Here is a 139339-nt window from a genome sequence, read left to right as displayed (position 1 = left end):
GGGGGCATGCACGTGCGCTTTCCTCCCGAGCTGCAGCTGTAGTGTCACGCTTCCTGTCACTTGGATCAAGGGATCTGTGGCTTTCCCTCGAGGCTGTCCCTCGAGGCTTTCACAAGAGGCTTTCCCAGAGGGCTGTGCCAAGTGCCAGCTTGGTGTGAGTCGATCCTCGGCGTGAGAGATGAGCCGCTGAAGGGAAAAGAGTTTCCTCTGGAATGGACTGAGACATCTGGGGGACTCTTGGAATGGTGGCCCGACCCTGGAGTTCCTCTCGCCGATCCTGTTGAGAGGGCCTCCTCTTGAGATGCGACGGGAAGGCCGGGAACTCTTTGCCGACGAAGCAGGGAAAGGGTCCTCATCTCGAGCTACGAGGCGGAAATGGGGCTCCTCTGGATGAGGGCGGGACCCTCGTGTATCCTCTCGAGTGGAGACAGGTTTGTCGGGGAACTTCTTTATTTGCACCACGGGTGTGAAGGACCCTTTCGAAGTTCCAGAGGTGAGGTGTGATCAGGCTCGAGACGCCTCAGCGGAAATGGGCCTCATCTCGTCTGGAGGGGAGAACCTCCTGGATTTTCTCGAGTTGCGGCAGGTCTTCTCGAGTTATGACGGGGACCTCAGGGACCCGCTCTGGTGGCCTCAGGAGAGGCCAGTCCCCATGCGAGTTGCTAGGGGCCATCTTTGGATTCCTCTCCAGTCCATACCGGGGACTAAGACCTTGTGTGGAGTCGGGGCCGGAACGTGAGGATTCCTCTCCAGTGTTGCCATGGATCTTAGGGTGCTTCTGAGTCTCCCCAGTGAAGTCAGGCCTCATCTCGAGTGGGGGCATGCATGTGCGCTTTCCTCTCGAGCTGTGGCAGTAGTGTCACGATTCTTGTCACGTGAATCAAGGGATCTGTGGCTTTCCCTCGAAGCTTTCCCACGAGGCTTTACTCAGGGCTGTGCCACGTGCCACATTGGTGTGAGTCGATTCTCGGCGTGAAAGACGAGCCTGTGAAGGGAAAACAAGTTCCTCTGGAATCGACTGAGACATCTGGGGAACTCTTGGAATGGTGGCACGACCCTGGAGTTCCTCTCGCCGTTCGTGTTGAGAGGGCCTCCTCTTGAGATCGGACGGGAACGCCGGGAACTCTTTCCCGACGAAGCAGGGAAAGGATCCCTCATCTAGAGCTACGACGCGGAAACGGGGCTCCCCTGGATGTGGGCGGCACCCTCGTGTTTCCTCTCGAGTGGAGACGGGTATGTCGGGGAACTTCTTGATTTGCACCAAGGGTGTGAACGACCCTTTCGAAGTTCCAGAGGTGAGGTGTGATCAGCCACGAGACGCCTCAGAGTAAATGGGCCTCATCTCGCCTGGAGGGGAGAACCTCCTGGATTTTCTCGAGTTGCGGCAGGTCCTCTCGAGTTACGACGGGGACCTCAGGGACCCGCTCTGGTGGCCTCAGGAAAGGCCAGGCCCCATGCGAGTTGCTAGGGGCCATCTTTGGATTCCTCTCCAGTCCATACCGGGGACTAAGACCTTGTGTGGAGTCGGGGCCGGAACGTGAGGATTCCTCTCCAGTGTTGCCATGGATCTTGGGGTGCTTCTGAGTCTCCCCAGGGGATTCAGGCCTCGTCTCGAGTGGGGGCATGCACGTGCGCTTTCCTCCCGAGCTGCAGCTGTAGTGTCACGCTTCCTGTCACTTGGATCAAGGGATCTGTGGCTTTCCCTCGAGGCTGTCCCTCGAGGCTTTCACAAGAGGCTTTCCCACAGGGCTGTGCCAAGTGCCACCTTGGTGTGAGTCGATCCTCGGCGTGAGAGATGAGCCGCTGAAGGGAAAAGAGTTTCCTCTGGAATGGACTGAGACATCTGGGGGACTCTTGGAATGGTGGCCCGACCCTGGAGTTCCTCTCGCCGATCCTGTTGAGAGGGCCTCCTCTTGAGATGCGACGGGAAGGCCGGGAACTCTTTGCCGACGAAGCAGGGAAAGGGTCCTCATCTCGAGCTACGAGGCGGAAATGGGGCTCCTCTGGATGAGGGCGGGACCCTCGTGTATCCTCTCGAGTGGAGACGGGTTTGTCGGGGAACTTCTTTATTTGCACCACGGGTGTGAAGGACCCTTTCGAAGTTCCAGAGGTGAGGTGTGATCAGGCTCGAGATGCCTCAGTGGAAATGGGCCTCATCTCGCCTGGAGGGGAGAACCTCCTGGATTTTCTCGAGTTGCGGCAGGTCTTCTCGAGTTATGACGGGGACCTCAGGGACCCGCTCTGGTGGCCTCAGGAGAGGCCAGTCCCCATGCGAGTTGCTAGGGGCCATCTTTGGATTCCTCTCCAGTCCATACCGGGGACTAAGACCTTGTGTGGAGTCGGGGCCGGAACGTGAGGATTCCTCTCCAGTGTTGCCATGGATCTTAGGGTGCTTCTGAGTCTCCCCAGTGAAGTCCGGCCTCATCTCGAGTGGGGGCATGCATGTGCGCTTTCCTCTCGAGCTGTGGCAGTAGTGTCACGATTCTTGTCACGTGAATCAAGGGATCTGTGGCTTTCCCTCGAAGCTTTCCCACGAGGCTTTACTCAGGGCTGTGCCACGTGCCACATTGGTGTGAGTCGATTCTCGGCGTGAAAGACGAGCCTGTGAAGGGAAAACAAGTTCCTCTGGAATCGACTGAGACATCTGGGGAACTCTTGGAATGGTGGCACGACCCTGGAGTTCCTCTCGCCGTTCGTGTTGAGAGGGCTTCCTCTTGAGATCGGACGGGAACGTCGGGAACTCTTTCCCGACGAAGCAGGGAAAGGATCCCTCATCTCGAGCTACGAGGCGGAAACGGGGCTCCCCTGGATGTGGGCGGCACCCTCGTGTTTCCTCTCGAGTGGAGACGGGTATGTCGGGGAACTTCTTGATTTGCACCAAGGGTGTGAACGACCCTTTCGAAGTTCCAGAGGTGAGGTGTGATCAGCCACGAGACGCCTCAGAGTAAATGGGCCTCATCTCGCCTGGAGGGGAGAACCTCCTGGATTTTCTTGAGTTGCGGCAGGTCCTCTCGAGTTACGACGGGGACCTCAGGGACCCGCTCTGGTGGCCTCAGGAAAGGCCAGGCCCCATGCGAGTTGCTAGTGGCCCTCTAGGGATTCCTCTCCCGTCCATGCCGGGGCCTAAGACCTTGTGTGGAGTCGGGGCCGAAACCTGAGGATTCCTCTCTAGTGTTGCCATGGATCTTGGGGTGCTTCTGAGTCTCCCGAGGGGAGTCAGGCCTCGTCTCGAATGGGGGCATGCACGTGCGCTTTCCTCCCGAGCTGCAGCTGTAGTGTCACGCTTCCTGTCACTTGGATCAAGGGATCTGTGGCTTTCCCTCGAGGCTGTCCCTCGAGGCTTTCACAAGAGGCTTTCCCACAGGGCTGTGCCAAGTGCCACCTTGGTGTGAGTCGATCCTCGGCGTGAGAGATGAGCCGCTGAAGGGAAAAGAGTTTCCTCTGGAATGGACTGAGACATCTGGGGGACTCTTGGAATGGTGGCCCGACCCTGGAGTTCCTCTCGCCGATCCTGTTGAGAGGGCCTCCTCTTGAGATGCGACGGGAAGGCCGGGAACTCTTTGCCGACGAAGCAGGGAAAGGGTCCTCATCTCGAGCTACGAGGCGGAAATGGGGCTCCTCTGGATGAGGGCGGGACCCTCGTGTATCCTCTCGAGTGGAGACGGGTTTGTCGGGGAACTTCTTTATTTGCACCACGGGTGTGAAGGACCCTTTCGAAGTTCCAGAGGTGAGGTGTGATCAGGCTCGAGATGCCTCAGCGGAAATGGGCCTCATCTCGCCTGGAGGGGAGAACCTCCTGGATTTTCTCGAGTTGCGGCAGGTCTTCTCGAGTTATGACGGGGACCTCAGGGACCCGCTCTGGTGGCCTCAGGAGAGGCCAGTCCCCATGTGAGTTGCTAGGGGCCATCTTTGGATTCCTCTCCAGTCCATACCGGGGACTAAGACCTTGTGTGGAGTCGGGGCCGGAACGTGAGGATTCCTCTCCAGTGTTGCCATGGATCTTAGGGTGCTTCTGAGTCTCCCCAGTGAAGTCAGGCCTCATCTCGAGTGGGGGCATGCATGTGCGCTTTCCTCTCGAGCTGTGGCAGTAGTGTCACGATTCTTGTCACGTGAATCAAGGGATCTGTGGCTTTCCCTCGAAGCTTTCCCACGAGGCTTTACTCAGGGCTGTGCCACGTGCCACATTGGTGTGAGTCGATTCTCGGCGTGAAAGACGAGCCTGTGAAGGGAAAACAAGTTCCTCTGGAATCGACTGAGACATCTGGGGAACTCTTGGAATGGTGGCACGACCCTGGAGTTCCTCTCGCCGTTCGTGTTGAGAGGGCCTCCTCTTGAGATCGGACGGGAACGCCGGGAACTCTTTCCCGACGAAGCAGGGAAAGGATCCCTCATCTCGAGCTACGAGGCGGAAACGGGGCTCCCCTGGATGTGGGCGGCACCCTCGTGTTTCCTCTCGAGTGGAGACGGGTATGTCGGGGAACTTCTTGATTTGCACCAAGGGTGTGAAGGACCCTTTCGAAGTTCCAGAGTTGAGGTGTGATCAGCCTCGAGACGCCTCAGCGGAAATGGGCCTCATCTCGCCTGGAGGGGAGAACCTCCTGGATTTTCTCGAGTTGCGGCAGGTCCTCTTGAGTTACGACGGGGACCTCAGGGACCCGCTCTGGTGGCCTCAGGATAGGCCAGGCCCCATGCGAGTTGCTAGTGGCCCTCTCGGGATTCCTCTCCCGTCCATGCCGGGGCCTAAGACCTTGTGTGGAGTCGGGGCCGGAACCTGAGGATTCCTCTCCAGTGTTGCCATGGATCTTGGGGTGCTTCTGAGTCTCCCCAGGGGAGTCAGGCCTCGTCTCGAGTGGGGGCATGCACGTGCGCTTTCCTCCCGAGCTGCAGCTGTAGTGTCACGCTTCCTGTCACTTGGATCAAGGGATCTGTGGCTTTCCCTCGAGGCTGTCCCTCGAGGCTTTCACAAGAGGCTTTCCCACAGGGCTGTGCCAAGTGCCACCTTGGTGTGAGTCGATCCTCGGCGTGAGAGATGAGCCGCTGAAGGGAAAAGAGTTTCCTCTGGAATGGACTGAGACATCTGGGGGACTCTTGGAATGGTGGCCCGACCCTGGAGTTCCTCTCGCCGATCCTGTTGAGAGGGCCTCCTCTTGAGATGCGACGGGAAGGCCGGGAACTCTTTGCCGACGAAGCAGGGAAAGGGTCCTCATCTCGAGCTACGAGGCGGAAATGGGGCTCCTCTGGATGAGGGCGGGACCCTCGTGTATCCTCTCGAGTGGAGACGGGTTTGTCGGGGAACTTCTTTATTTGCACCACGGGTGTGAAGGACCCTTTCGAAGTTCCAGAGGTGAGGTGTGATCAGGCTCGAGACGCCTCAGCGGAAATGGGCCTCATCTCGCCTGGAGGGGAGAACCTCCTGGATTTTCTCGAGTTGCGGCAGGTCTTCTCGAGTTATGACGGGGACCTCAGGGACCCGCTCTGGTGGCCTCAGGAGAGGCCAGTCCCCATGCGAGTTGCTAGGGGCCATCTTTGGATTCCTCTCCAGTCCATACCGGGGACTAAGACCTTGTGTGGAGTCGGGGCCGGAACGTGAGGATTCCTCTCCAGTGTTGCCATGGATCTTAGGGTGCTTCTGAGTCTCCCCAGTGAAGTCAGGCCTCATCTCGAGTGGGGGCATGCATGTGCGCTTTCCTCTCGAGCTGTGGCAGTAGTGTCACGATTCTTGTCACGTGAATCAAGGGATCTGTGGCTTTCCCTCGAAGCTTTCCCACGAGGCTTTACTCAGGGCTGTGCCACGTGCCACATTGGTGTGAGTCGATTCTCGGCGTGAAAGACGAGCCTGTGAAGGGAAAACAAGTTCCTCTGGAATCGACTGAGACATCTGGGGAACTCTTGGAATGGTGGCACGACCCTGGAGTTCCTCTCGCCGTTCGTGTTGAGAGGGCCTCCTCTTGAGATCCGACGGGAACGCCGGGAACTCTTTCCCGACGAAGCAGGGAAAGGATCCCTCATCTCGAGCTACGAGGCGGAAACGGGGCTCCCCTGGATGTGGGCGGCACCCTCGTGTTTCCTCTCGAGTGGAGACGGGTATGTCGGGGAACTTCTTGATTTGCACCAAGGGTGTGAACGACCCTTTCGAAGTTCCAGAGGTGAGGTGTGATCAGCCACGAGACGCCTCAGAGTAAATGGGCCTCATCTCGCCTGGAGGGGAGAACCTCCTGGATTTTCTTGAGTTGCGGCAGGTCCTCTCGAGTTACGACGGGGACCTCAGGGACACGCTCTGGTGGCCTCAGGAAAGGCCAGGCCCCATGCGAGTTGCTAGTGGCCCTCTAGGGATTCCTCTCTCGTCCATGCCGGGGCCTAAGACCTTGTGTGGAGTCGGGGCCGAAACCTGAGGATTCCTCTCTAGTGTTGCCATGGATCTTGGGGTGCTTCTGAGTCTCCCGAGGGGAGTCAGGCCTCGTCTCGAATGGGGGCATGCACGTGCGCTTTCCTCCCGAGCTGCAGCTGTAGTGTCACGCTTCCTGTCACTTGGATCAAGGGATCTGTGGCTTTCCCTCGAGGCTGTCCCTCGAGGCTTTCACAAGAGGCTTTCCCACAGGGCTGTGCCAAGTGCCACCTTGGTGTGAGTCGATCCTCGGCGTGAGAGATGAGCCGCTGAAGGGAAAAGAGTTTCCTCTGGAATGGACTGAGACATCTGGGGGACTCTTGGAATGGTGGCCCGACCCTGGAGTTCCTCTCGCCGATCCTGTTGAGAGGGCCTCCTCTTGAGATGCGACGGGAAGGCCGGGAACTCTTTGCCGACGAAGCAGGGAAAGGGTCCTCATCTCGAGCTACGAGGCGGAAATGGGGCTCCTCTGGATGAGGGCGGGACCCTCGTGTATCCTCTCGAGTGGAGACGGGTTTGTCGGGGAACTTCTTTATTTGCACCACGGGTGTGAAGGACCCTTTCGAAGTTCCAGAGGTGAGGTGTGATCAGGCTCGAGATGCCTCAGCGGAAATGGGCCTCATCTCGCCTGGAGGGGAGAACCTCCTGGATTTTCTCGAGTTGCGGCAGGTCTTCTCGAGTTATGACGGGGACCTCAGGGACCCGCTCTGGTGGCCTCAGGAGAGGCCAGTCCCCATGCGAGTTGCTAGGGGCCATCTTTGGATTCCTCTCCAGTCCATACCGGGGACTAAGACCTTGTGTGGAGTCGGGGCCAGAACGTGAGGATTCCTCTCCAGTGTTGCCATGGATCTTAGGGTGCTTCTGAGTCTCCCCAGTGAAGTCAGGCCTCATCTCGAGTGGGGGCATGCATGTGCGCTTTCCTCTCGAGCTGTGGCAGTAGTGTCACGATTCTTGTCACGTGAATCAAGGGATCTGTGGCTTTCCCTCGAAGCTTTCCCACGAGGCTTTACTCAGGGCTGTGCCACGTGCCACATTGGTGTGAGTCGATTCTCGGCGTGAAAGACGAGCCTGTGAAGGGAAAACAAGTTCCTCTGGAATCGACTGAGACATCTGGGGAACTCTTGGAATGGTGGCACGACCCTGGAGTTCCTCTCGCCGTTCGTGTTGAGAGGGCCTCCTCTTGAGATCGGACGGGAACGCCGGGAACTCTTTCCCGACGAAGCAGGGAAAGGATCCCTCATCTCGAGCTACGAGGCGGAAACGGGGCTCCCCTGGATGTGGGCGGCACCCTCGTGTTTCCTCTCGAGTGGAGACGGGTATGTCGGGGAACTTCTTGATTTGCACCAAGGGTGTGAAGGACCCTTTCGAAGTTCCAGAGTTGAGGTGTGATCAGCCTCGAGACGCCTCAGCGGAAATGGGCCTCATCTCGCCTGGAGGGGAGAACCTCCTGGATTTTCTCGAGTTGCGGCAGGTCCTCTCGAGTTACGACGGGGACCTCAGGGACCCGCTCTGGTGGCCTCAGGATAGGCCAGGCCCCATGCGAGTTGCTAGTGGCCCTCTCGGGATTCCTCTCCCGTCCATGCCGGGGCCTAAGACCTTGTGTGGAGTCGGGGCCGGAACCTGAGGATTCCTCTCCAGTGTTGCCATGGATCTTGGGGTGCTTCTGAGTCTCCCCAGGGGAGTCAGGCCTCGTCTCGAGTGGGGGCATGCACGTGCGCTTTCCTCCCGAGCTGCAGCTGTAGTGTCACGCTTCCTGTCACTTGGATCAAGGGATCTGTGGCTTTCCCTCGAGGCTGTCCCTCGAGGCTTTCACAAGAGGCTTTCCCACAGGGCTGTGCGAAGTGCCAGCTTGGTGTGAGTCGATCCTCGGCGTGAGAGATGAGCCGCTGAAGGGAAAAGAGTTTCCTCTGGAATGGACTGAGACATCTGGGGGACTCTTGGAATGGTGGCCCGACCCTGGAGTTCCTCTCGCCGATCCTGTTGAGAGGGCCTCCTCTTGAGATGCGACGGGAAGGCCGGGAACTCTTTGCCGACGAAGCAGGGAAAGGGTCCTCATCTCGAGCTACGAGGCGGAAATGGGGCTCCTCTGGATGAGGGCGGCACCCTCGTGTTTCCTCTCGAGTGGAGACGGGTATGTCGGGGAACTTCTTGATTTGCACCAAGGGTGTGAAGGACCCTTTCGAAGTTCCAGAGGTGAGGTGTGATCAGCCTCGAGACGCCTCAGCGGAAATGGGCCTCATCTCGCCTGGAGGGGAGAACCTCCTGGATTTTCTCGAGTTGCGGCAGGTCCTCTCGAGTTACGACGGGGACCTCAGGGACCCGCTCTGGTGGCCTCAGGATAGGCCAGGCCCCATGCGAGTTGCTAGTGGCCCTCTCGTGATTCCTCTCCCGTCCATGCCGGGGCCTAAGACCTTGTGTGGAGTCGGGGCCGGAACCTGAGGATTCCTCTCCAATGTTGCCATGGATCTTGGGGTGCTTCTGAGTCTCCCCAGGGGAGTCAGGCCTCGTCTCGAGTGGGGGCATGCACGTGCGCTTTCCTCCCGAGCTGCAGCTGTAGTGTCACGCTTCCTGTCACTTGGATCAAGGGATCTGTGGCTTTCCCTCGAGGCTGTCCCTCGAGGCTTTCACAAGAGGCTTTCCCAGAGGGCTGTGCCAAGTGCCAGCTTGGTGTGAGTCGATCCTCGGCGTGAGAGATGAGCCGCTGAAGGGAAAAGAGTTTCCTCTGGAATGGACTGAGACATCTGGGGGACTCTTGGAATGGTGGCCCGACCCTGGAGTTCCTCTCGCCGATCCTGTTGAGAGGGCCTCCTCTTGAGATGCGACGGGAAGGCCGGGAACTCTTTGCCGACGAAGCAGGGAAAGGGTCCTCATCTCGAGCTACGAGGCGGAAATGGGGCTCCTCTGGATGAGGGCGGGACCCTCGTGTATCCTCTCGAGTGGAGACAGGTTTGTCGGGGAACTTCTTTATTTGCACCACGGGTGTGAAGGACCCTTTCGAAGTTCCAGAGGTGAGGTGTGATCAGGCTCGAGACGCCTCAGCGGAAATGGGCCTCATCTCGTCTGGAGGGGAGAACCTCCTGGATTTTCTCGAGTTGCGGCAGGTCTTCTCGAGTTATGACGGGGACCTCAGGGACCCGCTCTGGTGGCCTCAGGAGAGGTCAGTCCCCATGCGAGTTGCTAGGGGCCATCTTTGGATTCCTCTCCAGTCCATACCGGGGACTAAGACCTTGTGTGGAGTCGGGGCCGGAACGTGAGGATTCCTCTCCAGTGTTGCCATGGATCTTAGGGTGCTTCTGAGTCTCCCCAGTGAAGTCAGGCCTCATCTCGAGTGGGGGCATGCATGTGCGCTTTCCTCTCGAGCTGTGGCAGTAGTGTCACGATTCTTGTCACGTGAATCAAGGGATCTGTGGCTTTCCCTCGAAGCTTTCCCACGAGGCTTTACTCAGGGCTGTGCCACGTGCCACATTGGTGTGAGTCGATTCTCGGCGTGAAAGACGAGCCTGTGAAGGGAAAACAAGTTCCTCTGGAATCGACTGAGACATCTGGGGAACTCTTGGAATGGTGGCACGACCCTGGAGTTCCTCTCGCCGTTCGTGTTGAGAGGGCCTCCTCTTGAGATCGGACGGGAACGCCGGGAACTCTTTCCCGACGAAGCAGGGAAAGGATCCCTCATCTAGAGCTACGACGCGGAAACGGGGCTCCCCTGGATGTGGGCGGCACCCTCGTGTTTCCTCTCGAGTGGAGACGGGTATGTCGGGGAACTTCTTGATTTGCACCAAGGGTGTGAACGACCCTTTCGAAGTTCCAGAGGTGAGGTGTGATCAGCCACGAGACGCCTCAGAGTAAATGGGCCTCATCTCGCCTGGAGGGGAGAACCTCCTGGATTTTCTCGAGTTGCGGCAGGTCCTCTCGAGTTACGACGGGGACCTCAGGGACCCGCTCTGGTGGCCTCAGGAAAGGCCAGGCCCCATGCGAGTTGCTAGTGGCCCTCTAGGGATTCCTCTCCCGTCCATGCCTGGGCCTAAGACCTTGTGTGGAGTCGGGGTCGAAACCTGAGGATTCCTCTCCAGTGTTGCCATGGATCTTGGGGTGCTTCTGAGTCTCCCCAGGGGAGTCAGGCCTCGTCTCCAGTGGGGGCATGCACGTGCGCTTTCCTCCCGAGCTGCAGCTGTAGTGTCACGCTTCCTGTCACTTGGATCAAGGGATCTGTGGCTTTCCCTCGAGGCTGTCCCTCGAGGCTTTCACAAGAGGCTTTCCCACAGGGCTGTGCCAAGTGCCACCTTGGTGTGAGTCGATCCTCGGCGTGAGAGATGAGCCGCTGAAGGGAAAAGAGTTTCCTCTGGAATGGACTGAGACATCTGGGGGACTCTTGGAATGGTGGCCCGACCCTGGAGTTCCTCTCGCCGATCCTGTTGAGAGGGCCTCCTCTTGAGATGCGACGGGAAGGCCGGGAACTCTTTGCCGACGAAGCAGGGAAAGGGTCCTCATCTCGAGCTACGAGGCGGAAATGGGGCTCCTCTGGATGAGGGCGGGACCCTCGTGTATCCTCTCGAGTGGAGACGGGTTTGTCGGGGAACTTCTTTATTTGCACCACGGGTGTGAAGGACCCTTTCGAAGTTCCAGAGGTGAGGTGTGATCAGCCTCGAGACGCCTCAGCGGAAATGGGACTCATCTCGCCTGGAGGGGAGAACCTCCTGGATTTTCTCGAGTTGCGGCAGGTCTTCTCGAGTTATGACGGGGACCTCAGGGACCCGCTCTGGTGGCCTCAGGAGAGGCCAGTCCCCATGCGAGTTGCTAGGGGCCATCTTTGGATTCCTCTCCAGTCCATACCGGGGACTAAGACCTTGTGTGGAGTCGGGGCCGGAACGTGAGGATTCCTCTCCAGTGTTGCCATGGATCTTGGGGTGCTTCTGAGTCTCCCCAGGGGATTCAGGCCTCGTCTCGAGTGGGGGCATGCACGTGCGCTTTCCTCCCGAGCTGCAGCTGTAGTGTCACGCTTCCTGTCACTTGGATCAAGGGATCTGTGGCTTTCCCTCGAGGCTGTCCCTCGAGGCTTTCACAAGAGGCTTTCCCACAGGGCTGTGCCAAGTGCCACCTTGGTGTGAGTCGATCCTCGGCGTGAGAGATGAGCCGCTGAAGGGAAAAGAGTTTCCTCTGGAATGGACTGAGACATCTGGGGGACTCTTGGAATGGTGGCCCGACCCTGGAGTTCCTCTCGCCGATCCTGTTGAGAGGGCCTCCTCTTGAGATGCGACGGGAAGGCCGGGAACTCTTTGCCGACGAAGCAGGGAAAGGGTCCTCATCTCGAGCTACGAGGCGGAAATGGGGCTCCTCTGGATGAGGGCGGGACCCTCGTGTATCCTCTCGAGTGGAGACGGGTTTGTCGGGGAACTTCTTTATTTGCACCACGGGTGTGAAGGACCCTTTCGAAGTTCCAGAGGTGAGGTGTGATCAGGCTCGAGATGCCTCAGTGGAAATGTGCCTCATCTCGCCTGGAGGGGAGAACCTCCTGGATTTTCTCGAGTTGCGGCAGGTCTTCTCGAGTTATGACGGGGACCTCAGGGACCCGCTCTGGTGGCCTCAGGAGAGGCCAGTCCCCATGCGAGTTGCTAGGGGCCATCTTTGGATTCCTCTCCAGTCCATACCGGGGACTAAGACCTTGTGTGGAGTCGGGGCCGGAACGTGAGGATTCCTCTCCAGTGTTGCCATGGATCTTAGGGTGCTTCTGAGTCTCCCCAGTGAAGTCCGGCCTCATCTCGAGTGGGGGCATGCATGTGCGCTTTCCTCTCGAGCTGTGGCAGTAGTGTCACGATTCTTGTCACGTGAATCAAGGGATCTGTGGCTTTCCCTCGAAGCTTTCCCACGAGGCTTTACTCAGGGCTGTGCCACGTGCCACATTGGTGTGAGTCGATTCTCGGCGTGAAAGACGAGCCTGTGAAGGGAAAACAAGTTCCTCTGGAATCGACTGAGACATCTGGGGAACTCTTGGAATGGTGGCACGACCCTGGAGTTCCTCTCGCCGTTCGTGTTGAGAGGGCCTCCTCTTGAGATCGGACGGGAACGTCGGGAACTCTTTCCCGACGAAGCAGGGAAAGGATCCCTCATCTCGAGCTACGAGGCGGAAACGGGGCTCCCCTGGATGTGGGCGGCACCCTCGTGTTTCCTCTCGAGTGGAGACGGGTATGTCGGGGAACTTCTTGATTTGCACCAAGGGTGTGAACGACCCTTTCGAAGTTCCAGAGGTGAGGTGTGATCAGCCACGAGACGCCTCAGAGTAAATGGGCCTCATCTCGCCTGGAGGGGAGAACCTCCTGGATTTTCTTGAGTTGCGGCAGGTCCTCTCGAGTTACGACGGGGACCTCAGGGACCCGCTCTGGTGGCCTCAGGAAAGGCCAGGCCCCATGCGAGTTGCTAGTGGCCCTCTAGGGATTCCTCTCCCGTCCATGCCGGGGCCTAAGACCTTGTGTGGAGTCGGGGCCGAAACCTGAGGATTCCTCTCTAGTGTTGCCATGGATCTTGGGGTGCTTCTGAGTCTCCCGAGGGGAGTCAGGCCTCGTCTCGAATGGGGGCATGCACGTGCGCTTTCCTCCCGAGCTGCAGCTGTAGTGTCACGCTTCCTGTCACTTGGATCAAGGGATCTGTGGCTTTCCCTCGAGGCTGTCCCTCGAGGCTTTCACAAGAGGCTTTCCCACAGGGCTGTGCCAAGTGCCACCTTGGTGTGAGTCGATCCTCGGCGTGAGAGATGAGCCGCTGAAGGGAAAAGAGTTTCCTCTGGAATGGACTGAGACATCTGGGGGACTCTTGGAATGGTGGCCCGACCCTGGAGTTCCTCTCGCCGATCCTGTTGAGAGGGCCTCCTCTTGAGATGCGACGGGAAGGCCGGGAACTCTTTGCCGACGAAGCAGGGAAAGGGTCCTCATCTCGAGCTACGAGGCGGAAATGGGGCTCCTCTGGATGAGGGCGGGACCCTCGTGTATCCTCTCGAGTGGAGACGGGTTTGTCGGGGAACTTCTTTATTTGCACCACGGGTGTGAAGGACCCTTTCGAAGTTCCAGAGGTGAGGTGTGATCAGGCTCGAGATGCCTCAGCGGAAATGGGCCTCATCTCGCCTGGAGGGGAGAACCTCCTGGATTTTCTCGAGTTGCGGCAGGTCTTCTCGAGTTATGACGGGGACCTCAGGGACCCGCTCTGGTGGCCTCAGGAGAGGCCAGTCCCCATGTGAGTTGCTAGGGGCCATCTTTGGATTCCTCTCCAGTCCATACCGGGGACTAAGACCTTGTGTGGAGTCGGGGCCGGAACGTGAGGATTCCTCTCCAGTGTTGCCATGGATCTTAGGGTGCTTCTGAGTCTCCCCAGTGAAGTCAGGCCTCATCTCGAGTGGGGGCATGCATGTGCGCTTTCCTCTCGAGCTGTGGCAGTAGTGTCACGATTCTTGTCACGTGAATCAAGGGATCTGTGGCTTTCCCTCGAAGCTTTCCCACGAGGCTTTACTCAGGGCTGTGCCACGTGCCACATTGGTGTGAGTCGATTCTCGGCGTGAAAGACGAGCCTGTGAAGGGAAAACAAGTTCCTCTGGAATCGACTGAGACATCTGGGGAACTCTTGGAATGGTGGCACGACCCTGGAGTTCCTCTCGCCGTTCGTGTTGAGAGGGCCTCCTCTTGAGATCGGACGGGAACGCCGGGAACTCTTTCCCGACGAAGCAGGGAAAGGATCCCTCATCTCGAGCTACGAGGCGGAAACGGGGCTCCCCTGGATGTGGGCGGCACCCTCGTGTTTCCTCTCGAGTGGAGACGGGTATGTCGGGGAACTTCTTGATTTGCACCAAGGGTGTGAAGGACCCTTTCGAAGTTCCAGAGTTGAGGTGTGATCAGCCTCGAGACGCCTCAGCGGAAATGGGCCTCATCTCGCCTGGAGGGGAGAACCTCCTGGATTTTCTCGAGTTGCGGCAGGTCCTCTTGAGTTACGACGGGGACCTCAGGGACCCGCTCTGGTGGCCTCAGGATAGGCCAGGCCCCATGCGAGTTGCTAGTGGCCCTCTCGGGATTCCTCTCCCGTCCATGCCGGGGCCTAAGACCTTGTGTGGAGTCGGGGCCGGAACCTGAGGATTCCTCTCCAGTGTTGCCATGGATCTTGGGGTGCTTCTGAGTCTCCCCAGGGGAGTCAGGCCTCGTCTCGAGTGGGGGCATGCACGTGCGCTTTCCTCCCGAGCTGCAGCTGTAGTGTCACGCTTCCTGTCACTTGGATCAAGGGATCTGTGGCTTTCCCTCGAGGCTGTCCCTCGAGGCTTTCACAAGAGGCTTTCCCACAGGGCTGTGCGAAGTGCCAGCTTGGTGTGAGTCGATCCTCGGCGTGAGAGATGAGCCGCTGAAGGGAAAAGAGTTTCCTCTGGAATGGACTGAGACATCTGGGGGACTCTTGGAATGGTGGCCCGACCCTGGAGTTCCTCTCGCCGATCCTGTTGAGAGGGCCTCCTCTTGAGATGCGACGGGAAGGCCGGGAACTCTTTGCCGACGAAGCAGGGAAAGGGTCCTCATCTCGAGCTACGAGGCGGAAATGGGGCTCCTCTGGATGAGGGCGGCACCCTCGTGTTTCCTCTCGAGTGGAGACGGGTATGTCGGGGAACTTCTTGATTTGCACCAAGGGTGTGAAGGACCCTTTCGAAGTTCCAGAGGTGAGGTGTGATCAGCCTCGAGACGCCTCAGCGGAAATGGGCCTCATCTCGCCTGGAGGGGAGAACCTCCTGGATTTTCTCGAGTTGCGGCAGGTCCTCTCGAGTTACGACGGGGACCTCAGGGACCCGCTCTGGTGGCCTCAGGATAGGCCAGGCCCCATGCGAGTTGCTAGTGGCCCTCTCGTGATTCCTCTCCCGTCCATGCCGGGGCCTAAGACCTTGTGTGGAGTCGGGGCCGGAACCTGAGGATTCCTCTCCAGTGTTGCCATGGATCTTGGGGTGCTTCTGAGTCTCCCCAGGGGAGTCAGGCCTCGTCTCGAGTGGGGGCATGCACGTGCGCTTTCCTCCCGAGCTGCAGCTGTAGTGTCACGCTTCCTGTCACTTGGATCAAGGGATCTGTGGCTTTCCCTCGAGGCTGTCCCTCGAGGCTTTCACAAGAGGCTTTCCCAGAGGGCTGTGCCAAGTGCCAGCTTGGTGTGAGTCGATCCTCGGCGTGAGAGATGAGCCGCTGAAGGGAAAAGAGTTTCCTCTGGAATGGACTGAGACATCTGGGGGACTCTTGGAATGGTGGCCCGACCCTGGAGTTCCTCTCGCCGATCCTGTTGAGAGGGCCTCCTCTTGAGATGCGACGGGAAGGCCGGGAACTCTTTGCCGACGAAGCAGGGAAAGGGTCCTCATCTCGAGCTACGAGGCGGAAATGGGGCTCCTCTGGATGAGGGCGGGACCCTCGTGTATCCTCTCGAGTGGAGACAGGTTTGTCGGGGAACTTCTTTATTTGCACCACGGGTGTGAAGGACCCTTTCGAAGTTCCAGAGGTGAGGTGTGATCAGGCTCGAGACGCCTCAGCGGAAATGGGCCTCATCTCGTCTGGAGGGGAGAACCTCCTGGATTTTCTCGAGTTGCGGCAGGTCTTCTCGAGTTATGACGGGGACCTCAGGGACCCGCTCTGGTGGCCTCAGGAGAGGCCAGTCCCCATGCGAGTTGCTAGGGGCCATCTTTGGATTCCTCTCCAGTCCATACCGGGGACTAAGACCTTGTGTGGAGTCGGGGCCGGAACGTGAGGATTCCTCTCCAGTGTTGCCATGGATCTTAGGGTGCTTCTGAGTCTCCCCAGTGAAGTCAGGCCTCATCTCGAGTGGGGGCATGCATGTGCGCTTTCCTCTCGAGCTGTGGCAGTAGTGTCACGATTCTTGTCACGTGAATCAAGGGATCTGTGGCTTTCCCTCGAAGCTTTCCCACGAGGCTTTACTCAGGGCTGTGCCACGTGCCACATTGGTGTGAGTCGATTCTCGGCGTGAAAGACGAGCCTGTGAAGGGAAAACAAGTTCCTCTGGAATCGACTGAGACATCTGGGGAACTCTTGGAATGGTGGCACGACCCTGGAGTTCCTCTCGCCGTTCGTGTTGAGAGGGCCTCCTCTTGAGATCGGACGGGAACGCCGGGAACTCTTTCCCGACGAAGCAGGGAAAGGATCCCTCATCTAGAGCTACGACGCGGAAACGGGGCTCCCCTGGATGTGGGCGGCACCCTCGTGTTTCCTCTCGAGTGGAGACGGGTATGTCGGGGAACTTCTTGATTTGCACCAAGGGTGTGAACGACCCTTTCGAAGTTCCAGAGGTGAGGTGTGATCAGCCACGAGACGCCTCAGAGTAAATGGGCCTCATCTCGCCTGGAGGGGAGAACCTCCTGGATTTTCTCGAGTTGCGGCAGGTCCTCTCGAGTTACGACGGGGACCTCAGGGACCCGCTCTGGTGGCCTCAGGAAAGGCCAGGCCCCATGCGAGTTGCTAGTGGCCCTCTAGGGATTCCTCTCCCGTCCATGCCGGGGCCTAAGACCTTGTGTGGAGTTGGGGTCGAAACCTGAGGATTCCTCTCCAGTGTTGCCATGGATCTTGGGGTGCTTCTGAGTCTCCCCAGGGGAGTCAGGCCTCGTCTCGAGTGGGGGCATGCACGTGCGCTTTCCTCCCGAGCTGCAGCTGTAGTGTCACGTTTCCTGTCACTTGGATCAAGGGATCTGTGGCTTTCCCTCGAGGCTGTCCCTCGAGGCTTTCACAAGAGGCTTTCCCACAGGGCTGTGCCAAGTGCCACCTTGGTGTGAGTCGATCCTCGGCGTGAGAGATGAGCCGCTGAAGGGAAAAGAGTTTCCTCTGGAATGGACTGAGACATCTGGGGGACTCTTGGAATGGTGGCCCGACCCTGGAGTTCCTCTCGCCGATCCTGTTGAGAGGGCCTCCTCTTGAGATGCGACGGGAAGGCCGGGAACTCTTTGCCGACGAAGCAGGGAAAGGGTCCTCATCTCGAGCTACGAGGCGGAAATGGGGCTCCTCTGGATGAGGGCGGGACCCTCGTGTATCCTCTCGAGTGGAGACGGGTTTGTCGGGGAACTTCTTTATTTGCACCACGGGTGTGAAGGACCCTTTCGAAGTTCCAGAGGTGAGGTGTGATAAGCCTCGAGACGCCTCAGCGGAAATGGGACTCATCTCGCCTGGAGGGGAGAACCTCCTGGATTTTCTCGAGTTGCGGCAGGTCTTCTCGAGTTATGACGGGGACCTCAGGGACCCGCTCTGGTGGCCTCAGGAGAGGCCAGTCCCCATGCGAGTTGCTAGGGGCCATCTTTGGATTCCTCTCCAGTCCATACCGGGGACTAAGACCTTGTGTGGAGTCGGGGCCGGAACGTGAGGATTCCTCTCCAGTGTTGCCATGGATCTTGGGGTGCTTCTGAGTCTCCCCAGGGGATTCAGGCCTCGTCTCGAGTGGGGGCATGCACGTGCGCTTTCCTCCCGAGCTGCAGCTGTAGTGTCACGCTTCCTGTCACTTGGATCAAGGGATCTGTGGCTTTCCCTCGAGGCTGTCCCTCGAGGCTTTCACAAGAGGCTTTCCCACAGGGCTGTGCCAAGTGCCACCTTGGTGTGAGTCGATCCTCGGCGTGAGAGATGAGCCGCTGAAGGGAAAAGAGTTTCCTCTGGAATGGACTGAGACATCTGGGGGACTCTTGGAATGGTGGCCCGACCCTGGAGTTCCTCTCGCCGATCCTGTTGAGAGGGCCTCCTCTTGAGATGCGACGGGAAGGCCGGGAACTCTTTGCCGACGAAGCAGGGAAAGGGTCCTCATCTCGAGCTACGAGGCGGAAATGGGGCTTCTCTGGATGAGGGCGGGACCCTCGTGTACCCTCTCGAGTGGAGACGGGTTTGTCGGGGAACTTCTTTATTTGCACCACGGGTGTGAAGGACCCTTTCGAAGTTCCAGAGGTGAGGTGTGATCAGGCTCGAGATGCCTCAGTGGAAATGGGCCTCATCTCGCCTGGAGGGGAGAACCTCCTGGATTTTCTCGAGTTGCGGCAGGTCTTCTCGAGTTATGACGGGGACCTCAGGGACCCGCTCTGGTGGCCTCAGGAGAGGCCAGTCCCCATGCGAGTTGCTAGGGGCCATCTTTGGATTCCTCTCCATTCCATACCGGGGACTAAGACCTTGTGTGGAGTCGGGGCCGGAACGTGAGGATTCCTCTCCAGTGTTGCCATGGATCTTAGGGTGCTTCTGAGTCTCCCCAGTGAAGTCAGGCCTCATCTCGAGTGGGGGCATGCATGTGCGCTTTCCTCTCGAGCTGTGGCAGTAGTGTCACGATTCTTGTCACGTGAATCAAGGGATCTGTGGCTTTCCCTCGAAGCTTTCCCACGAGGCTTTACTCAGGGCTGTGCCACGTGCCACATTGGTGTGAGTCGATTCTCGGCGTGAAAGACGAGCCTGTGAAGGGAAAACAAGTTCCTCTGGAATCGACTGAGACATCTGGGGAACTCTTGGAATGGTGGCACGACCCTGGAGTTCCTCTCGCCGTTCGTGTTGAGAGGGCCTCCTCTTGAGATCGGACGGGAACGCCGGGAACTCTTTCCCGACGAAGCAGGGAAAGGATCCCTCATCTCGAGCTACGAGGCGGAAACGGGGCTCCCCTGGATGTGGGCGGCACCCTCGTGTTTCCTCTCGAGTGGAGACGGGTATGTCGGGGAACTTCTTGATTTGCACCAAGGGTGTGAAGGACCCTTTCGAAGTTCCAGAGTTGAGGTGTGATCAGCCTCGAGACGCCTCAGCGGAAATGGGCCTCATCTCGCCTGGAGGGGAGAACCTCCTGGATTTTCTCGAGTTGCGGCAGGTCCTCTCGAGTTACGACGGGGACCTCACGGACCCGCTCTGGTGGCCTCAGGATAGGCCAGGCCCCATGCGAGTTGCTAGTGGCCCTCTCGGGATTCCTCTCCCGTCCATGCCGGGGCCTAAGACCTTGTGTGGAGTCGGGGCCGGAACCTGAGGATTCCTCTCCAGTGTTGCCATGGATCTTGGGGTGCTTCTGAGTCTCCCCAGGGGATTCAGGCCTCGTCTCGAGTGGGGGCATGCACGTGCGCTTTCCTCCCGAGCTGCAGCTGTAGTGTCACGCTTCCTGTCACTTGGATCAAGGGATCTGTGGCTTTCCCTCGAGGCTGTCCCTCGAGGCTTTCACAAGAGGCTTTCCCACAGGGCTGTGCCAAGTGCCACCTTGGTGTGAGTCGATCCTCGGAGTGAGAGATGAGCCGCTGAAGGGAAAAGAGTTTCCTCTGGAATGGACTGAGACATCTGGGGGACTCTTGGAATGGTGGCCCGACCCTGGAGTTCCTCTCGCCGATCCTGTTGAGAGGGCCTCCTCTTGAGATGCGACGGGAAGGCCGGGAACTCTTTGCCGACGAAGCAGGGAAAGGGTCCTCATCTCGAGCTACGAGGCGGAAATGGGGCTCCTCTGGATGAGGGCGGGACCCTCGTGTATCCTCTCGAGTGGAGACGGGTTTGTCGGGGAACTTCTTTATTTGCACCACGGGTGTGAAGGACCCTTTCGAAGTTCCAGAGGTGAGGTGTGATCAGGCTCGAGACGCCTCAGCGGAAATGGGCCTCATCTCGCCTGGAGGGGAGAACCTCCTGGATTTTCTCGAGTTGCGGCAGGTCTTCTCGAGTTATGACGGGGACCTCAGGGACCCGCTCTGGTGGCCTCAGGAGAGGCCAGTCCCCATGCGAGTTGCTAGGGGCCATCTTTGGATTCCTCTCCAGTCCATACCGGGGACTAAGACCTTGTGTGGAGTCGGGGCCGGAACGTGAGGATTCCTCTCCAGTGTTGCCATGGATCTTAGGGTGCTTCTGAGTCTCCCCAGTGAAGTCAGGCCTCATCTCGAGTGGGGGCATGCATGTGCGCTTTCCTCTCGAGCTGTGGCAGTAGTGTCACGATTCTTGTCACGTGAATCAAGGGATCTGTGGCTTTCCCTCGAAGCTTTCCCACGAGGCTTTACTCAGGGCTGTGCCACGTGCCACATTGGTGTGAGTCGATTCTCGGCGTGAAAGACGAGCCTGTGAAGGGAAAACAAGTTCCTCTGGAATCGACTGAGACATCTGGGGAACTCCTGGAATGGTGGCACGACCCTGGAGTTCCTCTCGCCGTTCGTGTTGAGAGGGCCTCCTCTTGAGATCGGACGGGAACGCCGGGAACTCTTTCCCGACGAAGCAGGGAAAGAATCCCTCATCTAGAGCTACGAGGCGGAAACGGGGCTCCCCTGGATGTGGGCGGCACCCTCGTGTTTCCTCTCGAGTGGAGACGGGTATGTCGGGGAACTTCTTGATTTGCACCAAGGGTGTGAAGGACCCTTTCGAAGTTCCAGAGGTGAGGTGTGATCAGCCACGAGACGCCTCAGAGTAAATGGGCCTCATCTCGCCTGGAGGGGAGAACCTCCTGGATTTTCTCGAGTTGCGGCAGGTCCTCTCGAGTTACGACGGGGACCTCAGGGACCCGCTCTGGTGGCCTCAGGATAGGCCAGGCCCCATGCGAGTTGCTAGTGGCCCTCTCGTGATTCCTCTCCCGTCCATGCCGGGCCTAAGACCTTGTGTGGAGTCGGGGCCGGAACCTGAGGATTCCTCTCCAGTGTTGCCATGGATCTTGGGGTGCTTCTGAGTCTCCCCAGGGGAGTCAGGCCTCGTCTCGAGTGGGGGCATGCACGTGCGCTTTCCTCCCGAGCTGCAGCTGTAGTGTCACGCTTCCTGTCACTTGGATCAAGGGATCTGTGGCTTTCCCTCGAGGCTGTCCCTCGAGGCTTTCACAAGAGGCTTTCCCAGAGGGCTGTGCCAAGTGCCAGCTTGGTGTGAGTCGATCCTCGGCGTGAGAGATGAGCCGCTGAAGGGAAAAGAGTTTCCTCTGGAATGGACTGAGACATCTGGGGGACTCTTGGAATGGTGGCCCGACCCTGGAGTTCCTCTCGCCGATCCTGTTGAGAGGGCCTCCTCTTGAGATGCGACGGGAAGGCCGGGAACTCTTTGCCGACGAAGCAGGGAAAGGGTCCTCATCTCGAGCTACGAGGCGGAAATGGGGCTCCTCTGGATGAGGGCGGGACCCTCGTGTATCCTCTCGAGTGGAGACAGGTTTGTCGGGGAACTTCTTTATTTGCACCACGGGTGTGAAGGACCCTTTCGAAGTTCCAGAGGTGAGGTGTGATCAGGCTCGAGACGCCTCAGCGGAAATGGGCCTCATCTCGTCTGGAGGGGAGAACCTCCTGGATTTTCTCGAGTTGCGGCAGGTCTTCTCGAGTTATGACGGGGACCTCAGGGACCCGCTCTGGTGGCCTCAGGAGAGGCCAGTCCCCATGCGAGTTGCTAGGGGCCATCTTTGGATTCCTCTCCAGTCCATACCGGGGACTAAGACCTTGTGTGGAGTCGGGGCCGGAACGTGAGGATTCCTCTCCAGTGTTGCCATGGATCTTAGGGTGCTTCTGAGTCTCCCCAGTGAAGTCAGGCCTCATCTCGAGTGGGGGCATGCATGTGCGCTTTCCTCTCGAGCTGTGGCAGTAGTGTCACGATTCTTGTCACGTGAATCAAGGGATCTGTGGCTTTCCCTCGAAGCTTTCCCACGAGGCTTTACTCAGGGCTGTGCCACGTGCCACATTGGTGTGAGTCGATTCTCGGCGTGAAAGACGAGCCTGTGAAGGGAAAACAAGTTCCTCTGGAATCGACTGAGACATCTGGGGAACTCTTGGAATGGTGGCACGACCCTGGAGTTCCTCTCGCCGTTCGTGTTGAGAGGGCCTCCTCTTGAGATCGGACGGGAACGCCGGGAACTCTTTCCCGACGAAGCAGGGAAAGGATCCCTCATCTAGAGCTACGACGCGGAAACGGGGCTCCCCTGGATGTGGGCGGCACCCTCGTGTTTCCTCTCGAGTGGAGACGGGTATGTCGGGGAACTTCTTGATTTGCACCAAGGGTGTGAACGACCCTTTCGAAGTTCCAGAGGTGAGGTGTGATCAGCCACGAGACGCCTCAGAGTAAATGGGCCTCATCTCGCCTGGAGGGGAGAACCTCCTGGATTTTCTGGAGTTGCGGCAGGTCCTCTCGAGTTACGACGGGGACCTCAGGGACCCGCTCTGGTGGCCTCAGGAAAGGCCAGGCCCCATGCGAGTTGCTAGTGGCCCTCTAGGGATTCCTCTCCCGTCCATGCCGGGGCCTAAGACCTTGTGTGGAGTTGGGGTCGAAACCTGAGGATTCCTCTCCAGTGTTGCCATGGATCTTGGGGTGCTTCTGAGTCTCCCCAGGGGAGTCAGGCCTCGTCTCGAGTGGGGGCATGCACGTGCGCTTTCCTCCCGAGCTGCAGCTGTAGTGTCACGTTTCCTGTCACTTGGATCAAGGGATCTGTGGCTTTCCCTCGAGGCTGTCCCTCGAGGCTTTCACAAGAGGCTTTCCCACAGGGCTGTGCCAAGTGCCACCTTGGTGTGAGTCGATCCTCGGCGTGAGAGATGAGCCGCTGAAGGGAAAAGAGTTTCCTCTGGAATGGACTGAGACATCTGGGGGACTCTTGGAATGGTGGCCCGACCCTGGAGTTCCTCTCGCCGATCCTGTTGAGAGGGCCTCCTCTTGAGATGCGACGGGAAGGCCGGGAACTCTTTGCCGACGAAGCAGGGAAAGGGTCCTCATCTCGAGCTACGAGGCGGAAATGGGGCTCCTCTGGATGAGGGCGGGACCCTCGTGTATCCTCTCGAGTGGAGACGGGTTTGTCGGGGAACTTCTTTATTTGCACCACGGGTGTGAAGGACCCTTTCGAAGTTCCAGAGGTGAGGTGTGATCAGCCTCGAGACGCCTCAGCGGAAATGGGACTCATCTCGCCTGGAGGGGAGAACCTCCTGGATTTTCTCGAGTTGCGGCAGGTCTTCTCGAGTTATGACGGGGACCTCAGGGACCCGCTCTGGTGGCCTCAGGAGAGGCCAGTCCCCATGCGAGTTGCTAGGGGCCATCTTTGGATTCCTCTCCAGTCCATACCGGGGACTAAGACCTTGTGTGGAGTCGGGGCCGGAACGTGAGGATTCCTCTCCAGTGTTGCCATGGATCTTGGGGTGCTTCTGAGTCTCCCCAGGGGATTCAGGCCTCGTCTCGAGTGGGGGCATGCACGTGCGCTTTCCTCCCGAGCTGCAGCTGTAGTGTCACGCTTCCTGTCACTTGGATCAAGGGATCTGTGGCTTTCCCTCGAGGCTGTCCCTCGAGGCTTTCACAAGAGGCTTTCCCACAGGGCTGTGCCAAGTGCCACCTTGGTGTGAGTCGATCCTCGGCGTGAGAGATGAGCCGCTGAAGGGAAAAGAGTTTCCTCTGGAATGGACTGAGACATCTGGGGGACTCTTGGAATGGTGGCCCGACCCTGGAGTTCCTCTCGCCGATCCTGTTGAGAGGGCCTCCTCTTGAGATGCGACGGGAAGGCCGGGAACTCTTTGCCGACGAAGCAGGGAAAGGGTCCTCATCTCGAGCTACGAGGCGGAAATGGGGCTTCTCTGGATGAGGGCGGGACCCTCGTGTACCCTCTCGAGTGGAGACGGGTTTGTCGGGGAACTTCTTTATTTGCACCACGGGTGTGAAGGACCCTTTCGAAGTTCCAGAGGTGAGGTGTGATCAGGCTCGAGATGCCTCAGTGGAAATGGGCCTCATCTCGCCTGGAGGGGAGAACCTCCTGGATTTTCTCGAGTTGCGGCAGGTCTTCTCGAGTTATGACGGGGACCTCAGGGACCCGCTCTGGTGGCCTCAGGAGAGGCCAGTCCCCATGCGAGTTGCTAGGGGCCATCTTTGGATTCCTCTCCAGTCCATACCGGGGACTAAGACCTTGTGTGGAGTCGGGGCCGGAACGTGAGGATTCCTCTCCAGTGTTGCCATGGATCTTAGGGTGCTTCTGAGTCTCCCCAGTGAAGTCAGGCCTCATCTCGAGTGGGGGCATGCATGTGCGCTTTCCTCTCGAGCTGTGGCAGTAGTGTCACGATTCTTGTCACGTGAATCAAGGGATCTGTGGCTTTCCCTCGAAGCTTTCCCACGAGGCTTTACTCAGGGCTGTGCCACGTGCCACATTGGTGTGAGTCGATTCTCGGCGTGAAAGACGAGCCTGTGAAGGGAAAACAAGTTCCTCTGGAATCGACTGAGACATCTGGGGAACTCTTGGAATGGTGGCACGACCCTGGAGTTCCTCTCGCCGTTCGTGTTGAGAGGGCCTCCTCTTGAGATCGGACGGGAACGCCGGGAACTCTTTCCCGACGAAGCAGGGAAAGGATCCCTCATCTCGAGCTACGAGGCGGAAACGGGGCTCCCCTGGATGTGGGCGGCACCCTCGTGTTTCCTCTCGAGTGGAGACGGGTATGTCGGGGAACTTCTTGATTTGCACCAAGGGTGTGAAGGACCCTTTCGAAGTTCCAGAGTTGAGGTGTGATCAGCCTCGAGACGCCTCAGCGGAAATGGGCCTCATCTCGCCTGGAGGGGAGAACCTCCTGGATTTTCTCGAGTTGCGGCAGGTCCTCTCGAGTTACGACGGGGACCTCACGGACCCGCTCTGGTGGCCTCAGGATAGGCCAGGCCCCATGCGAGTTGCTAGTGGCCCTCTCGGGATTCCTCTCCCGTCCATGCCGGGGCCTAAGACCTTGTGTGGATTCGGGGCCGGAACCTGAGGATTCCTCTCCAGTGTTGCCATGGATCTTGGGGTGCTTCTGAGTCTCCCCAGGGGATTCAGGCCTCGTCTCGAGTGGGGGCATGCACGTGCGCTTTCCTCCCGAGCTGCAGCTGTAGTGTCACGCTTCCTGTCACTTGGATCAAGGGATCTGTGGCTTTCCCTCGAGGCTGTCCCTCGAGGCTTTCACAAGAGGCTTTCCCACAGGGCTGTGCCAAGTGCCACCTTGGTGTGAGTCGATCCTCGGAGTGAGAGATGAGCCGCTGAAGGGAAAAGAGTTTCCTCTGGAATGGACTGAGACATCTGGGGGACTCTTGGAATGGTGGCCCGACCCTGGAGTTCCTCTCGCCGATCCTGTTGAGAGGGCCTCCTCTTGAGATGCGACGGGAAGGCCGGGAACTCTTTGCCGACGAAGCAGGGAAAGGGTCCTCATCTCGAGCTACGAGGCGGAAATGGGGCTCCTCTGGATGAGGGCGGGACCCTCGTGTATCCTCTCGAGTGGAGACGGGTTTGTCGGGGAACTTCTTTATTTGCACCACGGGTGTGAAGGACCCTTTCGAAGTTCCAGAGGTGAGGTGTGATCAGGCTCGAGACGCCTCAGCGGAAATGGGCCTCATCTCGCCTGGAGGGGAGAACCTCCTGGATTTTCTCGAGTTGCGGCAGGTCTTCTCGAGTTATGACGGGGACCTCAGGGACCCGCTCTGGTGGCCTCAGGAGAGGCCAGTCCCCATGCGAGTTGCTAGGGGCCATCTTTGGATTCCTCTCCAGTCCATACCGGGGACTAAGACCTTGTGTGGAGTCGGGGCCGGAACGTGAGGATTCCTCTCCAGTGTTGCCATGGATCTTAGGGTGCTTCTGAGTCTCCCCAGTGAAGTCAGGCCTCATCTCGAGTGGGGGCATGCATGTGCGCTTTCCTCTCGAGCTGTGGCAGTAGTGTCACGATTCTTGTCACGTGAATCAAGGGATCTGTGGCTTTCCCTCGAAGCTTTCCCACGAGGCTTTACTCAGGGCTGTGCCACGTGCCACATTGGTGTGAGTCGATTCTCGGCGTGAAAGACGAGCCTGTGAAGGGAAAACAAGTTCCTCTGGAATCGACTGAGACATCTGGGGAACTCCTGGAATGGTGGCACGACCCTGGAGTTCCTCTCGCCGTTCGTGTTGAGAGGGCCTCCTCTTGAGATCGGACGGGAACGCCGGGAACTCTTTCCCGACGAAGCAGGGAAAGAATCCCTCATCTAGAGCTACGAGGCGGAAACGGGGCTCCCCTGGATGTGGGCGGCACCCTCGTGTTTCCTCTCGAGTGGAGACGGGTATGTCGGGGAACTTCTTGATTTGCACCAAGGGTGTGAAGGACCCTTTCGAAGTTCCAGAGGTGAGGTGTGATCAGCCACGAGACGCCTCAGAGTAAATGGGCCTCATCTCGCCTGGAGGGGAGAACCTCCTGGATTTTCTCGAGTTGCGGCAGGTCCTCTCGAGTTACGACGGGGACCTCAGGGACCCGCTCTGGTGGCCTCAGGATAGGCCAGGCCCCATGCGAGTTGCTAGTGGCCCTCTCGTGATTCCTCTCCCGTCCATGCCGGGGCCTAAGACCTTGTGTGGAGTCGGGGCCGGAACCTGAGGATTCCTCTCCAGTGTTGCCATGGATCTTGGGGTGCTTCTGAGTCTCCCCAGGGGAGTCAGGCCTCGTCTCGAGTGGGGGCATGCACGTGCGCTTTCCTCCCGAGCTGCAGCTGTAGTGTCACGCTTCCTGTCACTTGGATCAAGGGATCTGTGGCTTTCCCTCGAGGCTGTCCCTCGAGGCTTTCACAAGAGGCTTTCCCAGAGGGCTGTGCCAAGTGCCAGCTTGGTGTGAGTCGATCCTCGGCGTGAGAGATGAGCCGCTGAAGGGAAAAGAGTTTCCTCTGGAATGGACTGAGACATCTGGGGGACTCTTGGAATGGTGGCCCGACCCTGGAGTTCCTCTCGCCGATCCTGTTGAGAGGGCCTCCTCTTGAGATGCGACGGGAAGGCCGGGAACTCTTTGCCGACGAAGCAGGGAAAGGGTCCTCATCTCGAGCTACGAGGCGGAAATGGGGCTCCTCTGGATGAGGGCGGGACCCTCGTGTATCCTCTCGAGTGGAGACAGGTTTGTCGGGGAACTTCTTTATTTGCACCACGGGTGTGAAGGACCCTTTCGAAGTTCCAGAGGTGAGGTGTGATCAGGCTCGAGACGCCTCAGCGGAAATGGGCCTCATCTCGTCTGGAGGGGAGAACCTCCTGGATTTTCTCGAGTTGCGGCAGGTCTTCTCGAGTTATGACGGGGACCTCAGGGACCCGCTCTGGTGGCCTCAGGAGAGGCCAGTCCCCATGCGAGTTGCTAGGGGCCATCTTTGGATTCCTCTCCAGTCCATACCGGGGACTAAGACCTTGTGTGGAGTCGGGGCCGGAACGTGAGGATTCCTCTCCAGTGTTGCCATGGATCTTAGGGTGCTTCTGAGTCTCCCCAGTGAAGTCAGGCCTCATCTCGAGTGGGGGCATGCATGTGCGCTTTCCTCTCGAGCTGTGGCAGTAGTGTCACGATTCTTGTCACGTGAATCAAGGGATCTGTGGCTTTCCCTCGAAGCTTTCCCACGAGGCTTTACTCAGGGCTGTGCCACGTGCCACATTGGTGTGAGTCGATTCTCGGCGTGAAAGACGAGCCTGTGAAGGGAAAACAAGTTCCTCTGGAATCGACTGAGACATCTGGGGAACTCTTGGAATGGTGGCACGACCCTGGAGTTCCTCTCGCCGTTCGTGTTGAGAGGGCCTCCTCTTGAGATCGGACGGGAACGCCGGGAACTCTTTCCCGACGAAGCAGGGAAAGGATCCCTCATCTAGAGCTACGACGCGGAAACGGGGCTCCCCTGGATGTGGGCGGCACCCTCGTGTTTCCTCTCGAGTGGAGACGGGTATGTCGGGGAACTTCTTGATTTGCACCAAGGGTGTGAAGGACCCTTTCGAAGTTCCAGAGGTGAGGTGTGATCAGCCACGAGACGCCTCAGAGTAAATGGGCCTCATCTCGCCTGGAGGGGAGAACCTCCTGGATTTTCTCGAGTTGCGGCAGGTCCTCTCGAGTTACGACGGGGACCTCAGGGACCCGCTCTGGTGGCCTCAGGAAAGGCCAGGCCCCATGCGAGTTGCTAGTGGCCCTCTAGGGATTCCTCTCCCGTCCATGCCGGGGCCTAAGACCTTGTGTGGAGTCGGGGCCGGAACCTGAGGATTCCTCTCCAGTGTTGCCATGGATCTTGGGGTGCTTCTGAGTCTCCCCAGGGGATTCAGGCCTCGTCTCGAGTGGGGGCATGCACGTGCGCTTTCCTCCCGAGCTGCAGCTGTAGTGTCACGCTTCCTGTCACTTGGATCAAGGGATCTGTGGCTTTCCCTCGAGGCTGTCCCTCGAGGCTTTCACAAGAGGCTTTCCCACAGGGCTGTGCCAAGTGCCACCTTGGTGTGAGTCGATCCTCGGCGTGAGAGATGAGCCGCTGAAGGGAAAAGAGTTTCCTCTGGAATGGACTGAGACATCTGGGGGACTCTTGGAATGGTGGCCCGACCCTGGAGTTCCTCTCGCCGATCCTGTTGAGAGGGCCTCCTCTTGAGATGCGACGGGAAGGCCGGGAACTCTTTGCCGACGAAGCAGGGAAAGGGTCCTCATCTCGAGCTACGAGGCGGAAATGGGGCTCCTCTGGATGAGGGCGGGACCCTCGTGTATCCTCTCGAGTGGAGACGGGTTTGTCGGGGAACTTCTTTATTTGCACCACGGGTGTGAAGGACCCTTTCGAAGTTCCAGAGGTGAGGTGTGATCAGGCTCGAGATGCCTCAGCGGAAATGGGCCTCATCTCGCCTGGAGGGGAGAACCTCCTGGATTTTCTCGAGTTGCGGCAGGTCTTCTCGAGTTATGACGGGGACCTCAGGGACCCGCTCTGGTGGCCTCAGGAGAGGCCAGTCCCCATGCGAGTTGCTAGGGGCCATCTTTGGATTCCTCTCCAGTCCATACCGGGGACTAAGACCTTGTGTGGAGTCGGGGCCGGAACGTGAGGATTCCTCTCCAGTGTTGCCATGGATCTTAGGGTGCTTCTGAGTCTCCCCAGTGAAGTCAGGCCTCATCTCGAGTGGGGGCATGCATGTGCGCTTTCCTCTCGAGCTGTGGCAGTAGTGTCACGATTCTTGTCACGTGAATCAAGGGATCTGTGGCTTTCCCTCGAAGCTTTCCCACGAGGCTTTACTCAGGGCTGTGCCACGTGCCACATTGGTGTGAGTCGATTCTCGGCGTGAAAGACGAGCCTGTGAAGGGAAAACAAGTTCCTCTGGAATCGACTGAGACATCTGGGGAACTCTTGGAATGGTGGCACGACCCTGGAGTTCCTCTCGCCGTTCGTGTTGAGAGGGCCTCCTCTTGAGATCCGACGGGAACGCCGGGAACTCTTTCCCGACGAAGCAGGGAAAGGATCCCTCATCTCGAGCTACGAGGCGGAAACGGGGCTCCCCTGGATGTGGGCGGCACCCTCGTGTTTCCTCTCGAGTGGAGACGGGTATGTCGGGGAACTTCTTGATTTGCACCAAGGGTGTGAAGGACCCTTTCGAAGTTCCAGAGGTGAGGTGTGATCAGCCACGAGACGCCTCAGAGTAAATGGGCCTCATCTCGCCTGGAGGGGAGAACCTCCTGGATTTTCTCGAGTTGCGGCAGGTCCTCTCGAGTTACGACGGGGACCTCAGGGACCCGCTCTGGTGGCCTCAGGAAAGGCCAGGCCCCATGCGAGTTGCTAGTGGCCCTCTAGGGATTCCTCTCCCATCCATGCCGGGGCCTAAGACCTTGTGTGGAGTCGGGGTCGAAACCTGAGGATTCCTCTCCAGTGTTGCCATGGATCTTGGGGTGCTTCTGAGTCTCCCCAGGGGAGTCAGGCCTCGTCTCGAGTGGGGGCATGCACGTGCGCTTTCCTCCCGAGCTGCAGCTGTAGTGTCACGCTTCCTGTCACTTGGATCAAGGGATCTGTGGCTTTCCCTCGAGGCTGTCCCTCGAGGCTTTCACAAGAGGCTTTCCCACAGGGCTGTGCCAAGTGCCACCTTGGTGTGAGTCGATCCTCGGCGTGAGAGATGAGCCGCTGAAGGGAAAAGAGTTTCCTCTGGAATGGACTGAGACATCTGGGGGACTCTTGGAATGGTGGCCCGACCCTGGAGTTCCTCTCGCCGATCCTGTTGAGAGGGCCTCCTCTTGAGATGCGACGGGAAGGCCGGGAACTCTTTGCCGACGAAGCAGGGAAAGGGTCCTCATCTCGAGCTACGAGGCGGAAATGGGGCTCCTCTGGATGAGGGCGGGACCCTCGTGTATCCTCTCGAGTGGAGACGGGTTTGTCGGGGAACTTCTTGATTTGCACCACGGGTGTGAAGGACCCTTTCGAAGTTCCAGAGGTGAGGTGTGATCAGGCTCGAGATGCCTCAGCGGAAATGGGCCTCATCTCGCCTGGAGGGGAGAACCTCCTGGATTTTCTCGAGTTGCGGCAGGTCTTCTCGAGTTATGACGGGGACCTCAGGGACCCGCTCTGGTGGCCTCAGGAGAGGCCAGTCCCCATGCGAGTTGCTAGGGGCCATCTTTGGATTCCTCTCCAGTCCATACCGGGGACTAAGACCTTGTGTGGAGTCGGGGCCGGAACGTGAGGATTCCTCTCCAGTGTTGCCATGGATCTTAGGGTGCTTCTGAGTCTCCCCAGTGAAGTCAGGCCTCATCTCGAGTGGGGGCATGCATGTGCGCTTTCCTCTCGAGCTGTGGCAGTAGTGTCACGATTCTTGTCACGTGAATCAAGGGATCTGTGGCTTTCCCTCGAAGCTTTCCCACGAGGCTTTACTCAGGGCTGTGCCACGTGCCCCATTGGTGTGAGTCGATTCTCGGCGTGAAAGACGAGCCTGTGAAGGGAAAACAAGTTCCTCTGGAATCGACTGAGACATCTGGGGAACTCTTGGAATGGTGGCACGACCCTGGAGTTCCTCTCGCCGTTCGTGTTGAGAGGGCCTCCTCTTGAGATCCGACGGGAACGCCGGGAACTCTTTCCCGAGGAAGCAGGGAAAGGATCCCTCATCTCGAGCTACGAGGCGGAAACGGGGCTCCCCTGGATGTGGGCGGCACCCTCGTGTTTCCTCTCGAGTGGAGACGGGTATGTCGGGGAACTTCTTGATTTGCACCAAGGGTGTGAAGGACCCTTTCGAAGTTCCAGAGGTGAGGTGTGATCAGCCTCGAGACGCCTCAGCGGAAATGGGCCTCATCTCGCCTGGAGGGGAGAACCTCCTGGATTTTCTCGAGTTGCGGCAGGTCCTCTCGAGTTATGACGGGGACCTCACGGACCCGCTCTGGTGGCCTCAGGATAGGCCAGGCCCCATGCGAGTTGCTAGTGGCCCTCTCGGGATTCCTCTCCCGTCCATGCCGGGGCCTAAGACCTTGTGTGGAGTCGGGGCCGGAACCTGAGGATTCCTCTCCAGTGTTGCCATGGATCTTGGGGTGCTTCTGAGTCTCCCCAGGGGATTCAGGCCTCGTCTCGAGTGAGGGCATGCACGTGCGCTTTCCTCCCGAGCTGCAGCTGTAGTGTCACGCTTCCTGTCACTTGGATCAAGGGATCTGTGGCTTTCCCTCGAGGCTGTCCCTCGAGGCTTTCACAAGAGGCTTTCCCACAGGGCTGTGCCAAGTGCCAGCTTGGTGTGAGTCGATCCTCGGCGTGAGAGATGAGCCGCTGAAGGGAAAAGAGTTTCCTCTGGAATGGACTGAGACATCTGGGGGACTCTTGGAATGGTGGCCCGACCCTGGAGTTCCTCTCGCCGATCCTGTTGAGAGGGCCTCCTCTTGAGATGCGACGGGAAGGCCGGGAACTCTTTGCCGACGAAGCAGGGAAAGGGTCCTCATCTCGAGCTACGAGGCGGAAATGGGGCTCCTCTGGATGAGGGCGGGACCCTCGTGTATCCTCTCGAGTGGAGACGGGTTTGTCGGGGAACTTCTTGATTTGCACCACGGGTGTGAAGGACCCTTTCGAAGTTCCAGAGGTGAGGTGTGATCAGGCTCGAGACGCCTCAGCGGAAATGGGCCTCATCTCGTCTGGAGGGGAGAACCTCCTGGATTTTCTCGAGTTGCGGCAGGTCTTCTCGAGTTATGACGGGGACCTCAGGGACCCGCTCTGGTGGCCTCAGGAGAGGCCAGTCCCCATGCGAGTTGCTAGGGGCCATCTTTGGATTCCTCTCCAGTCCATACCGGGGACTAAGACCTTGTGTGGAGTCGGGGCCGGAACGTGAGGATTCCTCTCCAGTGTTGCCATGGATCTTAGGGTGCTTCTGAGTCTCCCCAGTGAAGTCAGGCCTCATCTCGAGTGGGGGCATGCATGTGCGCTTTCCTCTCGAGCTGTGGCAGTAGTGTCACGATTCTTGTCACGTGAATCAAGGGATCTGTGGCTTTCCCTCGAAGCTTTCCCACGAGGCTTTACTCAGGGCTGTGCCACGTGCCACATTGGTGTGAGTCGATTCTCGGCGTGAAAGACGAGCCTGTGAAGGGAAAACAAGTTCCTCTGGAATCGACTGAGACATCTGGGGAACTCTTGGAATGGTGGCACGACCCTGGAGTTCCTCTCGCCGTTCGTGTTGAGAGGGCCTCCTCTTGAGATCCGACGGGAACGCCGGGAACTCTTTCCCGACGAAGCAGGGAAAGGATCCCTCATCTCGAGCTACGAGGCGGAAACGGGGCTCCCCTGGATGTGGGCGGCACCCTCGTGTTTCCTCTCGAGTGGAGACGGGTATGTCGGGGAACTTCTTGATTTGCACCAAGGGTGTGAAGGACCCTTTCGAAGTTCCAGAGGTGAGGTGTGATCAGCCTCGAGACGCCTCAGAGTAAATGGGCCTCATCTCGCCTGGAGGGGAGAACCTCCTGGATTTTCTCGAGTTGCGGCAGGTCCTCTCGAGTTACGACGGGGACATCAGGGACCCGCTCTGGTGGCCTCAGGAAACGCCAGGCCCCATGCGAGTTGCTAGTGGCCCTCTAGGGATTCCTCTCCCGTCCATGCCGGGGCCTAAGACCTTGTGTGAAGTCGGGGCCGGCACCTGAGGATTCCTCTCCAGTGTTGCCATGGATCTTGGGGTGCTTCTGAGTCTCCCCAGGGGAGTCAGGCCTCGTCTCGAATGGGGGCATGCACGTGCGCTTTCCTCCCGAGCTGTAGCAGTAGTGTCACGCTTCCTGGCACGTGGATCAAGGGATCTGTGGCTTTCCCTCGAGGTTGTCCCTCGAGGCTTTCCCACGAGGCTTTCCCACAGGGCTTTGCCACGTGCCACCTTGGTGTGAGTCGATCCTCGGCGTGAAAGACGAGCCGGTGAAGGGAGAAGAAGTTCCTCTGGAATGGACTGAGCCACCTGGGGGACTCTTGGAATGGTGGCACGACCCTGGAGTTCCTCTCGCTGTTCCTGTTGAGAGGGCCTCCACTTGAGATGCGACGGGAACGCCGGGAACTCTTTCCCGACGAAGCAGGGAAAGGATCCCTCATCTCGAGCTGCGAGGCGGACACGGGGCTCCTCTGGATGTGGGCGGGACCCTCGTGTTTCCTCTCGAGTGGAGACGGGTATGTCGGGGAAGTTCTTGATTTACACCAAGGGTGTGAAGGACCCTTTCGAAGTTCCAGAGGTGAGGTGTGATCAGGCTCTAGACGCCTCAGCGGAAATGGGCCTCATCTCGCCTGGAGGGGAGAACCTCCTGGATTTTCTCGAGTTGCGGCAGGTCTTCTCGAGTTACGACGGGGACCTCAGGGACCCGCTCTGGTGGCCTCAGGAGAGGCCAGTCCCCATGCGAGTTGCTAGGGGCCATCTTTGGATTCCTCTCCAGTCCATACCGGGGACTAAGACCTTGTGTGGAGTCGGGGCCGGAACGTGAGGATTCCTCTCCAGTGTTGCCATGGATCTTAGGGTGCTTCTGAGTCTCCCCAGTGAAGTCAGGCCTCATCTCGAGTGGGGGCATGCATGTGCGCTTTCCTCTCGAGCTGTGGCAGTAGTGTCACGATTCTTGTCACGTGAATCAAGGGATCTGTGGCTTTCCCTCGAAGCTTTCCCACGAGGCTTTACTCAGGGCTGTGCCACGTGCCACATTGGTGTGAGTCGATTCTCGGCGTGAAAGACGAGCCTGTGAAGGGAAAACAAGTTCCTCTGGAATCGACTGAGACATCTGGGGAACTCTTGGAATGGTGGCAAGACCCTGGAGTTCCTCTCGCCGTTCCTGTTGAGAGGGCCTCCTCTTGAGATCCGACGGGAACGCCGGGAACTCTTTCCCGACGAAGCAGGGAAAGGATCCCTCATCTCGAGCTACGAGGCGGAAACGGGGCTCCCCTGGATGTGGGCGGCACCCTCGTGTTTCCTCTCGAGTGGAGACGGGTATGTCGGGGAACTTCTTGATTTGCACCAAGGGTGTGAAGGACCCTTTCGAAGTTCCAGAGGTGAGGTGTGATCAGCCTCGAGACGCCTCAGCGGAAATGGGCCTCATCTCGCCTGGAGGGGAGAACCTCCTGGATTTTCTCGAGTTGCGGCAGGTCCTCTCGAGTTACGACGGGGACCTCACGGACCCGCTCTGGTGGCCTCAGGATAGGACAGGCCCCATGCGAGTTGCTAGTGGCCCTCTCGGGATTCCTCTCCCGTCCATGCCGGGGCCTAAGACCTTGTGTGGAGTCGGGGCCGGAACCTGAGGATTCCTCTCCAGTGTTGCCATGGATCTTGGGGTGCTTCTGAGTCTCCCCAGGGGATTCAGGCCTCGTCTCGAGTGGGGGCATGCACGTGCGCTTTCCTCCCGAGCTGCAGCTGTAGTGTCACGCTTCCTGTCACTTGGATCAAGGGATCTGTTGCTTTCCCTCGAGGCTGTCCCTCGAGGCTTTCACAAGAGGCTTTCCCAGAGGGCTGTGCCAAGTGCCAGCTTGGTGTGAGTCGATCCTCGGCGTGAGAGATGAGCCGCTGAAGGGAAAAGAGTTTCCTCTGGAATGGACTGAGACATCTGGGGGACTCTTGGAATGGTGGCCCGACCCTGGAGTTCCTCTCGCCGATCCTGTTGAGAGGGCCTCCTCTTGAGATGCGACGGGAAGGCCGGGAACTCTTTGCCGACGAAGCAGGGAAAGGGTCCTCATCTCGAGCTACGAGGCGGAAATGGGGCTCCTCTGGATGAGGGCGGGACCCTCGTGTATCCTCTCGAGTGGAGACGGGTTTGTCGGGGAACTTCTTTATTTGCACCACGGGTGTGAAGGACCCTTTCGAAGTTCCAGAGGTGAGGTGTGATCAGGCTCGAGACGCCTCAGCGGAAATGGGCCTCATCTCGTCTGGAGGGGAGAACCTCCTGGATTTTCTCGAGTTGCGGCAGGTCTTCTCGAGTTATGACGGGGACCTCAGGGACCCGCTCTGGTGGCCTCAGGAGAGGCCAGTCCCCATGCGAGTTGCTAGGGGCCATCTTTGGATTCCTCTCCAGTCCATACCGGGGACTAAGACCTTGTGTGGAGTCGGGGCCGGAACGTGAGGATTCCTCTCCAGTGTTGCCATGGATCTTAGGGTGCTTCTGAGTCTCCCCAGTGAAGTCAGGCCTCATCTCGAGTGGGGGCATGCATGTGCGCTTTCCTCTCGAGCTGTGGCAGTAGTGTCACGATTCTTGTCACGTGAATCAAGGGATCTGTGGCTTTCCCTCGAAGCTTTCCCACGAGGCTTTACTCAGGGCTGTGCCACGTGCCACATTGGTGTGAGTCGATTCTCGGCGTGAAAGACGAGCCTGTGAAGGGAAAACAAGTTCCTCTGGAATCGACTGAGACATCTGGGGAACTCTTGGAATGGTGGCACGACCCTGGAGTTCCTCTCGCCGTTCGTGTTGAGAGGGCCTCCTCTTGAGATCGGACGGGAACGCCGGGAACTCTTTCCCGACGAAGCAGGGAAAGAATCCCTCATCTAGAGCTACGAGGCGGAAACGGGGCTCCCCTGGATGTGGGCGGCACCCTCGTGTTTCCTCTCGAGTGGAGACGGGTATGTCGGGGAACTTCTTGATTTGCACCAAGGGTGTGAACGACCCTTTCGAAGTTCCAGAGGTGAGGTGTGATCAGCCACGAGACGCCTCAGAGTAAATGGGCCTCATCTCGCCTGGAGGGGAGAACCTCCTGGATTTTCTCGAGTTGCGGCAGGTCCTCTCGAGTTACGACGGGGACCTCAGGGACCCGCTCTGGTGGCCTCAGGAAAGGCCAGGCCCCATGCGAGTTGCTAGTGGCCCTCTAGGGATTCCTCTCCCATCCATGCCGGGGCCTAAGACCTTGTGTGGAGTCGGGGTCGAAACCTGAGGATTCCTCTCCAGTGTTGTCATGGATCTTGGGGTGCTTCTGAGTCTCCCCAGGGGAGTCAGGCCTCGTCTCGAGTGGGGGCATGCACGTGCGCTTTCCTCCCGAGCTGCAGCTGTAGTGTCACGCTTCCTGTCACTTGGATCAAGGGATCTGTGGCTTTCCCTCGAGGCTGTCCCTCGAGGCTTTCACAAGAGGCTTTCCCACAGGGCTGTGCCAAGTGCCACCTTGGTGTGAGTCGATCCTCGGCGTGAGAGATGAGCCGCTGAAGGGAAAAGAGTTTCCTCTGGAATGGACTGAGACATCTGGGGGACTCTTGGAATGGTGGCCCGACCCTGGAGTTCCTCTCGCCGATCCTGTTGAGAGGGCCTCCTCTTGAGATGCGACGGGAAGGCCGGGAACTCTTTGCCGACGAAGCAGGGAAAGGATCCCTCATCTCGAGCTACGAGGCGGAAATGGGGCTCCTCTGGATGAGGGCGGGACCCTCGTGTATCCTCTCGAGTGGAGACGGGTTTGTCGGGGAACTTCTTGATTTGCACCACGGGTGTGAAGGACCCTTTCGAAGTTCCAGAGGTGAGGTGTGATCAGGCTCGAGATGCCTCAGCGGAAATGGGCCTCATCTCGCCTGGAGGGGAGAACCTCCTGGATTTTCTCGAGTTGCGGCAGGTCTTCTCGAGTTAGGACGGGGACCTCAGGGACCCGCTCTGGTGGCCTCAGGAGAGGCCAGTCCCCATGCGAGTTGCTAGGGGCCATCTTTGGATTCCTCTCCAGTCCATACCGGGGACTAAGACCTTGTGTGGAGTCGGGGCCGGAACGTGAGGATTCCTCTCCAGTGTTGCCATGGATCTTAGGGTGCTTCTGAGTCTCCCCAGTGAAGTCAGGCCTCATCTCGAGTGGGGGCATGCATGTGCGCTTTCCTCTCGAGCTGTGGCAGTAGTGTCACGATTCTTGTCACGTGAATCAAGGGATCTGTGGCTTTCCCTCGAAGCTTTCCCACGAGGCTTTACTCAGGGCTGTGCCACGTGCCACATTGGTGTGAGTCGATTCTCGGCGTGAAAGACGAGCCTGTGAAGGGAAAACAAGTTCCTCTGGAATCGACTGAGACATCTGGGGAACTCTTGGAATGGTGGCACGACCCTGGAGTTCCTCTCGCCGTTCGTGTTGAGAGGGCCTCCTCTTGAGATCCGACGGGAACGCCGGGAACTCTTTCCCGAGGAAGCAGGGAAAGGATCCCTCATCTCGAGCTACGAGGCGGAAACGGGGCTCCCCTGGATGTGGGCGGCACCCTCGTGTTTCCTCTCGAGTGGAGACGGGTATGTCGGGGAACTTCTTGATTTGCACCAAGGGTGTGAAGGACCCTTTCGAAGTTCCAGAGGTGAGGTGTGATCAGCCTCGAGACGCCTCAGCGGAAATGGGCCTCATCTCGCCTGGAGGAGAGAACCTCCTGGATTTTCTCGAGTTGCGGCAGGTCCTCTCGAGTTACGACGGGGACCTCACGGACCCGCTCTGGTGGCCTCAGGATAGGCCAGGCCCCATGCGAGTTGCTAGTGGCCCTCTCGGGATTCCTCTCCCGTCCATGCCGGGGCCTAAGACCTTGTGTGGAGTCGGGGCCGGAACCTGAGGATTCCTCTCCAGTGTTGCCATGGATCTTGGGGTGCTTCTGAGTCTCCCCAGGGGATTCAGGCCTCGTCTCGAGTGGGGGCATGCACGTGCGCTTTCCTCCCGAGCTGCAGCTGTAGTGTCACGCTTCCTGTCACTTGGATCAAGGGATCTGTGGCTTTCCCTCGAGGCTGTCCCTCGAGGCTTTCACAAGAGGCTTTCCCAGAGGGCTGTGCCAAGTGCCAGCTTGGTGTGAGTCGATCCTCGGCGTGAGAGATGAGCCGCTGAAGGGAAAAGAGTTTCCTCTGGAATGGACTGAGACATCTGGGGGACTCTTGGAATGGTGGCCCGACCCTGGAGTTCCTCTCGCCGATCCTGTTGAGAGGGCCTCCTCTTGAGATGCGACGGGAAGGCCGGGAACTCTTTGCCGACGAAGCAGGGAAAGGGTCCTCATCTCGAGCTACGAGGCGGAAATGGGGCTCCTCTGGATGAGGGCGGGACCCTCGTGTATCCTCTCGAGTGGAGACGGGTTTGTCGGGGAACTTCTTGATTTGCACCACGGGTGTGAAGGACCCTTTCGAAGTTCCAGAGGTGAGGTGTGATCAGGCTCGAGACGCCTCAGCGGAAATGGGCCTCATCTCGTCTGGAGGGGAGAACCTCCTGGATTTTCTCGAGTTGCGGCAGGTCTTCTCGAGTTATGACGGGGACCTCAGGGACCCGCTCTGGTGGCCTCAGGAGAGGCCAGTCCCCATGCGAGTTGCTAGGGGCCATCTTTGGATTCCTCTCCAGTCCATACCGGGGACTAAGACCTTGTGTGGAGTCGGGGCCGGAACGTGAGGATTCCTCTCCAGTGTTGCCATGGATCTTAGGGTGCTTCTGAGTCTCCCCAGTGAAGTCAGGCCTCATCTCGAGTGGGGGCATGCATGTGCGCTTTCCTCTCGAGCTGTGGCAGTAGTGTCACGATTCTTGTCACGTGAATCAAGGGATCTGTGGCTTTCCCTCGAAGCTTTCCCACGAGGCTTTACTCAGGGCTGTGCCACGTGCCACATTGGTGTGAGTCGATTCTCGGCGTGAAAGACGAGCCTGTGAAGGGAAAACAAGTTCCTCTGGAATCGACTGAGACATCTGGGGAACTCTTGGAATGGTGGCACGACCCTGGAGTTCCTCTCGCCGTTCGTGTTGAGAGGGCCTCCTCTTGAGATCCGACGGGAACGCCGGGAACTCTTTCCCGACGAAGCAGGGAAAGGATCCCTCATCTCGAGCTACGAGGCGGAAACGGGGCTCCCCTGGATGTGGGCGGCACCCTCGTGTTTCCTCTCGAGTGGAGACGGGTATGTCGGGGAACTTCTTGATTTGCACCAAGGGTGTGAAGGACCCTTTCGAAGTTCCAGAGGTGAGGTGTGATCAGCCTCGAGACGCCTCAGAGTAAATGGGCCTCATCTCGCCTGGAGGGGAGAACCTCCTGGATTTTCTCGAGTTGCGGCAGGTCCTCTCGAGTTACGACGGGGACATCAGGGACCCGCTCTGGTGGCCTCAGGAAACGCCAGGCCCCATGCGAGTTGCTAGTGGCCCTCTAGGGATTCCTCTCCCGTCCATGCCGGGGCCTAAGACCTTGTGTGAAGTCGGGGCCGGCACCTGAGGATTCCTCTCCAGTGTTGCCATGGATCTTGGGGTGCTTCTGAGTCTCCCCAGGGGAGTCAGGCCTCGTCTCGAATGGGGGCATGCACGTGCGCTTTCCTCCCGAGCTGTAGCAGTAGTGTCACGCTTCCTGGCACGTGGATCAAGGGATCTGTGGCTTTCCCTCGAGGTTGTCCCTCGAGGCTTTCCCACGAGGCTTTCCCACAGGGCTTTGCCACGTGCCACCTTGGTGTGAGTCGATCCTCGGCGTGAAAGACGAGCCGGTGAAGGGAGAAGAAGTTCCTCTGGAATGGACTGAGCCACCTGGGGGACTCTTGGAATGGTGGCACGACCCTGGAGTTCCTCTCGCTGTTCCTGTTGAGAGGGCCTCCACTTGAGATGCGACGGGAACGCCGGGAACTCTTTCCCGACGAAGCAGGGAAAGGATCCCTCATCTCGAGCTGCGAGGCGGACACGGGGCTCCTCTGGATGTGGGCGGGACCCTCGTGTTTCCTCTCGAGTGGAGACGGGTATGTCGGGGAAGTTTTGATTTACACCAAGGGTGTGAAGGACCCTTTCGAAGTTCCAGAGGTGAGGTGTGATCAGGCTCTAGACGCCTCAGCGGAAATGGGCCTCATCTCGCCTGGAGGGGAGAACCTCCTGGATTTTCTCGAGTTGCGGCAGGTCTTCTCGAGTTACGACGGGGACCTCAGGGACCCGCTCTGGTGGCCTCAGGAGAGGCCAGTCCCCATGCGAGTTGCTAGGGGCCATCTTTGGATTCCTCTCCAGTCCATACCGGGGACTAAGACCTTGTGTGGAGTCGGGGCCGGAACGTGAGGATTCCTCTCCAGTGTTGCCATGGATCTTAGGGTGCTTCTGAGTCTCCCCAGTGAAGTCAGGCCTCATCTCGAGTGGGGGCATGCATGTGCGCTTTCCTCTCGAGCTGTGGCAGTAGTGTCACGATTCTTGTCACGTGAATCAAGGGATCTGTGGCTTTCCCTCGAAGCTTTCCCACGAGGCTTTACTCAGGGCTGTGCCACGTGCCACATTGGTGTGAGTCGATTCTCGGCGTGAAAGACGAGCCTGTGAAGGGAAAACAAGTTCCTCTGGAATCGACTGAGACATCTGGGGAACTCTTGGAATGGTGGCAAGACCCTGGAGTTCCTCTCGCCGTTCCTGTTGAGAGGGCCTCCTCTTGAGATCCGACGGGAACGCCGGGAACTCTTTCCCGACGAAGCAGGGAAAGGATCCCTCATCTCGAGCTACGAGGCGGAAACGGGGCTCCCCTGGATGTGGGCGGCACCCTCGTGTTTCCTCTCGAGTGGAGACGGGTATGTCGGGGAACTTCTTGATTTGCACCAAGGGTGTGAAGGACCCTTTCGAAGTTCCAGAGGTGAGGTGTGATCAGCCTCGAGACGCCTCAGCGGAAATGGGCCTCATCTCGCCTGGAGGGGAGAACCTCCTGGATTTTCTCGAGTTGCGGCAGGTCCTCTCGAGTTACGACGGGGACCTCAGGGACCCGCTCTGGTGGCCTCAGGAAAGGCCAGGCCCCATGCGAGTTGCTAGTGGCCCTCTCGGGATTCCTCTCCCGTCCATGCCGGGGCCTAAGACCTTGTGTGGAGTCGGGGCCGGAACCTGAGGATTCCTCTCCAGTGTTGCCATGGATCTTGGGGTGCTTCTGAGTCTCCCCAGGGGAGTCAGGCCTCGTCTCGAGTGGGGGCATGCACGTGCCCTTTCCTCCCGAGCTGCAGCAGTAGTGTCACGCTTCCTGGCACGTGGATCAAGGTATCTGTGGCTTTCCGTCGAGGCTGTCCCTCGAGGCTTTCACAAGAGGCTTTCCCACAGGGCTGTGCCAAGTGCCACCTTGGTGTGAGTCGATCCTCGGCGTGAGAGATGAGCCGCTGAAGGGAAAAGAGTTTCCTCTGGAATGGACTGAGACATCTGGGGGACTCTTGGAATGGTGGCCCGACCCTGGAGTTCCTCTCGCCGATCCTGTTGAGAGGGCCTCCTCTTGAGATGCGACGGGAAGGCCGGGAACTCTTTGCCGACGAAGCAGGGAAAGGGTCCTCATCTCGAGCTACGAGGCGGAAATGGGGCTCCTCTGGATGAGGGCGGGACCCTCGTGTATCGTCTCGAGTGGAGAAGGGTTTGTCGGGGAACTTCTTTATTTGCACCACGGGTGTGAAGGACCCTTTCGAAGTTCCAGAGGTGAGGTGTGATCAGCCTCGAGACGCCTCAGAGGAAATGGGCCTCATCTCGCCTGGAGGGGAGAACCTCCTCGATTTTCTCGAGTTGCGGCAGGTCTTCTCGAGTTACAACGGGGACATCAGGGACCCGCTCTAGTGGCCTCAGGAAAGGCCAGTCCCCATGCGAGTTGCTAGGGGCCATTTCGGGATTCCTCTCCCGTCCATGCCGGGGCCTAAGACCTTGTGTGAAGTCGGGGCCGGCACCTGAGGATTCCTCTCCAGTGTTGCCATGGATCTTGGGGTGCTTCTGAGTCTCCCGAGGGGAGTCAGGCCTCGTCTCGAATGGGGGCATGCACGTGCGCTTTCCTCCCGAGCTGCAGCTGTAGTGTCACGCTTCCTGGCACGTGGATCAAGGGATCTGTGGCTTTCCCTCGAGGTTGTCCCTCGAGGTTTTCCCACGAGGCTTTCCCACAGGGCTGTGCCACGTGCCACCTTGGTGTGAGTCGATCCTCGGCGTGAAAGACGAGCCGGTGAAGGGAAAAGAAGTTCCTCTGGAATGGACTGAGCCACCTGGGGGACTCTTGGAATGGTGGCACGACCCTGGAGTTCCTCTTGCCGTTCCTGTTGAGAGGGCCTCCACTTGAGATACGACGGGAACGCCGGGAACTCTTTCCGACGAAGCAGGGAAAGGATCCCTCATCTCGAGCTGCGAGTCGGACACGGGGCTCCTCTGGATGTGGGCGGGACCCTCGTGTTTCCTCTCGAGTGGAGACGGGTATGTCGGGGAAGTTCTTGATTTACACCAAGGGTGTGAAGGACACTTTCGAAGTTCCAGAGGTGAGGTGTGATCAGGCTCTAGACGCCTCAGCGGAAATGGGCCTCATCTCGCCTGGAGGGGAGAACCTCCTGGATTTTCTCGAGTTGCGGCAGGTCTTCTCGAGTTACGACGGGGACCTCAGGGACCCGCTCTGGTGGCCTCAGGAGAGGCCAGTCCCCATGCGAGTTGCTAGGGGCCATTTCGGGATTCCTCTCCAGTCCATACCGGGGCCTAAGACCTTGTGTGAAGTCGGGGCCGGCACCTGAGGATTCCTCTCCAGTGTTGCCATGGATCTTGGGGTGCTTCTGAGTCTCCCGAGGGGAGTCAGGCCTCGTCTCGAATGGGGGCATGCACGTGCGCTTTCCTCCCGAGCTGTAGCAGTAGTGTCACGCTTCCTGGCACGTGGATCAAGGGATCTGTGGCTTTCCCTCGAGGTTGTCCCTCGAGGTTTTCCCACGAGGCTTTCCCCCAGTTCTGTGCCACGTGCCACCTTGGTGTGAGTCGATCCTCGGCGTGAAAGACGAGCCGGTGAAGGGAGAAGAAGTTCCTCTGGAATGGACTGAGCCACCTGGGGGACTCTTGGAATGGTGGCACGACCCTGGAGTTCCTCTCGCCGTTCCTGTTGAGAGGGCTTCCACTTGAGATGCGTCGGGAACGCCGGGAACTCTTTCCCGACGAAGCAGGGAATGGATCCCTCATCTCGAGCTGCGAGGCGGACACGGGGCTCCTCTGGATGTGGGCGGGACCCTCGTGTTTCCTCTCGAGTGGAGACGGGTATGTCGGGGAAGTTCTTGATTTACACCAAGGGTGTGAAGGACCCTTTCGAAGTTCCAGAGGTGAGGTGTGATCAGGCTCTAGACGCCTCAGCGGAAATGGGCCTCATCTCGCCTGGAGGGGAGAACCTCCTGGATTTTCTCGAGTTGCGGCAGGTCTTCTCGAGTTACGACGGGGACCTCAGGGAACCGCTCTGGTGGCCTCAGGAGAGGCCAGTCCCCATGCGAGTTGCTAGGGGCCATCTTTGGATTCCTCTCCAGTCCATACCGGGGACTAAGACCTTGTGTGGAGTCGGGGCCGGAACGTGAGGATTCCTCTCCAGTGTTGCCATGGATCTTAGGGTGCTTCTGAGTCTCCCCAGTGAAGTCAGGCCTCATCTCGTGTGGGGGCATGCATGTGCGCTTTCCTCTCGAGCTGTGGCAGTAGTGTCACGATTCTTGTCACGTGAATCAAGGGATCTGTGGCTTTCCCTCGAAGCTTTCCCACGAGGCTTTACTCAGGGCTGTGCCACGTGCCACATTGGTGTGAGTCGATTCTCGGCGTGAAAGACGAGCCTGTGAAGGAAAAACAAGTTCCTCTGGAATCGACTGAGACATCTGGGGAACTCTTGGAATGGTGGCAAAACCCTGGAGTTCCTCTCGCCGTTCCTGTTGAGAGGGCCTCCTCTTGAGATCCGACGGGAATGCCGGGGACTTTTTCCCGACGAAGCAGGGAAAGGATCCCTCATCTCGAGCTACGAGGCGGACACGGGGCTCCCCTGGATGTGGGCGGCACCCTCGTGTTTCCTCTCGAGTGGAGACGGGTATGTCGGGGAACTTCTTGATTTGCACCAAGGGTGTGAAGGACCCTTTCGAAGTTCCAGAGGTGAGGTGTGATCAGCCTCGAGACGCCTCAGCGGAAATGGGCCTCATCTCGCCTGGAGGGGAGAACCTCCTGGATTTTCTCGAGTTGCGGCAGGTCCTCTCGAGTTACGACGGGTACCTCAGGGACCCGCTCTGGTGGCCTCAGGAAAGGCCAGGCCCCATGCGAGTTGCTAGGGGCCCTCTCGGGATTCCTCTCTCTTCCATGCCGGGGCCTAAGACCTTGTGTGGAGTCGGGGCCGGAACCTGAGGATTCCTCTCCAGTGTTGCCATGGATCTTAGGGTGCTTCTGAGTCTCCCCAGTGAAGTCAGGCCTCATCTCGAGTGGGGGCATGCATGTGCGCTTTCCTCTCGAGCTGTGGCAGTAGTGTCACGATTCTTGTCACGTGAATCAAGGGATCTGTGGCTTTCCCTCGAAGCTTTCCCACGAGGCTTTACTCAGGGCTGTGCCACGTGCCACCTTGGTGTGAGTCGATCCTCGGCGTGAGAGATGAGCCGCTGAAGGGAAAAGAGTTTCCTCTGGAATGGACTGAGACATCTGGGGGACTCTTGGAATGGTGGCCCGACCCTGGAGTTCCTCTCGCCGATCCTGTTGAGAGGGCCTCCTCTTGAGATGCGACGGGAAGGCCGGGAACTCTTTGCCGACGAAGCAGGGAAAGGGTCCTCATCTCGAGCTACGAGGCGGAAATGGGGCTCCTCTGGATGAGGGCGGGACCCTCGTGTATCCTCTCGAGTGGAGACGGGTTTGTCGGGGAACTTCTTTATTTGCACCACGGGTGTGAAGGAGCCTTTCGAAGTTCCAGAGGTGAGGTGTGATCAGCCTCGAGACGCCTCAGCGGAAATGGGCCTCATCTCGCCTGGAGGGGAGAACCTCCTGGATTTTCTCGAGTTGCGGCAGGTCCTCTCGAGTTACGACGGGGACCTCAGGGACCCGCTCTGGTGGCCTCAGGAAAGGCCAGGCCCCATGCGAGTTGCTAGTGGCCCTCTCGGGATTCCTCTCCCGTCCATGCCGGGGCCTAAGACCTTGTGTGGAGTCGGGGCCGGAACCTGAGGATTCCTCTCCAGTGTTGCCATGGATCTTGGGGTGCTTCTGAGTCTCCCCAGGGGAGTCAGGCCTCGTCTCGAGTGGGGACATGCACGTGCCCTTTCCTCCCGAGCTGCAGCAGTAGTGTCACGCTTCCTGTCACGTGGATCAAGGGATCTGTGGCTTTCCCTCGAGGCTGTCCTTCGAGGCTTTCCCACGAGGCTTTCCCCCAGGGCTGTGCCACGTGCCACCTTGGTGTGAGTCGATCCTCGGCGTGAAAGACGAGCCGGTGAAGGGAAAAGAGGTTCCTCTGGAATGGACTGAGACATCTGGGGGACTCTTGGAATGGTGGCACGACCCTGGATTTCCTCTCGCCGTTCCTGTTGAGAGGGCCTCCTCTTGAGATGCGACGGGAAGGCCGGGAACTCTTTCCCGACGAAGCAGGGAAATTGTCCTCATCTCGAGCTACGTGGCGGAAATGGGGCTTCTCTGGATGAGGGCGGGACCCTCGTGTTTCCTCTCGAGTGGAGACGGGTTTGTCGGGGAACTTCTTGATTTGCACCACGGGTGTGAAGGACCCTTTCGAAGTTCCAGAGTTGAGGTGTGATCAGCCTCGAGACGCCTCAGCAGAAATGGGCCTCATCTCGCCTGGAGGGGAGAACCTCCTGGATTTTCTCGAGTTGCGGCAGGTCTTCTCGAGTTACGACGGGGACATCAGGGACCCGCTCTAGTGGCCTCAGGAAAGGCCAGTCCCCATGCGAGTTGCTAGGGGCCATTTCGGGATTCCTCTCCCGTCCATGCCGGGGCCTAAGACCTTGTGTGAAGTCGGGGCCGGAACCTGAGGATTCCTCTCCAGTGTTGCCATGGATCTTGGGGTGCTTCTGAGTCTCCCGAGGGGAGTCAGGCCTCGTCTCGAATGGGGGCATGCACGTGCACTTTCCTCCCCAGCTGTAGCAGTAGTGTCACGCTTCCTGGCACGTGGATCAAGGGATCTGTGGTTTTCCCTCGAGGTTGTCCCTCGAGGCTTTCCCACGAGGCTTTCCCACAGGGCTGTGCCACGTGCCACCTTGGTGTGAGTTGATCCTCGGCGTGAAAGACGAGCCGGTGAAGGGAGAATAATTTCCTCTGGAATGGACTGAGCCACCTGGGGGACTCTTGGAATGGTGGCACGACCCTGGAGTTCCTCTCGCCGTTCCTGTTGAGAGGGCCTCATCTTGAGATGCGACGGGAAGGCCGGGAACTCTTTCCCGACGAAGCAGGGAAATGGTCCTCATCTCGAGCTACGAGGCGGAAATGGGGCTTCTCTGGATGAGGGCGGGACCCTCGTGTTTCCTCTCGAGTGGAGACGGGTTTGTCGGGGAACTTCTTGATTTGCACCACGGGTGTGAAGGACCCTTTCGAAGTTCCAGAGGTGAGGTGTGATCAGGCTCGAGACGCCTCAGCGGAAATGGGCCTCATCTCGCCTGGAGGGGAGAACCTCCTGGATTTTCTCGAGTTGCGGCAGGTCTTCTCGAGTTACGACGGGGACCTCAGGGACCCGCTCTGGTGGCCTCAGGAGAGGCCAGTCCCCATGCGAGTTGCTAGGGGCCATCTTTGGATTCCTCTCCAGTCCATACCGGGGACTAAGACCTTGTGTGGAGTCGGGGCCGGAACGTGAGGATTCCTCTCCAGTGTTGCCATGGATCTTAGGGTGCTTCTGAGTCTCCCCAGTGAAGTCAGGCCTCATCTCGAGTGGGGGCATGCACGTGCGCTTTCCTCCCGAGCTGTAGCAGTAGTGTCACGCTTCCTGGCACGTGGATCAAGGGATCTGTGGCTTTCCCTCGAGGTTGTCCCTCGAGGCTTTCCCACGAGGCTTTCCCACAGGGCTGTGCCACGTGCCACCTTGGTGTGAGTCGATCCTCGGCGTGAAAGACGAGCAGGTGAAGGGAGAAGAAGTTCCTCTGGAATGGACTGAGCCACCTGGGGGACTCTTGGAATGGTGGCACGACCCTGGAGTTCCTCTCGCCGTTCCTGTTGAGAGGGCCTCCACTTGAGATGCGACGGGAACGCCGGGAACTCTTTCCCGACGAAGCAGGGAAAGGATCCCTCATCTCGAGCTTCGAGGCGGACACGGGGCTCCTCTGGATGTGGGCGGGACCCTCGTGTTTCCTCTCGAGTGGAGACGGGTATGTCGGGGAAGTTCTTGATTTACACCAAGGGTGTGAAGGACCCTTTCGAAGTTCCAGAGGTGAGGTGTGATCAGGCTCTAGACGCCTCAGCGGAAATGGGCCTCATCTCGCCTGGAGGGGAGAACCTCCTGGATTTTCTCGAGTTGCGGCAGGTCTTCTCGAGTTATGACGGGGACCTCAGGGACCCGCTCTGGTGGCCTCAGGAGAGGCCAGTCCCCATGCGAGTTGCTAGGGGCCATCTTTGGATTCCTCTCCAGTCCATACCGGGGACTAAGACCTTGTGTGGAGTCGGGGCCGGAACGTGAGGATTCCTCTCCAGTGTTGCCATGGATCTTAGGGTACTTCTGAGTCTCCCCAGTGAAGTCAGGCCTCATCTCGAGTGGGGGCATGCATGTGCGCTTTCCTCTCGAGCTGTGGCAGTAGTGTCACGATTCTTGTCACGTGAATCAAGGGATCTGTGGCTTTCCCTCGAAGCTTTCCCACGAGGCTTTACTCAGGGCTGTGCCACGTGCCACATTGGTGTGAGTCGATTCTCGGCGTGAAAGACGAGCCTGTGAAGGGAAAACAAGTTCCTCTGGAATCGACTGAGACATCTGGGGAACTCTTGGAATGGTGGCAAGACCCTGGAGTTCCTCTCGCCGTTCCTGTTGAGAGGGCCTCCTCTTGAGATCCGACGGGAACGCCGGGAACTCTTTCCCGACGAAGCAGGGAAAGGATCCCTCATCTCGAGCTATGAGGCGGAAACGGGGCTCCCCTGGATGTGGGCGGCACCCTCGTGTTTCCTCTCGAGTGGAGACGGGTATGTCGGGGAACTTCTTGATTTGCACCAAGGGTGTGAAGGACCCTTTTGAAGTTCCAGAGTTGAGGTGTGATCAGCCTCGAGACGCCTCAGCGGAAATGGGCCTCATCTCGCCTGGAGGGGAGAACCTCCTGGATTTTCTCGAGTTGCGGCAGGTCCTCTCGAGTTACGACGGGGACCTCAGGGACCCGCTCTGGTGGCCTCAGGAAAGGCCAGTCCCCATGCGAGTTGCTAGTGGCCCTCTCGGGATTCCTCTCCCGTCCATGCCGGGGCCTAAGACCTTGTGTGGAGTCGGGGCCGGAACCTGAGGATTCCTCTCCAGTGTTGCCATGGATCTTGGGGTGCTTCTGAGTCTCCCGAGGGGAGTCAGGCCTCGTCTCGAATGGGGGCATGCACGTGCGCTTTCCTCCCGAGCTGTAGCAGTAGTGTCACGCTTCCTGGCACGTGGATCAAGGGATCTGTGGCTTTCCCTCGAGGTTGTCCCTCGAGGTTTTCCCACGAGGCTTTCCCACAGGGCTGTGCCACGTGCCACCTTGGTGTGAGTCGATCCTCGGCGTGAAAGACGAGCCGGTGAAGGGAAAACAAGTTCCTCTGGAATGGACTGAGCCACCTGGGGGACTCTTGGAATGGTGGCACGACCCTGGAGTTCCTCTCGCCATTCCTGTTGAGAGGGCCTCCACTTGAGATGCGACGGGAACGCCGGGAACTCTTTCCCGACGAAGCAGGGAAAGGATCCCTCATCTCGAGCTACGAGGCGGACACGGGGCTCCTCTGGATGTGGGCGGGACCCTCGTGTTTCCTCTCGAGTGGAGACGGGTATGTCGGGGAAGTTCTTGATTTTCACCAAGGGTGTGAAGGACCCTTTCGAAGTTCCAGAGGTGAGGTGTGATCAGGCTCTAGATGCCTCAGCGGAAATGGGCCTCATCTCGCCTGGAGGGGAGAACCTCCTGGATTTTCTCGAGTTGCTGCAGGTCTTCTCGAGTTACGACGGGGACCTCAGGGACCCGCTCTGGTGGCCTCAGGAGAGGCCAGTCCCCATGCGAGTTGCTAGGGGCCATCTTTGGATTCCTCTCCAGTCCATACCGGGGACTAAGACCTTGTGTGGAGTCGGGGCCGGAACGTGAGGATTCCTCTCCAGTGTTGCCATGGATCTTAGGGTGCTTCTGAGTCTCCCCAGTGAAGTCAGGCCTCATCTCGAGTGGGGGCATGCATGTGCGCTTTCCTCTCGAGCTGTGGCAGTAGTGTCACGATTCTTGTCACGTGAATCAAGGGATCTGTGGCTTTCCCTCGAAGCTTTCCCACGAGGCTTTACTCAGGGCTGTGCCACGTGCCACATTGGTGTGAGTCGATTCTCGGCGTGAAAGACGAGCCTGTGAAGGGAAAACAAGTTCCTCTGGAATCGACTGAGACATCTGGGGAACTCTTGGAATGGTGGCAAGACCCTGGAGTTCCTCTCGCCGTTCGTGTTGAGAGGGCCTCCTCTTGAGATCGGACGGGAACGCCGGGAACTCTTTCCCGACGAAGCAGGGAAAGGATCCCTCATCTCGAGCTACGAGGCGGAAACGGGGCTCCCCTGGATGTGGGCGGCACCCTCGTGTTTCCTCTCGAGTGGAGACGGGTATGTCGGGGAACTTCTTTATTTGCACCACGGGTGTGAAGGACCCTTTCGAAGTTCCAGAGGTGAGGTGTGATCAGCCTCGAGACGCCTCAGCGGAAATGGGCCTCATCTCGCCTGGAGGGGAGAACCTCCTCGATTTTCTCGAGTTGCGGCAGGTCTTCTCGAGTTACGACGGGGACATCAGGGACCCGCTCTAGTGGCCTCAGGAAAGGCCAGTCCCCATGCGAGTTGCTAGGGGCCATTTCGGGATTCCTCTGCCGTCCATGCCAGGGCCTAAGACCTTGTGTGAAGTCGGGGCCGGCACCTGAGGATTCCTCTCCAGTGTTGCCATGGATCTTGGGGTGCTTCTGAGTCTCCCGAGGGGAGTCAGGCCTCGTCTCGAATGGGGGCATGCACGTGCACTTTCCTCCCGAGCTGTAGCAGTAGTGTCACGCTTCCTGGCACGTGGATCAAGGGATCTGTGGCTTTCCCTCGAGGTTGTCCCTCGAGGTTTTCCCACGAGGCTTTCCCACAGGGCTGTGCCACGTGCCACCTTGGTGTGAGTCGATCCTCGGCGTGAAAGACGAGCCGGTGAAGGGAAAAGAAGTTCCTCTGGAATGGACTGAGCCACCTGGGGGACTCTTGGAATGGTGGCCCGACCCTGGAGTTCCTCTCGCCGATCCTGTTGAGAGGGCCTCCTCTTGAGATGCGACGGGAAGGCCGGGAACTCTTTGCCGACGAAGCAGGGAAAGGGTCCTCATCTCGAGCTACGAGGCGGAAATGGGGCTCCTCTGGATGAGGGCGGGACCCTCGTGTATCCTCTCGAGTGGAGACGGGTTTGTCGGGGAACTTCTTGATTTGCACCACGGGTGTGAAGGACCCTTTCGAAGTTCCAGAGGTGAGGTGTGATCAGCCTCGAGACGCCTCAGCGGAAATGGGCCTCATCTCGCCTGGAGGGGAGAACCTCCTCGATTTTCTCGAGTTGCGGCAGGTCTTCTCGAGTTACGACGGGGACATCAGGGACCCGCTCTAGTGGCCTCAGGAAAGGCCAGTCCCCATGCGAGTTGCTAGGGGCCATTTCGGGATTCCTCTCCCGTCCATGCCGGGGCCTAAGACCTTGTGTGAAGTCGGGGCCGGCACCTGAGGATTCCTCTCCAGTGTTGCCATGGATCTTGGGGTGCTTCTGAGTCTCCCGAGGGGAGTCAGGCCTTGTCTCGAATGGGGGCATGCACGTGCGCTTTCCTCCCGAGCTGTAGCAGTAGTGTCACGCTTCCTGGCACGTGGATCAAGGGATCTGTGGCTTTCCCTCGAGGTTGTCCCTCGAGGCTTTCCCACGAGGCTTTCCCCCAGTTCTGTGCCACGTGCCACCTTGGTGTGAGTCGATCCTCGGCGTGAAAGACGAGCCGGTGAAGGGAGAAGAAGTTCCTCTGGAATGGACTGAGCCACCTGGGGGACTCTTGGAATGGTGGCACGACCCTGGAGTTCCTCTCGCCGTTCCTGTTGAGAGGGCCTCCACTTGAGATGCGTCGGGAACGCCGGGAACTCTTTCCCGACGAAGCAGGGAAAGGATCCCTCATCTCGAGCTGCGAGGCGGACACGGGGCTCCTCTGGATGTGGGCGGGACCCTCGTGTTTCCTCTCGAGTGGAGACGGGTATATCGGGGAAGTTCTTGATTTACACCAAGGGTGTGAAGGACCCTTTCGAAGTTCCAGAGGTGAGGTGTGATCAGGCTCTAGACGCCTCAGCGGAAATCGGCCTCATCTCGCCTGGAGGGGAGAACCTCCTGGATTTTCTCGAGTTGCGGCAGGTCTTCTCGAGTTACGACGGGGACCTCAGGGACCCGCTCTGGTGGCCTCAGGAGAGGCCAGTCCCCATGCGAGTTGCTAGGGGCCATCTTTGGATTCCTCTCCAGTCCATACCGGGGACTAAGACCTTGTGTGGAGTCGGGGCCGGAACGTGAGGATTCCTCTCCAGTGTTGCCATGGATCTTAGGGTGCTTCTGAGTCTCCCCAGTGAAGTCAGGCCTCATCTCGAGTGGGGGCATGCATGTGCGCTTTCCTCTCGAGCTGTGGCAGTAGTGTCACGATTCTTGTCACGTGAATCAAGGGATCTGTGGCTTTCCCTCGAAGCTTTCCCACGAGGCTTTACTCAGGGCTGTGCCACGTGCCACATTGGTGTGAGTCGATTCTCGGCGTGAAAGACGAGCCTGTGAAGGGAAAACAAGTTCCTCTGGAATCGACTGAGACATCTGGGGAACTCTTGGAATGGTGGCAAGACCCTGGAGTTCCTCTCGCCGTTCCTGTTGAGAGGGCCTCCTCTTGAGATCCGACGGGAACGCCGGGAACTCTTTCCCGACGAAGCAGGGAAAGGATCCCTCATCTCGAGCTACGAGGCGGAAACGGGGCTCCCCTGGATGTGGGCGGCACCCTCGTGTTTCCTCTCGAGTGGAGACGGGTATGTCGGGGAACTTCTTTATTTGCACCACGGGTGTGAAGGACCCTTTCGAAGTTCCAGAGGTGAGGTGTGATCAGCCTCGAGACGCCTCAGCGGAAATGGGCCTCATCTCGCCTGGAGGGGAGAACCTCCTCGATTTTCTCGAGTTACGGCAGGTCTTCTCGAGTTACGACGGGGACATCAGGGACCCGCTCTAGTGGCCTCAGGAAAGGCCAGTCCCCATGCGAGTTGCTAGGGGCCATTTCGGGATTCCTCTGCCGTCCATGCCAGGGCCTAAGACCTTGTGTGAAGTCGGGGCCGGCACCTGAGGATTCCTCTCCAGTGTTGCCATGGATCTTGGGGTGCTTCTGAGTCTCCCGAGGGGAGTCAGGCCTCGTCTCGAATGGGGGCATGCACGTGCGCTTTCCTCCCGAGCTGTAGCAGTAGTGTCACGCTTCCTGGCACGTGGATCAAGGGATCTGTGGCTTTCCCTCGAGGTTGTCCCTCGAGGTTTTCCCACGAGGCTTTCCCACAGGGCTGTGCCACGTGCCACCTTGGTGTGAGTCGATCCTCGGCGTGAAAGACGAGCCGGTGAAGGGAAAAGAAGTTCCTCTGGAATGGACTGAGCCACCTGGGGGACTCTTGGAATGGTGGCCCGACCCTGGAGTTCCTCTCGCCGATCCTGTTGAGAGGGCCTCCTCTTGAGATGCGACGGGAAGGCCGGGAACTCCTTGCCGACGAAGCAGGGAAAGGGTCCTCATCTCGAGCTACGAGGCGGAAATGGGGCTCCTCTGGATGAGGGCGGGACCCTCGTGTATCCTCTCGAGTGGAGACGGGTTTGTCGGGGAACTTCTTGATTTGCACCACGGGTGTGAAGGACCCTTTCGAAGTTCCAGAGGTGAGGTGTGATCAGCCTCGAGACGCCTCAGCGGAAATGGGCCTCATCTCGCCTGGAGGGGAGAACCTCCTCGATTTTCTCGAGTTGCGGCAGGTCTTCTCGAGTTACGACGGGGACATCAGGGACCCGCTCTAGTGGCCTCAGGAAAGGCCAGTCCCCATGCGAGTTGCTAGGGGCCATTTCGGGATTCCTCTCCCGTCCATGCCGGGGCCTAAGACCTTGTGTGAAGTCGGGGCCGGCACCTGAGGATTCCTCTCCAGTGTTGCCATGGATCTTGGGGTGCTTCTGAGTCTCCCGAGGGGAGTCAGGCCTTGTCTCGAATGGGGGCATGCACGTGCGCTTTCCTCCCGAGCTGTAGCAGTAGTGTCACGCTTCCTGGCACGTGGATCAAGGGATCTGTGGCTTTCCCTCGAGGTTGTCCCTCGAGGCTTTCCCACGAGGCTTTCCCCCAGTTCTGTGCCACGTGCCACCTTGGTGTGAGTCGATCCTCGGCGTGAAAGACGAGCCGGTGAAGGGAGAAGAAGTTCCTCTGGAATGGACTGAGCCACCTGGGGGACTCTTGGAATGGTGGCACGACCCTGGAGTTCCTCTCGCCGTTCCTGTTGAGAGGGCCTCCACTTGAGATGCGTCGGGAACGCCGGGAACTCTTTCCCGACGAAGCAGTGAAAGGATCCCTCATCTCGAGCTGCGAGGCGGACACGGGGCTCCTCTGGATGTGGGCGGGACCCTCGTGTTTCCTCTCGAGTGGAGACGGGTATATCGGGGAAGTTCTTGATTTACACCAAGGGTGTGAAGGACCCTTTCGAAGTTCCAGAGGTGAGGTGTGATCAGGCTCTAGACGCCTCAGCGGAAATGGGCCTCATCTCGCCTGGAGGGGAGAACCTCCTGGATTTTCTCGAGTTGCGGCAGGTCTTCTCGAGTTACGACGGGGACCTCAGGGACCCGCTCTGGTGGCCTCAGGAGAGGCCAGTCCCCATGCGAGTTGCTAGGGGCCATCTTTGGATTCCTCTCCAGTCCATACCGGGGACTAAGACCTTGTGTGGAGTCGGGGCCGGAACGTGAGGATTCCTCTCCAGTGTTGCCATGGATCTTAGGGTGCTTCTGAGTCTCCCCAGTGAAGTCAGGCCTCATCTCGTGTGGGGGCATGCATGTGCGCTTTCCTCTCGAGCTGTGGCAGTAGTGTCACGATTCTTGTCACGTGAATCAAGGGATCTGTGGCTTTCCCTCGAAGCTTTCCCACGAGGCTTTACTCAGGGCTGTGCCACGTGCCACATTGGTGTGAGTCGATTCTCGGCGTGAAAGACGAGCCTGTGAAGGGAAAACACGTTCCTCTGGAATCGACTGAGACATCTGGGGAACTCTTGGAATGGTGGCACGACCCTGGAGTTCCTCTCGCCGTTCGTGTTGAGAGGGCCTCCTCTTGAGATCCGACGGGAACGCCGGGAACTCTTTCCCGACGAAGCAGGGAAAGGATTCCTCATCTCGAGCTACGAGGCGGAAAGGGGGCTCCCCTGGATGTGGGCGGCACCCTCGTGTTTCCTCTCGAGTGGAGACGGGTATGTCGGGGAACTTCTTGATTTGCACCAAGGGTGTGAAGGACCCTTTCGAAGTTCCAGAGTTGAGGTGTGATCAGCCTCGAGACGCCTCAGCGGAAATGGGCCTCATCTCGCCTGGAGGGGAGAACCTCCTGGATTTTCTCGAGTTGCGGCAGGTCCTCTCGAGTTACGACGGGGACCTCAGGGACCCGCTCTGGTGGCCTCAGGAAAGGCCAGGCCCCATGCGAGTTGCTAGTGGCCCTCTCGGGATTCCTCTCCCGTCCATGCCGGGGCCTAAGACCTTGTGTGGAGTCGGGGCCGGAACCTGAGGATTCCTCTCCAGTGTTGCCATGGATCTTGGGGTGCTTCTGAGTCTCCCCAGGGGAGTCAGGCCTCGTCTCGAGTGGGGGCATGCACGTGCCCTTTCCTCCCGAGCTGCAGCAGTAGTGTCACGCTTCCTGGCACGTGGATCAAGGGATCTGTGGCTTTCCGTCGAGGCTGTCCCTCGAGGCTTTCACAAGAGGCTTTCCCACAGGGCTGTGCCAAGTGCCACCTTGGTGTGAGTCGATCCTCGGCGTGAGAGATGAGCCGCTGAAGGGAAAAGAGTTTCCTCTGGAATGGACTGAGACATCTGGGGGACTCTTGGAATGGTGGCCCGACCCTGGAGTTCCTCTCGCCGATCCTGTTGAGAGGGCCTCCTCTTGAGATGCGACGGGAAGGCCGGGAACTCTTTGCCGACGAAGCAGGGAAAGGGTCCTCATCTCGAGCTACGAGGCGGAAATGGGGCTCCTCTGGATGAGGGCGGGACCCTCGTGTATCCTCTCGAGTGGAGACGGGTTTGTCGGGGAACTTCTTTATTTGCACCACGGGTGTGAAGGACCCTTTCGAAGTTCCAGAGGTGAGGTGTGATCAGCCTCGAGACGCCTCAGCGGAAATGGGCCTCATCTCGCCTGGAGGGGAGAACCTCCTGGATTTTCTCGAGTTGCGGCAGGTCCTCTCGAGTTACGACGGGGACCTCAGGGACCCACTCTGGTGGCCTCAGGAAAGGCCAGGCCCCATGCGAGTTACTAGTGGCCCTCTCGGGATTCCTCTCCTGTCCATGCCGGGGCCTAAGACCTTGTGTGGAGTCGGGGCCGGAACCTGAGGATTCCTCTCCAGTGTTGCCATGGATCTTGGGGTGCTTCTGAGTCTCCCCAGGGGAGTCAGGCCTCGTCTCGAGTGGGGGCATGCACGTGCCCTTTCCTCCCGAGCTGCAGCAGTAGTGTCACGCTTCCTGTCACGTGGATCAAGAGATCTGTGGCTTTCCCTCGAGGCTGTCCTTCGAGGCTTTCACACGAGGCTTTCCCCCAGGGCTGTGCCACGTGCCACCTTGGTGTGAGTCGATCCTCGGCGTGAAAGACGAGCCGGTGAAAGGAAAAGAGGTTCCTCTGGAATGGACTGAGACATCTGGGGGACTCTTGGAATGGTGGCACGACCCTGGATTTCCTCTCGCCGTTCCTGTTGAGAGGGCCTCCTCTTGAGATGCGACGGGAAGGCCGGGAACTCTTTCCCGACGAAGCACGGAAATGGTCCTCATCTCGAGCTACGAGGCGGAAATGGGGCTTTTCTGGATGAGGGCGGGACCCTCGTGTTTCCTCTCGAGTGGAGACGGGTTTGTCGGGGAACTTCTTGATTTGCACCACGGGTGTGAAGGACCCTTTCGAAGTTCCAGAGGTGAGGTGTGATCAGGCTCGAGACGCCTCAGCGGAAATGGGCCTCATCTCGCCTGGAGGGGAGAATCTCCTGGATTTTCTCGAGTTGCGGCAGGTCCTCTCGAGTTACGACGGGGACCTCAGGGACCCGCTCTGGTGGCCTCAGGAGAGGCCAGTCCCCATGCGAGTTGCTAGGGGCCATCTTTGGATTCCTCTCCAGTCCATACCGGGGACTAAGACCTTGTGTGGAGTCGGGGCCGGAACGTGAGGATTCCTCTCCAGTGTTGCCATGGATCTTAGGGTGCTTCTGAGTCTCCCCAGTGAAGTCAGGCCTCATCTCGAGTGGGGGCATGCATGTGCGCTTTCTTCTCGAGCTGTGGCAGTAGTGTCACGATTCTTGTGCACGTGAATCAAGGGATCTGTGGCTTTCCCTCGAAGCTTTCCCACGAGGCTTTACTCAGGGCTGTGCCACGTGCCACATTGGTGTGAGTCGATTCTCGGCGTGAAAGACGAGCCTGTGAAGGAAAAACACGTTCCTCTGGAATCGACTGAGACATCTGGGGAACTCTTGGAATGGTGGCACGACCCTGGAGTTCCTCTCGCCGTTCCTGTTGAGAGGGCCTCCTCTTGAGATCCGACGGGAACCCCGGGAACTCTTTCCCGACGAAGCAGGGAAAGGATCCCTCATCTCGAGCTACGAGGCGGATACGGGGCTCCCCTGGATGTGGGCGGCACCCACGTGTTTCCTCTCTCGTGGAGACGGGTATGTCGGGGAACTTCTTGATTTGCACCAAGGGTGTGAAGGACCCTTTCGAAGTTCCAGAGTTGAGGTGTGATCAGCCTCGAGACGCCTCAGCGGAAATGGGCCTCATCTCGCCTGGAGGGGAGAACCTCCTGGATTTTCTCGAGTTGCGGCAGGTCCTCTCGAGTTACGACGGGGACCTCAGGGACCCGCTCTGGTGGCCTCAGGAAATGCCAGTCCGCCTGCGAGTTGCTAGGAGCCATCTTGGGATTCCTTTGCCGTCCATGCCGGGGCCTCAGTCCTTGTGTGTAGTCGGGGCCGGAACCTGAGGATTCGTCTCCAGTGTTGCCATGGATCTTGGGGCTCTTCTGAGTCTCCCCAGGGGAGTCAGGCCTCGTCTCGAGTGTGGTCATGCACGTGTGCTTTCCTCCCGAGCTGCAGCAGTCGTGTCACGCGTCCTGTCACGTGGATCAAGGGATCTCTTGCTTTCCCTCGAGGCATTCCCTCGAGGCTTTCCCACGAGGCTTTCCCTCGAGGCGTTCCCAAGAGGCTTTCCCACGAGGCTTTCCCTCGACTCTTTCTCAGGAGGCTTTCCCACATGGCTGTGCCACGTTCCACCTTGGTGTGAGTCGATCCTCGGCGTGAAAGACAAGCCAGTGAAGGGAAAAGAGATTCCTCTGGAATGGACTGAGACATCTGGGGGACTCTTGGAATGGTGGCAAGACCCTGGAGTTCCTATCGCCTTTGCTGTTGAGAGGGCCTCCTCTTGAGATGCGACGGGAAGGCCGGGAACTCTTTCCCGACGAAGCAGGGAAAGGGTCCTCATCTCGAGCTACGAGGCGGAAATGGGGCTCCTCTGGATGAGGGCGGGACCCTCATGTATCCTCTCGAGTGGAGACGGGTTTGTCGGGGAACTTCTTGATTTGCACCACGGGTGTGAAGGACCCTTTCGAAGTTCCAGAGGTGAGGTGTGATCAGGCTCGAGACGCCTCAGCGGAAATGGGTCTCATCTCTCCTGGAGGGGAGAACCTCCTCGATTTTCTTGAGTTGCGGCAGGTCTTCTCGAGTTACGACGGGGACCTCAGGGACCCGCTCTAGTGGGCTCAGGAAAGGCCAGTCCCCATGCGAGTTGCTAGGGGCCATTTCGGGATTCCTCTCCCGTCCATGCCTGGGCCTAAGACCTTGTGTGAAGTCGGGGCCGGCACCTGAGGATTCCTCTCCAGTGTTGCCATGGATCTTGGGGTGCTTCTGAGTCTCCCCAGGGGAGTCAGGCCTCGTCTCGAATGGGGGCATGCACGTGCGCTTTCCTCCCGAGCTGTAGCAGTAGTGTCACGCTTCCTGGCACGTGGATCAAGGGATCTGTGGCTTTCCCTCGAGGTTGTCCCTCGAGGCTTTCCCACGAGGCTTTCCCACAGGGCTGTGCCACGTGCCACCTTGGTGTGAGTCGATCCACGGCGTGAAAGACGAGCGGGTGAAGGGAGAAGAAGTTCCTCTGGAATGGACTGAGACATCTGGGGGACTCTTGGAATGGTGGCACGACCCTGGAGTTCCTCTCGCTGTTCCTGTTGAGAGGGCCTCCACTTGAGATGCGACGGGAACGCCGGGAACTCTTTCCCGACGAAGCAGGGGAAGGATCCCTCATCTCGAGCTACGAGGCGGAAACGGGGCTCCCCTGGATGTGGGCGGCACCCTCGTGTTTCCTCTCTCGTGGAGACGGGTATGTCGGGGAACTTCTTGATTTGCACCAAGGGTGTGAAGGACCCTTTCGAAGTTCCTGAGTTGAGGTGTGATCAGCCTCGAGACGCCTCAGCGGAAATGGGCCTCATCTCGCCTGGAGGAGAGAACCTCCTGGATTTTCTCGAGTTGCGGCAGGTCCTCTCGAGTTACGATGGGGACCTAAGGGACCCGCTCTGGTGGCCTCAGGAAAGGCCAGGCCCCATGCGAGTTGCTAGTGGCCCTCTCGGGATTCCTCTACCGTCCATGCCGGGGCCTAAGACCTTGTGTGGAGTCGGGGCCGGAACCTGAGGATTCCTCTCCAGTGTTGCCATGGATCTTGGGGTGCTTCTGAGTCTCCCCAGGGGAGTCAGGCCTCGTCTCGAGTGGGGGCATGCACGTGCCCTTTCCTCCCGAGCTGCAGCAGTAGTGTCACGCTTCCTGTCACGTGGATCAAGGGATCTATGGCTTTCCCTCGAGGCTGTCCTTCGAGGCTTTCACACGAGGCTTTCCCCCAGGGCTGTGCCACGTGCCACCTTGGTGTGAGTCGATCCACGGCGTGAAAGACGAGCCGGTGAAGGGAAAAGAGGTTCCTCTGGAATGGACTGAGACATCTGGGGGACTCTTGGAATGGTGGCTCGACCCTGGAGTTCCTCTCGCCGTTCCTGTTGAGAGGGCCTCCTCTTGAGATGCGACGGGAAGGCCCGGAACTCTTTCCCGACGAAGCAGGGAAATGGTCCTCATCTCGAGCTACGAGGCGGAAATGGGGCTTCTCTGGATGAGGGCGGGACCCTCGTGTTTCCTCTCGAGTGGAGACGGGTTTGTCGGGGAACTTCTTTATTTGCACCACGGGTGTGAAGGACCCTTTCGAAGTTCCAGAGGTGAGGTGTGATCAGGCTCGAAACGCCTCAGTGGAAATGGGCCTCATCTCGCCTGGAGGGGAGAACCTCCTGGATTTTCTCAAGTTGCGGCAGTTCTTCTCGAGTTACGACGGGGACCTCAGGGACCCGCTCTGGAGGCTTCAGGGAAGGCCATTCCCCATGCGAGTTGTTACGTGCCATCTTTGGATTCCTCTCCCGACAATGCCGGGGCCTAAGACGTTGTTTGGAGTCGGGGCCGGATCCTGAGGTTTCCTCTCCAGTGTTGCAATGGATCTTGGGGTGCTTCTGAGTCTCCCCAGGGGAGTCAGGCCTCGTCTCGAGTGGGGGCATGCACGGGCGCTTTCCTCCCGAGCTGCAGCAGTAGTGTCACGCTTCCTGTCACGTGGATCACGGACATGTGGCATTCCCTCCAGGCTTTCCCTCCAGGCTTTCCCACGAGTCTTTCCCACAGGGCTGTGCCATATGCCACCTTGGTGTGAGTCGATCCTCGGCGTGAAAGGCGAGCCGGTGAAGGGAAAAGAGGTTCCTCTGGAATGGACCGAGACATCTGGGGGACTCTTTGAATGGTGGCACGACCCTGGAGTTCCTCTCGCTGTTCCTGTTGAGAGGGCCTCCTCTTGAGTTGCGAGGGGAACGCCGGGAACTCTTTCCCGAAGAAGCAGGGAAAGGATCCCTCATCTCGAGCTACGAGGCGGAAACGGAGCTCCTCTGGATGTGGGCGGGACCCTCGTGTTTCCTCTCGAGTGGAGACTGGTATGTCGGGGAACTTCTTGATTTGCACCAAGGGTGTGAAGGACCCTTTCGAAGTCCAGAGTTGAGGTGTGATCAGCCTCGAGACGCCTCAGCGGAAATGGGCCTCATCTCGCCTGGAGGGGAGAACCTCCTGGATTTTCTCGAGTTGCAGCAGGTATTCTCGAGTTACGACGGGGACCTCAGGGACCCGCTCTGATGGCCCCATGAAAGGCCAGTCCCCATGCGAATTGCTAGGGGCCATCTCGATATTCCTCTCCCGTCCATGCCAGGGCCTAAGACTTTGTGTGGAGTAGGGGCCAGAACCTGAGAATTCCTCTCCAGTGTTGCCATGGATCTTGAGGTGCTTCTTAGTCTCCCCAGCGGAGTCGGGCTTCGTCTCGAGTGGGGGCATTCACGTGCGCTTTCCTCCCGAGCTGCAGCAGTAGTGTCCCTCTTCCTGTCACTTGGATCAAGGGATCTGTGGCTCTCCCTCGAGGCTTTCCCTCGAGGCTTCCACACGAGGTTTTCCCATAGGGCTGTGCCACGTGCCACCTTGCTGTGAGTCGATCCTCGGCATTAAAGACGAGCCGGTAAAGGAAAAAGAGTTTCCTCTGGAATGGACTGAGACATTCGGGGGACCCCTGGAATGGTCGCACGACCGTGGAGTTTCTCTCGCCGTTCCTGTTGAGAGAGCCCCCTCTTGAGATGCGACGGGAACGCCGGGAACTCTTTCCCGACGAAGCAGGGAAAGGATCCCGCATCTCGAGCTACGAGGCGGAAACCGGGCTCCTCTGGATGAGGGCGGGACCCTCGGGTTTCCTCTCGAGTGGAGATGGGTATGTCGGGGAAATTCTTGAATTGCACCAAGGGTGTGAAGGACCCTTTCGAAGTTCCAGAGGTGAGGTGTGATCAGCCACGAGACTTCTCAGCGGAAATGGGCCTCATTTCGCCTGGAGGGGAGAACCTCCTGGATTTTCTCGAGTTGCGGCAGGTCTTCACGAGTTACGACGGGGACCTCAGGGACCCGCTCTGGTGGCCTCAGGAAAGGCCAGTCCCCATGCGAGTTGCTAGGGGCCATCTCGGGATTCCTCTCCCATCCAGGCCGGGGCCTAAGTCCTTGTGTAGAGTCGGGGCCAGAACCTGAGGATCCCTCTGCAGTGTTGCCATGGATCTTGGGGTGCTTCTGAGTCTCCCCAGGGGGGTCAGGCCTCGTCTCAAGTGGGGGCTTGCATGTGCCCTTTCCTCCGGAGCTGCAGCAGTAGTGTCACGATTCCTGTCACGTGGATCAAGGGATCTGTGGCTTTCCCTGGAGGCTTTCCCTCGAAGCTTTCCCACGAGGCATTCCCACAGGGCTGTGCCACGTGCCACCTTGGTGTGAGTCGATCCTCGGCGTGAAAGACGAGCCGGTGACGGGAAAAGAGGTTCCTCTGGAATGGACTGAGACATCTGGGGGACTCTTGGAATGGTGGCACGACCCTGGAGTTCCTCTCGCCATTCCTGTTGAGAGGGCCTCCTCTTGAGATGCCACGGGAATGCCGGGAACTATTTCCCAACGAAGCAGGTCAAGGATCCCTCATTTCGAGCTACGAGGCGGAAACGGGGCTCCTCTGGATGAGGGCGGGACCCTCGTGTTTCCTCTCGAGTGGAGACGGGTATGTCGGGGAACTTCTTAATTTGCACCAAGGGTGTGAAGGACCCTTTCCAAGTTCCAGAGGTGAGGTTTGATCAGCCTCGAGACGCCTCAGCGGAAATGGGCATCCTCTCGCCTGGAGGGGAGAACTTCCTGGATTTCCTCGAGTTGCGGCAGGTCTTCTCGAGTTACGACGGTGACCTCAGGGACCCGCTCTGGTGGCCTCAGGAAGGGCCAGTCCCCATGCGAGTTGCTAGGGGCCATCTCGGGATTCTTCTCCCATCCAGGCCGGGGCCTAACTCCTTGTGTGGAGTCGGGGCTGGAACCTGAGGATTCCTCTCCAGTGTTGCCATGGATCTTGATGTGCTTCTGATTTTCCCAAGGGGAGTGAGGCCTCATCTCGAGTGTGGGCATGCACGTGCGATTTCCTCCCGAGTTGCAGCAGGAGTGTCACGCTTCCTGTCACGTGGATCAAGGGATCTGTGACTTTCCCTCGAGGCTGTCCCTAGAGGCTTTCCCACGAGGCTTTCCCACAGGGCTGTGCCACGAGCCACCTTGCCGTGAGTTGTTCCTCGGCGTGAAAGACGAGCCGGTGAAGGGAAAAGAGGTTCCTCTGGAATGGACTGAGACATCTGGGGGACACTTGGAATGGTGACACGATCCTGGAGTTCCTCTCGCCGTTCCTGTTGAGAGGGCCTCCTCTTGAGATGCGACGGGAACGCCGGTAACTCTTTCCCGACGAAGCAGGGAAAGGATCCCGCATCTCGAGCTACGAGGCGGAAACGGGGCTCCTCTGGATGAGGGCGGGACCCTCGTGTTTCCTCTCCATTGGAGACGGGTATGTCGGGGAACTTCTTGATTTGCACCAAGGGTGTGAAGGACACTTTCGAAGTACCAGAGGTGAGGTGTGATCAGCCTCGAGACGCCTCAGCGGAAATGGGCATCATCTCGCCTGGAAGGGAGAACCTCCTGGATTTTCCCGAGTTGCGGCAGGTCTTCTCGAGTTACGACGGGGACCTCAGGGACCCGCTCTGGTGGCCTCAGGAAAGGCCAGTCCCCATGCGCGTTGCTAGGGACCATCTCGGGATTCTTCTTACTTCCATGCCGGGGTCTAACTCCTTCTGTGGAGTCGGGGCCGGAACCTGAGGATTCCTCTCCAGTGTTGCCATGGATCTTGGGGTGCTTCGGATTTTCACCAGGGGAGTCAGGCCTCGTCTCGAGTGTGGGCATGCACGTGCGCTTTCCTCCCGAGTTGCAGCAGGAGTGTCACGCTACATGTCACGTGGATCAAGGGATCTGTGGCTTTCCCTCCAGGCTTTCCCTAGAGGCTTTCCCACGAGGCTATCCCACAGGGCTGTGCCACGTGCCACCTTGGTGTGAGTCGATCCTCGGCGTGAAAGACGAGCCGGTGAAGGGAAAAGAGATTCCTCTGGAATGGACTGATACATCTGGGGGACTCTTGGAATGGTGGCACGACCCTGGAGTTCCTCTCGCCCTTCCAGTTGAGAGGGCCTCCTCTTGAGATGCTACGGGAATGCTGGTATCTCTTTCCCGACGAAGCAGGGCAGGGATGCCTCATCTCGAGCTACGAGGCGGAAACGGGGCTCCTCTGGATGCGGGCGGGACCCTCATGTTTCCTCTCGAGTGGAGACGGGTATGTCGGGGAGCTTCTTGATTTGCACCAAGGGTGTGAAGGACCCTTTCGAAGTTCCAGAGGTGAGGTTTGATCAGCCTCGAGACGCCTCAGCGGAAATGGGCCTCATCTCGCCTGGAGGGGAGAACCTCCTGGATTTTCTCGAGTTGCAGCAGGTATTCTCGAGTTACGACGGGGACCTCAGGGACCCGCTCTGATGGCCCCATGAAAGGCCAGTCCCCATGCAAGTTGCTAGGGGCCATCTCGGGATTCCTCTCCCATCCAGGCCGGGGCCTAAGTCCTTGTGTAGAGTCGGGGCCAGAACCTGAGGATCCCTCTGCAGTGTTGCCATGGATCTTGGGGTGCTTCTGAGTCTCCCCAGGGGAGTCAGGCCTCGTCTCAAGTGGGGGCTTGCATGTGCGCTTTCCTCCGGAGCTGCAGCAGTAGTGTCACGCTACCTGTCACGTGGATCAAGGGATCTGTGGCTTTCCCTGGAGGCTTTCCCTCGAAGCTTTCCCACGAGGCATTCCCACAGGGCTGTGCCACGTGCCACCTTGGTGTGAGTCGATCCTCGGCGTGAAAGACGAGCCGGTGAAGGGAAAAGAGGTTCCTCTGGAATGGACTGAGACATCTGGGGGACTCTTGGAATGGTGGCACGACCCTGGAGTTCCTCTCGCCATTCCTGTTGAGAGGGCCTCCTCTTGAGATGCCACAGGAATGCTGGGAACTATTTCCAAACGAAGCAGGTCAAGGATCCCTCATTTCGAGCTACGAGGCGGAAACGGGGCTCCTCTGGATGAGGGTGGGACCCTCGTGTTTCCTCTCGAGTGGAGATGGGTATGTCGGGGAACTTCTTGATTTGCACCAAGGGTGTGAAGGACCCTTTCCAAGTTCCAGAGGTGAGGTTTGATCAGCCTCGAGACGCCTCAGCGGAAATGGGCATCCTCTCGCCTGGAGGGGAGAACTTCCTGGATTTCCTCGAGTTGCGGCAGGTCTTCTCGAGTTACGACGGGGACCTCAGGGACCCGCTCTGGTGGCCTCAGGAAGGGCCAGTCCCCATGCGAGTTGCTAGGGGCCATCTCGGGATTCTTCTCCCATCCAGGCCGGGGCCTAACTCCTTGTGTGGAGTCGGGGCTGGAACCTGAGGATTCCTCTCCAGTGTTGCCATGGATCTTGATGTGCTTCTGATTTTCCCAAGGGGAGTGAGGCCTCATCTCGAGTGTGGGCATGCACGTGCGATTTCCTCCCGAGTTGCAGCAGGAGTGTCACGCTTCCTGTCACGTGGATCAAGGGATCTGTGACTTTCCCTCGAGGCTGTCCCTAGAGGCTTTCCCACGAGGCTTTCCCACAGGGCTGTGCCACGAGCCACCTTGCCGTGAGTTGTTCCTCGGCGTGAAAGACGAGCCGGTGAAGGGAAAAGAGGTTCCTCTGGAATGGACTGAGACATCTGGGGGACACTTGGAATGGTGACACGATCCTGGAGTTCCTCTCGCCGTTCCTGTTGAGAGGGCCTCCTCTTGAGATGCGACGGGAACGCCGGTAACTCTTTCCCGACGAAGCAGGGAAAGGATCCCGCATCTCGAGCTACGAGGCGGAAACGGGGCTCCTCTGGATGAGGGCGGGACCCTCGTGTTTCCTCTCCATTGGAGACGGGTATGTCGGGGAACTTCTTGATTTGCACCAAGGGTGTGAAGGACACTTTCGAAGTACCAGAGGTGAGGTGTGATCAGCCTCGAGACGCCTCAGCGGAAATGGGCATCATCTCGCCTGGAAGGGAGAACCTCCTGGATTTTCCCGAGTTGCGGCAGGTCTTCTCGAGTTACGACGGGGACCTCAGGGACCCGCTCTGGTGGCCTCAGGAAAGGCCAGTCCCCATGCGCGTTGCTAGGGACCATCTCGGGATTCTTCTTACTTCCATGCCGGGGTCTAACTCCTTCTGTGGAGTCGGGGCCGGAACCTGAGGATTCCTCTCCAGTGTTGCCATGGATCTTGGGGTGCTTCGGATTTTCACCAGGGGAGTCAGGCCTCGTCTCGAGTGTGGGCATGCACGTGCGCTTTCCTCCCGAGTTGCAGCAGGAGTGTCACGCTACATGTCACGTGGATCAAGGGATCTGTGGCTTTCCCTCCAGGCTTTCCCTAGAGGCTTTCCCACGAGGCTATCCCACAGGGCTGTGCCACGTGCCACCTTGGTGTGAGTCGATCCTCGGCGTGAAAGACGAGCCGGTGAAGGGAAAAGAGATTCCTCTGGAATGGACTGATACATCTGGGGGACTCTTGGAATGGTGGCACGACCCTGGAGTTCCTCTCGCCCTTCCAGTTGAGAGGGCCTCCTCTTGAGATGCTACGGGAATGCTGGTATCTCTTTCCCGACGAAGCAGGGCAGGGATGCCTCATCTCGAGCTACGAGGCGGAAACGGGGCTCCTCTGGATGCGGGCGGGACCCTCATGTTTCCTCTCGAGTGGAGACGGGTATGTCGGGGAGCTTCTTGATTTGCACCAAGGGTGTGAAGGACCCTTTCGAAGTTCCAGAGGTGAGGTTTGATCAGCCTCGAGACGCCTCAGCGGAAATGGGCCTCATCTCGCCTGGAGGGGAGAACCTCCTGGATTTTCTCGAGTTGCAGCAGGTATTCTCGAGTTACGACGGGGACCTCAGGGACCCGCTCTGATGGCCCCATGAAAGGCCAGTCCCCATGCAAGTTGCTAGGGGCCATCTCGGGATTCCTCTCCCATCCAGGCCGGGGCCTAAGTCCTTGTGTAGAGTCGGGGCCAGAACCTGAGGATCCCTCTGCAGTGTTGCCATGGATCTTGGGGTGCTTCTGAGTCTCCCCAGGGGAGTCAGGCCTCGTCTCAAGTGGGGGCTTGCATGTGCGCTTTCCTCCGGAGCTGCAGCAGTAGTGTCACGCTACCTGTCATGTGGATCAAGGGATCTGTGGCTTTCCCTGGAGGCTTTCCCTCGAAGCTTTCCCACGAGGCATTCCCACAGGGCTGTGCCACGTGCCACCTTGGTGTGAGTCGATCCTCGGCGTGAAAGACGAGCCGGTGAAGGGAAAAGAGGTTCCTCTGGAATGGACTGAGACATCTGGGGGACTCTTGGAATGGTGGCACGACCCTGGAGTTCCTCTCGCCATTCCTGTTGAGAGGGCCTCCTCTTGAGATGCCACAGGAATGCTGGGAACTATTTCCAAACGAAGCAGGTCAAGGATCCCTCATTTCGAGCTACGAGGCGGAAACGGGGCTCCTCTGGATGAGGGTGGGACCCTCGTGTTTCCTCTCGAGTGGAGATGGGTATGTCGGGGAACTTCTTGATTTGCACCAAGGGTGTGAAGGACCCTTTCGAAGTTCCAGAGGTGAGGTTTGATCAGCCTCGAGACGCCTCAGCGGAAATGGGCATCCTCTCGCCTGGAGGGGAGAAATTCCTGGATTTCCTCGAGTTGCGGCAGGTCTTCTCGAGTTACGAAGGGGACCTCAGGGACCCGCTCTGGTGGCCTCAGGAAAGGCCAGTCCCCATGCGAGTTGCTAGGGGCCATCTCGGGATTCTTCTCCCATCCAGGCTGGGGCCTAACTCCTTGTGTGGAGTCGGGGCCGGAACCTGAGGATTCCTCTCCAGTGTTGCCATGGATCTTGATGTGCTTCTGATTTTCCCAAGGGGAGTGAGGCCTCGTCTCGAGTGTGGGCATGCACGTGCGATTTCCTCCCGAGTTGCAGCAGGAGTGTCACGCTTCCTGTCACGTGGATCAAGGGATCTGTGACTTTCCCTCGAGGCTGTCCCTAGAGGATTTCCCACGAGGCTTTCCCACAGGGCTGTGCCACGTGCCACCTTGGTGTGAGTCGATCCTCGGCGTGAAAGGCGAGCCGGTGAAGGGAAAAGAGATTCCTCTGGAATGGACTGATACATCTGGGGGACTCTTGGAATGGTGGCACGACCCTGGAGTTCCTCTCGCCCTTCCAGTTGAGAGGGCCTCCTCTTGAGATGCTACGGGAATGCTGGTATCTCTTTCCCGACGAAGCAGGGCAGGGATGCCTCATCTCGAGCTACGAGGCGGAAACGGGGCTCCTCTGGATGCGGGCGGGACCCTCATGTTTCCTCTCGAGTGGAGACGGGTATGTCGGGGAGCTTCTTGATTTGCACCAAGGGTGTGAAGGACCCTTTCGAAGTTCCAGAGGTGAGGTTTGATCAGCCTCGAGACGCCTCAGCGGAAATGGGCCTCATCTCGCCTGGAGGGGAGAACCTCCTGGATTTTCTCGAGTTGCAGCAGGTATTCTCGAGTTACGACGGGGACCTCAGGGACCCGCTCTGATGGCCCCATGAAAGGCCAGTCCCCATGCAAGTTGCTAGGGGCCATCTCGGGATTCCTCTCCCATCCAGGCCGGGGCCTAAGTCCTTGTGTAGAGTCGGGGCCAGAACCTGAGGATCCCTCTGCAGTGTTGCCATGGATCTTGGGGTGCTTCTGAGTCTCCCCAGGGGAGTCAGGCCTCGTCTCAAGTGGGGGCTTGCATGTGCGCTTTCCTCCGGAGCTGCAGCAGTAGTGTCACGCTACCTGTCACGTGGATCAAGGGATCTGTGGCTTTCCCTGGAGGCTTTCCCTCGAAGCTTTCCCACGAGGCATTCCCACAGGGCTGTGCCACGTGCCACCTTGGTGTGAGTCGATCCTCGGCGTGAAAGACGAGCCGGTGAAGGGAAAAGAGGTTCCTCTGGAATGGACTGAGACATCTGGGGGACTCTTGGAATGGTGGCACGACCCTGGAGTTCCTCTCGCATTCCTGTTGAGAGGGCCTCCTCTTGAGATGCCACAGGAATGCTGGGAACTATTTCCCAACGAAGCAGGTCAAGGATCCCTCATTTCGAGCTACGAGGCGGAAACGGGGCTCCTCTGGATGAGGGTGGGACCCTCGTGTTTCCTCTCGAGTGGAGATGGGTATGTCGGGGAACTTCTTGATTTGCACCAAGGGTGTGAAGGACCCTTTCGAAGTTCCAGAGGTGAGGTTTGATCAGCCTCGAGACGCCTCAGCGGAAATGGGCATCCTCTCGCCTGGAGGGGAGAAATTCCTGGATTTCCTCGAGTTGCGGCAGGTCTTCTCGAGTTACGAAGGGGACCTCAGGGACCCGCTCTGGTGGCCTCAGGAAAGGCCAGTCCCCATGCGAGTTGCTAGGGGCCATCTCGGGATTCTTCTCCCATCCAGGCCGGGGCCTAACTCCTTGTGTGGAGTCGGGGCCGGAACCTGAGGATTCCTCTCCAGTGTTGCCATGGATCTTGATGTGCTTCTGATTTTCCCAAGGGGAGTGAGGCCTCGTCTCGAGTGTGGGCATGCACGTGCGATTTCCTCCCGAGTTGCAGCAGGAGTGTCACGCTTCCTGTCACGTGGATCAAGGGATCTGTGACTTTCCCTCGAGGCTGTCCCTAGAGGATTTCCCACGAGGCTTTCCCACAGGGCTGTGCCACGTGCCACCTTGGTGTGAGTCGATCCTCGGCGTGAAAGGCGAGCCGGTGAAGGGAAAAGAGATTCCTCTGGAATGGACTGAGACACTCGGGTAATCTTGGAATGGTGGCACGACCCTGGAGTTCCTCTCGCCGTTCCTGTTGAGAGGGCCTCCTCTTGAGATGCGACGGGAACGCCGGGAACTCTTTCCTGACGAAGCAGGGAAAGAATCCCTCATCTCGAGCTGCGAGGCGGAAACGGGGCTCCTCTGGATGTTGGCGGCACCCTCGTGGCTCCTCTCGAGTGGAGACGGGTATGTCGGGGAACTTCTTTATTTGCACCACAGGTGTGAAGGACCCTTTTGAAGTTCCAGAGGTGAGGTGTGATCAGCCTCGAGACGCCTCAGCGGAAATGGGCCTCATCTCGCCTGGAGGGGAGAACCTCCTGGATTTTCTCGAGTTGCGGCAGGTCTTCTCGAGTTACGACGGGGACCTCAGGGACCCGCTCTGGTGGCCTCAGGAAAGGCCAGTCCCCATGCGCGTTCCTAGGGGCCATCTCGGGATTCTTCTTCCGTCCAGGCCGGGGTCTAACTCCTTGTGTGGAGTCGGGGCCGGAACCTGAGGATTCCTCTCCAGTGTTGCCATGGATCTTGGGGTGCTTCGGATTTTCACCAGGGGAGTCAGGCCTCGTCTCGAGTGTGGGCATGCACGTGCGCTTTCCTCCCGAGTTGCAGCAGGAGTGTCACGCTTCCTGTCACGTGGATCAAGGGATCTGTGGCTTTCCCTCCAGGCTTTCCCTCGAGGCTTTCCCACGAGGCTATCCCACAGGGCTGTGCCACGTGCCACCTTGTTGTGAGTCAATCCTCGGCGTGAAAGACGAGCCGGTGAAGGGAAAAGAGATTCCTCTGGAATGGACTGATACATCTGGGGGACTCTTGGAATGGTGGCACGACCCTGGAGTTCCTCTCGCCCTTCCAGTTGAGAGGGCCTCCTCTTGAGATGCCACGGGAACGCCGGGAACTATTTCACAACGAAGCAGGTCAAGGATCCCTCATTTCGAGCTACGAGGCGGAAACGGGGCTCCTCTGGATGAGGGCGGGACCCTCGTGTTTCCTCTCGAGTGGAGACGGGTATGTCGGGGAACTTCTTGATTTGCACCAAGGGTGTGAAGGACCCGTTCGAAGTCCAGAGTTGAGGTGTGATCAGCCTCGAGACGCCTCAGCGGAAATGGGCCTCATCTCGCCTGGAGGGGAGAACCTCCTGGATTTTCTCGAGTTGCAGCAGGTATTCTCGAGTTACGACGGGGACCTCAGGGACCCGCTCTGATGGCCCCATGAAAGGCCCGTCCCCATGCGAGTTGCTAGGGGCCATCTCGATATTACTCTCCCGTCCATGCCAGGGCCTAAGACTTTGTGTGGAGTAGGGGCCGGAACCTGAGAATTCCTCTCCAGTGTTGCCATGGATCTTGAGGTGCTTCTTAGTCTCCCCAGCGGAGTCGGGCTTCGTCTCGAGTGGGGGCATTCACGTGCGCTTTCCTCCCGAGCTGCAGCAGTAGTGTCCCTCTTCCTGTCACTTGGATCAAGGGATCTGTGGCTCTCCCTCGAGGCTTTCCCTCGAGGCTTCCACACGAGGTTTTCCCATAGGGCTGTGCCACGTGCCACCTTGCTGTGAGTCGATCCTCGGCGTTAAAGACGAGCCGGTGAAGGAAAAAGAGTTTCCTCTGGAATGGACTGAGACATTCGGGGGACCCCTGGAATGGTGGCACGACCGTGGAGTTTCTCTCGCCGTTCCTGTTGAGAGAGCCCCCTCTTGAGATGCGACGGGAACGCCAGGAACTCTTTCCCGACGAAGCAGGGAAAGGATCCCGCATCTCGAGCTACGAGGCGGAAACCGGGCTCCTCTGGATGAGGGCGGGACCCTCGGGTTTCCTCTCGAGTGGAGATGGGTATGTCGGGGAAATTCTTGAATTGCACCAAGGGTGTGAAGGACCCTTTCGAAGTTCCAGAGGTGAGGTGTGATCAGCCACGAGACTCCTCAGCGGAAATGGGCCTCATTTCGCCTGGAGGGGAGAACCTCCTGGATTTTCTCGAGTTGCGGCAGGTCTTCACGAGTTACGACGGGGACCTCAGGGACCCGCTCTGGTGGCCTCAGGAAAGGCCAGTCCCCATGCGAGTTGCTAGGGGCCATCTCGGGATTCCTCTCCCATCCAGGCCGGGGCCTAAGTCCTTGTGTAGAGTCGGGGCCAGAACCTGAGGATCCCTCTGCAGTGTTGCCATTGATCTTGGGGTGCTTCTGAGTCTCCCCAGGGGAGTCAGGCCTCGTCTCAAGTGGGGGCTTGCATGTGCCCTTTCCTCCGGAGCTGCAGCAGTAGTGTCACGATTCCTGTCACGTGGAACAAGGGATCTGTGGCTTTCCCTGGAGGCTGTCCCTCGAAGCTTTCCCACGAGGCATTCCCACAGGGCTGTGCCACGTGCCACCTTGGTGTGAGTCGATCCTCGGCGTGAAAGACGAGCCGGTGAAGGGAAAAGAGGTTCCTCTGGAATGGACTGAGACATCTGGGGGACTCTTGGAATGGTGGCAGGATCCTGGAGTTCCTCTCGCCATTCCTGTTGAGAGGGCCTCCTCTTGAGATGCCACGGGAATGCCGGGAACTATTTCCCAACGAAGCAGGTCAAGGATCCCTCATTTCGAGCTACGAGGCGGAAACGGGGCTCCTCTGGATGAGGGCGGGACCCTCGTGTTTCCTCTCGAGTGGAGACGGGTATGTCGGGGAACTTCTTAATTTGCACCAAGGGTGTGAAGGACCCTTTCAAAGTTCCAGAGGTGAGGTTTGATCAGCCTCGAGACGCCTCAGCGGAAATGGGCATCCTCTCGCCTGGAGGGGAGAACTTCCTGGATTTCCTCGAGTTGCGGCAGGTCTTCTCGAGTTACGACGGGGACCTCAGGGACCCGCTCTGGTGGCCTCAGGAAAGGCCAGTCCCCATGCGAGTTGCTAGGGGCCATCTCGGGATTCTTCTCCCATCCAGGCCGGGGCCTAACTCCTTGTGTGGAGTCGGGGCCGGAACCTGAGGATTCCTCTCCAGTGTTGCCATGGATCTTGATGTGCTTCTGATTTTCCCAAGGGGAGTGAGGCCTCGTCTCGAGTGTGGGCATGCACGTGCGATTTCCTCCCGAGTTGCAGCAGGAGTGTCACGCTACCTGTCACGTGGATCAAGGGATCTGTGACTTTTCCTGGAGGCTGTCCCTAGAGGCTTTCCCACGAGGCTTTCCCACAGGGCTGTGCCACGTGCCACCTTGGTGTGAGTCGATCCTCGGCGTGAAAGGCGAGCCGGTGAAGGGAAAAGAGGTTCCTCTGGAATGGACTGAGACATCTGGGGGACTCTTGGAATGGTGGCTCGACCCTGGAGTTCCTCTCGCCGTTCCTGTTGAGAGGGCCTCCTCTTGAGATGCGACGGGAAGGCCCGGAACTCTTTCCCGACGAAGCAGGGAAATGGTCCTCATCTCGAGCTACGAGGCGGAAATGGGGCTTCTCTGGATGAGGGCGGGACCCTCGTGTTTCCTCTCGAGTGGAGACGGGTTTGTCGGGGAACTTCTTTATTTGCACCACGGGTGTGAAGGACCCTTTCGAAGTTCCAGAGGTGAGGTGTGATCAGGCTCGAAACGCCTCAGCGGAAATGGGCCTCATCTCGCCTGGAGGGGAGAACCTCCTGGATTTTCTCAAGTTGCGGCAGTTCTTCTCGAGTTACGACGGGGACCTCAGGGACCCGCTCTGGAGGCTTCAGGGAAGGCCATTCCCCATGCGAGTTGTTACGTGCCATCTTTGGATTCCTCTCCCGACAATGCCGGGGCCTAAGACGTTGTTTGGAGTCGGGGCCGGATCCTGAGGTTTCCTCTCCAGTGTTGCAATGGATCTTGGGGTGCTTCTGAGTCTCCCCAGGGGAGTCAGGCCTCGTCTCGAGTGGGGGCATGCACGGGCGCTTTCCTCCCGAGCTGCAGCAGTAGTGTCACGCTTCCTGTCACGTGGATCACGGACATGTGGCATTCCCTCCAGGCTTTCCCTCCAGGCTTTCCCACGAGTCTTTCCCACAGGGCTGTGCCATATGCCACCTTGGTGTGAGTCGATCCTCGGCGTGAAAGGCGAGCCGGTGAAGGGAAAAGAGGTTCCTCTGGAATGGACCGAGACATCTGGGGGACTCTTTGAATGGTGGCACGACCCTGGAGTTCCTCTCGCTGTTCCTGTTGAGAGGGCCTCCTCTTGAGTTGCGAGGGGAACGCCGGGAACTCTTTCCCGAAGAAGCAGGGAAAGGATCCCTCATCTCGAGCTACGAGGCGGAAACGGAGCTCCTCTGGATGTGGGCGGGACCCTCGTGTTTCCTCTCGAGTGGAGACTGGTATGTCGGGGAACTTCTTGATTTGCACCAAGGGTGTGAAGGACCCGTTCGAAGTCCAGAGTTGAGGTGTGATCAGCCTCGAGACGCCTCAGCGGAAATGGGCCTCATCTCGCCTGGAGGGGAGAACCTCCTGGATTTTCTCGAGTTGCAGCAGGTATTCTCGAGTTACGACGGGGACCTCAGGGACCCGCTCTGATGGCCCCATGAAAGGCCAGTCCCCATGCGAATTGCTAGGGGCCATCTCGATATTCCTCTCCCGTCCATGCCAGGGCCTAAGACTTTGTGTGGAGTAGGGGCCAGAACCTGAGAATTCCTCTCCAGTGTTGCCATGGATCTTGAGGTGCTTCTTAGTCTCCCCAGCGGAGTCGGGCTTCGTCTCGAGTGGGGGCATTCACGTGCGCTTTCCTCCCGAGCTGCAGCAGTAGTGTCCCTCTTCCTGTCACTTGGATCAAGGGATCTGTGGCTCTCCCTCGAGGCTTTCCCTCGAGGCTTCCACACGAGGTTTTCCCATAGGGCTGTGCCACGTGCCACCTTGCTGTGAGTCGATCCTCGGCATTAAAGACGAGCCGGTAAAGGAAAAAGAGTTTCCTCTGGAATGGACTGAGACATTCGGGGGACCCCTGGAATGGTCGCACGACCGTGGAGTTTCTCTCGCCGTTCCTGTTGAGAGAGCCCCCTCTTGAGATGCGACGGGAACGCCGGGAACTCTTTCCCGACGAAGCAGGGAAAGGATCCCGCATCTCGAGCTACGAGGCGGAAACCGGGCTCCTCTGGATGAGGGCGGGACCCTCGGGTTTCCTCTCGAGTGGAGATGGGTATGTCGGGGAAATTCTTGAATTGCACCAAGGGTGTGAAGGACCCTTTCGAAGTTCCAGAGGTGAGGTGTGATCAGCCACGAGACTTCTCAGCGGAAATGGGCCTCATTTCGCCTGGAGGGGAGAACCTCCTGGATTTTCTCGAGTTGCGGCAGGTCTTCACGAGTTACGACGGGGACCTCAGGGACCCGCTCTGGTGGCCTCAGGAAAGGCCAGTCCCCATGCGAGTTGCTAGGGGCCATCTCGGGATTCCTCTCCCATCCAGGCCGGGGCCTAAGTCCTTGTGTAGAGTCGGGGCCAGAACCTGAGGATCCCTCTGCAGTGTTGCCATGGATCTTGGGGTGCTTCTGAGTCTCCCCAGGGGAGTCAGGCCTCGTCTCAAGTGGGGGCTTGCATGTGCCCTTTCCTCCGGAGCTGCAGCAGTAGTGTCACGATTCCTGTCACGTGGATCAAGGGATCTGTGGCTTTCCCTGGAGGCTTTCCCTCGAAGCTTTCCCACGAGGCATTCCCACAGGGCTGTGCCACGTGCCACCTTGGTGTGAGTCGATCCTCGGCGTGAAAGACGAGCCGGTGACGGGAAAAGAGGTTCCTCTGGAATGGACTGAGACATCTGGGGGACTCTTGGAATGGTGGCACGACCCTGGAGTTCCTCTCGCCATTCCTGTTGAGAGGGCCTCCTCTTGAGATGCCACGGGAATGCCGGGAACTATTTCCCAACGAAGCAGGTCAAGGATCCCTCATTTCGAGCTACGAGGCGGAAACGGGGCTCCTCTGGATGAGGGCGGGACCCTCGTGTTTCCTCTCGAGTGGAGACGGGTATGTCGGGGAACTTCTTAATTTGCACCAAGGGTGTGAAGGACCCTTTCCAAGTTCCAGAGGTGAGGTTTGATCAGCCTCGAGACGCCTCAGCGGAAATGGGCATCCTCTCGCCTGGAGGGGAGAAATTCCTGGATTTCCTCGAGTTGCGGCAGGTCTTCTCGAGTTACGACGGGGACCTCAGGGACCCGCTCTGGTGGCCTCAGGAAGGGCCAGTCCCCATGCGAGTTGCTAGGGGCCATCTCGGGATTCTTCTCCCATCCAGGCCGGGGCCTAACTCCTTGTGTGGAGTCGGGGCTGGAACCTGAGGATTCCTCTCCAGTGTTGCCATGGATCTTGATGTGCTTCTGATTTTCCCAAGGGGAGTGAGGCCTCATCTCGAGTGTGGGCATGCACGTGCGATTTCCTCCCGAGTTGCAGCAGGAGTGTCACGCTTCCTGTCACGTGGATCAAGGGATCTGTGACTTTCCCTCGAGGCTGTCCCTAGAGGCTTTCCCACGAGGCTTTCCCACAGGGCTGTGCCACGAGCCACCTTGCCGTGAGTTGTTCCTCGGCGTGAAAGACGAGCCGGTGAAGGGAAAAGAGGTTCCTCTGGAATGGACTGAGACATCTGGGGGACACTTGGAATGGTGACACGATCCTGGAGTTCCTCTCGCCGTTCCTGTTGAGAGGGCCTCCTCTTGAGATGCGACGGGAACGCCGGTAACTCTTTCCCGACGAAGCAGGGAAAGGATCCCGCATCTCGAGCTACGAGGCGGAAACGGGGCTCCTCTGGATGAGGGCGGGACCCTCGTGTTTCCTCTCCATTGGAGACGGGTATGTCGGGGAACTTCTTGATTTGCACCAAGGGTGTGAAGGACACTTTCGAAGTTCCAGAGGTGAGGTGTGATCAGCCTCGAGACGCCTCAGCGGAAATGGGCATCATCTCGCCTGGAAGGGAGAACCTCCTGGATTTTCTCGAGTTGCGGCAGGTCTTCTCGAGTTACGACGGGGACCTCAGGGACCCGCTCTGGTGGCCTCAGGAAAGGCCAGTCCCCATGCGCGTTGCTAGGGACCATCTCGGGATTCTTCTTACTTCCATGCCGGGGTCTAACTCCTTCTGTGGAGTCGGGGCCGGAACCTGAGGATTCCTCTCCAGTGTTGCCATGGATCTTGGGGTGCTTCGGATTTTCACCAGGGGAGTCAGGCCTCGTCTCGAGTGTGGGCATGCACGTGCGCTTTCCTCCCGAGTTGCAGCAGGAGTGTCACGCTACATGTCACGTGGATCAAGGGATCTGTGGCTTTCCCTCCAGGCTTTCCCTAGAGGCTTTCCCACGAGGCTATCCCACAGGGCTGTGCCACGTGCCACCTTGTTGTGAGTCGATCCTCGGCGTGAAAGACGAGCCGGTGAAGGGAAAAGAGATTCCTCTGGAATGGACTGATACATCTGGGGGACTCTTGGAATGGTGGCACGACCCTGGAGTTCCTCTCGCCCTTCCAGTTGAGAGGGCCTCCTCTTGAGATGCTACGGGAATGCTGGTATCTCTTTCCCGACGAAGCAGGGCAGGGATGCCTCATCTCGAGCTACGAGGCGGCAACGGGGCTCCTCTGGATGCGGGCGGGACCCTCATGTTTCCTCTCGAGTGGAGACGGGTATGTCGGGGAGCTTCTTGATTTGCACCAAGGGTGTGAAGGACCCTTTCGAAGTTCCAGAGGTGAGGTTTGATCAGCCTCGAGACGCCTCAGCGGAAATGGGCCTCATCTCGCCTGGAGGGGAGAACCTCCTGGATTTTCTCGAGTTGCAGCAGGTATTCTCGAGTTATGACGGGGACCTCAGGGACCCGCTCTGATGGCCCCATGAAAGGCCAGTCCCCATGCAAGTTGCTAGGGGCCATCTCGGGATTCCTCTCCCATCCAGGCCGGGGCCTAAGTCCTTGTGTAGAGTCGGGGCCAGAACCTGAGGATCCCTCTGCAGTGTTGCCATGGATCTTGGGGTGCTTCTGAGTCTCCCCAGGGGAGTCAGGCCTCGTCTCAAGTGGGGGCTTGCATGTGCGCTTTCCTCCGGAGCTGCAGCAGTAGTGTCACGATTCCTGTCACGTGGATCAAGGGATCTGTGGCTTTCCCTGGAGGCTTTCCCTCGAAGCTTTCCCACGAGGCATTCCCACAGGGCTGTGCCACGTGCCACCTTGGTGTGAGTCGATCCTCGGCGTGAAAGACGAGCCGGTGAAGGGAAAAGAGGTTCCTCTGGAATGGACTGAGACATCTGGGGGACTCTTGGAATGGTGGCACGACCCTGGAGTTCCTCTCGCCATTCCTGTTGAGAGGGCCTCCTCTTGAGATGCCACAGGAATGCTGGGAACTATTTCCCAACGAAGCAGGTCAAGGATCCCTCATTTCGAGCTACGAGGCGGAAACGGGGCTCCTCTGGATGAGGGTGGGACCCTCGTGTTTCCTCTCGAGTGGAGATGGGTATGTCGGGGAACTTCTTGATTTGCACCAAGGGTGTGAAGGACCCTTTCGAAGTTCCAGAGGTGAGGTTTGATCAGCCTCGAGACGCCTCAGCGGAAATGGGCATCCTCTCGCCTGGAGGGGAGAAATTCCTGGATTTCCTCGAGTTGCGGCAGGTCTTCTCGAGTTACGAAGGGGACCTCAGGGACCCGCTCTGGTGGCCTCAGGAAAGGCCAGTCCCCATGCGAGTTGCTAGGGGCCATCTCGGGATTCTTCTCCCATCCAGGCTGGGGCCTAACTCCTTGTGTGGAGTCGGGGCCGGAACCTGAGGATTCCTCTCCAGTGTTGCCATGGATCTTGATGTGCTTCTGATTTTCCCAAGGGGAGTGAGGCCTCGTCTCGAGTGTGGGCATGCACGTGCGATTTCCTCCCGAGTTGCAGCAGGAGTGTCACGCTTCCTGTCACGTGGATCAAGGGATCTGTGACTTTCCCTCGAGGCTGTCCCTAGAGGATTTCCCACGAGGCTTTCCCACAGGGCTGTGCCACGTGCCACCTTGGTGTGAGTCGATCCTCGGCGTGAAAGGCGAGCCGGTGAAGGGAAAAGAGATTCCTCTGGAATGGACTGATACATCTGGGGGACTCTTGGAATGGTGGCACGACCCTGGAGTTCCTCTCGCCCTTCCAGTTGAGAGGGCCTCCTCTTGAGATGCTACGGGAATGCTGGTATCTCTTTCCCGACGAAGCAGGGCAGGGATGCCTCATCTCGAGCTACGAGGCGGAAACGGGGCTCCTCTGGATGCGGGCGGGACCCTCATGTTTCCTCTCGAGTGGAGACGGGTATGTCGGGGAGCTTCTTGATTTGCACCAAGGGTGTGAAGGACCCTTTCGAAGTTCCAGAGGTGAGGTTTGATCAGCCTCGAGACGCCTCAGCGGAAATGGGCCTCATCTCGCCTGGAGGGGAGAACCTCCTGGATTTTCTCGAGTTGCAGCAGGTATTCTCGAGTTACGACGGGGACCTCAGGGACCCGCTCTGATGGCCCCATGAAAGGCCAGTCCCCATGCAAGTTGCTAGGGGCCATCTCGGGATTCCTCTCCCATCCAGGCCGGGGCCTAAGTCCTTGTGTAGAGTCGGGGCCAGAACCTGAGGATCCCTCTGCAGTGTTGCCATGGATCTTGGGGTGCTTCTGAGTCTCCCCAGGGGAGTCAGGCCTCGTCTCAAGTGGGGGCTTGCATGTGCGCTTTCCTCCGGAGCTGCAGCAGTAGTGTCACGCTACCTGTCACGTGGATCAAGGGATCTGTGGCTTTCCCTGGAGGCTTTCCCTCGAAGCTTTCCCACGAGGCATTCCCACAGGGCTGTGCCACGTGCCACCTTGGTGTGAGTCGATCCTCGGCGTGAAAGACGAGCCGGTGAAGGGAAAAGAGGTTCCTCTGGAATGGACTGAGACATCTGGGGGACTCTTGGAATGGTGGCACGACCCTGGAGTTCCTCTCGCATTCCTGTTGAGAGGGCCTCCTCTTGAGATGCCACAGGAATGCTGGGAACTATTTCCCAACGAAGCAGGTCAAGGATCCCTCATTTCGAGCTACGAGGCGGAAACGGGGCTCCTCTGGATGAGGGTGGGACCCTCGTGTTTCCTCTCGAGTGGAGATGGGTATGTCGGGGAACTTCTTGATTTGCACCAAGGGTGTGAAGGACCCTTTCGAAGTTCCAGAGGTGAGGTTTGATCAGCCTCGAGACGCCTCAGCGGAAATGGGCATCCTCTCGCCTGGAGGGGAGAAATTCCTGGATTTCCTCGAGTTGCGGCAGGTCTTCTCGAGTTACGAAGGGGACCTCAGGGACCCGCTCTGGTGGCCTCAGGAAAGGCCAGTCCCCATGCGAGATGCTAGGGGCCATCTCGGGATTCTTCTCCCATCCAGGCCGGGGCCTAACTCCTTGTGTGGAGTCGGGGCCGGAACCTGAGGATTCCTCTCCAGTGTTGCCATGGATCTTGATGTGCTTCTGATTTTCCCAAGGGGAGTGAGGCCTCGTCTCGAGTGTGGGCATGCACGTGCGATTTCCTCCCGAGTTGCAGCAGGAGTGTCACGCTTCCTGTCACGTGGATCAAGGGATCTGTGACTTTCCCTCGAGGCTGTCCCTAGAGGATTTCCCACGAGGCTTTCCCACAGGGCTGTGCCACGTGCCACCTTGGTGTGAGTCGATCCTCGGCGTGAAAGGCGAGCCGGTGAAGGGAAAAGAGATTCCTCTGGAATGGACTGAGACACTCGGGTAATCTTGGAATGGTGGCACGACCCTGGAGTTCCTCTCGCCGTTCCTGTTGAGAGGGCCTCCTCTTGAGATGCGACGGGAACGCCGGGAACTCTTTCCTGACGAAGCAGGGAAAGAATCCCTCATCTCGAGCTGCGAGGCGGAAACGGGGCTCCTCTGGATGTTGGCGGCACCCTCGTGGCTCCTCTCGAGTGGAGACGGGTATGTCGGGGAACTTCTTTATTTGCACCACGGGTGTGAAGGACCCTTTTGAAGTTCCAGAGGTGAGGTGTGATCAGCCTCGAGACGCCTCAGCGGAAATGGGCCTCATCTCGCCTGGAGGGGAGAACCTCCTGGATTTTCTCGAGTTGCGGCAGGTCTTCTCGAGTTACGACGGGGACCTCAGGGACCCGCTCTGGTGGCCTCAGGAAAGGCCAGTCCCCATGCGCGTTGCTAGGGGCCATCTCGGGATTCTTCTTCCGTCCAGGCCGGGGTCTAACTCCTTCTGTGGAGTCGGGGCCGGAACCTGAGGATTCCTCTCCAGTGTTGCCATGGATCTTGGGGTGCTTCGGATTTTCACCAGGGGAGTCAGGCCTCGTCTCGAGTGTGGGCATGCACGTGCGCTTTCCTCCCGAGTTGCAGCAGGAGTGTCACGCTTCCTGTCACGTGGATCAAGGGATCTGTGGCTTTCCCTCCAGGCTTTCCCTCGAGGCTTTCCCACGAGGCTATCCCACAGGGCTGTGCCACGTGCCACCTTGTTGTGAGTCAATCCTCGGCGTGAAAGACGAGCCGGTGAAGGGAAAAGAGATTCCTCTGGAATGGACTGATACATCTGGGGGACTCTTGGAATGGTGGCACGACCCTGGAGTTCCTCTCGCCCTTCCAGTTGAGAGGGCCTCCTCTTGAGATGCCACGGGAACGCCGGGAACTATTTCACAACGAAGCAGGTCAAGGATCCCTCATTTCGAGCTACGAGGCGGAAACGGGGCTCCTCTGGATGAGGGCGGGACCCTCGTGTTTCCTCTCGAGTGGAGACGGGTATGTCGGGGAACTTCTTGATTTGCACCAAGGGTGTGAAGGACCCGTTCGAAGTCCAGAGTTGAGGTGTGATCAGCCTCGAGACGCCTCAGCGGAAATGGGCCTCATCTCGCCTGGAGGGGAGAACCTCCTGGATTTTCTCGAGTTGCAGCAGGTATTCTCGAGTTACGACGGGGACCTCAGGGACCCGCTCTGATGGCCCCATGAAAGGCCCGTCCCCATGCGAGTTGCTAGGGGCCATCTCGATATTACTCTCCCGTCCATGCCAGGGCCTAAGACTTTGTGTGGAGTAGGGGCCGGAACCTGAGAATTCCTCTCCAGTGTTGCCATGGATCTTGAGGTGCTTCTTAGTCTCCCCAGCGGAGTCGGGCTTCGTCTCGAGTGGGGGCATTCACGTGCGCTTTCCTCCCGAGCTGCAGCAGTAGTGTCCCTCTTCCTGTCACTTGGATCAAGGGATCTGTGGCTCTCCCTCGAGGCTTTCCCTCGAGGCTTCCACACGAGGTTTTCCCATAGGGCTGTGCCACGTGCCACCTTGCTGTGAGTCGATCCTCGGCGTTAAAGACGAGCCGGTGAAGGAAAAAGAGTTTCCTCTGGAATGGACTGAGACATTCGGGGGACCCCTGGAATGGTGGCACGACCGTGGAGTTTCTCTCGCCGTTCCTGTTGAGAGAGCCCCCTCTTGAGATGCGACGGGAACGCCAGGAACTCTTTCCCGACGAAGCAGGGGAAGGATCCCGCATCTCGAGCTACGAGGCGGAAACCGGGCTCCTCTGGATGAGGGCGGGACCCTCGGGTTTCCTCTCGAGTGGAGATGGGTATGTCGGGGAAATTCTTGAATTGCACCAAGGGTGTGAAGGACCCTTTCGAAGTTCCAGAGGTGAGGTGTGATCAGCCACGAGACTCCTCAGCGGAAATGGGCCTCATTTCGCCTGGAGGGGAGAACCTCCTGGATTTTCTCGAGTTGCGGCAGGTCTTCACGAGTTACGACGGGGACCTCAGGGACCCGCTCTGGTGGCCTCAGGAAAGGCCAGTCCCCATGCGAGTTGCTAGGGGCCATCTCGGGATTCCTCTCCCATCCAGGCCGGGGCCTAAGTCCTTGTGTAGAGTCGGGGCCAGAACCTGAGGATCCCTCTGCAGTGTTGCCATTGATCTTGGGGTGCTTCTGAGTCTCCCCAGGGGAGTCAGGCCTCGTCTCAAGTGGGGGCTTGCATGTGCCCTTTCCTCCGGAGCTGCAGCAGTAGTGTCACGATTCCTGTCACGTGGAACAAGGGATCTGTGGCTTTCCCTGGAGGCTGTCCCTCGAAGCTTTCCCACGAGGCATTCCCACAGGGCTGTGCCACGTGCCACCTTGGTGTGAGTCGATCCTCGGCGTGAAAGACGAGCCGGTGAAGGGAAAAGAGGTTCCTCTGGAATGGACTGAGACATCTGGGGGACTCTTGGAATGGTGGCAGGATCCTGGAGTTCCTCTCGCCATTCCTGTTGAGAGGGCCTCCTCTTGAGATGCCACGGGAATGCCGGGAACTATTTCCCAACGAAGCAGGTCAAGGATCCCTCATTTCGAGCTACGAGGCGGAAACGGGGCTCCTCTGGATGAGGGCGGGACCCTCGTGTTTCCTCTCGAGTGGAGACGGGTATGTCGGGGAACTTCTTAATTTGCACCAAGGGTGTGAAGGACCCTTTCAAAGTTCCAGAGGTGAGGTTTGATCAGCCTCGAGACGCCTCAGCGGAAATGGGCATCCTCTCGCCTGGAGGGGAGAACTTCCTGGATTTCCTCGAGTTGCGGCAGGTCTTCTCGAGTTACGACGGGGACCTCAGGGACCCGCTCTGGTGGCCTCAGGAAAGGCCAGTCCCCATGCGAGTTGCTAGGGGCCATCTCGGGATTCTTCTCCCATCCAGGCCGGGGCCTAACTCCTTGTGTGGAGTCGGGGCCGGAACCTGAGGATTCCTCTCCAGTGTTGCCATGGATCTTGATGTGCTTCTGATTTTCCCAAGGGGAGTGAGGCCTCGTCTCGAGTGTGGGCATGCACGTGCGATTTCCTCCCGAGTTGCAGCAGGAGTGTCACGCTACCTGTCACGTATATCAAGGGATCTGTGACTTTCCCTGGAGGCTGTCCCTAGAGGCTTTCCCACGAGGCTTTCCCACAGGGCTGTGCCACGTGCCACCTTGGTGTGAGTCGATCCTCGGCGTGAAAGGCGAGCCGGTGAAGGGAAAAGAGGTTCCTCTGGAATGGACTGAGACACTCGGGTACTCTTGGAATGGTGGCACGACCCTGGAGTTCCTCTCGCTGTTCCTGTTGAGAGGGCCTCCTCTTGAGATGCGACGGGAACGCCGGGAACTCTTTCCCGACGAAGCAGGGAAAGAATCCCTCATCTCGAGCTGCGAGGCGGAAACGGGGCTCCTCTGGATGTGGGCGGCACCCTCGTGTTTCCTCTCGAGTGGAGACGGGTATGTCGGGGAACTTCTTTATTTGCACCACGGGTGTGAAGGACTCTTTTGAAGTTCCAGAGGTGAGGTGTGATCATCCTCGAGACGCCTCAGCGGAAATGGGCCTCATCTCGCCTGGAGGGTAGAACCTCCTGGATTTTCTCGAGTTGCGGCAGGTCTTCTCGAGTTACGACGGGGACCTCAGGGACCCGCTCTCATGGCCCCATGAAAGGCCAGTCCCCATGCGAGTTGCTAGGGGCCATCTCGATATTCCTCTCCCGTCCATGCCAGGGCCTAAGACTTTGTGTAGAGTCGGGGCCGGAACCTGAGAATTCCTCTCCAGTGTTGCCATGGATCTTTGGGTGCTTCTTAGTCTCCCCTGCGGAGTCAGGCTTCGTCTCGAGTGGGTTTATTCACGTGCGCTTTCCTCCCGAGCTGCAGCAGTAGTGTCACGCTTCCTGTCACGTGGATCAAAGGATCTGTGGCTTTACCTCGAGGCTTTCCCTCGAGGCTTCCACATGAGTCTTTCCCACAGGGCTGTGCCGCGTGCCATCAGTCGTGAGTTGTTCCTCGGCGTGAAAGACGAGCCGGTGAAGGGAAAAGAGGTTCCTCTGGAATGGACTGAGACTTCTGGCGGACTCTTGGAATTGTGGCACGACCTTGGAGTTCCTCTCGCCTTTCCTGTTGAGAGGGCCTCCTCTTGAGATGCGACGGAAAGGCCGGGAACTCTTTCCTGACGAAGCAGGGAAAGGATCCTCAACTCGAGCTATGAGGAGGAAACGGGACTCCTCTGGATGTGGGCGGGACCCTCATGTTTCCTCTCGTGTGGAGACGGGTATGTCGGGGAACTTCTTGATTTGCACCAAGGGTGTGAAGGACCCGTTCGAATTTCCAGATTTGAGGTGTGATCAGCCTCGAGACGCCTCAGCGGAAATGGGCCTTATCTCGACTGTAGGGGAGAACCTCCTGGATTCTCTCGAGTTACGGCAGGTCTTCTCGAGTTACGACGGGGACCTCAGGCACACGCTCTGGTGGCCTCAGGAAAGGCCAGTCCCCATGCGAGTTGCTAGGTGCCATCTCGGGATTCCTCTCCCGTCCATGCCGGGGCCTAAGACCTTGTGTGGATTCGGGGCCAGACCCTGAGGATTCCTCTCCAGTGTTGCCATGGATCTTGGGGTACTTCTGAGTCTCCCCAGGGGAGTCAGGCCGCGTCTCGAATGGGGGCTTGCACGTGCGCTTTTCTCCCGATACTGCAGCAGTAGTGTCACGCTTCCTTTGACGTGGCTCAAGGGTCTGTGGCTTTCCCTCGATGCTTTCCCTCGAGGCTTTCCCACGAGGCTTTCCCTCAGGGCTGTGCCACGTGCCACCTTGCCGTGAGTTGTTCCTCGGCGTGAAAGACGAGCCGGTGAAGGGAAAAGAGGTTCCTCTGGAATGGACTGAGACATCTGGGGGACTCTTGGAATGGTGACACGATCCTGGAGTTCCTCTCGCCGTTCCTGTTGAGAGGGCCTCCTCTTGAGATGCGACGGGAACGCCGGTAACTCTTTCCCGACGAAGCAGGGAAAGGATCCCGCATGTCGAGCTACGAGGCGGAAACGGGGCTCCTCTGGATGAGGGCGGGACCCTCGAGTTTCCTCTCCATTGGAGACGGGTATGTCGGGGAACTTCTTGATTTGCACCAAGGGTGTGAAGGACACTTTCGAAGTTCCAGAGGTGAGGTGTGATCAGCCTCGAGACGCCTCAGCGGAAATGGGCATCATCTCGCCTGGAAGGGAGAACCTCCTGGATTTTCTCGAGTTGCGGCAGGTCTTCTCGAGTTACGACGGGGACCTCAGGGACCCGCTCTGGTGGCCTCAGGAAAGGCCAGTCCCCATGCGCGTTGCTAGGGACCATCTCGGGATTCTTCTTACGTCCATGCCGGGGTCTAACTCCTTCTGTGGAGTCGGGGCCGGAACCTGAGGATTCCTCTCCAGTGTTGCCATGGATCTTGGGGTGCTTCGGATTTTCACCAGGGGAGTCAGGCCTCGTCTCGAGTGTGGGCATGCACGTGCGCTTTCCTCCCGAGTTGCAGCAGGAGTGTCACGCTTCCTGTCACGTGGATCAAGGGATCTGTGGCTTTCCCTCCAGGCTTTCCCTCGAGGCTTTCCCACGAGGCTATCCCACAGGGCTGTGCCACGTGCCACCTTGTTGTGAGTCGATCCTCGGCGTGAAAGACGAGCCGGTGAAGGGAAAAGAGATTCCTCTGGAATGGACTGATACATCTGGGGGACTCTTGGAATGGTGGCACGACCCTGGAGTTCCTCTCGCCCTTCCAGTTGAGAGGGCCTCCTCTTGAGATGCTACGGGAATGCTGGTATCTCTTTCCCGACGAAGCAGGGCAGGGATGCCTCATCTCGAGCTACGAGGCGGAAACGGGGCTCCTCTGGATGTGGGCGGGACCCTCATGTTTCCTCTCGAGTGGAGACGGGTATGTCTGGGAGCTTCTTGATTTGCACCAAGGGTGTGAAGGACCCTTTCGAAGTTCCAGAGGTGAGGTTTGATCAGCCTCGAGACGCCTCAGCGGAAATGGGCCTCATCTCGCCTGGAGGGGAGAACCTCCTGGATTTTCTCGAGTTGCAGCAGGTATTCTCGAGTTACGACGGGGACCTCAGGGACCCGCTCTGATGGCCCCATGAAAGGCCAGTCCCCATGCAAGTTGCTAGGGGCCATCTCGGGATTCCTCTCCCATCCAGGCCGGGGCCTAAGTCCTTGTGTAGAGTCGGGGCCAGAACCTGAGGATCCCTCTGCAGTGTTGCCATGGATCTTGGGGTGCTTCTGAGTCTCCCCAGGGGAGTCAGGCCTCGTCTCAAGTGGGGGCTTGCATGTGCGCTTTCCTCCGGAGCTGCAGCAGTAGTGTCACGCTACCTGTCACGTGGATCAAGGGATCTGTGGCTTTCCCTGGAGGCATTCCCTCGAAGCTTTCCCACGAGGCATTCCCACAGGGCTGTGCCACGTGCCACCTTGGTGTGAGTCGATCCTCGGCGTGAAAGACGAGCCGGTGAAGGGAAAAGAGGTTCCTCTGGAATGGACTGAGACATCTGGGGGACTCTTGGAATGGTGGCACGACCCTGGAGTTCCTCTCGCCGTTCCAGTTGAGAGGGCCTCCTCTTGAGATGCCACGGGAATGCTGGGAACTATTTCCCAACGAAGCAGGTCAAGGATCCCTCATTTCGAGCTACGAGGCGGAAACGGGGCTCCTCTGGATGAGGGTGGGACCCTCGTGTTTCCTCTCGAGTGGAGATGGGTATGTCGGGGAACTTCTTGATTTGCACCAAGGGTGTGAAGGACCCTTTCGAAGTTCCAGAGGTGAGGTTTGATCAGCCTCGAGACGCCTCAGCGGAAATGGGCATCCTCTCGCCTGGAGGGGAGAAATTCCTGGATTTCCTCGAGTTGCGGCAGGTCTTCTCGAGTTACGAAGGGGACCTCAGGGACCCGCTCTGGTGGCCTCAGGAAAGGCCAGTCCCCATGCGAGTTGCTAGGGGCCATCTCGGGATTCTTCTCCCATCCAGGCCGGGGCCTAACTCCTTGTGTGGAGTCGGGGCCGGAACCTGAGGATTCCTCTCCAGTGTTGCCATGGATCTTGATGTGCTTCTGATTTTCCCAAGGGGAGTGAGGCCTCGTCTCGAGTGTGGGCATGCACGTGCGATTTCCTCCCGAGTTGCAGCAGGAGTGTCACGCTTCCTGTCACGTGGATCAAGGGATCTGTGACTTTCCCTCGAGGCTGTCCCTAGAGGCTTTCCCACGAGGCTTTCCCACAGGGCTGTGCCACGTGCCACCTTGGTGTGAGTCGATCCTCGGCGTGAAAGGCGTGCCGGTGAAGGGAAAAGAGATTCCTCTGGAATGGACTGAGACACTCGGGTAATCTTGGAATGGTGGCACGACCCTGGAGTTCCTCTCGCCGTTCCTGTTGAGAGGGCCTCCTCTTGAGATGCGACGGGAACGCCGGGAACTCTTTCCTGACGAAGCAGGGAAAGAATCCCTCATCTCGAGCTGCGAGGCGGAAACGGGGCTCCTCTGGATGTTGGCGGCACCCTCGTGGCTCCTCTCGAGTGGAGACGGGTATGTCGGGGAACTTCTTTACTTGCACCACGGGTGTGAAGGACCCTTTTGAAGTTCCAGAGGTGAGGTGTGATCAGCCTCGAGACGCCTCAGCGGAAATGGGCCTCATCTCGCCTGGAGGGGAGAACCTCCTGGATTTTCTCGAGTTGCGGCAGGTCTTCTCGAGTTACGACGGGGACCTCAGGGACCCGCTCTGGTGGCCTCAGGAAAGGCCAGTCCCCATGCGCGTTGCTAGGGGCCATCTCGGGATTCTTCTTCCGTCCAGGCCGGGGTCTAACTCCTTCTGTGGAGTCGGGGCCGGAACCTGAGGATTCCTCTCCAGTGTTGCCATGGATCTTGGGGTGCTTCGGATTTTCACCAGGGGAGTCAGGCCTCGTCTCGAGTGTGGGCATGCACGTGCGCTTTCCTCCCGAGTTGCAGCAGGAGTGTCACGCTTCCTGTCACGTGGATCAAGGGATCTGTGGCTTTCCCTCCAGGCTTTCCCTCGAGGCTTTCCCACGAGGCTATCCCACAGGGCTGTGCCACGTGCCACCTTGTTGTGAGTCGATCCTCGGCGTGAAAGACGAGCCGGTGAAGGGAAAAGAGATTCCTCTGGAATGGACTGATACATCTGGGGGACTCTTGGAATGGTGGCACGACCCTGGAGTTCCTCTCGCCCTTCCAGTTGAGAGGGCCTCCTCTTGAGATGCCACGGGAACGCCGGGAACTATTTCACAACGAAGCAGGTCAAGGATCCCTCATTTCGAGCTACGAGGCGGAAACGGGGCTCCTCTGGATGAGGGCGGGACCCTCGTGTTTCCTCTCGAGTGGAGATGGGTATGTCGGGGAACTTCTTGATTTGCACCAAGGGTGTGAAGGACCCGTTCGAAGTCCAGAGTTGAGGTGTGATCAGCCTCGAGACGCCTCAGCGGAAATGGGCCTCATCTCGCCTGGAGGGGAGAACCTCCTGGATTTTCTCGAGTTGCAGCAGGTATTCTCGAGTTACGACGGGGACCTCAGGGACCCGCTCTGATGGCCCCATGAAAGGCCAGTCCCCATGCGAGTTGATAGGGGCCATCTCGATATTACTCTCCCGTCCATGCCAGGGCCTAAGACTTTGTGTGGAGTAGGGGCCGGAACCTGAGAATTCCTCTCCAGTGTTGCCATGGATCTTGAGGTCCTTCTTAGTCTCCCCAGCGGAGTCGGGCTTCGTCTCGAGTGGGGGCATTCACGTGCGCTTTCCTTCCGAGCTGCAGCAGTAGTGTCCCTCTTCCTGTCACTTGGATCAAGGGATCTGTGGCTCTCCCTCGAGGCTTTCCCTCGAGGCTTCCACACGAGGTTTTCCCATAGGGCTGTGCCACGTGCCACCTTGCTGTGAGTCGATCCTCGGCGTTAAAGACGAGCCGGTGAAGGAAAAAGAGTTTCCTCTGGAATGGACTGAGACATTCGGGGGACCCCTGGAATGGTGGCACGACCGTGGAGTTTCTCTCGCCGTTCCTGTTGAGAGAGCCCCCTCTTGAGATGCGACGGGAACGCCGGGAACTCTTTCCCGACGAAGCAGGGAAAGGATCCCGCATCTCGAGCTACGAGGCGGAAACCGGGCTCCTCTGGATGAGGGCGGGACCCTCGGGTTTCCTCTCGAGTGGAGATGGGTATGTCGGGGAAATTCTTGAATTGCACCAAGGGTGTGAAGGACCCTTTCGAAGTTCCAGAGGTGAGGTGTGATCAGCCACGAGACTCCTCAGCGGAAATGGGCCTCATTTCGCCTGGAGGGGAGAACCTCCTGGATTTTCTCGAGTTGCGGCAGGTCTTCACGAGTTACGACGGGGACCTCAGGGACCCGCTCTGGTGGCCTCAGGAAAGGCCAGTCCCCATGCGAGTTGCTAGGGGCCATCTCGGGATTCCTCTCCCATCCAGGCCGGGGCCTAAGTCCTTGTGTAGAGTCGGGGCCAGAACCTGAGGATCCCTCTGCAGTGTTGCCATGGATCTTGGGGTGCTTCTGAGTCTCCCCAGGGGAGTCAGGCCTCGTCTCAAGTGGGGGCTTGCATGTGCCCTTTCCTCCGGAGCTGCAGCAGTAGTGTCACGATTCCTGTCACGTGGATCAAGGGATCTGTGGCTTTCCCTGGAGGCTGTCCCTCGAAGCTTTCCCACGAGGCATTCCCACAGGGTTGTGCCACGTGCCACCTTGGTGTGAGTCGATCCTCGGCGTGAAAGACGAGCCGGTGAAGGGAAAAGAGGTTCCTCTGGAATGGACTGAGACATCTGGGGGACTCTTGGAATGGTGGCAGGATCCTGGAGTTCCTCTCGCCATTCCTGTTGAGAGGGCCTCCTCTTGAGATGCCACGGGAATGCCGGGAACTATTTCCCAACGAAGCAGGTCAAGGATCCCTCATTTCGAGCTACGAGGCGGAAACGGGGCTCCTCTGGATGAGGGCGGGACCCTCGTGTTTCCTCTCGAGTGGAGACGGGTATGTTGGGGAACTTCTTAATTTGCACCAAGGGTGTGAAGGACCCTTTCAAAGTTCCAGAGGTGAGGTTTGATCAGCCTCGAGACGCCTCAGCGGAAATGGGCATCCTCTCGCCTGGAGGGGAGAACTTCCTGGATTTCCTCGAGTTGCGGCAGGTCTTCTCGAGTTACGACGGGGACCTCAGGGACCCGCTCTGGTGGCCTCAGGAAAGGCCAGTCCCCATGCGAGTTGCTAGGGGCCATCTCGGGATTCTTCTCCCATCCAGGCCGGGGCCTAACTCCTTGTGTGGAGTCGGGGCCGGAACCTGAGGATTCCTCTCCAGTGTTGCCATGGATCTTGATGTGCTTCTGATTTTCCCAAGGGGAGTGAGGCCTCGTCTCGAGTGTGGGCATGCACGTGCGATTTCCTCCCGAGTTGCAGCAGGAGTGTCACGCTACCTGTCACGTGGATCAAGGGATCTGTGACTTTCCCTGGAGGCTGTCCCTAGAGGCTTTCCCACGAGGCTTTCCCACAGGGCTGTGCCACGTGCCACCTTGGTGTGAGTCGATCCTCGGCGTGAAAGGCGAGCCGGTGAAGGGAAAAGAGGTTCCTCTGGAATGGACTGAGACACTCGGGTACTCTTGGAATGGTGGCACGACCCTGGAGTTCCTCTCGCCGTTCCTGTTGAGAGGGCCTCCTCTTGAGATGCGACGGGAACGCCGGGAACTCTTTCCCGACGAAGCAGGGAAAGAATCCCTCATCTCGAGCTGCGAGGCGGAAACGGGGCTCCTCTGGATGTGGGCGGCACCCTCGTGTTTCCTCTCGAGTGGAGACGGGTATGTCGGGGAACTTCTTTATTTGCACCACGGGTGTGAAGGACCCTTTTGAAGTTCCAGAGGTGAGGTGTGATCAGCCTCGAGACGCCTCAGCGGAAATGGGCCTCATCTCGCCTGGAGGGGAGAACCTCCTGGATTTTCTCGAGTTGCGGCAGGTCTTCTCGAGTTACGACGGGGACCTCAGGGACCCGCTCTGATGGCCCCATGAAAGGCCAGTCCCCATGCGAGTTGCTAGGGGCCATCTCGATATTCCTCTCCCGTCCATGCCAGGGCCTAAGACTTTGTGTAGAGTCGGGGCCGGAACCTGAGAATTCCTCTCCAGTGTTGCCATGGATCTTTGGGTGCTTCTTAGTCTCCCCTGCGGAGTCAGGCTTCGTCTCGAGTGGGTTTATTCACGTGCGCTTTCCTCCCGAGCTGCAGCAGTAGTGTCACGCTTCCTGTCACGTGGATCAAAGGATCTGTGGCTTTACCTCGAGGCTTTCCCTCGAGGCTTCCACATGAGTCCCACAGGGCTGTGCCGCGTGCCATCAGTCGTGAGTTGTTCCTCGGCGTGAAAGACGAGCCGGTGAAGGGAAAAGAGGTTCCTCTGGAATGGACTGAGACTTCTGGCGGACTCTTGGAATTGTGGCACGACCTTGGAGTTCCTCTCGCCTTTCCTGTTGAGAGGGCCTCCTCTTGAGATGCGACGGAAAGGCCGGGAACTCTTTCCTGACGAAGCAGGGAAAGGATCCTCAACTCGAGCTATGAGGAGGAAACGGGACTCCTCTGGATGTGGGCGGGACCCTCATGTTTCCTCTCGTGTGGAGACGGGTATGTCGGGGAACTTCTTGATTTGCACCAAGGGTGTGAAGGACCCGTTCGAATTTCCAGATTTGAGGTGTGATCAGCCTCGAGACGCCTCAGCGGAAATGGGCCTTATCTCGACTGTAGGGGAGAACCTCCTGGATTCTCTCGAGTTACGGCAGGTCTTCTCGAGATACGACGGGGACCTCAGGCACACGCTCTGGTGGCCTCAGGAAAGGCCAGTCCCCATGCGAGTTGCTAGGTGCCATCTCGGGATTCCTCTCCCGTCCATGCCGGGGCCTAAGACCTTGTGTGGATTCGGGGCCAGACCCTGAGGATTCCTCTCCAGTGTTGCCATGGATCTTGGGGTACTTCTGAGTCTCCCCAGGGGAGTCAGGCCGCGTCTCGAATGGGGGCTTGCACGTGCGCTTTTCTCCCGATACTGCAGCAGTAGTGTCACGCTTCCTTTGACGTGGCTCAAGGGTCTGTGGCTTTCCCTCGATGCTTTCCCTCGAGGCTTTCCCACGAGGCTTTCCCTCAGGGCTGTGCCACGTGCCACCTTGCCGTGAGTTGTTCCTCGGCGTGAAAGACGAGCCGGTGAAGGGAAAAGAGGTTCCTCTGGAATGGACTGAGACATCTGGGGGACTCTTGGAATGGTGACATGATCCTGGAGTTCCTCTCGCCGTTCCTGTTGAGAGGGCCTCCTCTTGAGATGCGACGGGAACGCCGGTAACTCTTTCCCGACGAAGCAGGGAAAGGATCCCGCATGTCGAGCTACGAGGCGGAAACGGGGCTCCTCTGGATGAGGGCGGGACCCTCGTGTTTCCTCTCCATTGGAGACGGGTATGTCGGGGAACTTCTTGATTTGCACCAAGGGTGTGAAGGACACTTTCAAAGTTCCAGAGGTGAGGTGTGATCAGCCTCGAGACGCCTCAGCGGAAATGGGCATCATCTCGCCTGGAAGGGAGAACCTCCTGGATTTTCTCGAGTTGCGGCAGGTCTTCTCGAGTTACGACGGGGACCTCAGGGACCCGCTCTGGTGGCCTCAGGAAAGGCCAGTCCCCATGCGCGTTGCTAGGGACCATCTCGGGATTCTTCTTACGTCCATGCCGGGGTCTAACTCCTTCTGTGGAGTCGGGGCCGGAACCTGAGGATTCCTCTCCAGTGTTGCCATGGATCTTGGGGTGCTTCGGATTTTCACCAGGGGAGTCAGGCCTCGTCTCGAGTGTGGGCATGCACGTGCGCTTTCCTCCCGAGTTGCAGCAGGAGTGTCACGCTTCCTGTCACGTGGATCAAGGGATCTGTGGCTTTCCCTCCAGGCTTTCCCTCGAGGCTTTCCCACGAGGCTATCCCACAGGGCTGTGCCACGTGCCACCTTGTTGTGAGTCGATCCTCGGCGTGAAAGACGAGCCGGTGAAGGGAAAACAGATTCCTCTGGAATGGACTGATACATCTGGGGGACTCTTGGAATGGTGGCACGACCCTGGAGTTCCTCTCGCCCTTCCAGTTGAGAGGGCCTCCTCTTGAGATGCTACGGGAATGCTGGTATCTCTTTCCCGACGAAGCAGGGCAGGGATGCCTCATCTCGAGCTACGAGGCGGAAACTGGGCTCCTCTGGATGTGGGCGGGACCCTCATGTTTCCTCTCGAGTGGAGACGGGTATGTCGGGGAGCTTCTTGATTTGCACCAAGGGTGTGAAGGACCCTTTCGAAGTTCCAGAGGTGAGGTTTGATCAGCCTCGAGACGCCTCAGCGGAAATGGGACTCATCTCGCCTGGAGGGGAGAACCTCCTGGATTTTCTCGAGTTGCAGCAGGTATTCTCGAGTTACGAGGGGGACCTCAGGGACCCGCTCTGATGGCCCCATGAAAGGCCAGTCCCCATGCAAGTTGCTAGGGGCCATCTCGGGATTCCTCTCCCATCCAGGCCGGGGCCTAAGTCCTTGTGTAGAGTCGGTTCCAGAACCTGAGGATCCCTCTGCAGTGTTGCCATGGATCTTGGGGTGCTTCTGAGTCTCCCCAGGGGAGTCAGGCCTCGTCTCAAGTGGGGGCTTGCATGTGCGCTTTGCTCCGGAGCTGCAGCAGTAGTGTCACGCTACCTGTCACGTGGATCAAGGGATCTGTGGCTTTCCCTGGAGGCTTTCCCTCGAAGCTTTCCCACGAGGCATTCCCACAGGGCTGTGCCACGTGCCACCTTGGTGTGAGTCGATCCTCGGCGTGAAAGACGAGCCGGTGAAGGGAAAAGAGGTTCCTCTGGAATGGACTGAGACATCTGGGGGACTCTTGGAATGGTGGCACGACCCTGGAGTTCCTCTCGCCATTCCTGTTGAGAGGGCCTCCTCTTGAGACGCCACGGGAATGCTGGGAACTATTTCCCAACGAAGCAGGTCAAGGATCCCTCATTTCGAGCTACGAGGCGGAAACGGGGCTCCTCTGGATGAGGGCGGGACCCTCGTGTTTCCTCTCGAGTGGAGATGGGTATGTCGGGGAACTTCTTGATTTGCACCAAGGGTGTGAAGGACCCTTTCGAAGTTCCAGAGGTGAGGTTTGATCAGCCTCGAGATGCCTCAGCGGAAATGGGCATCCTCTCGCCTGGAGGGGAGAACTTCCTGGATTTCCTCGAGTTGCGGCAGGTCTTCTCGAGTTACGAAGGGGACCTCAGGGACCCGCTCTGGTGGCCTCAGGAAAGGCCAGTCCCCATGCGAGTTGCTAGGGGCCATCTCGGGATTCTTCTCCCATCCAGGCCGGGGCCTAACTCCTTGTGTGGAGTCGGGGCCGGAACCTGAGGATTCCTCTCCAGTGTTGCCATGGATCTTGATGTGCTTCTGATTTTCCCAAGGGGAGTGAGGCCTCGTCTCGAGTGTGGGCATGCACGTGCGATTTCCTCCCGAGTTGCAGCAGGAGTGTCACGCTTCCTGTCACGTGGATCAAGGGATCTGTGACTTTCCCTCGAGGCTGTCCCTAGAGGATTTCCCACGAGGCTTTCCCACAGGGCTGTGCCACGTGCCACCTTGGTGTGAGTCGATCCTCGGCGTGAAAGGCGAGCCGGTGAAGGGAAAAGAGATTCCTCTGGAATGGACTGAGACACTCGGGTAATCTTGGAATGGTGGCACGACCCTGGAGTTCCTCTCGCCGTTCCTGTTGAGAGGGCCTCCTCTTGAGATGCGTCGGGAACGCCGGGAACTCTTTCCTGACGAAGCAGGGAAAGAATCCCTCATCTCGAGCTGCGAGGCGGAAACGGGGCTCCTCTGGATGTTGGCGGCACCCTCGTGGTTCCTCTCGAGTGGAGACGGGTATGTCGGGGAACTTCTTGATTTGCACCACGGGTGTGAAGGACCCTTTTGAAGTTCCAGAGGTGAGTTGTGATCAGCCTCGAGACGCCTCAGCGGAAATGGGCCTCATCTCGCCTGGAGGGGAGAACCTCCTGGATTTTCTCGAGTTGCGGCAGGTCTTCTCGAGTTACGACGGGGACCTCAGGGACCCGCTCTGGTGGCCTCAGGAAAGGCCAGTCCCCATGCGCGTTGCTAGGGGCCATCTCGGGATTCTTCTTCCGTCCAGGCCGGGGTCTAACTCCTTCTGTGGAGTCGGGGCCGGAACCTGAGGATTCCTCTCCAGTGTTGCCATGGATCTTGGGGTGCTTCGGATTTTCACCAGGGGAGTCAGGCCTCGTCTCGAGTGTGGGCATGCACGTGCGCTTTCCTCCCGAGTTGCAGCAGGAGTGTCACGCTTCCTGTCACGTGGATCAAGGGATCTGTGGCTTTCCCTCCAGGCTTTCCCTCGAGGCTTTCCCACGAGGCTATCCCACAGGGCTGTGCCACGTGCCACCTTGTTGTGAGTCGATCCTCGGCGTGAAAGACGAGCCGGTGAAGGGAAAAGAGATTCCTCTGGAATGGACTGATACATCTGGGGGACTCTTGGAATGGTGGCAAGACCCTGGAGTTCCTCTCGCCATTCCAGTTGAGAGGGCCTCCTCTTGAGATGCCACGGGAACGCCGGGAACTATTTCACAACGAAGCAGGTCAAGGATCCCTCATTTCGAGCTACGAGGCGGAAACGGGGCTCCTCTGGATGAGGGCGGGACCCTCGTGTTTCCTCTCGAGTGGAGACGGGTATGTCGGGGAACTTCTTGATTTGCACCAAGGGTGTGAAGGACCCTTTCTAAGTTCCAGAGGTGAGGTTTGATCAGCCTCGAGACGCCTCAGCGGAAATGGGCATCCTCTCGCCTGGAGGGGAGAACCTCCTGGATTTTCTCGAGTTGCAGCAGGTCTTCTCGAGTTACGACGGGGACCTCAGGGACCCGCTCTGGTGGCCTCAGGAAAGGCCAGTCCCCATGCGAGTTGCTAGGGGCCGTCTCGATATTCTTCTCCCGTCCATGCCAGGGCCTAAGACTTTGTGTGGAGTCGGGGCCGGAACCTGAGGATTCCTCTCCAGTATTGCCATGGATCTTGGGGTGCTTGTGATTTTCCCCAGGGGAGTCAGGCCTCGTCTCGAGTGTGGGCATGCACGTGCGATTTCCTCCCGAGTTGCAGCAGGAGTGTCACGCTTCCTGTCACGTGGATCAAGGGATCTGTGGCTTTCCCTCGAGGCTGTCCCTCGAGGCTTTCCCACGAGGCTTTCCCACAGGGCTGTGCCACGTGCCACCTTGGTGTGAGTCGATCCTCGGCGTGAAAGGCGAGCCGGTGAAGGGAAAAGAGGTTCCTCTGGAATGGACTGAGACACTCGGGTACTCTTGGAATGGTGGCACGACCCTGGAGTTCCTCTCGCCATGCCTGTTGAGAGGGCCTCCTCTTGAGATGCGACGGGAAGGCCGGGAACTCTTTCCCGACGAAGCAGGGAAATGGTCCTCATCTCGAGCTACGAGGCGGAAATGGGGCTTCTCTGGATGAGGGCGGGACCCTCGTGTTTCCTCTCGAGTGGAGACGGGTACGTCGGGGAACTTCTTTATTTGCACCACGGGTGTGAAGGACCCTTTCGAAGTTCCAGAGGTGAGGTGTGATCAGGCTCGAGACGCCTCAGCGGAAATGGGCCTCATCTCGCCTGGAGGGGAGAACCTCCTGGATTTTCTCAAGTTGCGGCAGTTCTTCTCGAGTTACGATGGGGACCTCAGGGACCCGCTCTGGAGGCTTCAGGGAAGGCCATTCCCCATGCGAGTTGCTACGTGCCATCTTTGGATTCCTCTCCCGACAATGCCGGGGCCTGAGACGTTGTTTGGAGTCGAGGCCGGATCCTGAGGATTCCTCTCCAGTGTTGCCATGGATCTTGGGGTGCTTCTGAGTCTCCCTAGGGGAGTCAGGCCTCGTCTCGAGTGGGGGCATGCACGGGGGCTTTCCTCCCGAGCTGCAGCAGTAGTGTCACCCTTCCTGTCACGTGGATCACGGACATGTGGCATTCCCTCCAGGCTTTCCCTCCAGGCTTTCCCACGAGTCTTTCCCACAGGGCTGTGCCATATGCCACCTTGGTGTGAGTCGATCCTCGGCGTGAAAGGCGAGCCGGTGAAGGGAAAAGAGGTTCCTCTGGAATGGACCGAGACATCTGGGGGACTCTTTGAATGGTGGCACGACCCTGGAGTTCCTCTCGCTGTTCCTGTTGAGAGGGCCTCCTCTTGAGTTGCGAGGGGAACGCCGGGAACTCTTTCCCGAAGAAGCAGGGAAAGGATCCCTCATCTCGAGCTACGAGGCGGAAACGGAGCTCCTCTGGATGTGGGCGGGACCCTCGTGTTTCCTCTCGAGTGGAGACTGGTATTTCGGGGAACTTCTTGATTTGCACCAAGGGTGTGAAGGACCCGTTCGAAGTCCAGAGGTGAGGTGTGATCAGCCTCGAGACGCCTCAGCGAAATGGGCCTCATCTCGCCTGGAGGGGAGAACCTCCTGGATTTTCTCGAGTTGCAGCAGGTCTTCTCGAGTTACGACGGGGACCTCAGGGACCCGCTCTGATGGCCCCATGAAAGGCCAGTCCCCATGCGAGTTGCTAGGGGCCATCTCGATATTCCTCTCCCGTCCATGCCAGGGCCTAAGACTTTGTGTAGAGTCGGGGCCGGAACCTGAGAATTCCTCTCCAGTGTTGCCATGGATCTTTGGGTGCTTCTTAGTCTCCCCTGCGGAGTCAGGCTTCTTCTCGAGTGGGTTTATTCACGTGCGCTTTCCTCCCGAGCTGCAGCATTAGTGTCACGCTTCCTGTCACGTGGATCAAAGGATCTGTGGCTTTACCTCGAGGCTTTCCCTCGAGGCTTCCACATGAGTCTTTCCCACAGGGCTGTGCCGCGTGCCATCAGTCGTGAGTTGTTCCTCGGCGTGAAAGACGAGCCGGTGAAGGGAAAAGAGGTTCCTCTGGAATGGACTGAGACTTCTGGCGGACTCTTGGAATTGTGGCACGACCTTGGAGTTCCTCTCGCCTTTCCTTTTGAGAGGGCCTCCTCTTGAGATGCGACGGAAAGGCCGGGAACTCTTTCCTGACGAAGCAGGGAAAGGATCCTCAACTCGAGCTATGAGGAGGAAACGGGACTCCTCTGGATGTGGGCGGGACCCTCATGTTTCCTCTCGTGTGGAGACGGGTATGTCAGGGAACTTCTTGATTTGCACCAAGGGTGTGAAGGACCCGTTCGAATTTCCAGATTTGAGCTGTGATCAGCCTCGAGACGCCTCAGCGGAAATGGGCCTTATCTCGACTGTAGGGGAGAACCTCCTGGATTCTCTCGAGTTACGGCAGGTCTTCTCGAGTTACGACGGGGACCTCAGGCACACGCTCTGGTGGCCTCAGGAAAGGCCAGTCCCCATGCGAGTTGCTAGCGGCCATCTCGGGATTCCTCTCCCGTCCATGCCGGGGCCTAAGACCTTGTGTGGATTCGGGGCCGGACCCTGAGGATTCCTCTCCAGTGTTGCCATGGATCTTGGGGTACTTCTGAGTCTCCCCAGGGGAGTCAGGCCGCGTCTCGAATGGGGGCTTGCACGTGCGCTTTTCTCCCGATACTGCAGCAGTAGTGTCACGCTTCCTTTGACGTGGCTCAAGGGTCTGTGGCTTTCCCTCGAGGCTTTCCCTCGAGGCTTTCCCACGAGGCTTTCCCTCAGGGCTGTGCCACGTGCCACCTTGCCGTGAGTTGTTCCTCGGCGTGAAAGACGAGCCGGTGAAGGGAAAAGAGGTTCCTCTGGAATGGACTGAGACATCTGGGGGACTCTTGGAATGGTGACACGATCCTGGAGTTCCTCTCGCCGTTCCTGTTGAGAGGGCCTCCTCTTGAGATGCGACGGGAACGCCGGTAACTCTTTCCCGACGAAGCAGGGAAAGGATCCCGCATCTCGAGCTACGAGGCGGAAACGGGGCTCCTCTGGATGAGGGCGGGACCCTCGTGTTTCCTCTCCATTGGGGACGGGTATGTCGGGGAACTTCTTGATTTGCACCAAGGGTGTGAAGGACACTTTCGAAGTTCCAGAGTTGAGGTGTGATCAGCCTCGAGACGCCTCAGCAGAAATGGGCATCATCTCGCCTGGAAGGGAGAAACTCCTGGATTTTCTCGAGTTGCGGCAGGTCTTCTCGAGTTACGACGGGGACCTCAGGGACCCGCTCTGGTGGCCTCAGGAAAGGCCAGTCCCCATGCGCGTTGCTAGGAACCATCTCGGGATACTTCTTACGTCCATGCTGGGGTCTAACTCCTTCTGTGGAGTCGAGGCCGGAACCTGAGGATTCCTCTCCAGTGTTGCCGTGGATCTTGGGGTGCTTCGGATTTTCACCAGGGGAGTCAGGCCTCGTCTCGAGTGTGGGCATGCACGTGCGCTTTCCTCCCGAGTTGCAGCAGGAGTGTCACCCTTCCTGTCACGTGGATCAAGGGATCTGTGGCTTTCCCTCCAGGCTTTCCCTCGAGGCTTTCCCACGAGGCTATCCCACAGGGCTGTGCCACGTGCCACCTTGGTGTGAGTCGATCCTCGGCGTGAACGACGAGCCGGTGAAGGGAAAAGAGATTCCTCTGGAATGGACTGAGACACTCGGGTAATCTTGGAATGGTGGCACGACCCTGGAGTTCCTCTCGCCGTTCCAGTTGAGAGGGCCTCCTCTTGAGATGCCACGGGAACGCCGGGAACTATTTCACAACGAAGCAGGTCAAGGATCCCTCATTTCGAGCTACGAGGCGGAAACGGGGCTCCTCTGGATGTGGGCGGCACCCTCGTGTTTCCTCTCGAGTGGAGACGGGTATGTCGGGGAACTGCTTGATTTGCACCAAGGGTGTGAAGGACCCTTTCGAAGTTCCAGAGTTGAGGTGTGATCAGTCTCCAGACGCCTCAGCGGAAATGGGCCTCATCTCGCCTGGAGGGGAGAACCTCCTTGATTTTCTCGAGTTGCGGCAGGTATTCTCGAGTTACGACGGGGACCTCAGGGACCCGCTCTGGTGGCCTCAGGAAAAGCCAGTCCCCATGCAAGTTGCTAGGGGCCATCTCGGGATTCCTCTCCCGTCAATGCTGGGGTCTAAGTCCTTGTGTGGAGTCGGGGCCGGACCCTGAGGATTCCTCTCCAGTGTTGCCATGGATCTTGGGGTGCTTCGTAGTCTCCCCAGGGGAGTCAGGCCTCGTCTTGAGTGGGGTCATGCACGTGCGATTTCCAATCGAGCTGCAGCAGTAGTGTCACGCTTCCTGTCACGTGGATCAAAGGATCTGTGGCTTTCCCTCGAAGCTTTCCCTAGAGGCTTTCCCACGAGGCTTTCCCACAGGGCTGTGCCACGTGCCACCGTGGTGTGAGTCGATCCTCGGCGTGAAAGACGTGCCGGTTTAGGGAAAAGATGTTCCTCTGGAAAGGACTGAGACATCTGGGGGACTCTTGGAATGGTGGCACGACCCTGGAGTTCCTCTCGCCTTTCCTGTTGAGAGGGCCTCCTCTTGAGATGCGACGGGAAGGCCGGGAAATTTTTCCCGACGAAGAAGGGAAAGGATCCCTCATCTCGAGCTTCGAGGCTGAAACGGGGCTCCTCTGGATGAGGGCGGGACCCTCGTGTTTCCTCTCGAGTGGAGAGGGGTATGTCGGGGAACTTCTTGATTTGCACCAAGGGTGTGAAGGACCCTTTCGAAGTTCCAGAGTTGAGGTGTGATCAGTCTCCAGACGCCTCAGCGGAAATGGGCCTCATCTCGCCTGGAGGGGAGAACCTCCTTGATTTTCTCGAGTTGCGGCAGGTCTTCTCGAGTTACGACGGGGACCTCAGGGACCCGCTCTGGTGGCCTCAGGAAAAGCCAGTCCCCATGCAAGTTGCTAGGGGCCATCTCGGGATTCCTCTCCCGTCAATGCTGGGGTCTAAGTCCTTGTGTGGAGTCGGGGCCGGACCCTGAGGATTCCTCTCCAGTGTTGCCATGGATCTTGGGGTGCTTCGTAGTCTCCCCAGGGGAGTCAGGCCTCGTCTTGAGTGGGGTCATGCACGTGCGATTTCCAATCGAGCTGCAGCAGTAGTGTCACGCTTCCTGTCATGTGGATCAAAGGATCTGTGGCTTTCCCTCGAAGCTTTCCCTAGAGGCTTTCCCACGAGGCTTTCCCACAGGGCTGTGCCACGTGCCACCGTGGTGTGAGTCGATCCTCGGCGTGAAAGACGTGCCGGTTTAGGGAAAAGATGTTCCTCTGGAAAGGACTGAGACATCTGGGGGACTCTTGGAATGGTGGCACGACCCTGGAGTTCCTCTCGCCTTTCCTGTTGAGAGGGCCTCCTCTTGAGATGCGACGGGAAGGCCGGGAAATTTTTCCCGACGAAGAAGGGAAAGGATCCCTCATCTCGAGCTTCGAGGCTGAAACGGGGCTCCTCTGGATGAGGGCGGGACCCTCGTGTTTCCTCTCGAGTGGAGAGGGGTATGTCGGGGAACTTCTTGATTTGCACCAAGGGTGTGAAGGACCCTTTCGAAGTTCCAGAGTTGAGGTGTGATCAGTCTCCAGACGCCTCAGCGGAAATGGGCCTCATCTCGCCTGGAGGGGAGAACCTCCTTGATTTTCTCGAGTTGCGGCAGGTCTTCTCGAGTTACGACGGGGACCTCAGGGACCCGCTCTGGTGGCCTCAGGAAAAGCCAGTCCCCATGCAAGTTGCTAGGGGCCATCTCGGGATTCCTCTCCCGTCAATGCTGGGGTCTAAGTCCTTGTGTGGAGTCGGGGCCGGAACCTGAGGATTCCTCTCCAGTGTTGCCATGGATCTTGGGGTGCTTCGTAGTCTCCCCAGGGGAGTCAGGCCTCGTCTTGAGTGGGGTCATGCACGTGCGATTTCCAATCGAGCTGCAGCAGTAGTGTCACGCTTCCTGTCACGTGGATCAAAGGATCTGTGGCTTTCCCTCGAAGCTTTCCCTAGAGGCTTTCCCACGAGGCTTTCCCACAGGGCTGTGCCACGTGCCACCGTGGTGTGAGTCGATCCTCGGCGTGAAAGACGAGCCGGTGTAGGGAAAAGATGTTCCTCTGGAAAGGACTGAGACATCTGGGGGACTCTTGGAATGGTGGCACGACCCTGGAGTTCTTCTCGCCGTTCCTGTTGAGAGGGCCTCCTCTTGAGATGCGACGGAAAGGCCGGGAAATTTTTCCCGACGAAGAAGGGAAAGGATCCCTCATCTCGAGCTTCGAGGCTGAAACGGGGCTCCTCTGGATGAGGGCGGGACCCTCGTGTTTCCTCTCGAGTGGAGAGGGGTATGTCGAGGAACTTCTTGATTTGCACCAAGGGTGAGAGGGACCCATTCGAAGTTCCAGAGGTGAGGTGTGATCAGCCTCGAGACGCCTCAGCGGAAATGGGCCTCATCTCGCCTGGAGGGGGAACCTCCTGGATTTTCGCGAGTTGCAGCAGGTCTGCTCGAGTTACCACGGGGACCTCAGGGACCCGCTCTGGTGGCCTCAAGAAAGGCCAGTCCCCATGCGATTTGCTAGGGGCCATCTCGGGATTCCTCTTCCGTCCATGCTGGTGCCTAAGACCTTGTGTGGAGTAGGGGCCGGAACCTGAGGATTCCTCTCCAGTATTGCCATGGATCTTGGGGTGCTTCTGAGTCTCCCCAGCGGAGTCAGGCCTCGTCTCGAGTGGGGGCATGCACGTGCGTTTTCCTCCCGAGCTGCAGCAGTAGTGTCACGCCTCCTGGCACGTGTATCAAGGGATCTGTGGCTTTCGCTCAAGGCTTTCCCACGAGGCTATCCCACAGGGCTGTGCCACGTGCCACCTTGGTGTGAATTGATACTCGACGTGAAAGACGAGCCGGTGAAGGGAAAAGAGGTTCCTCTGGAATGCACTGAGACATCTGGGGGAGTCTTGGAATTGTGGCACGACGCTGGAGTTGCTCTCGCCGTCCCTGTTGAGAGGGCCTCCTCTTGAGATGCGCCGGGAAGGCCGGGAACTCTTTCCCGACGAAGCAGGGAAAGGATCCGTCATCTCGAGCTACGAGGCGGAAACGGGGCTCCTCTGGATGTGGGCGGGACCCTCGTGTTTCCTCTCGAGTGGAGACGGGTATGTCGGGGAGCTTCTTGATTTGCACCAAGGGTGTGAAGGACCCTTTCGAAGTTCCAGAGTGGAGGTGTGATCAGCCTCGAGACGGCTCAGCGCAAATGGGCCTCATCTCGCCTGGAGGGGAGAACCTCCTGGATTTTCTCGAGTTGCGGCAGGTCTTTTCGAGTTACGACGGGGACAACAGCGACCCGCTCTGGTGGCCTCAGGAAAGGCCAGTCCCCATGCGAGTTGCTATGTGCCCTCTCGGGATTCCTCTCCCATGGAAGCTGGGGCCTAAGACCTTGTGTGGAGTCGGGGCCGGAACCTGAGTATTCCTCTCCTTGTTACCATGGATCTTGGGGTGCTTCTGAATCTCCCCATTGGAGTCAGGCCTCGTCTCGATTGGGGGCATGCACGTGTGAATTCCTCCCGAGCTGCAGCAGTAGTGTCACGCTTCCTGTCACGTGGATCAAGGGATCTGTGGCTTTCCCTCGAGGCTTTCCCTCGAAGCTTTCCCACGAGGCTTTCCCACAGGGCTGTGCCACGTGCCACCTTGGTGTGAGTCGATCATTGGCGTGAAAGACGAGCCAGTGAAGGGAAAAGAGGTTCCTCTGGAATGGACTGAGATATCTGGGTGACTCTTGAAATGGTGACACGACCCTGGAGTTCCTCTCACCATTCCTGTTGAGAGGGACTCCTCTTGAGATGCCACGGGAAGGCCGGGAACTCTTTCCCGAGGAAGCAGGGAAAGGATCCCTCATCTCGAGCTACGAGGCGGAAACGGGGCTCCTCTGGATGTGGGAGGGACCGTCGTGTATCCTCTCGAGTGGAGACGGGTATGTCGGGGAACTTCTTGATTTGCACCAAGGGTGTGAAGGACCCTTTCGAAGTTCCAGAAGTGAGGTGTGCTCAGCCTGGAGAGGCCTCAGCGCAAATGGGCCTCATCTCGCCTGGAGGGGAGAACCTCCTGGATTTTCTCCTGTTGCGGCAGGTATTCTCGAGTAACGACGGGGACCTCAGGGACCCGCTCTGCTGGCCTCAGGAAAGGCCAGACCCCATGCGAATTCCTAGGGGCCATCTCGGGATTCCTCTCCCATCCATGCCGGGGCCTAAGACCTTGTGTGGAGTCGGGGCCGGAACGTGAGGATTCCTCTCCAGTGTTGCCATGGATCTTGGGGTGCTTCTGAGTTTCCCCAGGGGAGTCAGGCCTCGTCTCGAGTGGGGGCATGCACGTGCGCTTTCGTGCCGAGCTGCAGCAGTAATGTCACGCTTCCTGTCACGTGGATCAAGGGATCTGTGGCTTTCCCTCGAGGCTTTCCCTCGAGGCTTTCCCACGAGGCTTTCCCCCAGGGCTGTGCCACGAGCCACCTTGGTGTGAGATGATCCTCGGCGTGAAAGACGAGCCGGTGAAGGGAAAAGAGGTTCCTCTGGAATGGACTGAGACATCTGGGGGACTCTTGGAATGGTGGCACGACGCTGGAGTTCCACTCTCCGTTCCTGTTGAGAGGGCCTCCTCTTCAGATGCGACGGGAACGCCGGGAACTCTTTCCCGAGGAAGCAGGGAAAGGATCCCTCATCTTGAGTTACGAGGCGCAAACGGGGCTCCTCTGGATGTGGGCGAGACCCTCGTGTTTCCTCTCGAGTGGAGACGGGTATGTCGGGGAACTTCTTGATTTGCACCAAGGGTATGAAGGACCCTTTCGAAGTTCCAGAGGTGAGGTATGATCACCCTCCAGACGCTTCAGCGGAAATGGGCCTCACCTCGCCTGGAGGGGAGAACCTCCTGGATTTTCTCGAGTTGCGTCAGGTCTTCTCGAGTTACGACGGGGACTTCAGCGACCCGCTCTGGTGGCCTCAGGAAAGGCCAGTCCCCATGCGAGTTGCTAGGGGCCATCTCGGGATTCCTCTCCCGTCGATGCCGGGGCCTAAGACTTTGTGTGCAGTCGGGCCCGGAACCTGAGGATTCCTCTCCAGTGTTGCAATGGATCTTGGGGTGCCTCTGAGTCTCCTCAGGGGAGTCAGGCCTCGTCTCGAGTGTGGGCATGCACGTGCGCTTTCCTCCCAGGGTGCAGCAGTAGTGTCACGCTTCCTGTCACGTGGATCAAGGGATCTGTGGCTTTCCCTCGAGGCATTCCCTCGAGGCATTCCCACGAGGATTTCCCACAGGGCTGTGCCACCTGTCACCTTGGTGTGAGTCGATCCTCGGCGTGAAAGACGAGCCGGTGAAGGGAAAGAGGTTCCTCTGGAATGGACTGAGACATCTGGGGGACTCTTGGAATGGTGGCACGACCCTGGAGTTCCTCTCGCCGTTCCTGTTGAGAGGGCCTCCTCTTGAGATGCGATGGGAAGGCCTTGAACTCCTTCCGAACGAAGCAGGGATAGGAACCCTCATCTCGAGCTACCAGGCGGAAACGGGGCTCCTATGGATGTGGGGGGACCCTCGTGTTTCCTCTCGAGTGGAGACGGGTATGTCGGGAAACTTCTTGATTTGCACCAAGGGTGTGAAGGACACTTTCGAAATTCCAGAGGTGAGGTGTGATCAGCCTCGAGACGCCTCAGAGGAATTGGGCCTCATCTCGACTGGAGGGGAGATCCTCCTGGATTTTCTCGAGTTGCGGAAGGTCTTCTCGAGTTACGACGGGGACGTCAGTGCCCCGCTCTGGTGGCCTCAGGAAAGGCCAGTCCCCATGCGAGTTGCTAGGGGCCATCTCGGGATTCCTCACCGGTCGATGCCGGGGCCTAAGACCTTGTGTGCAGTCGGGGCCGGAACCTGAGGATTCCTCTCCAGGGTTGCAATGGATCTTGGGGTGCCTCTGAGTCTCCTCAGGGGAGTCAGGCCTCGTCTCGAGTGTGGGCATGCACGTGCGCTTTCCTCCCGGGCTGCAGCAGTAGTATCACGCTTCCTGAACGTTGATCAAGGGATTTGTGGCTTTCCCTCGAGGCTTTCCCACGAGGCTTTCCCAGAGGGCTGTGCCACGTGCCACCTGGGTGTGAGTCGATCCTCGGCGTGAAAGACGAGCCGGTGAAGGGAAAATCGGTTCCTCTGGAATGGACTGAGACATCTGGGGGACTCTTGGAATGGTGGGACGACTCTGGAATTCCTCTCGCCATTCCTGTTGAGAGGGCCTCCTCTTGAGATGCGACGGGAACGCCGGGAACTCTTTCCCGACGAAGCAGGGAAAGGATCCCTCATCTCGTGCTAGGAGGCGGTAACGGGGCTCCTCCAGATGTGGGCGGCACTCTCGTGTTTCCTCTCGAGTGGAGACGGGTATGTCGGGAGAATTCTTGATTTGCACCAAGGGTGTGAAGGACCCTTTCAAAGTTCCAGAAGTGAGGTGTGATCAGCCTCCAGACGCCTCAGCGGAAATGGGCCTCATCTCGCCTGGAGGGGACAAACTCCTGGATTTTCTTGAGTTGCGGGAGGTCTTCTCGAGTTACGAAGGGGAAATCAGGGACCCGCTCTGGTTGCCTCAGGAAAGGTCAGTCCCCATGCGAGTTGCTAGGGGCCATCTCGGGATTCCTCTCCGGTCGATGCCGGTGCCTCAGTCCTTGTGTGGAGTCGGGGCCGGAACCTGAGGATTCCTCTCCAGTGTTGCCATGGATCTTGGGGTGCTTCTGAGTCTCCCCAGGGGAGTCAGGCCTCCTCTCGAGTGTGGGCATGCACGTGCGCTTTCCTCCCGGGGTGCAGCAGTAGTGTCACGCTTCCGGTCACGTGGATCAAGGGATCTGTGGCTTTCCCTCGAGGCATTCCCTCGAGGCATTCCCAGGAAGCTTTCCCACAGGGCTGTGCCACCTGCCGCCTTGGTGTGAGTCGATCCTCGTCGTGGAAGACGAGACGGTGAAGGAAAAGAGGTTCCTCTGGAATGGACTGAGACATCTGGGGGACTCTTGGAATGGTGGCACCACCCTGGAGTTCCTTTCGCCGTTCCTGTTGAGAGGGCTTCCTCTTGAGATGCGACGGGAAGGCCGGGAACTCTTTCCCGACGAAAGAGGGAAAAGATCCCTCATCTCAAGCTACGAGGCGGAAACGGGGCTCCTCTGGATGTGGGCAGCACCCTCGTGTTTCCTCTCGAGTGGAGACGGGTATGTCGGGGAACTTCTTGATTTGCACCAGGGGTGTGAAAGATCCTTTCGAAGTTCCAGAAGTGAGGTGTTATCAGCCTCGAGACGCCTCAGCGGAAATGGGCCTCACCTCGCCCTGAGGGGAAATCCTCCTGGACTTTCTCGAGTTGCGGCAGGTCTTCTCGAGTTACGATGGGGACCTCAGGGACCCGCTCTAGTGGCCTCAGGAAAGGCCAGTCCCCATGCGAGTTGCTAGGGGCCATCTCGGGATTCCTCTCCCCTCAATGCCGGGGCCTAAGACCTTGTGTGGAGTCGGGGCCGGAACCTGAGGATTCCTCTCCAGTGCTGCCATGGTTCTTGGGGTGCTTCTGAGTCTCCCCAGGGGAGTCAGGCCTCGTCTCGAGTTGGGGCATGCACGTGCGCTTTCCTCCCGAGCTGCAGCAGTAGTGTCACGCTTCCTGTCACGTGGATCAAGGGATCTGTGGCTTTCCCTCCAGGCTTTACCACAGGGCTGTGCCACGTGCCACCTTGGTTTGAGTCGATCCTCGGCGTGAAAGATGAGCCGGTGAAAGGAAAAGAGGTTCCTCTGGAATGGACTGAGACATCTGGGGGACTCTTGGAATGGTGGCACGAACCTGGAGTTCCTCTTGCCGTTCCTGTTGAGAGGGCCTCCTCTTGAGATGCGACGGGATCGCCGGGAACTCTTTCGCGACAAAGCAGGGAAAGGATCCCTCATCTCGAACTACGAGGCGGAAACGGGGCTCCTCTGGATGTGGGCAGGACCCTAGTGTTACCTCTCGAGTGGAGACGGGTATGTCGGGGAACTTCTTGATTTGCACCAAGGGTGTGAAGGACCCTTTCGAAGTTCCAGAGGTGAGGTGTGATCAGCCTCGAGACGCCGCAGCGCAAATGGGCCTCATCTCGCCTGGAGGGGACAACCTCCTGGATTTTCTCGAGTTGCGGCAGGTCTTCTCGAGTTACGAAGGGGACCTCAGGGACCCGCTCTGGTGGCCTCAGGAAAGGCCAGTCCCCATGCGAGTTGCTAGGGGCCATCTCGTGATTCCTCTCCCGTCGATGCCGGGGCCTAAGACCTTGTGTGGAGTCGGGGCCGGAACCTGAGGATTCCTCTCCAGTGTTGCCATGGATCTTGGGGTGCTTCTGAGTCTCCCCAGGGGAGTCAGGCCTCGTCTCGAGTGTGGGCATGTACGTGCGCTTTCCTTCCGGGTTGCAGCAGTAGTGTCACGCTTCCTGTCACGTGGATCAAGGGATCTGTGGCTTTCCCTCGAGGCATTCACTCGAGGCATTCCCACGAGGCTTTCCCACAGGGCTGTCCCACCTGCCACCTTGGTGTGAGTGGATCCTCGGCTTGAAAGACGAGCCAGCAAAAGAAAAGAGTTTCCTCTGGAATGGACTGAGACATCTGGGGGACTCTTGGAATGGTGGCAAGACCCTGGAGTTCCTCTCGCCGTTCCTCTTGAGAGGGCCTCCTCTGGAGATGCGACGGGAACGCCGGGAACTCTTTCCCGACGAAGCAGGGAAAGGATCCCTCATCTCGTGCTATGAGGCGGAAACGGGGCTCCTCCAGATATGGCGGCACCCTCGTGTTTCCTCTCGAGTGGAGACGGGTATGTCGGGCAAATTCTTGATTTGCACCAAGGGTGTGAAGGACACTTTCGAAGTTCCAGAGGTGAGGTGTGATCAGCCTCCAGACGCCTCAGCGGAAATGGGCCTCATCTCGCCTGGAGGGGAGAACCTCCTGGATTTTCTCGAGTTGCGGCAGGTCTTCTCCAGTTACGACGGGTACCTCAGGGACCCGCTCTGTTGGCCTCAGGAAAGGCCAGTCCCCATGCGAGTTCCTAGGGGCCATCTCGGGATTCCTCTCCCATCCATGCCGGGGCCGAAGACCTTGTGTGGAGTCGGAGCCGGAACCTGAGGTTTCCTCTCCAGTGTTGCCATGGATCTTGGGGTGCGTCTGAGTATCCCCAAGGGAGTCAGGCCTCGTCTCGAGTGGGGGCATGCACGTGCGCTTTCCTCCCGAGCTGCAGCAGTAGTGTCAGGCTTCCTGTCACGTGGATCAAGGGATCTGTGGCTTTCCCTCGAGGCTTTCCATTGAGCCTCTCCCACGAGGCTTTCCCAAAGGGCTGTGCCACGTTCCACCTCGGTGTGAGACGATCCTCGGCTTTAAAGACGAGCCAGCAAAAGAAAAGAGGTTCCTCTGGAAAGGACTGAGACATCTGAGGCTCTCTTGGAATGGTGGCACGACCCAGGAGTTCCTCTCCCCGTTCCCCTTGAGAGGGCCTCCTCTTGAGATGCGATGGGAAGGCCTTGAACTCCTTCCCGACGAAGCAGGGATAGGAAGCTTCATCTCGAGCTACGAGGAGGAAACGGGGCTCCTCTGGATGTGGGGGGGACCCTCGTGTTTCCTCTCGAGTGGAGACGGGTATGTCGGGAAAATTCTTGATTTGCACCAAGGGTGTGAAGGACACTTTCGAAATTCCAGACGTGAGGTGTGATCAGCCTCGAGACGCCTCAGAGGAATTGGGCCTCATCTCGACTGGAGGGGAGATCCTCCTGGATTTTCTCGAGTTGCGGAAGGTCTTCTCGAGTTACGACGGGGACGTCAGAGCACCGCTTTGGTGTCCTCAGGAAAGGCCAGACCCCATGCGAGTTGCTAGGGGCCATCTCGGGATTCCTCACCGGTCGATGCCGGGGCCTAAGACCTTGTGTGCAGTCGGGGCCGGAACCTGAGGATTCCTCTCCAGTGTTGCCATGGATCTTGGGGTGCCTCTGAGTCTCCTCAGGGGAGTCAGGCCTCGTCTCGAGTGTGGGCATGCACGTGCGCTTTCCTCCCGGGCTGCAGCAGTAGTGTCACGCTTCCTGTCACGTTGATCAAGGGATTTGTGGCTTTCCCTCGATGCTTTCCCACGAGGCTTTCCCAGAGGGCTGTGCCACGTGCCACCTGGGTGTGAGTCGATCCTCGGCGTGAAAGACGAGCCGGTGAAGGGAAAAGCGGTTCCTCTGGAATGGACTGAGACATCTGGGGGACTCTTGGAATGGTGGCACGACCCTGGAGTTCCTCTCGCCGTTCCTCTTGAGAGGGCCTCCTCTGGAGATGCGACGGGAACGCCGGGAACTCTTTCCCGACGAAGCAGGGAAAGGATCCCTCATCTCGTGCTATGAGGCGGAAACGGGGCTCCTCCAGATGTGGGCGGCATCCTCGTGTTTCCTCCCGAGTGGAGACGGGTATGTCGGGAAAATTCTTGATTTGCACCAAGGGTGTGAAAGACCCTTTCGAAGTTCCAGAGGTGAGGTGTGATCAGCCTCCAGACGCCTCAGCGGAAATGGGCCTCATCTCGCCTGGAGGGGACAACCTCCTGGATTTCCTCGAGTTGCGGCAGGTCTTCTCGAGTTACGAAGGGGACCTCAGGGACCCGCTCTGGTGGCCTCAGGAAAGGCCAGTCCCCATGCGAGTTGCTAGGGGCCATCTCGGGATTCCTCTCCCGTCGATGCCGGGGCCTCAGACCTTGTGTGGAGTCGGGGCAGGAACCTGAGGATTCCTCTCCAGTGTTGCCATGGATCTTGGGGTGCTTCTGAGTCTTCCCAGGGGAGTCAGGCCTCGTCTCGAGTGTGGGCATGCACGTGCGCTTTCCTCCCGGGGTGCAGCAGTAGTGTCACGCTTCCTGTCACGTGGATCAAGGGATCTGTGGCTTTCTCTCGAGGCATTCCATCGAGGCATTCCCACGAGGCTTTCCCACAGGGCTGTGCCACCTGCCACCTTGGTGTGAGTGGATCCTCGGCTTGAAAGACGAGCCAGCAAAAGAAAAGAGTTTACTCTGGAATGGACTGAGACATCTGGGGGACTCTTGGAATGGTGGCTCGACCCTGGAGTTCCTCTCGCCGTTCCTCTTGAGAGGGCCTCCTCTGGAGATACGACGGGAACGCCGGGAACTCTTTCCCGACGAAGCAGGGAAAGGATCCCTCATCTCGTGCTATGAGGCGGAAACGGGGCTCCTCCAGATTTGGGCGGCACCCTCGTGTTTCCTCTCGAGTGGAGACGGGTATGTTGGGCAAATTCTTGATTTGCACCAAGGGTGTGAAGGACCCTTTCGAAGTTCCAGAGGTGAGGTGTGATCAGCCTCCAGACGCCTCAGCGGAAATGGGCCTCATCTCGCCTGGAGGGGACAACCTCCTGGATTTTCTCGAGTTGCGGCAGGTCTTCTCGAGTTACGACGGGGACATCAGGGACCCGCTGTGGTGTCCTCAGGAAAGGCCAGTCCCCATGCGAGTTGCTAGGGGCCATCTCGGGATTCCTCTCCCGTCGATGCCGGGGCCTAAGACTTTGTGTGCAGTCGGGCCCGGAACCTGAGGATTCCTCTCCAGTGTTGCAATGGATCTTGGGGTGCCTCTGAGTCTCCTCAGGGGAGTTAGGCCTCGTCTCGAGTGTGGGCATGCACGTGCGCTTTCCTCCCAGGGTGCAGCAGTAGTGTCACGCTTCCTGTCACGTGGATCAAGGGATCTGTGGCTTTCCCTCGAGGCATTCCCTCGAGGCATTCCCACGAGGATTTCCCACAGGGCTGTGCCACCTGTCACCTTGGTGTGAGTCGATCCTCGGCGTGAAAGACGAGCCGGTGAAGGGAAAAGAGGTTCCTCTGGAATGGACTGAGACATCTGGGGGACTCTTGGAATGGTGGCACGACCCTGGAGTTCCTCTCGCCGTTCCTGTTGAGAGGGCCTCCTCTTGAGATGCGATGGGAAGGCCTTGAACTCCTTCCGAACGAAGCAGGGATAGGAACCCTCATCTCGAGCTACCAGGCGGAAACGGGGCTCCTATGGATGTGGGGGGACCCTCGTGTTTCCTCTCGAGTGGAGACGGGTATGTCGGGAAACTTCTTGATTTGCACCAAGGGTGTGAAGGACACTTTCGAAATTCCAGAGGTGAGGTGTGATCAGCCTCGAGACGCCTCAGAGGAATTGGGCCTCATCTCGACTGGAGGGGAGATCCTCCTGGATTTTCTCGAGTTGCGGAAGGTCTTCTCGAGTTACGACGGGGACGTCAGTGCCCCGCTCTGGTGGCCTCAGGAAAGGCCAGTCCCCATGCGAGTTGCTAGGGGCCATCTCGGGATTCCTCACCGGTCGATGCCGGGGCCTAAGACCTTGTGTGCAGTCGGGGCCGGAACCTGAGGATTCCTCTCCAGGGTTGCAATGGATCTTGGGGTGCCTCTGAGTCTCCTCAGGGGAGTCAGGCCTCGTCTCGAGTGTGGGCATGCACGTGCGCTTTCCTCCCGGGCTGCAGCAGTAGTATCACGCTTCCTGAACGTTGATCAAGGGATTTGTGGCTTTCCCTCGAGGCTTTCCCACGAGGCTTTCCCAGAGGGCTGTGCCACGTGCCACCTGGGTGTGAGTCGATCCTCGGCGTGAAAGACGAGCCGGTGAAGGGAAAATCGGTTCCTCTGGAATGGACTGAGACATCTGGGGGACTCTTGGAATGGTGGGACGACTCTGGAATTCCTCTCGCCATTCCTGTTGAGAGGGCCTCCTCTTGAGATGCGACGGGAACGCCGGGAACTCTTTCCCGACGAAGCAGGGAAAGGATCCCTCATCTCGTGCTAGGAGGCGGTAACGGGGCTCCTCCAGATGTGGGCGGCACTCTCGTGTTTCCTCTCGAGTGGAGACGGGTATGTCGGGAGAATTCTTGATTTGCACCAAGGGTGTGAAGGACCCTTTCAAAGTTCCAGAAGTGAGGTGTGATCAGCCTCCAGACGCCTCAGCGGAAATGGGCCTCATCTCGCCTGGAGGGGACAAACTCCTGGATTTTCTTGAGTTGCGGGAGGTCTTCTCGAGTTACGAAGGGGAAATCAGGGACCCGCTCTGGTTGCCTCAGGAAAGGTCAGTCCCCATGCGAGTTGCTAGGGGCCATCTCGGGATTCCTCTCCGGTCGATGCCGGTGCCTCAGTCCTTGTGTGGAGTCGGGGCCGGAACCTGAGGATTCCTCTCCAGTGTTGCCATGGATCTTGGGGTGCTTCTGAGTCTCCCCAGGGGAGTCAGGCCTCCTCTCGAGTGTGGGCATGCACGTGCGCTTTCCTCCCGGGGTGCAGCAGTAGTGTCACGCTTCCGGTCACGTGGATCAAGGGATCTGTGGCTTTCCCTCGAGGCATTCCCTCGAGGCATTCCCAGGAAGCTTTCCCACAGGGCTGTGCCACCTGCCGCCTTGGTGTGAGTCGATCCTCGTCGTGGAAGACGAGACGGTGAAGGAAAAGAGGTTCCTCTGGAATGGACTGAGACATCTGGGGGACTCTTGGAATGGTGGCACCACCCTGGAGTTCCTTTCGCCGTTCCTGTTGAGAGGGCTTCCTCTTGAGATGCGACGGGAAGGCCGGGAACTCTTTCCCGACGAAAGAGGGAAAAGATCCCTCATCTCAAGCTACGAGGCGGAAACGGGGCTCCTCTGGATGTGGGCAGCACCCTCGTGTTTCCTCTCGAGTGGAGACGGGTATGTCGGGGAACTTCTTGATTTGCACCAGGGGTGTGAAAGATCCTTTCGAAGTTCCAGAAGTGAGGTGTTATCAGCCTCGAGACGCCTCAGCGGAAATGGGCCTCACCTCGCCCTGAGGGGAAATCCTCCTGGACTTTCTCGAGTTGCGGCAGGTCTTCTCGAGTTACGATGGGGACCTCAGGGACCCGCTCTAGTGGCCTCAGGAAAGGCCAGTTCCCATGCGAGTTGCTAGGGGCCATCTCGGGATTCCTCTCCCCTCAATGCCGGGGCCTAAGACCTTGTGTGGAGTCGGGGCCGGAACCTGAGGATTCCTCTCCAGTGCTGCCTTGGTTCTTGGGGTGCTTCTGAGTCTCCCCAGGGGAGTCAGGCCTCGTCTCGAGTTGGGGCATGCACGTGCGCTTTCCTCCCGAGCTGCAGCAGTAGTGTCACGCTTCCTGTCACGTGGATCAAGGGATCTGTGGCTTTCCCTCCAGGCTTTACCACAGGGCTGTGCCACGTGCCACCTTGGTTTGAGTCGATCCTCGGCGTGAAAGATGAGCCGGTGAAAGGAAAAGAGGTTCCTCTGGAATGGACTGAGACATCTGGGGGACTCTTGGAATGGTGGCACGAACCTGGAGTTCCTCTTGCCGTTCCTGTTGAGAGGGCCTCCTCTTGAGATGCGACGGGATCGCCGGGAACTCTTTCGCGACAAAGCAGGGAAAGGATCCCTCATCTCGAACTACGAGGCGGAAACGGGGCTCCTCTGGATGTGGGCAGGACCCTAGTGTTACCTCTCGAGTGGAGACGGGTATGTCGGGGAACTTCTTGATTTGCACCAAGGGTGTGAAGGACCCTTTCGAAGTTCCAGAGGTGAGGTGTGATCAGCCTCGAGACGCCGCAGCGCAAATGGGCCTCATCTCGCCTGGAGGGGACAACCTCCTGGATTTTCTCGAGTTGCGGCAGGTCTTCTCGAGTTACGAAGGGGACCTCAGGGACCCGCTCTGGTGGCCTCAGGAAAGGCCAGTCCCCATGCGAGTTGCTAGGGGCCATCTCGGGATTCCTCTCCCGTCGATGCCGGGGCCTAAGACCTTGTGTGGAGTCGGGGCCGGAACCTGAGGATTCCTCTCCAGTGTTGCCATGGATCTTGGGGTGCTTCTGAGTCTCCCCAGGGGAGTCAGGCCTCGTCTCGAGTGTGGGCATGTACGTGCGCTTTCCTTCCGGGTTGCAGCAGTAGTGTCACGCTTCCTGTCACGTGGATCAAGGGATCTGTGGCTTTCCCTCGAGGCATTCACTCGAGGCATTCCCACGAGGCTTTCCCACAGGGCTGTCCCACCTGCCACCTTGGTGTGAGTGGATCCTCGGCTTGAAAGACGAGCCAGCAAAAGAAAAGAGTTTCCTCTGGAATGGACTGAGACATCTGGGGGACTCTTGGAATGGTGGCAAGACCCTGGAGTTCCTCTCGCCGTTCCTCTTGAGAGGGCCTCCTCTGGAGATGCGACGGGAACGCCGGGAACTCTTTCCCGACGAAGCAGGGAAAGGATCCCTCATCTCGTGCTATGAGGCGGAAACGGGGCTCCTCCAGATATGGGCGGCACCCTCGTGTTTCCTCTCGAGTGGAGACGGGTATGTCGGGCAAATTCTTGATTTGCACCAAGGGTGTGAAGGACCCTTTCGAAGTTCCAGAGGTGAGGTGTGATCAGCCTCCAGACGCCTCAGCGGAAATGGGCCTCATCTCGCCTGGAGGGGAGAACCTCCTGGATTTTCTCGAGTTGCGGCAGGTCTTCTCCAGTTACGACGGGTACCTCAGGGACCCGCTCTGTTGGCCTCAGGAAAGGCCAGTCCCCATGCGAGTTCCTAGGGGCCATCTCGGGATTCCTCTCCCATCCATGCCGGGGCCGAAGACCTTGTGTGGAGTCGGAGCCGGAACCTGAGGTTTCCTCTCCAGTGTTGCCATGGATCTTGGGGTGCGTCTGAGTATCCCCAAGGGAGTCAGGCCTCGTCTCGAGTGGGGGCATGCACGTGCGCTTTCCTCCCGAGCTGCAGCAGTAGTGTCAGGCTTCCTGTCACGTGGATCAAGGGATCTGTGGCTTTCCCTCGAGGCTTTCCATTGAGCCTCTCCCACGAGGTTTTCCCAAAGGGCTGTGCCACGTTCCACCTCGGTGTGAGACGATCCTCGGCTTTAAAGACGAGCCAGCAAAAGAAAAGAGGTTCCTCTGGAAAGGACTGAGACATCTGAGGCTCTCTTGGAATGGTGGCACGACCCAGGAGTTCCTCTCCCCGTTCCCCTTGAGAGGGCCTCCTCTTGAGATGCGATGGGAAGGCCTTGAACTCCTTCCCGACGAAGCAGGGATAGGAAGCTTCATCTCGAGCTACGAGGAGGAAACGGGGCTCCTCTGGATGTGGGGGGGACCCTCGTGTTTCCTCTCGAGTGGAGACGGGTATGTCGGGAAAATTCTTGATTTGCACCAAGGGTGTGAAGGACACTTTCGAAATTCCAGAGGTGAGGTGTGATCAGCCTCGAGACGCCTCAGAGGAATTGGGCCTCATCTCGACTGGAGGGGAGATCCTCCTGGATTTTCTCGAGTTGCGGAAGGTCTTCTCGAGTTACGACGGGGACGTCAGAGCACCGCTTTGGTGTCCTCAGGAAAGGCCAGACCCCATGCGAGTTGCTAGGGGCCATCTCGGGATTCCTCACCGGTCGATGCCGGGGCCTAAGACCTTGTGTGCAGTCGGGGCCGGAACCTGAGGATTCCTCTCCAGTGTTGCCATGGATCTTGGGGTGCCTCTGAGTCTCCTCAGGGGAGTCAGGCCTCGTCTCGAGTGTGGGCATGCACGTGCGCTTTCCTCCCGGGCTGCAGCAGTAGTGTCACGCTTCCTGTCACGTTGATCAAGGGATTTGTGGCTTTCCCTCGATGCTTTCCCACGAGGCTTTCCCAGAGGGCTGTGCCACGTGCCACCTGGGTGTGAGTCGATCCTCGGCGTGAAAGACGAGCCGGTGAAGGGAAAAGCGGTTCCTCTGGAATGGACTGAGACATCTGGGGGACTCTTGGAATGGTGGCACGACCCTGGAGTTCCTCTCGCCGTTCCTCTTGAGAGGGCCTCCTCTGGAGATGCGACGGGAACGCCGGGAACTCTTTCCCGACGAAGCAGGGAAAGGATCCCTCATCTCGTGCTATGAGGCGGAAACGGGGCTCCTCCAGATGTGGGCGGCATCCTCGTGTTTCCTCCCGAGTGGAGACGGGTATGTCGGGAAAATTCTTGATTTGCACCAAGGGTGTGAAAGACCCTTTCGAAGTTCCAGAGGTGAGGTGTGATCAGCCTCCAGACGCCTCAGCGGAAATGGGCCTCATCTCGCCTGGAGGGGACAACCTCCTGGATTTCCTCGAGTTGCGGCAGGTCTTCTCGAGTTACGAAGGGGACCTCAGGGACCCGCTCTGGTGGCCTCAGGAAAGGCCAGTCCCCATGCGAGTTGCTAGGGGCCATCTCGGGATTCCTCTCCCGTCGATGCCGGGGCCTCAGACCTTGTGTGGAGTCGGGGCAGGAACCTGAGGATTCCTCTCCAGTGTTGCCATGGATCTTGGGGTGCTTCTGAGTCTTCCCAGGGGAGTCAGGCCTCGTCTCGAGTGTGGGCATGCACGTGCGCTTTCCTCCCGGGGTGCAGCAGTAGTGTCACGCTTCCTGTCACGTGGATCAAGGGATCTGTGGCTTTCTCTCGAGGCATTCCATCGAGGCATTCCCACGAGGCTTTCCCACAGGGCTGTGCCACCTGCCACCTTGGTGTGAGTGGATCCTCGGCTTGAAAGACGAGCCAGCAAAAGAAAAGAGTTTACTCTGGAATGGACTGAGACATCTGGGGGACTCTTGGAATGGTGGCTCGACCCTGGAGTTCCTCTCGCCGTTCCTCTTGAGAGGGCCTCCTCTGGAGATACGACGGGAACGCCGGGAACTCTTTCCCGACGAAGCAGGGAAAGGATCCCTCATCTCGTGCTATGAGGCGGAAACGGGGCTCCTCCAGATTTGGGCGGCACCCTCGTGTTTCCTCTCGAGTGGAGACGGGTATGTTGGGCAAATTCTTGATTTGCACCAAGGGTGTGAAGGACCCTTTCGAAGTTCCAGAGGTGAGGTGTGATCAGCCTCCAGACGCCTCAGCGGAAATGGGCCTCATCTCGCCTGGAGGGGACAACCTCCTGGATTTTCTCGAGTTGCGGCAGGTCTTCTCGAGTTACGACGGGGACATCAGGGACCCGCTGTGGTGTCCTCAGGAAAGGCCAGTCCCCATGCGAGTTGCTAGGGGCCATCTCGGGATTCCTCTCCCTTCGATGCCGGGGCCTAAGATCTTGTGTGGAGTCGGTCCCGGAACCTGAGGATTCCTCTCCAGTGTTGCCATAGATCTTGGGGTGCTTCTGAGTCTCCCCAGGGGAGTCAGGCCTCCTCTCGAGTGTGGGCATGCACGTGCGCTTTCCTCCGGAGCTGCAGTAGTAGTGTCACGCTTCCTGTCACGTGGATCAAGGGATTGTGGCTTTCCCTAGAGGCTTTCCCTCGAGGCTTTCCCACGAGGCTTTCCCACAGGGCTGTGCCACCTGCCACCTTGGTGTGATTCGATCCTCGGCGTGAAAGACGAGCCGGTGAAGGGAAAAGAGGTGCCTCTGGAATGGACTGAGACATCTGGGGGACTCTTGGAATGGTGTCACCACCCTGGAGTTCCTCTCATCGTTCCTGTTGATAGGGCCTCCTCTTGAGATGTGACGGAAAGGCCGGGAACTCTTTCCCGACGAACAGGGAAAGGATCCCTCATCTCGAGCTACGAGGAGGAAACGGGGCTCCTCTGGATGTGGGCGGTACCCTCGTGTTTCCTCTCCAGTGGAGACGGGTATGTCGGGGAACTTCTAGATTTTCACCAAGGGTGTGAAGGACCCTTTCGAAGTTCCAGATGTGAGGTGTGATTGGCGTCTAGATGCCTCAGCAGAAATGGGCCTCATCTCGCCTGGAGGGGAGAACCTCCTGGATTTTCTCGAGTTGCGGCAGGTGTTCTCAAGTTACGACGGGGACCTCAGGGACCCGCTCTGGTGGCCTCAGGAAAGGCCAGCCCCCATGCGAGTTGCTAGGGGCCACCTCGGGATTCCGCTCCCATCGATGCAGGGGCCGAAGACCTTGTGTGGCGTCCGGGCCGGAACCTGAGGATACCTCTCCAGTGTTGACATGGATCTTGGGGTACTTCTAAGTGTCCCCAAGGGACTCAGGCCTCGTCTCGAGTTGGGGCATCCACGTGCGTTTTCGGCCCGAGCTGCAGCAGTAGTGTCACGCTTCCTGTCACGTGGATCAATGGATCTGCGGCTCTCCATCGAGGCTTTCCCTCGAGGCTTTCCCACGAGGCTTTCCCACAGGGCTGTGCCACCTGCCACCTTGGTGTGAGTCGATCCTCGGCGTGAAAGACGAGCCGGTGAAGGTAAAAGAATTCCTCTGGAATGGACTGAGACATCTGGGGGACTATTCGAATGGTGGCACGACCCTGGAGTTCCTCTCGTCGTTCCTGTGGAGAGGGCCTCCTCTTGAGATGCGACGGGAAGGCCGGGAATTCTTTCCCGACGAAGCAGGGAAAGGATCCCTCATCTCGAGCTACGAGGCCGAATTGGGGCTCCGCTGGATGTGGGCGGGACCCTCGTGTTTCCTCTCGAGTGGAGACGGGTATGTCGGGGAAAGTCTTGATTTGCACCAAGGGTGTGAAGTACCCTTTTGAAGTTCCAGAGGTGAGGTGTGATTGGACTCGAGGCGACTCAGCGGAAATGGGCCTCATCACGCCTGGATGGGAGAAGCTCCTGGATTTTCTCGAGTGCGGCAGGTCTTCTCGAGTTACGACTGGGACCTCAGGGGAGCCGCTCTGTTGTCCTCAGGAAAGGCCAGTCCCCATGCGAGTTGCTAGGGGCCATCTCGGGATGACTCTCCCGTCGATGCCGGGGCCTAAGACCTTGTGTGCAGTGGGGGCCGGAAGCTGAGGAGTCCTCTCCAGTGTTGACATGGATCTTGGGGTACTTCTGAGTCTCCCCAGGGGACTCAGGCCTCGTCTCATGGGGACATGCACGTACGCTTTCCTCCCGAGCTGCAGCAGCAGTGTCACGCTTCCTGTCACGTGGGTCAAGGAATCTGCGGCTCTCCCTCGAGGCTTTCCCTCGAGGCTTTCCCACAGGGCTGTGCCACGTGCCACCTTGGTGTGAGTCGATCCTCGGCGTGAAAGACGAGCCAGTGAAGGGAAAAGAGGTTCTTCTGGAATGGACTTAGACATCTGGGGGACTCCTGGAATGGTGGCACGACCCTGGAGTTCCTCTCGCCGTTCCTGTTGAGAGGCTCTCCTCTTGAGATGCGACGGGAACGCCGGGAATTCTTTCCCGTCGAAGCAGGGAAAGAATCCCTCATCTCGAGCTACGAGGCGGAAACGGGGCTCCTCTGGACGTGGGCGGGACCCTCGTGTTTCATCTCGAGTGGAGACGGGTATGTCGGGGAACGTCGTAATTTGCACCAAGGGTGTGAAGGACCCTTTCGAAGTTCCAGAGGTGAGGTGTGATTAGCCTCGAGACGCCTCAGCGGAAAAGGGCCTCATCTCGCCTGGATGGGAGAACCACCTGGATTTTCTCGTGTTGCGGCAGGTGTTCTCAAGTTACGACGGGGACCTCAGGGACCCGCTCAGGTGGCCTCAGGAAAGGCCAGTCCAGATGCGAGCTGCTAGGGGCCGTCTCGGGATTCCTCTCCCGTCTATGCCGGAGCCTATGACCTTGTGTGGAGTCGGGGCCGGAACCTGAAGATTCCTCTCCAGTGTTCACATGGATCTTGGCGTGCTTCTGAGTCACCCCAGGGGACTCAGGCCTCGTCTCGAGTGGGGACATGCACGCACGCTTTCCTCCCGAGCTGCAGCAGTAGTGTCACGCTTCCTGTCACGTGGATCAAGGGATCTGCGGCTCTCCATCGAGGCTTTCCCTCGAGGCTTTCCCACGAGGCTTTCCCACAGGGCTGTGCCACCTGCCACCTTGGTGTGAGTCGATCCTCGGCGTGAAAGACGAGCCGGTGAAGGTAAAAGAATTCCTCTGGAATGGACTGAGACATCTGGGGGACTATTCGAATGGTGGCACGACCCTGGAGTTCCTCTCGTCGTTCCTGTGGAGAGGGCCTCCTCTTGAGATGCGACGGGAAGGCCGGGAATTCTTTCCCGACGAAGCAGGGAAAGGATCCCTCATCTCGAGCTACGAGGCCGAATTGGGGCTCCGCTGGATGTGGGCGGGACCCTCGTGTTTCCTCTCGAGTGGAGACGGGTATGTCGGGGAAAGTCTTGATTTGCACCAAGGGTGTGAAGTACCCTTTTGAAGTTCCAGAGGTGAGGTGTGATTGGACTCGAGGCGACTCAGCGGAAATGGGCCTCATCACGCCTGGATGGGAGAAGCTCCTGGATTTTCTCGAGTGCGGCAGGTCTTCTCGAGTTACGACTGGGACCTCAGGGGAGCCGCTCTGTTGTCCTCAGGAAAGGCCAGTCCCCATGCGAGTTGCTAGGGGCCATCTGGGATGACTCTCCCGTCGATGCCGGGGCCTAAGACCTTGTGTGCAGTGGGGGCCGGAAGCTGAGGAGTCCTCTCCAGTGTTGACATGGATCTTGGGGTACTTCTGAGTCTCCCCAGGGGACTCAGGCCTCGTCTCATGGGGACATGCACGTACGCTTTCCTCCCGAGCTGCAGCAGCAGTGTCACGCTTCCTGTCACGTGGGTCAAGGAATCTGCGGCTCTCCCTCGAGGCTTTCCCTCGAGGCTTTCCCACAGGGCTGTGCCACGTGCCACCTTGGTGTGAGTCGATCCTCGGCGTGAAAGACGAGCCAGTGAAGGGAAAAGAGGTTCTTCTGGAATGGACTTAGACATCTGGGGGACTCCTGGAATGGTGGCACGACCCTGGAGTTCCTCTCGCCGTTCCTGTTGAGAGGCTCTCCTCTTGAGATGCGACGGGAACGCCGGGAATTCTTTCCCGTCGAAGCAGGGAAAGAATCCCTCATCTCGAGCTACGAGGCGGAAACGGGGCTCCTCTGGACGTGGGCGGGACCCTCGTGTTTCCTCTCGAGTGGAGACGGGTATGTCGGGGAACGTCGTAATTTGCACCAAGGGTGTGAAGGACCCTTTCGAAGTTCCAGAGGTGAGGTGTGATTAGCCTCGAGACGCCTCAGCGGAAAAGGGCCTCATCTCGCCTGGATGGGAGAACCACCTGGATTTTCTCGTGTTGCGGCAGGTGTTCTCAAGTTACGACGGGGACCTCAGCGACCCGCTCAGGTGGCCTCAGGAAAGGCCAGTCCAGATGCGAGCTGCTAGGGGCCGTCTCGGGATTCCTCTCCCGTCTATGCCGGAGCCTATGACCTTGTGTGGAGTCGGGGCCGGAACCTGAAGATTCCTCTCCAGTGTTCACATGGATCTTGGCGTGCTTCTGAGTCACCCCAGGGGACTCAGGCCTCGTCTCGAGTGGGGACATGCACGCACGCTTTCCTCCCGAGCTGCAGCAGAAGTGTCATGCTTCCTGTCACGTGGATCAAGGGATCTGGGGCTCTCCCTCGAGGCTTTCCCGCGAGGCTTTCCCACGAGGCTTTCCCACAGGGCTGTGCCACGTGCCACCTTGGTGTGAGTCGATCCTTGGCGTGAAAGACGAGCCGGTGAAGGGAAAAGAGGTTCCTCTGGAATGGACTGAGACATCTGGGGGACTCCTGGAATGGTGGCACGACCCTGGAGTTCCTCTCGCCGTTCCTGTTGCGAGTGCCTCCTCTTTAGATGCGACGGGAAGGCCGGGAATTCTTTCCTGACGAAGCAGGTAATGGATCCCTCATCTCGAGCTACGCGGCGGAAACGGGGCTCCTCTGGATGTGGGCGGGACCTTTGTGTTTCCTCTCGAGTGGAGACGAGTATGTCGGAGAACTTCTTGATTTGCACCAAGGGTGTGAAGGACCGTTTCGAAGTTCCAGAGGTGAGGTGTGATTAGCCTCGAGACGCTTCAGCGGAAATGGGCCTAATCTCGCTGGAGAGGAGAACCTTCTGGAATTTCTGGAGATGCGGCAGGTCTTCTCGAGTTATGACGGTGACCTTAGGGACCTGCTCTGCTGGCCTCAGGAAAGGCCAGACCCCATGCGAGTTGCTAGTGGCCGTCTCGGGATTCCTCTCCCGTCGGTGCCGGGGCCTATGACCTTGTGTGGAGTCGGGCTAGGAACCTGAGGATTCCTCTCCAGTGTTGACATGGATCTTGGGGTACTTCTGAGTCTCCCCAGGGGACTCAGTCCTCGTCTCATGGGGGCATGCACGTGCACTTCCCTCCCGAGCTGCAGCAGTAGTGTCACGCTTCCTGTCTCGTGGATCAAGGGATCTGCGTCTCTCACTCGAGGCTTTCCCTCGAGGCTTTCCCACAAGGCTTTCCCACAGGGCTGTGCCACCTGCCACCTTGGTGTGAGTCGATCCTCGGCGATAAAGACGAGCCGGTAAAGGGAACAGAGGTTCCTATGGAATGGACTGAGACATCTGGGGGACTCTTGGTTTGGTGGCACGACCCTGGAGTTCCTCTCGCCGTTCCTGTTGAGAGGGCCTCCTCTTGAGATTCGACGGGAATGCCGGGAATTCTTTCCCAACGAAGCATTGAAAGGATCCCTCATCTCGAGGTACGAGTCAGAAACGGGGCTCCTCTGGATGTGGGCGGGACCCTCGTGTTTCCTCTCCAGTGGAGACGGGTATGTCGGGGAACGTCTTGATTTGCACCATGGGTGTGAAGGACCCTTTTGAAGTTCTAGAGGTGAGGTGTGATTGGACTCGAGACACCTCAGCGGAAATGGGCCTCATCTCGCCTTCATGGGAGAAGCTCCTGGATTTTCTCGAGTGCGCCAGGTCTACTCGAGTTATGACGGGGACCTCAGGGAGCCGCTCTGTTGTTCTCAGGAAAGGCCAGTCCCCATGCGAGTTGCTAGGGGCCATCTCGGGATGCCTCTCCCGTCGATGCCGGGGCCTAAGACCGTGTGTGGAGTCGGGGCCGGAATCTGAGGATTTCTCTCCAGTGTTGACATGGATCTTGTGGTGCCTCTGAGTCTCCCCAGGGGACTCAGGCCTCGTCTCGTGTGGGGGCATGCACGTGCACTTCCCTCCCTTTCTGCAGCTGTAGTGTCACGCTTCCTGTCACGTGGATCAAGGGATCTGTGGCTTTGCCTCGAGGCTTTCCCTCGAGGCTTTCCCACGAGGCTTTCCCACAGGGCTGTGCCACGTGCCACCATGGTGTGAGTCGATCCTCGGCGTGAAAGACGAGCCGGTGAAGGGAAAAGAGGTTCCTCTAGAATGGCCTGAGAATTCTGGAAGTCTCTTGGAATGGTGGCACTACCCTGGAGTTCCTCTCGCCGTTCCTGTTGAGAGGGCCTCCACTTGAGATGCGATGGGAACGCCGGGAATTCTTTCCCGACGAAGCAGGGAAAGGATCCCTCATCTCGAGCTATGAGGCGGAACCGTTGCTCCTCTGGATGTGGGCGGGACCCTCGTGTTTCCCCTCGAGTGGAGACGGGTATGTCGGGGAACTTCGTGAGTTGCACCAAGGGTGTGAAGGACCCTTTCGAAGTTCCAGAGGTGAGGTGTGATCAGCCTCGAGACACCTCAGCGGAATGGGTCACTTCTCGCCTGGAGGGGAGAACCTCCTGGATTTTCTCGAGTTGCGGCAGGTCTTCTAGAGTTACGTTGGGAACATCAGGGACCCGCTCTGGGGGCCTCAGGAAAGGCCAGACCCCATGCGAGTTGCTAGGGGCCATCTCGGGATTTCTCTCCCTTCGATGCCGGGGACTAAGACCTTGTGTGGAGTTGGGGCCGGAACCTGAGGATTCCTCTCCAGTGTTTAACATGGATCTTGGGGTGCTTCTGAGTCTCCCCAGGGGAGTCAGGCCTAGTCTCGAGTGGGGGCATGCACGTGCGCTTTCCGCCTGAGCTGCAGCAGTAGAGTCACGCTTCCTGTCACGTGGATCAAGGGATCTGTGGCTTTGCCTCGAGGCTTTCAATCGAGGCTTTCCCACGAGGCTTTCCCACAGGGCTGTGCCACGTGCCACCATGGTGTGAGTCGATCCCCGGCGTGAAAGACAAGCCGGTGAAGGGAAAAGAGGTTCCTCTAGAATGGACTGAGTCATCTGGGGGACTTTTGGAATGGTGGCACGACCCTGGAATTCCTCTCGCCGTTCCTGTTGAGAGGGCCTCCACTTGATATGCGACAGGAACGCCGGGAAATCTTTTCCTAAGAAGCAGGAAAAGGATCCCTCATCTCGAGCTATGAGGCGGAAACGGGCCGCCTCTGGATGTGGGCGGGACACTCATGTTTCCTCTCGAGTGGAGACGGGTATGTCGGGGAACTTCTTGAGTTGCACCAAGGGTGTGAAGGACCCTTTCGAAGTTCCAGAGGTGAGGTGTGATTAGCCTCGAGACGCCTCAGCGGAAAAGGGCCTCATCTCGCCTGGATGGGAGAACCACCTGGATTTTCTCGAGTTGCGGCAGGTGTTCTCAAGTTACGACGGGGACCTCAGGGACCCGCTCAGGTGGCCTCAGGAAAGGCCAGTCCAGATGCGAGCTGCTAGGGGCCGTCTCGGGATTCCTCTCCCGTCTATGCCGGAGCCTATGACCTTGTGTGGAGTCGGGGCCGGAACCTGAAGATTCCTCTCCAGTGTTCACATGGATCTTGGCGTGCTTCTGAGTCACCCCAGGGGACTCAGGCCTCGTCTCGAGTGGGGACATGCACGCACGCTTTCCTCCCGAGCTGCAGCAGAAGTGTCATGCTTCCTGTCACGTGGATCAAGGGATCTGGGGCTCTCCCTCGAGGCTTTCCCGCGAGGCTTTCCCACGAGGCTTTCCCACAGGGCTGTGCCACGTGCCACCTTGGTGTGAGTCGATCCTTGGCGTGAAAGACGAGCCGGTGAAGGGAAAAGAGGTTCCTCTGGAATGGACTGAGACATCTGGGGGACTCCTGGAATGGTGGCACGACCCTGGAGTTCCTCTCGCCGTTCCTGTTGCGAGTGCCTCCTCTTTAGATGCGATGGGAAGGCCGGGAATTCTTTCCTGACGAAGCAGGTAATGGATCCCTCATCTCGAGCTACGCGGCGGAAACGGGGCTCCTCTGGATGTGGGCGGGACCTTTGTGTTTCCTCTCGAGTGGAGACGAGTATGTCGGAGAACTTCTTGATTTGCACCAAGGGTGTGAAGGACCGTTTCGAAGTTCCAGAGGTGAGGTGTGATTAGCCTCGAGACGCTTCAGCGGAAATGGGCCTAATCTCGCTGGAGAGGAGAACCTTCTGGAATTTCTGGAGATGCGGCAGGTCTTCTCGAGTTATGACGGTGACCTTAGGGACCTGCTCTGCTGGCCTCAGGAAAGGCCAGACCCCATGCGAGTTGCTAGTGGCCGTCTCGGGATTCCTCTCCCGTCGGTGCCGGGGCCTATGACCTTGTGTGGAGTCGGGCTAGGAACCTGAGGATTCCTCTCCAGTGTTGACATGGATCTTGGGGTACTTCTGAGTCTCCCCAGGGGACTCAGTCCTCGTCTCATGGGGGCATGCACGTGCACTTCCCTCCCGAGCTGCAGCAGTAGTGTCACGCTTCCTGTCTCGTGGATCAAGGGATCTGCGTCTCTCACTCGAGGCTTTCCCTCGAGGCTTTCCCACAAGGCTTTCCCACAGGGCTGTGCCACCTGCCACCTTGGTGTGAGTCGATCCTCGGCGATAAAGACGAGCCGGTAAAGGGAACAGAGGTTCCTATGGAATGGACTGAGACATCTGGGGGACTCTTGGTTTGGTGGCACGACCCTGGAGTTCCTCTCGCCGTTCCTGTTGAGAGGGCCTCCTCTTGAGATTCGACGGGAATGCCGGGAATTCTTTCCCAACGAAGCATTGAAAGGATCCCTCATCTCGAGCTACGAGTCGGAAACGGGGCTCCTCTGGATGTGGGCGGGACCCTCGTGTTTCCTCTCCAGTGGAGACGGGTATGTCGGGGAACGTCTTGATTTGCACCATGGGTGTGAAGGACCCTTTTGAAGTTCTAGAGGTGAGGTGTGATTGGACTCGAGACACCTCAGCGGAAATGGGCCTCATCTCGCCTTCATGGGAGAAGCTCCTGGATTTTCTCGAGTGCGCCAGGTCTACTCGAGTTATGACGGGGACCTCAGGGAGCCGCTCTGTTGTTCTCAGGAAAGGCCAGTCCCCATGCGAGTTGCTAGGGGCCATCTCGGGATGCCTCTCCCGTCGATGCCGTGGCCTAAGACCGTGTGTGGAGTCGGGGCCGGAATCTGAGGATTTCTCTCCAGTGTTGACATGGATCTTGTGGTGCCTCTGAGTCTCCCCAGGGGACTCAGGCCTCGTCTCGTGTGGGGGCATGCACGTGCACTTCCCTCCCTTTCTGCAGCTGTAGTGTCACGCTTCCTGTCACGTGGATCAAGGGATCTGTGGCTTTGCCTCGAGGCTTTCCCTCGAGGCTTTCCCACGAGGCTTTCCCACAGGGCTGTGCCACGTGCCACCATGGTGTGAGTTGATCCTCGGCGTGAAAGACGAGCCGGTGAAGGGAAAAGAGGTTCCTCTAGAATGGCCTGAGAATTCTGGAAGTCTCTTGGAATGGTGGCACTACCCTGGAGTTCCTCTCGCCGTTCCTGTTGAGAGGGCCTCCACTTGAGATGCGATGGGAACGCCGGGAATTCTTTCCCGACGAAGCAGGGAAAGGATCCCTCATCTCGAGCTATGAGGCGGAACCGTTGCTCCTCTGGATGTGGGCGGGACCCTCGTGTTTCCCCTCGAGTGGAGACGGGTATGTCGGGGAACTTCGTGAGTTGCACCAAGGGTGTGAAGGACCCTTTCGAAGTTCCAGAGGTGAGGTGTGATCAGCCTCGAGACACCTCAGCGGAATGGGTCACTTCTCGCCTGGAGGGGAGAACCTCCTGGATTTTCTCGAGTTGCGGCAGGTCTTCTAGAGTTACGTTGGGAACATCAGGGACCCGCTCTGGGGGCCTCAGGAAAGGCCAGACCCCATGCGAGTTGCTAGGGGCCATCTCGGGATTTCTCTCCCTTCGATGCCGGGGACTAAGACCTTGTGTGGAGTTGGGGCCGGAACCTGAGGATTCCTCTCCAGTGTTTAACATGGATCTTGGGGTGCTTCTGAGTCTCCCCAGGGGAGTCAGGCCTAGTCTCGAGTGGGGGCATGCACGTGCGCTTTCCGCCTGAGCTGCAGCAGTAGAGTCCCGCTTCCTGTCACGTGGATCAAGGGATCTGTGGCTTTCCCTCGAGGCTTTCAATCGAGGCTTTCCCACGAGGCTTTCCCACAGGGCTGTGCCACGTGCCACCATGGTGTGAGTCGATCCCCGGCGTGAAAGACAAGCCGGTGAAGGGAAAAGAGGTTCCTCTAGAATGGACTGAGTCATCTGGGGGACTTTTGGAATGGTGGCACGACCCTGGAATTCCTCTCGCCGTTCCTGTTGAGAGGGCCTCCACTTGATATGCGACAGGAACGCCGGGAAATCTTTTCCTAAGAAGCAGGAAAAGGATCCCTCATCTCGAGCTATGAGGCGGAAACGGGCCGCCTCTGGATGTGGGCGGGACACTCATGTTTCCTCTCGAGTGGAGACGGGTATGTCGGGGAACTTCTTGAGTTGCACCAAGGGTGTGAAGGACCCTTTCGAAGTTCCAGAGGTGAGGTGTGATTAGCCTCGAGACGCCTCAGCGGAAAAGGGCCTCATCTCGCCTGGATGGGAGAACCACCTGGATTTTCTCGTGTTGCAGCAGGTGTTCTCAAGTTACGACGGGGACCTCAGGGACCCGCTCAGGTGGCCTCAGGAAAGGCCAGTCCAGATGCGAGCTGCTAGGGGCCGTCTCGGGATTCCTCTCCCGTCTATGCCGGAGCCTATGACCTTGTGTGGAGTCGGGGCCGGAACCTGAAGATTCCTCTCCAGTGTTCACATGGATCTTGGCGTGCTTCTGAGTCACCCCAGGGGACTCAGGCCTCGTCTCGAGTGGGGACATGCACGCACGCTTTCCTCCCGAGCTGCAGCAGAAGTGTCATGCTTCCTGTCACGTGGATCAAGGGATCTGGGGCTCTCCCTCGAGGCTTTCCCGCGAGGCTTTCCCACGAGGCTTTCCCACAGGGCTGTGCCACGTGCCACCTTGGTGTGAGTCGATCCTTGGCGTGAAAGACGAGCCGGTGAAGGGAAAAGAGGTTCCTCTGGAATGGACTGAGACATCTGGGGGACTCCTGGAATGGTGGCACGACCCTGGAGTTCCTCTCGCCGTTCCTGTTGCGAGTGCCTCCTCTTTAGATGCGACGGGAAGGCCGGGAATTCTTTCCTGACGAAGCAGGTAATGGATCCCTCATCTCGAGCTACGCGGCGGAAACGGGGCTCCTCTGGATGTGGGCGGGACCTTTGTGTTTCCTCTCGAGTGGAGACGAGTATGTCGGAGAACTTCTTGATTTGCACCAAGGGTGTGAAGGACCGTTTCGAAGTTCCAGAGGTGAGGTGTGATTAGCCTCGAGACGCTTCAGCGGAAATGGGCCTAATCTCGCTGGAGAGGAGAACCTTCTGGAATTTCTGGAGATGCGGCAGGTCTTCTCGAGTTATGACGGTGACCTTAGGGACCTGCTCTGCTGGCCTCAGGAAAGGCCAGACCCCATGCGAGTTGCTAGTGGCCGTCTCGGGATTCCTCTCCCGTCGGTGCCGGGGCCTATGACCTTGTGTGGAGTCGGGCTAGGAACCTGAGGATTCCTCTCCAGTGTTGACATGGATCTTGGGGTACTTCTGAGTCTCCCCAGGGGACTCAGTCCTCGTCTCATGGGGGCATGCACGTGCACTTCCCTCCCGAGCTGCAGCAGTAGTGTCACGCTTCCTGTCTCGTGGATCAAGGGATCTGCGTCTCTCACTCGAGGCTTTCCCTCGAGGCTTTCCCACAAGGCTTTCCCACAGGGCTGTGCCACCTGCCACCTTGGTGTGAGTCGATCCTCGGCGATAAAGACGAGCCGGTAAAGGGAACAGAGGTTCCTATGGAATGGACTGAGACATCTGGGGGACTCTTGGTTTGGTGGCACGACCCTGGAGTTCCTCTCGCCGTTCCTGTTGAGAGGGCCTCCTCTTGAGATTCGACGGGAATGCCGGGAATTCTTTCCCAACGAAGCATTGAAAGGATCCCTCATCTCGAGCTACGAGTCGGAAACGGGGCTCCTCTGGATGTGGGCGGGACCCTCGTGTTTCCTCTCCAGTGGAGACGGGTATGTCGGGGAACGTCTTGATTTGCACCATGGGTGTGAAGGACCCTTTTGAAGTTCTAGAGGTGAGGTGTGATTGGACTCGAGACACCTCAGCGGAAATGGGCCTCATCTCGCCTTCATGGGAGAAGCTCCTGGATTTTCTCGAGTGCGCCAGGTCTACTCGAGTTATGACGGGGACCTCAGGGAGCCGCTCTGTTGTTCTCAGGAAAGGCCAGTCCCCATGCGAGTTGCTAGGGGCCATCTCGGGATGCCTCTCCCGTCGATGCCGGGGCCTAAGACCGTGTGTGGAGTCGGGGCCGGAATCTGAGGATTTCTCTCCAGTGTTGACATGGATCTTGTGGTGCCTCTGAGTCTCCCCAGGGGACTCAGGCCTCGTCTCGTGTGGGGGCATGCACGTGCACTTCCCTCCCTTTCTGCAGCTGTAGTGTCACGCTTCCTGTCACGTGGATCAAGGGATCTGTGGCTTTGCCTCGAGGCTTTCCCTCGAGGCTTTCCCACGAGGCTTTCCCACAGGGCTGTGCCACGTGCCACCATGGTGTGAGTCGATCCTCGGCGTGAAAGACGAGCCGGTGAAGGGAAAAGAGGTTCCTCTAGAATGGCCTGAGAATTCTGGAAGTCTCTTGGAATGGTGGCACTACCCTGGAGTTCCTCTCGCCGTTCCTGTTGAGAGGGCCTCCACTTGAGATGCGATGGGAACGCCGGGAATTCTTTCCCGACGAAGCAGGGAAAGGATCCCTCATCTCGAGCTATGAGGCGGAACCGTTGCTCCTCTGGATGTGGGCGGGACCCTCGTGTTTCCCCTCGAGTGGAGACGGGTATGTCGGGGAACTTCGTGAGTTGCACCAAGGGTGTGAAGGACCCTTTCGAAGTTCCAGAGGTGAGGTGTGATCAGCCTCGAGACACCTCAGCGGAATGGGTCACTTCTCGCCTGGAGGGGAGAACCTCCTGGATTTTCTCGAGTTGCGGCAGGTCTTCTAGAGTTACGTTGGGAACATCAGGGACCCGCTCTGGGGGCCTCAGGAAAGGCCAGACCCCATGCGAGTTGCTAGGGGCCATCTCGGGATTTCTCTCCCTTCGATGCCGGGGACTAAGACCTTGTGTGGAGTTGGGGCCGGAACCTGAGGATTCCTCTCCAGTGTTTAACATGGATCTTGGGGTGCTTCTGAGTCTCCCCAGGGGAGTCAGGCCTAGTCTCGAGTGGGGGCATGCACGTGCGCTTTCCGCCTGAGCTGCAGCAGTAGAGGCACGCTTCCTGTCACGTGGATCAAGGGATCTGTGGCTTTCCCTCGAGGCTTTCAATCGAGGCTTTCCCACGAGGCTTTCCCACAGGGCTGTGCCACGTGCCACCATGGTGTGAGTCGATCCCTGGCGTGAAAGACAAGCCGGTGAAGGGAAAAGAGGTTCCTCTAGAATGGACTGAGTCATCTGGGGGACTTTTGGAATGGTGGCACGACCCTGGAATTCCTCTCGCCGTTCCTGTTGAGAGGGCCTCCACTTGATATGCGACAGGAACGCCGGGAAATCTTTTCCTAAGAAGCAGGAAAAGGATCCCTCATCTCGAGCTATGAGGCGGAAACGGGCCGCCTCTGGATGTGGGCGGGACACTCATGTTTCCTCTCGAGTGGAGACGGGTATGTCGGGGAACTTCTTGAGTTGCACCAAGGGTGTGAAGGACCCTTTCGAAGTTCCAGAGGTGAGGTGTGATTAGCCTCGAGACGCCTCAGCGGAAAAGGGCCTCATCTCGCCTGGATGGGAGAACCACCTGGATTTTCTCGAGTTGCGGCAGGTGTTCTCAAGTTACGACGGGGACCTCAGGGACCCGCTCAGGTGGCCTCAGGAAAGGCCAGTCCAGATGCGAGCTGCTAGGGGCCGTCTCGGGATTCCTCTCCCGTCTATGCCGGAGCCTATGACCTTGTGTGGAGTCGGGGCCGGAACCTGAAGATTCCTCTCCAGTGTTCACATGGATCTTGGCGTGCTTCTGAGTCACCCCAGGGGACTCAGGCCTCGTCTCGAGTGGGGACATGCACGCACGCTTTCCTCCCGAGCTGCAGCAGAAGTGTCATGCTTCCTGTCACGTGGATCAAGGGATCTGGGGCTCTCCCTCGAGGCTTTCCCGCGAGGCTTTCCCACGAGGCTTTCCCACAGGGCTGTGCCACGTGCCACCTTGGTGTGAGTCGATCCTTGGCGTGAAAGACGAGCCGGTGAAGGGAAAAGAGGTTCCTCTGGAATGGACTGAGACATCTGGGGGACTCCTGGAATGGTGGCACGACCCTGGAGTTCCTCTCGCCGTTCCTGTTGCGAGTGCCTCCTCTTTAGATGCGACGGGAAGGCCGGGAATTCTTTCCTGACGAAGCAGGTAATGGATCCCTCATCTCGAGCTACGCGGCGGAAACGGGGCTCCTCTGGATGTGGGCGGGACCTTTGTGTTTCCTCTCGAGTGGAGACGAGTATGTCGGAGAACTTCTTGATTTGCACCAAGGGTGTGAAGGACCGTTTCGAAGTTCCAGAGGTGAGGTGTGATTAGCCTCGAGACGCTTCAGCGGAAATGGGCCTAATCTCGCTGGAGAGGAGAACCTTCTGGAATTTCTGGAGATGCGGCAGGTCTTCTCGAGTTATGACGGTGACCTTAGGGACCTGCTCTGCTGGCCTCAGGAAAGGCCAGACCCCATGCGAGTTGCTAGTGGCCGTCTCGGGATTCCTCTCCCGTCGGTGCCGGGGCCTATGACCTTGTGTGGAGTCGGGCTAGGAACCTGAGGATTCCTCTCCAGTGTTGACATGGATCTTGGGGTACTTCTGAGTCTCCCCAGGGGACTCAGTCCTCGTCTCATGGGGGCATGCACGTGCACTTCCCTCCCGAGCTGCAGCAGTAGTGTCACGCTTCCTGTCTCGTGGATCAAGGGATCTGCGTCTCTCACTCGAGGCTTTCCCTCGAGGCTTTCCCACAAGGCTTTCCCACAGGGCTGTGCCACCTGCCACCTTGGTGTGAGTCGATCCTCGGCGTTAAAGACGAGCCGGTAAAGGGAACAGAGGTTCCTATGGAATGGACTGAGACATCTGGGGGACTCTTGGTTTGGTGGCACGACCCTGGAGTTCCTCTCGCCATTCCTGTTGAGAGGGCCTCCTCTTGAGATTCGACGGGAATGCCGGGAATTCTTTCCCAACGAAGCATTGAAAGGATCCCTCATCTCGAGCTACGAGTCGGAAACGGGGCTCCTCTGGATGTGGGCGGGACCCTCGTGTTTCCTCTCCAGTGGAGACGGGTATGTCGGGGAACGTCTTGATTTGCACCATGGGTGTGAAGGACCCTTTTGAAGTTCTAGAGGTGAGGTGTGATTGGACTCGAGACACCTCAGCGGAAATGGGCCTCATCTCGCCTTCATGGGAGAAGCTCCTGGATTTTCTCGAGTGCGCCAGGTCTACTCGAGTTATGACGGGGACCTCAGGGAGCCGCTCTGTTGTTCTCAGGAAAGGCCAGTCCCCATGCGAGTTGCTAGGGGCCATCTCGGGATGCCTCTCCCGTCGATGCCGGGGCCTAAGACCGTGTGTGGAGTCGGGGCCGGAATCTGAGGATTTCTCTCCAGTGTTGACATGGATCTTGTGGTGCCTCTGAGTCTCCCCAGGGGACTCAGGCCTCGTCTCGTGTGGGGGCATGCACGTGCACTTCCCTCCCTTTCTGCAGCTGTAGTGTCACGCTTCCTGTCACGTGGATCAAGGGATCTGTGGCTTTGCCTCGAGGCTTTCCCTCGAGGCTTTCCCACGAGGCTTTCCCACAGGGCTGTGCCACGTGCCACCATGGTGTGAGTCGATCCTCGGCGTGAAAGACGAGCCGGTGAAGGGAAAAGAGGTTCCTCTAGAATGGCCTGAGAATTCTGGAAGTCTCTTGGAATGGTGGCACTACCCTGGAGTTCCTCTCGCCGTTCCTGTTGAGAGGGCCTCCACTTGAGATGCGATGGGAACGCCGGGAATTCTTTCCCGACGAAGCAGGGAAAGGATCCCTCATCTCGAGCTATGAGGCGGAACCGTTGCTCCTCTGGATGTGGGCGGGACCCTCGTGTTTCCCCTCGAGTGGAGACGGGTATGTCGGGGAACTTCGTGAGTTGCACCAAGGGTGTGAAGGACCCTTTCGAAGTTCCAGAGGTGAGGTGTGATCAGCCTCGAGACACCTCAGCGGAATGGGTCACTTCTCGCCTGGAGGGGAGAACCTCCTGGATTTTCTCGAGTTGCGGCAGGTCTTCTAGAGTTACGTTGGGAACATCAGGGACCCGCTCTGGGGGCCTCAGGAAAGGCCAGACCCCATGCGAGTTGCTAGGGGCCATCTCGTGATTCCTCTCCCGTCGATGCCGGGGCCTAAGACCTTGTGTGGAGTCGGGGCCGGAACCTGAGGATTTCTCTCCAGTGTTGCCATGGAACTTTGGGGGCCTCTGAGTCTCCCCAGGGGAGTCAGGCTTCGTCTCGAGTGGGGGCATGCACGTGCGCTTTCCTCCGGAGCTGCCGCAGTAGTGTCACGCTTGCTGTCACGTGGATCAAGGAATCTGTGGCTTTCCCTTGAGGCTTTCCCTGGAGGCTTTCCCTCGAAGCTTTCCCACGAGGCTTTCCCCCAGGGCTGTGCCACATGTCACCTGGGTGTGAGTCGATCCTCGGCGTGAAAGACGAGCCGGTGAAGGGAAAAGAGTTTCCTCTGGAATGGACTGAGACATCTGCGGGAGTCTTGGAATGGTGGCACGACCCTGGAATTCCTCTAGCCGTTCCTGATGAGAGGGCCTCCTCTTGAGATGCGACAGGAACGCCGGGAACTCTTTCCCGAGGAAACAGGGAAAGGATCCCTCAACTCGACCTACGAGGCGGAAACGGGGCTCCTCTGGATGTGGGCGGGACCCTCGTGTTTCCTCTCGAGTGGAGACGGGTATGTCGGGGAAATTCTTGATTTGCACCAAGGGTGTGAAGGACCCTTTGGAAGTTCCAGAGGTGAGGTGTGATCAGCCTCGAGACGCCTCAGCGCAAATGGGCCTCATCTCGCCTGGAGGGGAGAACCTCCTGGATTTTCTAGAGTTGCGGCAGGTCTTCTCGAGTTACGACGGGGACCTCAGGGACCCGCTCTGGTGGCCACAGGAAAGGCCAGTCCCCATGCGAGTTACTAGGGGCCATCTCGGGATTCCTCTCCCGTCCATGCCGGGGCCTAAGACCTTGTGTGGAGTCGGGGCCGGAACCTGAGGATTCCTCTCCAGTGTTTCCATGGATCTTGGCGTGCTTCTGAGCCACCCCAGGGGAGTCAGGCCTCGTCTCGAGAGGGGGCATGCTCGTGCGCTTTCCTCCCGAGCTGCAGCAGCAGTGTCACGCTTCCTGTCAGGTGGATCAAGGGGTCTGTGGCTTTCCATCGAGGCTGTCCCTCCAGGATTACCCACAGGGCTGTGCCTCGTGCCACCTTGGTGTGAGTCGATCCTCGGCGTGAAAGACGAGCCAGTGAAGGGAAAAGAGGTTCCTCTGGAATGGACTGAGACATCTGGGGGACTCTTGGAATGGTGGCACCACCCTGGAGTTCCTCACGCCGTTCCTGTTGAGAGGGCCTCCTCTTGAGATGGGACAGGAACGCCGGGAACTCTTTCCCGAGGAAGCAGGGAAAGGATCCCTCATCTCGAGCTACGAGGTGGAAACGGGGCTCCTCTGGATGTGGGCGGGATCCTCGTATTTCCTCTCGAGTGGAGACGGGTATGTCGGGGAAATTCTTGATTTGCACAAAGCGTGTGAAGGACCCTTTCGAAGTTCCAGAGGTGAGGTGTGATCAGCCTCGAGACGCCTCAGCAGAAATGGGCCTCATCTCGTCTCGACGGGAGAACCTCCTGGATTTTCTCGAGTTGTGGCAGGTCTTCTCGAGATACTACGGGGACCTCAGCGACCGGCTCTGTTGGCCTCAGGAAGGCCAGTCCCCATGCGAGTTGCTAGGGGCCATCTCGGGATTCCTCTCCCGTCGATGGCGGGGCCTAAGACCTTGTGTGGAGTCGGGGCCGGAACCTGAGGATTCCTCTCTGGTGTTGCCATGGATCTTCGGGTGCTTCTGAGTCTCCCCAGGGGAGTCAGGCCTCGTCTCGAGTGGAGGCATGCACGTGCGCTTTCCTCCCGGGCTGCAGCAGCAGTGTCACGCTTCCTGTCACGTGGATCAAGGGATCTGTGGCTTTCCCTTGAGGCTTTCCCTGGAGGCTTTCCGTCTAGGCTTTCCCACGAGGCTTTCCCCCAGGGCTGTGCCTCGTGCCACCTGGGTGTGAGTCGATCCTCGGCGTGAAAGTCGAGCCGGTGAAGGGAAAAGAGGTTCCTCTGGAATGGACTGAGACATCTGGGGGACTCTTGGAATGGTGGCACCACCCTGGAGTTCCTCTCGCCGTTCCTGTTGAGAGGGCCTCCTCTTGAGATGCGACAGAAACGCCGGGAACTCTTTCCCGAAGAAGCAGGGAAAGGATCCCTCATCTCGAGCTACGAGGCGGAAACGGGGCTCCTCTGGATGAGGGCGGGACCCTCGTGTTTCCTCTCGAGTGGAGACGGGTATGTTGGGGATATTCTTGATTTACACCAAGGGTGTGAAAGACCCTTTCGAAGTTCCAGAGGTGAGGTGTGATCAGCCTCGAGACGCCTCAGCGGAAATGGGCCTCATCTCGCCTGGAGGGGAGAACCTCCTGGATTTTGTCGAGTTGCGGCAGGTCTTCTCGAGTTACGACGGGGACCTCAGGGACCCGCTCTGGTGGCCTCAGGAAAGGCCAGTCCCCATGCGAGTTGCTAGGGGCCATCTCGGGATTCCTCTCCGGTCGATGGCGGAGCCTAAGACCTTGTGAGGAGTCGGGGCCGGGACCTGAGGATTCCTCTCCAGTGTTACCATGGATCTTCGGATGCTTCTGAGTCTCCCCAGGGGAGTCAGGCTTCGTCTCGAGTGGGGGCATGCACGTGCGCTTTCCTCCCGAGCTGCAGCAGTAGTGTCACGCTTCCTGTCACGTGGATCAAGGGATCTGTGGCTTTGCCTTGAGGCTTTCCCTTGAGGCTTTCCCACGAGGCTTTGCCCCAGGGCTGTGCCACGTGCCACCTTGGTGTGAGTCGATCCTAGGTGTGAAAGACGAGCTGAAAAAGGGAAGAGAGGTTCCTCTGGAATGGACTGAGACATCTGGGGGAGTCTTGGAATGGTGGCACGACCCTGGAGTTCCTCTCGCCGTTCCTGTTGAGAGGGCCTCCTCTTGAGATGCGACAGGAACGCCGGGAAATCTTTCCCGAGGAAGCAGGGAAAGGATCCTTCATCTCGAGCTAAGAAGCGGAAACGGGGTTCCTCTGGATGTGGGCGGGACCCTCGTGTTTCCTCTCGAGTGGAGACGGGTGTGTTGGGGATCTTCTTGATTTGCACAAAGCGTGTGAAAGACCCTTTCGAAGTTCCAGAGGTGAGGTGTGATCAGCCTCGAGACGCCTCAGCAGAAATGGGCCTCATCTCGTCTGGAGGGGAGAACCTCCTGGATTTTCTTGAGTTGCGGCAGGTCTTCTCGAGATACTACGGGGACCTCAGCGACCGGCTCTGGTGGCCTCAGGAAGGCCAGTCCCCATGCAAGTTGCTAGGGGCCGTCTCGGGATTCCTCTCCCGTCGATGGTGGGGCCTAAGACCTTGTGTGGAGTCGGGGCAGGAACCTGAGGATTCCTCTCTGGTGTTGCCATGGATCTTCGGGTGCTTCTGAGTCTCCCCAGGGGAGTCAGGCCTCGTCTCGAGCGGAGGCATGCACGTGCGCTTTCCTCCCGGGCTGCAGCAGCAGTGTCACGCTTCCTGTCACGTGGATCAAGGGATCTGTGGCTTTCCCTTGAGGCTTTCCCTGGAGGCTTTCCGTCTAGGCTTTCCCACGAGGCTTTCCCCCAGGGCTGTGCCACGTGCCACCGGGGTGTGAGTCGATCCTCGGCGTGAAAGACGAGCCGGTGAAGGGAAAAGAGGTTCCTCTGGAATGGACTGAGACATCTGGGGGACTCTTGGAATGGTGGCACGACCCTGGAGTTCCTCTCGCCGTTCCTGTTGAGAGGGCCTCCTCTTGAGATGCGACAGGAACGCCGGGAACTCTTTCCCGAGGAAGCAGGGAAAGGATCCTTCATCTCGAGCTAAGAGGCGGAAACGGGGTTCCTCTGGATGTGGGCGGGACCCTCGTGTTTCCTCTCGAGTGGAGACGGGTGTGTTGGGGATCTTCTTGATTTGCACAAAGCGTGTGAAAGACCCTTTCGAAGTTCCAGAGGTGAGGTGTGATCAGCCTCGAGACGCCTCAGCAGAAATGGGCCTCATCTCGTCTGGAGGGGAGAACCTCCTGGATTTTCTTGAGTTGCGGCAGGTCTTCTCGAGATACTACGGGGACCTCAGCGACCGGCTCTGGTGGCCTCAGGAAGGCCAGTCCCCATGCGAGTTGCTAGGGGCCGTCTCGGGATTCCTCTCCCGTCGATGGTGGGGCCTAAGACCTTGTGTGGAGTCGGGGCAGGAACCTGAGGATTCCTCTCTGGTGTTGCCATGGATCTTCGGGTGCTTCTGAGTCTCCCCAGGGGAGTCAGGCCTCGTCTCGAGCGGAGGCATGCACGTGCGCTTTCCTCCCGGGCTGCAGCAGCAGTGTCACGCTTCCTGTCACGTGGATCAAGGGATCTGTGGCTTTCCCTTGAGGCTTTCCCTGGAGGCTTTCCGTCTAGGCTTTCCCACGAGGCTTTCCCCCAGGGCTGTGCCACGTGCCACCGGGGTGTGAGTCGATCCTCGGCGTGAAAGACGAGCCGGTGAAGGGAAAAGAGGTTCCTCTGGAATGGACTGAGACATCTGGGGGACTCTTGGAATGGTGGCACGACCCTGGAGTTCCTCTCGCCGTTCCTGTTGAGAGGGCCTCCTCTTGAGATGCGACCGGAACGCCGGGAACTCTTTCCCGAGGAAGCAGGGAAAGGATCCCTCATCTCGAGCTACGAGGCGGAAACGGGGCTCCTCTGGATGAGGGCGGGACCCTCGTGTTTCCTCTCGAGTGGAGACGGGTATGTTGGGGATCTTCTTGATTTACACCAAGTGTGTGAAAGACCCTTTCGAAGTTCCAGAGGTGAGGTGTGATTAGCCTCGAGACGCCTCAGCGGAAATGGGCCTCATCTCGTCTGGAGGGGAGAACCTCCTGGATATTCTCGAGTTGCGGCAGGTCTTCTCGAGTTACGACGGGGACCTCAGGGACCCGCTCTTGTGGCCACAGGAAAGGCCAGTCCCCATGCGAGTTGCTAGGGGCCATCTCGGGATTCCTCTCCCGTCCATGCCGGGGCCTAAGACCTTGTGTGGAGTCGGGGCCGGAGCCTGAGGATTCCTCTGCAGTGTTGCCATGGATCTTGGCGTGCTTCTGAGCCACCCCAGGGGAGTCAGGCCTCGTTTCGAGAGGGGGCATGCACGTGCGCTTTCCTCCCGAGCTGCAGCAGCAGTGTCACGCTTCCTGTCAGGTGGATCAAGGGGTCTGTGGCTTTCCATCGAGGCTGTCCCTCCAGGATTTCCCACAGGGCTGTGCCTCGTGCCACCTTGTTGTGAGTCGATCCTCGGCGTGAAAGACGAGCCAGTGAAGGGAAAAGAGGTTCCTCTGGAATGGACTGAGACATCTGAGGGACTCTTGGAATGGTGGCACCACCCTGGAGTTCCTCTCGCCGTTCCTGTTGAGAGGGCTTCCTCTTGAGATGGGACAGGAACGCCGGGAACTCTTTCCCGAGGAAGCAGGGAAAGGATCCCTCATCTCGAGCTACGAGGCGGAAACGGGGCTCCTCT

The sequence above is a fragment of the Budorcas taxicolor genome, chromosome 1 (genome assembly GCF_023091745.1).
Source record: "Budorcas taxicolor isolate Tak-1 chromosome 1, Takin1.1, whole genome shotgun sequence".
In the NCBI taxonomy this organism is placed as follows: Eukaryota; Metazoa; Chordata; class Mammalia; order Artiodactyla; family Bovidae; genus Budorcas; species Budorcas taxicolor.
The sequence above is the reverse complement of the archived record's forward strand: the minus strand, read 5'-3'. Positions refer to the sequence as shown.